At 41.3% G+C, this 144179-nt stretch overlaps 1 protein-coding gene, 1 long non-coding RNA gene and 1 pseudogene across 3 annotated transcripts; 2 read left to right on the forward strand and 1 right to left on the reverse strand.

Moving 5' to 3' along the window:
* Positions 1 to 40537: 40537 nt before the first annotated feature.
* On the forward strand, positions 40538 to 77605 carry LOC136155403 (uncharacterized). Of its 2 annotated transcripts, none has more exons than XR_010660805.1 (6): positions 40538 to 40562; positions 53396 to 53619; positions 72564 to 72721; positions 74168 to 74364; positions 75197 to 75322; positions 77512 to 77605. It is a non-coding gene; the product is annotated as an uncharacterized lncRNA (long non-coding RNA). The 2 variants fall into 2 exon arrangements; XR_010660806.1 differs by lacking the exon at positions 40538 to 40562 and adding an exon at positions 51490 to 51593.
* A 7900-nt stretch (positions 77606 to 85505) lies between these two features.
* On the forward strand, positions 85506 to 103770 carry LOC136155400 (cyclin-Y-like protein 1). Its single transcript, XM_065917140.1, has 7 exons — positions 85506 to 85547; positions 86761 to 86861; positions 92171 to 92222; positions 93065 to 93184; positions 97037 to 97203; positions 100416 to 100578; positions 101703 to 103770. Exons 1-7 carry the CDS (start codon positions 85506 to 85508, stop codon positions 101808 to 101810), a joined length of 753 nt encoding a protein of 250 aa, XP_065773212.1. The 3' UTR covers positions 101811 to 103770.
* Positions 103771 to 113021: 9251 nt separating this feature from the next.
* Positions 113022 to 114843, reverse strand: LOC136155402 (frizzled-5-like; annotated as a pseudogene).
* Between the last annotated feature and the right edge of the window lie 29336 nt (positions 114844 to 144179).

A 144179-nucleotide genomic window follows, 5' to 3' on the forward strand; every position in this document is an offset into this window, starting at 1 on the left:
GGAGCTCTGTGCACAGAAATAATTAATGTATCAGATCAGACCCACAGAGTAGCCCCCCAGGACTTGGTCCTCCCAGTGAAATCAACGCATGTGTGCTGAGGGGCTGAGAGAGAGAGCATGGTTGATTTTGACTGGGCATTTCATCAACTGGAGACTTAAGGGTATTCCTTAAAATATCACTGGTTTGGCTTCCATTGATTTATAAGACTCTCCTTGAGCAGTTTTTCCCTTGACCATTTTTATACATCAAAAGAAATCTGAGCACTGAAGAATTGATGCTTTCAATCTGTGGTGCTAAAGAAGACTCTTGCGAGTCCCTTGGACAGCAAAGAGATTCAGTCAGTCAATCCTAAAGGAAATCAACCCTGAATGTTCATTGGAAAGACTGATGCTGAAGCTGAAACTCCAATACTTTGGCCACTTAATGCGAAGAACCAACTCATTGGAAAAGACTTTGATACTGGAAAGAATGAGGATAGGAGGAAAAGGAGAAGGGGACAGAGGAGAAGGGGGCGAAGAGGGTGAGATGGTTGGATGGCATCATTAACTCAATGGACGTAAACGTGAAAGTTGCTCAGTGGTGTTTGACTCTTTGCAACCCCATGGACTATATATAGAGAACCCCATGGGGTTCTCCAGGTCAGAATACTGGAGTGGGTAGCCATTCCCCTCTCCTGGGGATTTTCCCAACCCAGGGATCAAACCCAGATCTCCAGCATTGCAGGTGGATTCTTTTCCATCTGAGCCACCAGGGAAGCCCAGGAATACTGGAGTGGGTACCTTATCCCTCTCCAGAGGATCTTCCCCACCCAAGAATTGAACTGCAGTCTCCTGCATTGCAAGTGGATTCTTTATCATCTGAGCTACCAGGGAAGCCATGAGTTTGAGTAAACTCCAAGAGACAGTGAAGGACAGGAAAGCCTGGCATGCTGCAGTCCATGGGGCCGTGAAGAGTTGGACAGGACTTAGCAACTGAACAACAACAGTAACGCTTCTTTGAGGCCCTAAATCTCTGTAGAGGATATTCCTGAAAGTTCTGTTCACTATCACCCAATTTTGGTGAGTTAGGAAGAGTGAGGTAAGGCAGGTTCTCTGTGAATGAGAAACTTCCTCTTCACATGATTTTTCCTGGCTTTGAGGGGAAAAAAGCCAAAAGAAGTCGCCATGCTTATTTATATCAGAGGTTTAGATAAGAAGTATATAGTTTGCTCCAAGGGGTCAAAATATGTGTTATTTCCTCACATCCAGTTCTTCTTCTTGCCCCTGGATAATAACTGAGGCAGAACCCATGGCTTTTTTGCTGTCTGTGAAGTGGAATAAGTCCTTGGGCAGCCACTGAAATGCCTCTGGCCGTTCCCTGTCATAAGCAGAGCCCGGAACATGGCTCAGAAGTCAGTGTTCTCACTCTTTCCAGCGTGGGCTCAATGTGGGCAGAGAAAGAAGGAGAAGTGACCCTTGCTTTCTCTTTTTCCAGGCCCACTTCAACTCCTCCTCTTCCCAAACTGCCAAGGAGGGAGAGGAGGGAAGAGGCTGGGACGTTCTTATCTGATCAGCCTTTCTGGGCGCCAGCATCTGCTCTCAGGTATTTAGACCTGACTCTTTGTTGGAGACACTCCTCCCTTCCCTGAGTGTCTGTCACCTGCAGCTCGCCTGCCAGGAGTCAATGCATCTCACTGGTCTGAGCCACCAGGGAAGCCCTGTGTGGAAAAGTTTCCACAATGTCTGAGAGGGAACCCTTAACTGAGGGTTCTCTCCTTTGTTCAGAGGACACAAATTTATGTCTTTGCTCTCTTGATTTGAGATGGAGAGAGTTCTCCAAAAATTCATGGATCACTTCTAACACCTGTTCATAGAACCCTAGCTTGGTGTGAGACCACGTCACAACCGACTCACGCTTCTTTGCCAGAGACTGCTCTAGGTTGGGCCTGGAGCCCGGTTCTGGGCCATAAAGGAAACCCCACCAGTCGCTGCTGGGAGACATTTCTCTTTGATGAGAAAGAGGCCTGTGAGGAAAAAACCTTGTCATGAAATCCCTGTTGCCAGCCCTCACTTCTGGTTTTGGGCGCTGATACATGCAGACCCGTTTCTTAGACTTGCGGCAGCCATCTTGTGACCAGGGGGCAAAAGGTCCCAGGATGAAAGTCACCTCCGGGGAAGCAAGAATGGGAGCATGACGGCCGTCGGGTCCTGGATGGCTCCATGGAACTGCAAACCACACCAGGACTGGCTGCTCTGTTAAACTATCCTCGCTACTGTACAAAATGCTGTAGGTGTTTTTTTAAGTGGGCTTCCCTGGTGTCTCAGACGGTAAAGCGTCTGTCTGCAACGTGGGAGACCTGGGCTCAATCCCTAGGTCTGGAAGATCCCCTGGAGAAGGAAATGGCAACCCACTCCAGTATTCTTGCCTGGAGAATTCCATGGACAGAGGAGCCTTGTAGGCTACAGTCCATGTAGCAAAGAGTCAGACACGACTGAGCGACTTCACTTCACTTCACTTCATTTTGTCAAGCAAGACCACGAAATGCTTTTATTACCTAACCACTTCTTAGTCAGGCATTCTGACCCTTAGTCAAATGCATGTTGACTGGTGAAAAGTGAAAGTGTTAGTCACTCAGTCATGTTTGACTCTTTGTGACCCCACAAACTAATAGCCCACCAGTCTCCCCTGTCCATGGAATTTCCCAGGCAAGAATCCTAGAGTGGGTTGCCGTTCCATTCTCCAGGAGATCTTCCTAACCCAGGGGCCAAACCCTGGTCCCCTGGACTGAAGGCAGATTCTTTACTTTCTGAGCCTCCAGGGAAGCCCCTATTGATTGGTACTCAGGCTGAATCCCTGGAAGCGATGAGAGGTGACAGAGTGACAAAGAGACAGAGAGAAAGAGAGACAGATTTGGAGTCCAAGTCAGCAAGTGAGTATTTCACGTTTCTGCACAGTCAGGACTTTCCAAGCAAGTTTTACCAGAACCTGGGCTTAACAAGCATTGGAAGTTAAGTTATGACTATGACAGAATAGTTAGTGAGACGACTCTAGAAAGATTTACCTCCCTGGAGATAAGTGTTTACATTTCAAATGGGGGAAAAATCTGGAGTCAGGACCTGTAGACCAGAGAGGCTTCACTTGTCTTCCTTCCCCCAGAGACATCTATTTATATTCCAGAAGGTAAGAGCACCGGACCTTTCCCTTATCTTCCCAAGAAAATTAGTGTTAATTAGGCAGAAGAGCTTTCCCTCCCTTTCTCGTGAGATGAAGAAGGGAGCTCTTCCTCTCATGTATAAATTCTGAGGTGCTTATTGGGATAGAGACTCTGTACTCTCCTGCAGTACAGAGTCGGGAACATACAGGGGAGCATCTGATTCCATTCAGCTTACCCTGGGCAAAGAGAGCAACTGATGTAATAAAAACTGATCTCCGCTCCAGAAACCCCATATTTGCATTCAGGATAATATAAATAAATATAGATATTAAAAACCAACCAGCTGTAGAAAGAGGCTCATGCATGGTTCTTCACTGGAGACTGTGACTCAGTGATACTAGGACACATTGTAATAGGTTGAAAGTACTGTGCAGATATAGCAAAGGAGACAGATATATCCCTGGCCTCAGTCCTAATCTGATTCAATCATTTCTGGGTACATTTCAATAAGAAAACTGAGAAATTAGAGTATTTCTAATCTCAAGGAGATAGCTGGAGAAGTGATGGACTTGGAAAACATATCATGTGAGCAAAGGTGGAAGAATCTGAGTACGCTGGTAGGTCATCCCACAGATAACCGGAGATTGACTTCCTTTTGACTGCTCACATACAAGAAGAGGCATATTTTAGCATCATATAAAGAAGACTTTTTCTAACAGAGATTTCAGCAACACAATGAGCTGCTTTGAAAAGTCGTGAGTCCTCTTGTCATTGGAAATAGTCAGGTGGCAGCTGCGATGGCCATCTGTTGAAGGATTTGCAGAAGAAATTTGCATTTGATTTAGAAAGTTGGTCTGTTTGAGATTTTAGGACCCTGACAATTTTATATATCCACCAAGTTTAACTGATCATCATCTGAATATTCTTTTTCTAGCCATTATCCTGTAGAGTTCTCTTCCTTGATAGTCTGCCAAATTCAGAGTTGTTTTAACTTCTGGAGTTGAAGTCAAGACTTTATCACTTACATTGTGATTTCTAGTAAATTATTTAATCTTGTCTGTAAAAGGTGGATATCAATACCTCCTATTTTATTGGGTCATTATGGTGATTAAATTAAACAATGCCTGTAAAGCATGCATAGCACTTGGAACAGAACCTAGCAAGCACTCAATACCCAATGGTTACTAGTTTATTAGCCTCTTCACTTGTCTTACTCCATCTTTCATTTAGCTACCTACTCATCCTTCACATGTCTATTGGTTTAATTTATATCTCTTACTTTCAGTGAGTCTCTCTTGTCACATGATTAAAGAACCACTTGAGCAATTGAATTTTCATACCTTTCCCATTTAAAAATTGTTTTGCTGATAAGTCTATCATGTTAGTCATTTTACTATCAATTTATAGGAGTTTTTTATATATTAGATCTATGGAAATAGTTGTAACATTTCCCCCAGCTTATCCTTTGTCTTTTGGCCATAGAACTATTGAAGATTCTTTTGAAAGTTAGAGCATGTAGAATATTTTCAAAATATATAATGTTTATCAATCTTTTTGTTCATGCAGAGCCCCCACTTTTATCTTTACTCTTACTCCAAAAGAGAATTTGTAAGTATATATATATATTTTATATTGTAGTTGACTTACAATGCTTCAGGTTCACAGCAAGGTGATTCAGTTATACAAATACACATTTACTATTTTTTAAATTATTTTCCATCATAGGTTATTACAAGATATTGACTATAGTTCCCTATGCTATACAATAAACCTTTGTTGCTTGATGCATATCTACAAAAGGGGATTAAAAGAAGTAGCTCCTTGCATTAACATTATGAAATGAGCATTCTGATGTCTTTGTAGATACATAAAATAAAGTATTCCATCATCCAGATGCTTCGGCATCATGCTTTTAAAAGGGACTCACACTTCTTGACAGTAATTTTCCCAGTGTCTCTGCTGCTAAAGAATAGCTTTTCTTAACATTCTGTAGCTAAGTCACTACAGAGGCTCACTGCAAGTCTCCAGACAGACTGGAACTATCGTAACCATTATCCTTCAGTTCAGATCAGTTGCTCAGTCGTGTCGAACTCTTTGTGATCCCATGGACTGCAGAACCCAAGGCCTCCCTGTCCATTACCAACTCCTGGAGTTTACTCAAACTCATATGCATTGAGTCAGTGATGCCATCCAACCATCTCACCCTCTGTTGCCCACTTCTCCTCCTCGCTTCAGTCTTTCCCAGCATCAGGGTCTTTTCTAATGAGTCCATTCTTTGCATCAGGTGGCCAAAGTATTGGAGTTTCAGCATCAGTTCTTCCAATGAATATTCAGGACTGATTTCCTTTAGGATTGACTGGTTTAATCTCCTTGCAGTCCAAGGAACTCTCAAGAGTCTTCTCCAACACCACAGTTCAAAAGCATCAATTCTTTGGCACTCAGCTTTCTTTGTGGTCCAACATTCACATTCATACATGTCTACTGGAAAAACCATAGCTTTGACTATATGGACCTTTGTCAACAAAGTAATATCTCTGCTTTTTAATATGCTGTCTAGGTTGGTCATAATTTTTCTTCCAAGGAGCAAGCGTCTTTTAATTTTATGGCTGCAGTCACCATGTGCAGTGATTTTGCAGACCAGAAAATTAAAGTCTCTCACTGTTTCCATTGTTCTTCCATCTATGTGCCATGAAGTGATGGGACTGGATGCCATAATCTTCATTTTTTGAATGCTGAGTTTTAAGCCAGCTTTTTCACTCTCCTCTTTCACCTTCATCAAGAGGCTCTTTAGTTCCTCTTTGCTTTTTGCCATAAGGGTGGTATCGTGTGCATATCTGAGGTTATTGACATTTCTTGTTAAATACCATTATCCTTAACTGCCAGGAAATGATCAGATTGCCAGCCAAACCTACACTTGTGGCAACAGGAAAATTAAGTCCCTGCTGTTTAAACAAAAGGACCTGAATTAGTTGGCAGCAATGCTGATATTTTTAGCCCCATCTTCAGGCCAGTCCCTGAAAGGAGGCAGCCATGCTAAATGCTGGACTTATATCGAGGCCAGGTTCACCCAGTTCCATTCAGTTCTGTTCAATTCAATTCATAATTCCTGATCTCTCATTAGGTGCCAGACACTCTGCCTGAGTTACGGACGCAAAGAAGAACCCGTTAGTCTTCTGTATACTGTCAGGAGCCCACAGTCTAAAAGGGGAAACAGAATAATCCGTGACAACATTAGAGTCAGCAACATCCAGATATATAGAACATGTTTCGAACATATAGAGCAGAAACCTGAAAGAGAAGCCTCAGTTTACTTCTAGATTTCTCCTTAATGTTACCTGCATATAGCCAACTCTTTCCTGGTGAGTTATCTTTACTCACAACATTTTAAACACCAAATGCAACTTTGTTTTTTGGGTTTTTTTTCTCCTCCTAACATCCAAATACATGGTATCTTTTCCAAAACCACATCTCCAACTCTCTGGACACCAACTGGTCCAAAATTCAATGTCAATTTTGACATTAACTACTTGGAGTTAGTACAGACTCCACAGGTTAAGGGCTCAGTCCTACATGACAGTCCTACTTCAGATGCCTGTCACAAGTTTTGGGGCCCACATACCTCTTACTGACTAGCTATAAATTGGGGGTTCCCATAACCCCCTCAGGTTAGACAATTTATTAGAACAGAACTCAGGAAGACACATTCCTTACTATACCAGTTCATTAGCAAGGATACACTTCAGGAACAGCCAAAATGGGAAAGATGGCAAGGAAGGAGGGAAGGGGCAGGGAGAGCCCAAGGCCTCTCCAGCTCCACCCTTCCTGTTCCTGGTGTGTTCACCAACCTAGAGGCCTTCTGATTCCCGAAGTGTTGGGTTGCTACAGATTTCCAGCAGACAGGCATGATTGCTTAAATCGCTGGCTCTTGGTGGTTAAGTCACTCTCCAGCCCCTCTCTCACTTTTAGAGACTAGGGGTGGTGCTGAAAATTCCAAGCGTCTAATCAAGTCTTGGCCGTTCTGGTGGTCAGCCCCATCCTGCAGCTATGGAGGGTCCTGCTGGAGTCATCTCATTCAAACAAAGTTGCTCCTGTTACCCTGTCACTCAAGAAGTTCTAAGAATTTTAGATGTCCTGTTCCAGGACTGAGGACAAAGACCAAGCATCTTCCTTATTGTGCCATGCCAGGACATTTTTTGCAATACATTGAGCCTCTTACATCCCAGACCACACTTACTATCCACCTCTTACCTCTTTCCTGCCCCAACACATTTCTTTTTCTTTTTCTAAAAGATTTATTGATTTTATTTTATTTATTTTTCTTGGCTGTGGTATGTCCTTGCTGCATGAGGACTTTCTCTAGATGAGGCGAGTCAAGGCTACTCCTCATTGCAGTGGCTTCTGCTGTTGCAGCTCACGGGCTCAGAGGTTGTGGCGCACTGGCCTTGTTTGTTGCCCCACAACATTTGGGATCTTCCCAGACCAGGGAATCTAAACTGTGTGCCTTGCATTGCAAGGCAGATTCTTAACCACTAAACCACCAAGGAAGCCCCCCATCACATTTCAAGGTGGCCTCCTGACTCTGCACCCAGGGGGCTGCACAACAGCACATTCTTCAGGCTCTGAAACTCAAAACCTTAACATTTGCCTGGATTCTTTCCACTACTTCTCTTCGAGACGCTGACCCCTCACTGTGCCCTGAACGCTCTTTCTTTGTAGTATTTCTCACTTTTCCCTCAGGCCTTAATCTCATCATTAAAATAACCTCTTGTCATATTGGAAATAAAAGCAAAAATAAACAAATGGGACCTAATGAAAATTAAAAGCTTTTGCACAACAAAGGAAACTATAAGTAAGGTGAAAAGACAGCCCTCAGATTGGGAGAAAATAATAGCAAATGAAGAAACAGATAAAGGATTAATCTCAAAAATATACAAGCAACTCCTGAAGCTCAATTCCAGAAAAATAAACGACCCAATCAAAAAATGGGCCAAAGAACTAAACAGACATTTCTCCAAAGAAGACATACAGATGGCTAACAAACACATGAAAAGATGCTCAGCATCACTCATTATCAGAGAAATGCAAATCAAAACCACAATGAGGTACCATTACACACCAGTCAGGATGGCTGCTATCCAAAAGTCTACAAGCATTAAATGCTGGAGAGGGTGTGGAGAAAAGGGAACCCTCTTACACTGTTGGTGGGAATGCAAACTAGTACAGCCACTATGGAGAACAGTGTGGAGATTTCTTTAAAAGCTGGAAATAGAACAGCCATATGACCCAGCAATACCAGTTCTGGGCATACACACTGAGGAATCCAGATCTGAAAGACACACGTGCACCCCAATATTCATCGCAGCACGGTTTATAATAGCCAGGACATGGAAGCAACCTAGATGCCCATCAGCAGATGAAGGGATAAGGAAGCTGTGGTACATATACACCATGGAATATTACTCAGCCGTTAAAAAGAATTCATTTGAATCAGTTCTAATGAGATGGATGAAACTGGAGCCCATTATACAGAGTGAAGTAAGCCTGAAAGATAAAGAACATTACAGCATACTAACACATATATATGGAATTTAGAAAGATGGTAACGATAACCCTATATGCAAAAAAGAAAAAGAGACACAGAAGTACAGAACAGACTTTTGAACTCTGTGGGAGAAGGTGAGGGTGGGATGTTTCGAAAGAACAGCATGTATATTATCTATAGTGAAACAGATCACCAGCCCAGGTGGGATGCATGAGTCAAGTGCTCGGGCCTGGTGGGCTGGGAAGACCCAGAGGAATCGGGTGGAGAGGGAGGTGGGAGGGGGGATCGGGATGGGGAATACGTGTAACTCTATGGCTGATTCATATCAATGTATGACAAAACCCACTGAAAAAAAATAATAAAAAATAATAATAATAAAAATAAATAAATAAATAAATAAAATAACCTCTTGTCCTCGATAATATTGTTCTCTGCACCATTCACCCTTCAATTTTTCTACTACTCAGATTCACTTTCCCCAGACTAATTTCATCTTGCAATTTTCAGTTTAAAACATGTTATATAATTCTCCACTGTATTCTGGATAAAATTCAAGCTCTGAAATCCATCCACAACAGTGAAATGGACAGGAAAGGTAGGAGGAATTCCATATGGATGGAGAGGAAGGGAAGCCTAAGGAAAGTACTGGCAGTCTCTGCTTTTCCATTCAGAATGGATGGAGCTGGGCCACTCGTGGCACTAAGACAGGAAGGGTGTTTAAAATATTTGTAATAGTGAAAAGATGCTTATAATGGACACCTGAACATGTATGTCCTCTAGGCTCTGTAGGACATCCTCATGGTTGATCCCAAGTGGAGCAGAGGACGGCCTCACCCAGATGGGAAGAGATGGGCTCCACCTTCAGGTAAAGGGCCCTGAGCCCCAATCCTGAGTGACCTGGTCACAGGCGGCTCACCGCACAGCTCGCCCCTTATTCTCTACAGCATCCCACCACTCTCCTGGTCCCACATGAAAATCACCTTTGGTCTGGGCTTCAGATTTTTGCTTTGCTTTGTTTTTTTTTTTTTTTAACATTAAGATAGAGAGTATTTGGGGGTACACTGGAGCAAGAATGGATATTCTGTGCTAAATTCACCGGATTCTCTAATTTTGCAGTGTCCAGGGATTTTGGTTTTAAGCACTGGCAAGCACTCTCTTTGGAATTTTCATTCTGGCCAAATGACTATCCAGCATTACAGCACCTCTCTGCCAGTCTCCCACTCAGAAAGGTGACAGGGTGAGAGCTTTGGCTTTGTTTTGTTTTAATGAAAATATAGTTGATTTACAATATTTTGTTAGCTTCAGGTATACACCAAAGTTATCTGTTTTTATATATATATGAATCCACATTTCCCTAATTCTTTTGCACTATAGTTTGTTACAAGATATTGAATATAGTTCCCTGTGTTACACAATAAACCCTGCTGTTTATTTTATATATGGTAGTTAGCATCTACCAATCCCATGCTCCCAATTTATCCCCCCCCCCACCTTTCCTCTTTGGTAACCGGAAGTTTCCTTTCTATGTCTGTGAGTCTGTTTCTGCTATGTAAATAAATTCATTTTTACTATTGTTTAGATCCTGCATGTAAGTGATATTAGGGAGTGTTTGTCTCTGACTTACTTCACTTAGTATGATCATCTCTAGGTCCATCCATGTTGCTGAAAATGGAATGATTGCATTCTTTTTCATGGCTGAGTCAGGATGAGAGTTTAAATACCCCCAGGAAATGTGTTTCCGCTTAGTAACACTTTCCACGGGGCATTCATATGGAATACTTTGTCAGGGCCGCACCCCAGACTGTCTGAATCGAGCCTCAAAAGACTCCTAAATCCAATCTGTGTCAGAAGAGATCCATCTCCAGAACCAGCCGAGAGGGAGGAATTTAAACTCCAGAGTTTGGGGAAGTGACATGAATGATTACTTGAAAAACCAAGAATGTGTCAGTCATCCTCAGAATCTTCAGTAAGAAGCGTCTGTGAGAGGGACTGCTTCAAGCAACTCCAATACTAGATGGAGAAGCCGGAACTAGAACCAGAAATGCCCCCAGGGTAGAAGCATTCTGAAGAACCATGACCCAACAGCTTCAAGATCTGATTTTGTCTTTTATTAAAAAGTGAGAGGAAAAATAAATAAATAAATAAAAAGTGAAAGGCAAGGGATGGGGGCGTATAATCACACTCTCTTCAAAATCCAGATAGAAATTACCCTCTTAAAGAAACAATGCTTCTTTAAAAAAAAAAAAAAATTTCTTTATTTGGCCGTGCCAGGTCTTCATTGCAGCATGTGGCATGTGAACCCTTAGTTTCAGCATGAAGCCACATGTGGAATCTCGTTCTCTGACCAGGAATCGAACCCTGGGCCCCTGTATTGGGAGTGCAAAGTCTTAGCCAATGGACCACCAGGGAAGTCCCTTAAATTTTGTGTTTTTCAATTTTTTGGCCTCACTGTGCAGCATATGGGATCTTTAGTTCCCTGACCAGGAATCCAACCCTTACCCTCTGCGTTGGAAGGACAGAGTCTTAAGCACTCAATGCTTCTTTTTTATACTTCATTTATTATCAAAGTATCATTGAACCACAATGTATTAATTACTGTTGTACAGAAAAGTAACTCAGTCACACACACATATTCTTTCTCATATTCTTTTCCATTATGGTTTATCACAGGATATTGAATACAGTTCCCTGTGCTATACAGTAGGACTGTATTGTCCATTCATTCTATGTTTACCAGTCCTCATCTTCTAATCCCAAACTCCTACTTCTCCCCTCTCTCATCCACTTCCTCCTTGGAAACCACCAGTCTATTCTCTATGTTCTTGACTCTACTTCTCTTTCACAGACAGATTCATTTGGATCATAGTTTAGAGTTCTCATGTATGTGACATCCTAGGGTATTTGTCTTTCTCTTTCTGACTTACTTCAAAACAATGCTTCTTTAAAACAAACGCTAGCCTCTCCCAGATGTCACAGTGGGTAAGTGATTAGGTTTCACAGATTAATAAGTAGCTATGCATATGCATGCAGTCCAGAAATGCACCAGGAAGGGGAAGTTCCAAACCAGATAGAGAAAGGCAGTGGACCTTTTCTCTAAAAGGGAATGCAAACAGCCAAGACTCTTGATACCCCATGAAGCATCAGAGATGGGGAGAATGGAAAGATTTTCTTTCTGGGATTTGCTGCCAACACAATGAGCCCCTGACACCAGCTGCTTTGATTCAAAGCAGACATTCATTCTGCACTAGATAAACTTTGGACTTTGGGGGGAAGCCGCCAGAGCTAGCAGCCTGCTTTCTAATGGAAATGTTTGAACTGGGACAGTAAATTCTGAGAGTCCCCAAAAGCTGGTAACCCAAACAGCAAAAATAGAAAGACTATCTATTCATTTGAAAGTGCTTTAAAGATGAATTCCTGACTTGTGGAAGTTACTTTTCTTTCTTTTTTTCTTATTTTAATAAGCTGCTTCAGCAGCAGTGTTTCTTTCTTTCTTTTTTTTTAGTAGCTCAGTCATGTCCGACTCTTTGTGACCCCATGGATTGGCTCCTCCGTCCACGGGATTTTCCAGGCAAGAGTACTGGAGTGGGTTGCCATTTCCTTCTCCAAGCAGTGTTTCTTATTCAAGTATTTTCTAAAGCAAGCAAGGCTATAGATAAGGCTACTATGGTAGAAGAAGCAGAGCGTCAATCCAAACAGAAGTGTCCATCTTTAGGATGTCTGAAGTCTCTAAAAACTTGGTTGGTCATGGGAGCCAGAAATACAGGAGACATACAGTAAGAATGTGTTGAAACGACAGGCCTCATCTAAGTTTCTCTTGAGAATGAAGAACATATTTTCCCCAGGAAGTCCAAGGCAAGGAGGACCCACAGCGTTAACCTGCATACTGGATTTAAAGAAGCAATCAAGCACAGACAGTCATTTCTAATTCCCAGATGTTCCCTACTTTTTTGAGAAGTGGTTTCTCAGATGGGAGCACCGGCTCAAGATTGTTTAAGCTAGTGTGGCTGGAGGGACGACGTACCCAGCATTGATTCTGGTGGGGATCTGAATTCCAGATACTCTCATCTATTTTACCTGATTCTGAACTGTGAACTCTTCTTCAGCCCAGTAACCTAATAGCTAATTCGCATTTTCTCCCTCTGCATGACAATCCTGACCCCAGTTAAATCGGCGTTAGTGCTTCAGGTGTGGTGGTGCTCGGTCACTCATTGTGTCCCACCCTGTGTAAGCCCATGGACTGCAGCCCACCAGGCTCCTCTGTCCATGGGGCTTCCCAGGCAAGCATACTGGAGCGGTTGGCCGTGCTCTTCTCCCGGGGATCTCCCTGACACAGGGATCAAGCCCACGCCTCCAGTGTTTCCTGCACTGGCAGGTGGATTCTCCACCCCTGAACCACCAGGAAAGCCTGCTTCTTGTGCCTTCATATTGTCTTTTCTCTGCATGTGTCTGTTTCTCTTCACATAGTGTATTTTTTTTTCATCAGTACACCAGGCATACTGAATTAGGGGTCCATCCTATACCAAGGTGGCTTCATCTTAATCAGTGACACCTGCAATGACTCTATTTCCAAATAAGATCACACTCTGAGGGGCTTGGACTTCAACAGATGAATTTCGGGGAGGACCTAATTCAACCCATAACACTACATAGAGTTCTATCACAAAGCACTCATTTAAATTCATTGAAATGCTCTCAGCAAAGAACTATAAAAATAAGAAGAAAGGAAAAACACAATTTGAATAATCTGGGCGGTTTTGCCCACTATTTTACAATACATTATGCTACTCAGGGGAGACTGAGATGGAAGATGAGATTCTGCTGTTCACTCAGTCAGATGCAATTTCCTTTAACCTCTTGGGAACTCAGCATGAAGTCACTCAGAATATGATCTAGTGTTTAAAAATACGTATTTGATAATATGTGATATTTTTCCTAGAGGCTGGCTTTATTATTTCACTTTGGATGAGAGGCTATTTCGTATTTTGCTGGGCTGCTCTAGTTTGCTCTACAGGGATGGTAGGAAAATGCTTTTAAACTTCATTGGATTCTTTCACTTTTACCTAGACTGCCCCCTCCATCCCTCTCTCACTGCAGCCATAACTAAACAAACAAGCAAAGGTGGAAAGCTCTCAGCTTTTCAGTGAGACAAAGAGGGAGTGAAGATGGAAAAAAAGGATACAAAAAATGAAAAACCTTAATGCAAGTGTAAGGCTCTATAGGCTATATGACACAGTCTTTTGTCTTCCTGCTTACCCAGACTAAATAAAAATGTCAAAAACTAGGGGAATGTGGTGGGGTGAATGGTCGCCCCCCCCACCCCCCCACCCCCGCCAAGAGATAGGTCCACATCCTAATCCCCAGAACAAGTAAATGTTACCTTATTTGGAAAAAGGATCTTAGTAGATGTAATTAAATTAAAGACCTTGAGGTGAAGAGAGTACCTGGATTATCTGGGTGGGTCCTAAATCCAGTGATAAGTGTCTTTATAAATACCACCATTATGGCAGAAAGCAAAGAAGAACTAAAGAGCCTCTTGATGAAAGCGAAAGGTGAAAAAACTGGTTTAAAACTCAACATTCAGAAAACTAAGATCATGGCATCCGGTCCCATCAACTTCATGACAAATACATGGGGAAACAACGGAAACAGTGATAGACTTTATTTTTCTGGGCTCCAAAATCACTGCCCATGGTGACTACAGCCATGAAATTAAAAGATGCTTTCTCCTTGGAAGAAAAGCTATGACCAACCTAGACAGCATATTGAAAAGGACAGACATTACTTTGCCGATGAAGTTCTGTCTAGTCAAAGCTATGGTTTTTCCAGTAGTCATGTATGGATGTGAGAGTTGGACCATAAAGAATTGATGCTGAAGAACTGATGCTTTTGAATTGTGGCGTTGGAGAAGACTCTTGAGAGTCCCTTGGACTGCAAGGAGTTTCAACCAGTCCATCCTAAAGGAAATCAGTCCTGAATATTCATTGGAAGGACTGATGATGAAGCTGAAACTCCAAAGCTGAAACTTCAGTCACCTGATGTGAAGAACTGACTCATTGGAAAAGCCCCTGATGCTGGGAAAGACTGAAGGTATGAAGAGAAGGGGATGGCAGAGGATGAGATGGTTGGATGGCATCACCAACTTGATGGACATGAGTTTGAGCAATCTCATGGGAGTTGGTGATGGACAGGGAAGCCTGGCAAGCTGCAGTCCATGGGGTGGCAAAGAGTCAGACACGACTGAGCGACAAAACTAACAGAGGATTTCCCTGATGGTCCAGTGGTTAAAACTGAGCCTTCCGATGCAAGGAGTGCAGGTTCGAGCCCTGGCTGGGGAACTAAGATCCCACATGCCTCAGGGCCAAAAAACCAAAACAGAAAACAGAAACAATATTGTAACAAATTCGATAAAGACTTTAAAAATTGTCCACATCAAAAAAATTTTTTTAATCTTCTTAAAAAAAAAAAAAAGACACGCGGGAGATTGGAAGATACAGAGAAGAAAAGGTGGAGGCAGAAATGCGAGTGAGGTTGTCACAAACCAAGGAAGCCAGAGAATGCCAACAGCCACCATGAACTGGACGAGGGAGGGAAGGACTCCCCTCCAGAACCTCTAGAGGGAGCACACACAGCCCTGACAACATGCTGATTTCAGACATCTGCTCTCCAGACCCCTGAGAGGCTGCATTTCTGTTGTGGTAAGTCAGCTAGTTTGTGATCGTGTATGAGGGCAGCCATGGGCTTCCCAGGTGGTGCTGATGGTAAAGAAACCGCCTGCCGATGCAGGAGACACAGGAGACGTGGGTTCGATCCCTGGGTAGGGAAGATCCCCTGGAGGAGAGCGTGGCAACTCATCCAGTATTCTTGTCTGGAGAATCTCACGGGCAGAGGAGCCCGGTGAGCTACAATCCATAGAGTTGCAAAAAGTCAGACACGACTGAAGTGACTTAGCACGCTCGCATGCACATAACGGCAGCTGAGGAAGCTAATACAGGGAGTAAAAGTATGGAAGGGACAAAATGGACTTAATAGAATCAGTGTCAAAGCCCAGAGTCTAGGAAATCCCTATCTTCCACACCCCACACACCAAGCCAGCAAGAGCCATACACACCAAGCGTGTGCATCCCGTGTCTAGAAGTTTTCTCAGCCATCTTTCTCCTTACTACTTGGAGAGGCTCACAGTCAGTAAGTAACTTGCTGATGTCCAGTATGAATAACGCCTGTTTGTTTTACACACAGAGTTTGCTTAGCCTGCAACTGATCCGTCCTGCTGGCAGAACGGTAATGAAGTAAGAAAGGTCAGGACGCAAAGCGTCTGCTCCAGGAGGAGGTGAAACCACACAAAAGCCGCTCCGGACGGTCTAGGGAGCAAGACAGCTGGAAGCATTCTACCAAAAACAGCTGTGCTGCTGTTAGCTCCAGCAGGGTACCCGGTGCCACCAGGCCCTGGGCCTTTGAGGTTTCTGCAGAATAGTTAGGTGGCTTCTTCACTTTCCCCACTGCTGGTTGGGATTCAAGATTTTCAAGGCTGAGAAGTCAGTTTCCTGCTGCCCATCTGCTTGCCAGCCCTGAAACTTTATTGATCTCGTCTCTACTGCTGTTCTGTTTGTTCTAAAGCCTTTTAAAAAAGTATCTTTAAAATTCCTTTATCATCATTCTAGAAGGATGAAGGAGGGAGGGATAGAGAGAAGGAAGCAATGAGGGAGGGAGGAAGGGAGAGAGGTTAAAGTTAATGTATACGTTTAATCTTCCATCTTTAACTAGAATGATGCAAATTTTTCATCTGAAGATGTGTACCTTGATTCAGTTCTGGAAGATTCTTAGCTATTATCTCTTCAAATCTTGCTTCTCTGCTGAGTTGTTTTTTCTCTTCCTACAGTAACAAGTCACATAAACATAGCAGCTTAAGACAATGCAAATTTATTATCTCATAGTTCTGTAGGTCGGAAGTCCAAGCGGGCTCTGCTGTCAAAAGCAAGGTGTCAGCAGTCTGAGTTTTTACCTGGAGGGAAGAAAACAGAGGAAGAGATCTGCTTCCTCGTCCATCCCAGTTGTCGGCAGGCACTCAGCTCCCCGTTCCTGGGGCTGAGGCTCACGGGTCCCTGCGGGCTGTTAGCCTCCTTCAGCTCTCCTGGGACCCCCGCACTCATCGCATGCACCCACCAGCCTCAGACCCCCAGCAGCTGTCAAGCCCTGTTCACATCTGTTTGCTTTTAAGGGTTTGTGCAAATACATTGGGCCCACCTGAAAAATTCAGGACAATCTGCCTATTCTTAGGCTTTTAACGACCTTAATTACATCTGTAAATTCCCCCCTGCCAAGTAATATAACATATTCATTGGTACCAGAAATTTGGGTGTGGACATCTTTGGAGGAGAGGTCTGCCTGCCATAGCTGCTATTCCCTTCTGTGCCTCTTTAGAGTCTCTCAAGCTACTATTTGTATTTCTTAATTGTGTTCTAAATGTACTTGTCTGCAAAGAAATGGGTTCTAGGTAAATTCTCTGATTCTTTTAACTATAATCTACGTTTCATTCCACTTAATAATGTAAAGTTTTTGATGACTATAATTTTAATTTCCAGATTAAAACTAATTAAATCCAAATCCAGACTGGTTCCCTCTCATATGCATCTGTTCTTGTTTCATTTAACAATTCTTGTTCTTTCTAATGGAAGTTACTTCTTCCGTCTATCTAGACCAGTGGCTCTCAACCGGGAGTGGTTTTGCCTACCAGGGGACAGTCGGCAGTATTTGGAGAGATCTTTGATTGTCACAACTTGGTGGGTGGTACTGGCATCTCGTGGACGGAAGCCAGGAATGCTACTCGACATTTCTACAGCACCTAGGACAGGCCCTCTGAAACAAAGAATTTTTCAGCCCTAAACATCCAAAAGGCCAACGTTGCAAAACTTTGATCCAGATCACCTTACACATATGCATTTTTAAAGCTTCATCAGCCTCTTCCGTCTAGAGAGAATTCATGGGTTTTTGAATTTTTATTTGTTTATTGTTGGCTATGCTGGGTCTTTGCTGCCGCGCAGACTTTTCTCTAGTTGCGGCGAGTGAGGGCTGCTCTCTAGCTGCTGTTTGCGCTTCTCGCTCAGGTGGCTTCTCCTGCTGGGGAGCACGGGCTCCAGGACACGCAGGCTTCAACAGCCAGGCACACGGGCTCAGCGGTTGCATCTCCCAGGCTCCCGAGCACAGGCTCAGCGGTTGTTGCGCGTGGGCTTAGCTGCTCTGGGGTGTGTGGAATCTCCCTGGATCGGGGACTGAACCACGTCTCCTGCCCTGGCAGGCAGATTCTTCACCACTGAGCTACCAGGGAAACCCAAGAATTCATGTTCTGATGTTTTATTGTGTTGGCTTTGTTAGCATCAGATTTCTTGATTGTTTTTGGTTTGCAAGCTCATTTTCAGTGAAAGGTTCTTTTTCTCTGGGGCTTCCCTGGTAGCTCAGCTGGTAAAGAATCCACCTGCAATGCAGGAGACTGACTCCCTCTGGATTCCTGGGTCAGGAAGTTTCCCCAGAGAAGGGATAGGCTGCCCACTCCAGTATTCATGGGCTTCCCTGGTGGCTCAGATGGCAAAGAATCTGCCTGCAATTCAGGTCCCATCTAGCTCTACCTCCTCCTAATTATCAATTTTGAGGGTAGGCCTACCAGGATTGACCCCCAATTCAGGACTCCCGTCCCCTGGTGATTTGGGGAGAGCCCAGAGCAAGCTCAGTTTCTACTTTCTTCTGCTTCCCTAGCCCTGCTGCTCCCCTAAAGCCTAGGACCTGGGTGGCAAACAGCAACAACTTTGGGTGTGCACCGGGGACCCTGACCTCAGTCCAACAGTGAACTTGCTCTGGTCTTCCATGTTACCTGGAGCAAAACTGGCCTATAACTTCAGTATCCCACTTACCTTTTAAAATTTCTTTGACTTTGATTCTTACATTTTCTAACTGCTATGCATTTGGGACAGAGTTATCTGGACTGGATGGCCACTGCATAGTCATTTTGGTGTGATTTAAAAAAAAATATTTGTTGTTCAGGAAAAAAAAAATGTATTTAAAGGTACATCTTCAAGACTACAAAAGCCATCTACAGAACCTAACTCACTTCCTCTTAGAAATGCCACAAAACAACTTTTAAAGCAGCCGGAAGGCAGACAAGACACAACGGAAACGGCTAAAACAATACATGAATGGGTACAAAGTATTCACAACCCACAAAGCAGTCAGGTAACATGCAAAGACAATACCTTTTCAGAATGAAAGTCCTACTTGCCAGAGCAGTAATCAGAAAGGAGAAAATGAGCTCGTCTCTGATCATCTAGAAGTTTTCACGCAAGAAATAGAATTCTACAATTTGACCATGTGTTTTCGGTTTATGAACAAACTCTCTAAACCGAGTTGATTTGGATTTAATTCCATTCACAAATGTTTATTGCGGTTAGTGCCAGAGAAACATAACTGAGTAAAATAATCTCTGACTTCAAGAATTCACAACTGGGGACGGCAGGGAGAGACATACAAACAAATAATTACGTTTTGACGGGATGAGTTGTAACTCACGGGATCAAAACATCATGATGTTATATCATCATAGCGGACTGAGTATTTTATAAGGGTCTACACATCTGGGCATGGGTGTGGGAGCAACAGTTAACTGTGTTAGGGGGCTGACACGGAAAGTTGCAATTGCGCCTGTCGTTGGAGATCAGGCGAAGGCGTCCCCCGAACGGGTGAAGGCAGGCTAATCCGCGGCAGGGACCAGGGCTGGGCGGGATTTTGACCCCGCGCCGAGAAGGTCAAGCAAGGCGCGCGATCGACTTGGAGGACTCCTACCGCCGGCAGCCGCTGAGGTTAGGGGCTCGCCGGCCGCCAGGAGGCGCCGCGGCCTCGCGCCGTGCGGGCCGTTGCGTTTCCGGGCACCGGGGCCCAGCGCCGCCATCCCGGTCGGGCGCGTCCCCGCTGCGCGCGGCGAAACGTCGGCCGCTCCCGTTACCGAGGCAACCGCGGCACCTCCTCCGCGCCGGCCCTGATCGTCTCTCCGCGCCATTTTCAAACTGTCCCAGCGCTGGAGCCGGTGTCTGGGCGGAAGGAGCCAGCGAGGGAGGCGAGGCGCGAGGGGAGATGCGACCGCAGGCGGAGGGAGCGGCGGCCGGGGCTGCGGCTGAGCGCGGCGCGGGGCGGGAGGGCTGGGCAGGGCGGCGCCTCCGCCTCCAGGGCCGTCCCCGCGGGCCGGGCCCGGCAGCTGCCGGGAGGGAGGCCGCGCGGCCTCGGGAGGAAGCGGGCCCCGGGCGGCCGGGGCGCGGAGCCCTGTCGCCTCGCCGCGGACACCCCCTTCCCTTCAGCGCCCGACCGCGGAACTGCGGCCCGGAGGTCGGCCTGGGGTTGCCAGGGCTCCCGGTTCCTCCGGCCCCGCTCGCCGCGCGTCTGTGCGGTTCCAGCAGATCCGCCTCCTACCGACTGATGGGTTGATTTGAAAGTTAAAATACCCTTTCGTATAAGAATCATACAGGCTCTTTGTAAAACAAAAGTGCCCCAAAGCCTAGGACGAGTCATTTATTAACCTTTGTCCGGCACCTTAGTAAACATCCCCTCTTCCACTCTCTACTGTTTTTAGTTCAGTGAGGGAGGATTCGCGAGATGACCTAGTTAATGATGGTTTGGGGTGTTTTGTTTGTCTAGCCCTTGTGCATATTTATTATATACACAGGAGATTATACACACACACGCACAGGATACTTTTGTAAAAATAAGATGCACCGGCTTTCAGACGTGAGCTCCCTAAAGTTAAGGAAGTGGGTGGTTCCAAACACGTACGCGTGGAGGACCTCCAAACCTTCCCTTTTGTGTTGTTCTGCTGGAAAACTTTCAGTATGGCCGCAGTGTTCGGATGATGTAGACGGGCGCGTTGTGTTGGTGGTGAAGGACAGCAGCCCATGCTTGGGTGGGGAAAGCCTAATGTGTTTTTGTCCTTCCTGAGAGGATTTTAATCTTTTTCATCTGTCGTATGTGTTGATGATTTTTCTTTTTTAGTACTTACTCATACTGTCTCTCAGAAGGATGTGAGGATGTATTCTTTCTGGGTAACCAAGTTGATACCAGACGAAAAGGAGGCATGTATGAATTGTGAGGCCCTGCTGGTTCTTGTTCTGACAGGTGCACTTCTGACTTCTTCAGGACTTTTTCTAGAACACCTGCATCAGTCAGGTCCCTCTTGTGGAAGGAACCTAGAAAGAACCTAGCATAGAATGGGGACGTCATTCAGAGAAAAGGCTAACGAGAATGTGGAGAGGGAGAGATTTGTAGGAAGGAGTTATCAAGGAGTAGTCCTCACTTAGGAGTCACCTAGTAAGTTATCAAGGAGTAGTCCTCACTTAGGAGTCACCTAGTAAGTTATCAAGGAGTAGTACTCACTTAGGAGTCATCTAGTAAGTTATCAAGGAGTAGTCCTCACTTAGGAGTCATCTAGTAAGTTATCAAGGAGTAGTCCTCACTTAGGAGTCATCTAGTAAGTTATCAAGGAGTAGTCCTCACTTAGGAGTCACCTAGTAAGTTATCAAGGAGTAGTACTCACTTAGGAGTCACCTAGTAAGTTATCAAGGAGTAGTACTCACTTAGGAGTCATCTAGTAAGTTATCAAGGAGTAGTACTCACTTAGGAGTCACCTAGTAAGTTATCAAGGAGTAGTCCTCACTTAGGAGTCACCTAGTAAGTTATCAAGGAGTAGTCCTCACTTAGGAGTCACCTAGTAAGTTATCAAGGAGTAGTCCTCACTTAGGAGTCACCTAGTAAGTTATCAAGGAGTAGTCCTCACTTAGGAGTCACCTAGTAAGTTATCAAGGAGTAGTCCTCACTTAGGAGTCACCTAGTAAGTTATCAAGGAGTAGTCCTCACTTAGGAGTCACCTAGTAAGTTATCAAGGAGTAGTCCTCACTTAGGAGTCACCTAGTAAGTTATCAAGGAGTAGTCCTCACTTAGGAGTCACCTAGTAAGTTATCAAGGAGTAGTACTCACTTAGGAGTCACCTAGTAAGTTATCAAGGAGTAGTCCTCACTTAAGAGTCACCTAGTAAGTTATCAAGGAGTAGTACTCACTTAGGAGTCATCTAGTAAGTTATCAAGGAGTAGTACTCACTTAGGAGTCACCTAGTAAGTTATCAAGGAGTAGTCCTCACTTAGGAGTCATCTAGTAAGTTATCAAGGAGTAGTACTCACTTAGGAGTCATCTAGTAAGTTATCAAGGAGTAGTACTCACTTAGGAGTCATCTAGTAAGTTATCAAGGAGTAGTCCTCACTTAGGAGTCACCTAGTAAGTTATCAAGGAGTAGTCCTCACTTAGGAGTCATCTAGTAAGTTATCAAGGAGTAGTCCTCACTTAGGAGTCATCTAGTAAGTTATCAAGGAGTAGTCCTCACTTAGGAGTCACCTAGTAAGTTATCAAGGAGTAGTCCTCACTTAGGAGTCACCTAGTAAGTTATCAAGGAGTAGTACTCACTTAAGAGTCACCTAGTAAGTTATCAAGGAGTAGTACTCACTTAGGAGTCATCTAGTAAGTTATCAAGGAGTAGTACTCACTTAGGAGTCACCTAGTAAGTTATCAAGGAGTAGTACTCACTTAGGAGTCATCTAGTACGTTGAGGCGGCATAATGCAGAAACCTGAGCGCTGGGTCAGGACTCAGGAGACCTGACTGCCCACCTGCTTGGTGACCTTGTGATTTAGAAAAAGTTCCTGTCTCTAGGCAGCCTTTCCTCATCTTTGAATGTGGAGGGTGTCCTTGACCCTTTTTCCCTCATAGTAGTTGTGAGGATCCAATTTTGCATATATCCATATCCATGCATGTTTTATATAAATTGTGAAAAGCAATACAGATGTAAAACAAAAATATTGAGTACTAGGACCACATTTACCTGGCAAAGGTTAGAAAAGAGAGCATGTTTTTTTTAAAGAAGTGATCTTTGGATAACTCCATTTTAGGGCAGTTTGATAGATGATATATTCATAGATATTTAAAAAGACAAGGATAAAAAGATGTCCAGAGTTACTTACATGTTGGGGTCTTTCTTTTTTAATCTCAGTAAACTTTACATATGCTATTTGAAAAGCTTTGATAAATGTATACATTGGTGTGATGTCTGTCCCCATTGCCACAATATTTTCATTACCTGAGAAAACTCCCTCATGCCCTTCCAGTCAGGCTCCAACTACCCCCATCACCCTAGGTGACAGCTGTTATGATTTCTATGTACATGGTTTAATTTTGCCTGTTTTGAACTTCATATAATCATGGCTTCTATTGCTCAGATGTTTTTAAATTCATCCATACTGTTGACAGGTACCAGTTCTGTTTTATTCTTGAGTGATATTACATTGTTTAAGTATAGTGTCCTTATCCTTCTTCTGTATAGGTTGTTTCCAGTTTGAAGCTATCATGAATAAAGATGCTTCAAATATTCTTGTAGAGTCTCTTTATAGATGTTTATTTTCATGTTCTTGAGTAAGTACCTTGGAGTAGAATTACACAGTCATAGGCTAGAAGTATGTTTAAATTTATGAGAAACTGCCACACTTTTTAATTTATTTTTAATTGGGGGATAATTGCTTTACGAGTTGTGTTGGCTTTGCTGTACTACAGCGTGACTCAGTTATGAGGACTTATATATCCTGTCCCTCTTGAGCCTCCCTCCCACAAACTTTTTCCACAGTGATTTCACACTCCGGTAGCAATATGAAAATTCCTGTTACTCCAAGTCCTTGAAGACATTTAGTATTGTACCTTCAATTTTAGCCATTCTAGTATGAACAAAATTATATTTCATTGTGGTTTTAATTTGTATTTCTCTGATGTCTAGTGGTGTTAAGCATCTTTTCATATGATTATTCTCATTTAAATATCTTTTGCAAATCTTAGCCTTGCATTTCTTATTGGGTTATCTTTATTATTGAATTGTAAGGGTTCTTTCTGTATTTTGTATACAAATCCTTTGTTAGATATTATGCATATGTTTCTCCTACTCTTCTAAGTTTTTGTTTTGTCAAATAAAAGGATATATTTTGATAAGCAGACATTTTTAATTTGAAGAAATCCAATTTATCAAGTTTCTCTTTTATATTTAAAAGAAAAACTTAAAAGAGGCTTCTCTAAGTATTCTCTGCCTGTCTCAGGTTTGAAAAAATATTCTTCTTTCTTTTGTCTAGAGGTTTTATTGTTTTAACTTCTGTGTATTAAGTTTATGAGGGGATATTTATTTTAATGCAGCAACATGGATATCTTTAGCATTGGATTTAAATAAATCTAAATATTCTAGAGAGCTGTCTGCCTGAAAAGAAATAAAAAAAAATAATTGCTTCATAATAAAAGAATCCTTTTTTAAAACATTAAACAATAATAATAACTGATAATAGAATGATGTTTCACTCTTTTCTTATAGGATTTTAATTTTTGGAAGTGAATAAACCTAGTTTGGAACACAAGATGACTACAGCTGCAGAAAGAAAGTATCTTAATATTAGGAAAAGATTGGATCCGTTGGGATACCGCCAGACTTTGACAGTGGACTGTTTACCTTTGGTGGAGAAACTTTTCAGGTAAAGATGGGAACACTACTGCAAACTTGTGTGACCCTGAATCCCCTTTATCTAGTTTCTTGTTGAGCTTTGTGCTTTAGTACAGAAATGGGTAGACTTTTAAAGTCCTTAAATCGTCTGAAGCTTCTCTCTTCTCCACGTCGCAAAACTCCAGGGTCACCGTGCAGTCTATACTGTTTAGAGTAAATGTTTCTGAGGGTTTTGTCTGTGAGTAAAATACAGTTTTTAATGTGATTTTCTGATCTAGTTAGGAGTTCTGTAGCTGCTTTATTCACTGGTTTTTATTTTATTGAAATGCAGTTGACATGATATTATGTTAGTCACTGGTCTCTAATTGCTACGCATTTATAATGCCGATCTAAGGTGGTTGATCATGACTTTAGCTGTGAACATGTTAATTTAGCTGAAAGATTCTTTGTGATTTTTATTCTTTTCCACATGAATCTTATTACTGTGATTTGAGACTAATTAGAGCAGAGAAATGGTCTAGGAAGTTTTTGCAGTAGGACTATAAGTGATAATGATGAAAAGAAGAGAGTGGATGAAAGATACTTTGTGGTCTCTAGTATGGCCTCCAGAATCCTTCATGATCTAGTTCTAGGTCAGCAATTCAGAATTATAGGGTGGGAGTATGTTTAACTTTCCAAGAAACTGACACACATTTTCCCCAGTGATTTTACATTCCCTTCATCTTCCCTGCACCAACCACCTAAGCTCCTGAAAACATGTTCGCTCTCGCCCTTGGTCTCTCCATGTGCTCTTCTGTCTGCCTGTAAAGTCTCTTTCTCCTCTCCTTCCTGCTTTGTCTTTACGCTCAGTTAGCTATATGGCCTGCAGCTCTCTGTCACATATACTGCACGTTACCTTAGCTGTTATTGTTGTTGGAAATTTGTTTTACCTTCCCATTAGAATGCAGACTTCCAAGAAACTAGAGACTGACTGTTTCACCGCCATACCTAGGACAGGCTGAACACAAGGTCGGCACTGAAATATTTATTGAGTTTATCACATAGTACCGTAACTTTTGACAAATTGTTAGTAGGATATAAGCTCCATGTCAGTGGGTTCCTTACCATGTTCCCTGCCCAGTAAATGTTGATGTAGTGAATATTCTGTTCATCTGTGTTCTTAGAGGTAGGTAACTGATCCGTGTTTGTTGCATCCCTGACACTTAACATGTAGCAGGCATTCAGTAAATGTTAAATGACCAAGTAAGATTCACAGATTCCACAGGATCAGGTGACTAATTAGACATGGGGGGGTGAGTGAGATCAGGTTTAAAGATGGTTCTGCCTATATGTATATGTTTTATAACTTAATTACGACAGGAAAGTTTTGAGACCTTCTTAGTACCTTGAAAGACCTCTAGTGTTTGTTTTTGTATGTTTGATTTTCGATTTGATAGCATGTTAGTATTAACATTTAAGTCCTTTTAGAAGTCTGCTTTTAGTTATTAAAAGTTAATAGAATGTTTCCTTGTATTTGCATTTTCCATTCTTTAATGTTGGTGATCTAGTTCATACAACAGAAAGTCTTCGGAAATCAAAATTATCTGCTGTGAAAGCTGAAAAAGAGAGTGCCAATTTTGATTTTGTATTGGAACCTTATAAACTTGAAAATGCAAGGTTGAGTAAAGAAAATAATGAATTATACCTGGAATTAATGAAACTGAGAGAACAATCAGGTCAACATATTAAAGGTAAATTTTTGTGACTTTTGAAATTTTTGCCCTTTTCATTTTATATGTGGGAAATCCTACTCTACCTTTGAAACTATTGATTAGAAAATGTGATAGTCTTCCTACTGATAGTTCCTGAAATATTGTAGGGTGTGTTGAAGAATTTCCACAAGAAAAATAAATTTGCATTCCACAACTATATTCATCTTCACTGAATGTGGATTACATTTTTAGAATTAAAATTGCTGTAATGGTTGTGGTGTGCACTCAGTTGTGTTTGACTCTTTGTGAACCTGTGAACTGTAACCCACCAATCTCCTCTGTCCATGGAATTTTCCAGGCAAGAATACTGGAGTGGGTTGCCTTTTACTTCACCAGGGGATCTTCCCAACCCAGGGATTGAACCCGCATCTCTTGTGTCTCCTGCATTGGCAGGCAGATTCTTTACCAACTGTGGCATCTGGGAAGCCCAGAAGTTGCTGTAGAAAATATTAAATGCTGGTACTGAAGAAAAATTTCCTTGTAACAACTTCTGTGTTTCTGAGAAAAAGTTGTGTGTCTATTGTTCTGATTCTTTTATACCCTGTTTTTGACCTGGAAGATAGAATGATTTCAGAGGTACTAGGCAAAGGGTAAATTATGTGGCTAACTTATTATAAAATCTTCTTGTATTTAGTAGAAAGCCCTGGCTAATGCTTGGCATGAATTGATAATCCCTTAGCTTCATATCCAATTTACTGGATCAAAAGCTCATATTAGTCTCATCACAGAAGAAAAATATAATTCCTTTTTGTGCTTAGTGACTTGTTTGCAGTTTTGTTAATCGTGGTAGAAAAGTTACAACCTTCTAACAAAGCATATAAGAATCAGGTGGAGCCTTTCAAATTATTGTGATTATTTTGTTTTATGAAATGGGAGAACTTCTTGATGTATAAAATGCTCTTTAAATCTTTTTCATTTTAAGAGTTGAAAACCACATTGAAAAAGTGCGCACATGAAACAGCTGATCTGAAATTTCTAAATAATCAATATATTCATAAACTCAAACTTATGGAGAAAGAAAGTAAAGCTAAGAATGGAAAAATTCAACAGCTTCAAGAAAAGAGTTTGCAAGCTGTAGTTCAAACTCCAGGTGAATCTGTTCCCTCTCAAAACAAATTATATACATCTAATCTTTTAAAGATGTTAAAACTGTTGACTGAAATGGGACTTTGGGTATTCATGCTTTAGACTTTAGTATTTGAAAAAATGTATTTGGATAGTCACAGAACCTTTAAAATTGATTTCTGGAGACCCAGCTTATATTCTATACATGTGCTTAGAAACTTATATAACAGTAAACTTCTTAGGTGTAAGTAGTCTATCCTCAGTGCCTAGGGTTTTCTTTCATTATTAATTTGAATTCTTTTTTCTATTATTATTATCATCATTATTAATTATAAAAATAATTCATACTCTAAAGACTTTGAAAATGATATACTTTGTTATTTCTTAGTTTATTTTAGTCTTCTTAGCCTAATGCTCAGTAGTTATCAGAGAAGGAAAAAGAAATGATGGGGCATATGCAGCGTTAGTGGTTGTCCAGGCTCAAAGTTGATGGAAGAACCCCCAGTAGTAGTAACCAGACCATGGAGGTGTCTGAACCATGAGATTAAGGTCACGGAAGTAAATGAGGGGAAGGGAGGTGCTGAATTATGAGACTTGGTAGAGACTGAGGGATTAAAGAACACGGCGAGGACCAGCAGTAATTTGGTCAGAGTGAAGGCTGCCTCAGAAGAGAGCTGAAGATCTGGAAGCTGGCTCAGTTCTGTCTGGTAACACAGTCCAGGCTTAATCATGTTACTCTGTGCCTGGAGCTGAGTGAAGAGGAGACTCTAAGAACTGAAGAATTGCAAACTGGGAGGCCAGGATCAGGGAGGAATCCGTGGCAGAAAATAAGCTGGGAGAGCGAGGACCATGAGCCAAGGGCAGAAGAGATGCCGAAATGTGGGGGAACATCTCAGAAGAAACTAAAAGATTAAGAAAACTAAAAAGGAGGATAATTAGATTTTCTGAGAAAAGAGTGGGCCTAAATCAAGGGTGATTTAGAGGTGTAATCTCTAAAATTTAGGGATGGATAAATTTAGTAAACTTGGGATGTAGAGGAATTTCCAAATTTCTGTTTGAAGTGAATGAGTGGATGAATGAGGATATTAATACTATTTCTTTCTCTTTTTTTTTTTTGGCTGCACCATGGGGCATGTGGGATGTTAGTTCCTTAACCAGGGATCAAACCTGCGCCCCTAGTGTTAACCACAAGACCACCAAGGATGTCCTGGTACTATTTCTTAAGATAGGGAATATGGAAAACAGAACAGAAGTCCACCGTCTACAAAGGGTTCGTTGAATATGTTGTATCCACAGGACATTCACATTGAAACTCCTAGTATGCAGTGGAATATGTAGATCTGTCCTCAGAAATATGGTCCTAGATGGAGAGTCACATTTGGAAATCATTGGAATATCCTGAGAACTGAAGCTTTGACTGTGGTAGGAGTTACTAGTGAGATTATGTAGATTGGAAAGAGAGGAGAACCAAAGACAGACCCTAGGAAATTGTCTTTTAAGGCACAGATGGAAGAAGAGGGTCTCTGAGAGAAACTGAGAAGGACCAGCCGAGGAGGAAAACCAGGAGATGAGGGAAGAAGAAAGTGGTTTGCATGTTCAGGTGTGTAACTACAAGCAGGTCACCTAAATACTCTTGACCTGATTTCTTCATCCTCAAAACAAGAGGGTAGGAGTATAGAAAACTTGTTAGGATTCTGAGGAAGACAGAGTTATGGGTTGTGTTTGTTCTTTGTGAGGTTCAGTTAGTTTTTCAAGTACGTGTCTAATCTTGACCAGGTACTGGAAAAGCTGAATTATCCTTGTGGTTTGGACCAACATGGGATATATCTAGCCATTAAAAGAAATTACTCCTGCTGGTTTTAAGGATAATTAAGAAAATTCCCCATTAATTCAGGATACATATTCTGCTATATACTGATTTTGATTCTTAAAGTTTCAGTTATCTTCTCCTTTGGCCTTGCTTAATAAACATGTTTATTTTAGTTATCATTGCCTTGAAGCTTCTCATTTGACAGTTTTCTGCTGGCGATGACTTCTTGGGCTCTGTTATGTACCACAAGGCACACTCAACTTTTAATCTTGCCAGAGTTTGGTCCCCATCTCATGAAGGGACAGATTAAATCTGGGCATATATACCAAGCATGCAGAAAATAAAGGTTGCTTTCTAACCATGTGTTGTTGAGGTTTGCAGAAATGAGTTGTTCAGTTAAAGATCAGGTAGGTATTTATATGTAAGGGAGAAAACATTTGACCTGGCTCTTATGTAATAAGACCCAGAGACATAGTTTATAACAAAAAGGCTAGCCTTCTGAACTATTTAATTCTAAGACAGTGTTTTGTTTTCAGTTTTTTGAAATACACATTTGCTTTTTTTTTTAGGTGGCAAGAAAAGAAATATTGCTTTCAGGCGCCAGCGCATGCAGATTGATGAACCAGTCCCTCCCTCTGAAATCAGTTCATATCCGGTTCCTCAGCCGGATGGCCCTTACATCGCAGACCTCCTGCCCGTGGCTGATGACAGGTGCATTAAAGAGTCCTCTGTTGGCTTTAGTTACCTCATCACTTGGTTAGCCCTAAGTTTCTTGATAGTACGGTTTTGTCTTCTTAACTAGCCTATCTCTGGTGTGTAGCATAGAACTTTGCATAAGCATCCAGTAAATGCTTTCTGAATATATTCTGAATATTGAAGGTTTTCACTTGTTTTGAAATTTGATTTCAAGTAAATCATATATCTGAGGTTTCTGTCCATATTTGCTTTGAAACAGTTTAGTGCCACCTAGAGCCTATTTCAGTAGAGTTGCTTTGACATTCAGCTTTATCACCCAAGTAAATCTTCCACAGATTCTCTGTTAGTTGAGATTTTTCTCAAATGCCAGTAGCATGAGTAGACTTGTAACTGGCTGTGAAAGTCTTGCTTCATGATTCTCTAGCTCTGTATGTTGGTGTTTCCTTAACTTGGAATCAGGTGTAAATTCTATTTTAATTATAATTTCAATAAACTCTTTGGAAAAGGCTATGTAAGTGTTCTCGGGCTGTAAAGATGCAACTTTTGAGAAACTTACAACCCGGTAAGAAGGTGAGACAAGGGGAAATACACAGAATGCCATTAAGAACATGTTAGAAGGTGCAGAGGAGCAGGAGAGCGCGAGTGACAGCCTCTCAGGTCTCGGCTGCAGACGCGGTTTAGGTGCAGAACACACTAGTGGGAATGGCTAGTGCAGCCGGCTTTTTACTTGTAGATCATGTAGACAATATGAGAGAGTTTTCTACTTTATTATTAATGTCTGTAGCAATTTAAAAAGAGGACATTGATTGGGGGACTAATTAGGGTCTTCAGCTCAGTTATTCTCACACAATATTATGTACCTGTATTTATACACTTACTTGACTTTACCCATGAAATATTTTGTGTTTTTCTGGTACTTATAAATTAGGACTTAGACAATATGTTAGTATTATTTACCGAGTTTTAGACGGCTCCATATGTATTCGATTCAATGGACATGAACTTGGGCAAATTCTGGGAGATGGTGAGGAACAGTGAGGCCTGGGATGCTGCAGTCCATGGGGTCGCAGAGTTGGACACAGCTTAGTAACTGAACAACAACATGTGTATCTTTTCTGTCTCTTTCTTTGCCTTAGCATTCTTCTTTTCTGTCAAGCCATGGTAGGTAGCATCAGTCTCTTGATTATCTTACTTGTTTCACTTTGCACATGCACTGTGTTCAGTCACTCATGCGTGTGTGAGTGCGGTTGCGTGCGTGCTGCGCTCCTGCTCCTAGGTCAGTGGGCGGTGTTGGCTCTGGTAGTACTAGCAGCAGGTACACGCAGTGTTCAGTGGGGCTGTGCCGACCCTATGGAAAATCTCTCTCAAAATTAAACCTGGCTTCAGGCTTTATTTTTCCAGTATGAAAGTGATTATGTCCTGTTTTGTTAATGCTTGGCAAAGTTTGATGTAGTACAGTACATTTAGGCATTCATACAATTCAGATGATTTAGACAAATCTTGATTTTCTGGGAATTAACAAGTTCCAGGAAAGAGTAGGTTTTTTTTTGCTGTAGGTACCTGGAAAATTGGTATTTCTTAGTATTTTTCTTCTCTCTAAGATTGCAAGATAATTTGTTAGAAAATACAGGGTCATGTGGGGTCAGAAAACATTTAGTCCCTTATTTCACTTAATAGTATTGTGAGTTTTAGATTTGATGCTTAGTTCCCTGAACCTAAGAATTGGCAACAGTACCCAGAAGAATTTGTCTTAAGACTCAAAATGCAGTAGGAGACATAATGATTCTGAGTTTCAGATTATTTACCACTCAGTTTTGTATCTGTTCTTATAAAATTAAATCTCTAAGATAATGTACTCTGTGCTGTGGCCTGGGAACCCTTTGGCCCAGCACCTCCTACCTCACTGAGAAACAAAAAGTTCAGGGTTTTTAAAAGAAGGCATCTAATTTCACTTTTGTAATTTTGTATTTCTTATCAAAAATATATTGAAATTACTTATAAATATGTTTCAGAATTCAAGAACTTCAACAGGAAGTGTGCCAGTTACAAGAGAAGTTAGCAGTGATGGAAAGTGGACTGAGATTATAACAAGCAGGTAGGATTTTTTATTTATCTAGTTGGGATTGAGGTGAGTGCGCTGTGACTGTAAATAGAATTGGGTTATGTTTAATATTTCTGATACCTGAGTTTTTAATACAGCTTTTCTTTTTAGTAAATTCGTTAATAGAATTAATAGATGGAATGGCTTAGATGGCTTCAGAGCCTTCAGTTCATTCCCTGCACTATGCATTGAGGTGAGTAGTAGTTTGTTTTTTTTTTAAGGTGAGTCATATATCTCCCCAAATATTATGACCATATTAACTGTTTCCATCTCAAGAGATATTTTATTGAAGTGTATTATGCTTTATGATAGTCTTTTTAAAAACTTGTTTTACCCTTTCTGTAGATTTTATCATTTTGAGTATGTCTTTGAAAGTTACTCTTCCGAGTGGCCATGCTTGTTGAATGTTTTCTCTAAAAGCACTGGTGCTCTGTAAAGAAACAAGGGAGTGAACAGATTTGGGGTTACGTGAAAACTTTCTCTATAAGCACTGGTGCCCCATAAGATGGTTTTCTAAAGAAGCAAGGGAGTGAATAGACTCGGGGTTAGATGAAAACTTTGAACAACCTTTGTTCTTTTATACTTTCTTTTTGTGTCTTGGATAAATTCTGATTTGGGTAATTATAGGCTTTCTTTCTTAATATGCTTACTGAAGTTTAAATCAGGTAGCACGTTTTTCATATTCTGCACATAACTACGTTTTTTTGGAGTAAAGAAATCTGCACATACCAGTATAGATATAACCTGTGTATTGGTATAAGTGTTAAGTTTATAAAGTACTTTGAAGATCACTTGGATAGATGGAGTTAAAAGGAATTGTAGTAATGTCATCCAAAAAACTTACTTTATGGAGAGATGTTGAACATATCAAATATGCATATGAGATGAATATTAATTGATATTTTTCAATTTATATTCAGTCATTCTTTCATCACATTTTTTTTCTAAGTACTTTATGAACATAAACTGATCAGTCTTTATTGTCTCCATGAGGTGGCTGAGGCGTTTGAAGAAAATAGCCTGACCGTTCTGATTGAAATCACCAATTTCATGTGGTTATCAGTCTTGATTGAGTCTGCTCTATCAGTTTTTTTTTTTTTTGGTGGGAGTTTGTTCTGTTCTCAGCATATATTCCAGATTTTACTGTTCTCTTCAAGCTCTTTCCATGGCCTGTAACACCCTCCTTCTTAGGACATCATCTTCTTTTTCATTTTCCTATCTCTGCCTTTAAAATGAGCAATATTCACAGGTTCTCCTTAAGACTTAATGGGTAGGATGGTATTCTTCCTGTTTTGTGTGCTTGGCCCCATTCCCTCTCTTCTCCTTAGGATATTGCTTTAATCAGTTATTCTTTAGCAAACTTATATGGCCATTTTAATGAGTATACATTTTTTCAGTACTGTGAGGAGATGCTTTTATCATCATCACTAATACCCCTTAAAAAATCTTTTAATTACCTTTCCCCTCTTGCTAACTAAGGCCTTCTTCTCCCTCATGCCTACTTCTCTGAAAGTGAAAGTGAAGTTGCTCAGTCATGTCCGACTCTTTGTGACCCCATCGTGTCTGACTCTTTGCGACCCCACGGATGGTAGCCTACCAGGCTCCGCGGTCCTTGGGATTTTCCAGGCAAGAATACTGGAGTGGGCTGCCATTTCCTTCTCCAGGGGATCTTCCCAACCCAGGGATCGAACCCGGGTCTCCTGCATTGCAGACAGATGCTTTACCGTCTGAGCCAGTCTAAAGGGTGTCTTATTCTTCTTTCTCTACTTCTTCACTTCCTGTTCACTTCTTAACCTTCTGTTGGCCTCTGTCCCCCACTGTATAAGTTGGTCTAGTTACTGTTACCATTGACATTAGTTGCCGCATCCGGAAGGATACTTTAAGTCTTCATTTTCCTGACTCACTCTGCAGTATTTGACATTATTGATCATTTCTCTTTGAAACTCTTCTGTGGCTTCATTTTCTTTTTGTTTTCCTTTTCTTGCCTTTTTTTTTTTAGCCTCTTATAATATCGTCTTTGCTCTTTTGTCTGCCTCCTCCCTAAAATATCACCAAACCCCAGGATTCTTTGACTTCTCCTCTCCATGTTTTCTCAGATAGTCTCATCTACTCTCTTAGTTTATTACCTGAATATTGGTGACTCCCCAGCCTCTCAGGCTGACACTTCTCTGCTGAGTTCTGTTCTGATATGCCCAGCTTGACACTGGCATTTCCATTTGGATGAAGGCTGTGTGTTCACATATGCCTAGTGCTGAACTTTCAGCTTCTGTCTCACATTCGTTTCTCCTTCTATATGCTCAACTTTGGTTGGAAGCTTCAGCATCGACCCAAGCCAGCATTCTGGAGTCTTTATACGTCTCATTCTCTGCCTGTCACATACCACTTGCCGAGTTCTATCAGTTCTTAAACTTAAATATTCTGTTCTGTCCTGTCCCACTGTTTCTTAGGCTCTAATCATCTCTCATATGTTCCTACAGTAGGTCTCCTTGCTTCTGGCCCTATTCTTATCACATTCACCCTTTAGTCCTGAGTAATATTTCTCCCTAGTGAAGTATACAGAGCTTATCATAATTAGTTCCTGCCTAATTCTTTGGCCTCATCTCCAACTGTTAATTCCCCTTGCGTGTTGTAATTCAGTCACACTGAGTCACTTCTGCTCCTTTAAACATAGCGTGTTGCCTGTGCTTCTTTGTCACTGCCTAGAATATCCCTCCTTTCTTCTCTGCCTGGCATATTTTATAACTTTTTTGGACTTATTTGTTCCCTTGACTATTTTGGTACTATATACCTATTTCTATTATTGTATCATTGAACAACATATTAAAGCAATTATTGGCTTACTTTATTGCTTTTCCTGTAAAGCTGTGTGTTCCTGAAAGTAAGGGATCATGTTTTATTCATATTTGTATATTTAGAACTATGCTCAATAATTGTTTGTTAAATTGAATACTTGGTTTTTGTTTTCAATTTTTTTTTTGAAAACCAAAGTTTGAAAGTGTGTGTGTTTTTGTAGATTCTTGCATGTGAATTCATGGTTGGTAGGGATGTTTTTGATTGTATGTCTGTTTTTTTCTACATAATAGATAGTAAAGCAAATTCATTCCGGCCTTATATCCTTTTTAATAATGAGTTTCAATAGCAAATCACTTTCCTTTTTGTTTTATATTCATTTGTTTATCTCCCATTTATTTCACCAGGCACTGAAGTAGTTCAAACTCAGTTCCGGGACTTAGTTTCTTTTTGTATAAACATTGCCTAATCTTAGAGGAGGGAAAAAACAAAACATAAAATTAGAAAGAATCTCTTCAATAAAAATACTTATGAAACCTGTGTTGACAATTCTTAGGTTGAGATTTTCTGTGTATATTTTTGCTCTGCTTAAATGGATCTCATAATACCATTTATGTGTCAGTAACATATATGAATGCTAATCTTTTGTGTACATTGTGGGACATAAGAAAAATGGAAGTATATTCAAATAAACATTTGTGCAGTGTTAATCATTTCAGTTCAAAACCATATCTTTAAAAATGATAGCACAACTTTATGTTTTCAGATTGAACTTAGAGAACGAGAGATAGAACGACTGTCGATTGCATTGGATGGGGGTCACTCCTCTGATATCCTTTCTCTGGAGACTAGAAATAAAGCCAATGAAAAGCTTATTGCTCATTTTAATATTCAGGTAACGACTTTTATGATTATTTCACTGAGCGTATAAAGTTGTAAGTGTTTTTAACAGTCTTTGGGTTTGTAAAGGTGGAAGGGTTTTTTATTTGGGTATTATCTACAGCAGAAAAAATTACATAGAGTCAGAGTATCCAAAATTGGGTACAGCTGTTGAAAAATCCTGTTTTTATATTTAATGAGGTGTAGGAATTGATAATACCACAGTATTAGGTGTTTAAAAGAAGAGAATAAACTACAGGTAAAAAGTAATCCTCAATTTGCTTTAAAAATTGTATATGTACTTTCAGAGAGAGAAAACACTAGAACTACGCCAAAATACACTAATAAAGGTTTATCTTTGTGTGGTGAGATAGTCTTCTTTATGATTTTCTCCATTTTCAAAATTTTTATTTCTTTTATAATATTACAAATATTATTTTTAAAAATAAATATAAAAAGTAAACATAGTTTTTATTTAACTATGTAGTAGTTTGCCTTGCCATGCGTTTGACCTAAGAGTGAAAGAACAAGAGATTTCTTGAAACATGACAAATGGCCTTTAGAAATTTTTTTTAACTGAAGCACAGCTGAGTCACTGTGTGTTACTCTCTGGCGTGCAGCAAGTGACTCAGTTATCCGTATTGTATCAGTGTTGTTTTTCATATTCTTTTCCGTTGTGGCTCTTCGTTTTTAACTGCACTGGGGCTCCTGTGCTGCACGTGGGCTTTGGTTCCCACGGCCGGGGCGACTGTAGGCAGCGCACAGGCGTCTTGCGGAGGCGGCTTCTCTTCTTGCCAAGCTTGAGCTCCAGGGCCCAGTCTTTAGCAGTTGCAGCGGGCGGGCTCGGGAGTTGCATTTTTCAGGCTTAGTTGCCCCGTGGCCTGCGGGATCCTAGTTTCTGGATGAGGGTTGCGCTAGTGTCCCCTGCTTTGGCAGCTGGGATTCCTAACTACTGGACCACTAGGGAAGTCCTTCCATTATGTTTTATTACATGTTATTGAATATAGTTCCCTGTGCTATATGGTAGGACCTTGTGTATTTTATATACAACAGTTTGTATCTGCTGATCCCAGACTCCTAATTTATCCCTCCCCAATCCCCTCTCCCCTTTGGTACCCATAAATTTGTTTTCTGTGTCTTCGAGTCTGTTTCTGCTTTGTAAGTAAGTTCATTTGTATTTTTTTATTCCACACATAAGGGATATCACCTGGTATTTGTCTTCTTTCTGACTTCATTTAGTGTGATAATCTCTAGGTTTGCCCATGTGTCTGTAAATGGCTTTATTCCCTTCTTTTTATGGCTGAATAATACTCTTGTGCGCGCGCGCGCGCGCACACACACACACACACACACACACACACACACACACACACACACACACACACACACACACACACACACACACACACACACACACACACACACACACTACATCATCTTTATCCACTCACCTGTCAAGGACATTAGGTTGTTTCCATAGGATCTTTAGAAATATAGATATCACTGCTGCCTGGACTGCAGCCAGAGTAGATTAAGTCCCAAATATTAGCATAGCTCTTGAGCAGTGCTGTTCAGTAGAAATAGGGTATGAGCCACATATGTCATTTAAAATTTCCTAGTAGTCTGATTAAAAAAAGTAAAAACAAGTGAAATTAATTTTAATAGTGTATCTACTTACATATATCCAAAATGTTATCATTTCAACATGTAGTTGGTGTTGTCAGATATCTTTGGCATATTGTACTATTTTTTTGTACTAAGTCTTTGGACTCCTCTTTGTATTTATAGCACACCTCTGGACTAGCCACATTTTAAGTGCTCAGCAGCCATATGCAGATGCTAGTGGCTACTGTATGGGACCGCACTCCAGACTAATATCATCATAGTGGTAATCTTGTCATATATTTAGAACTCTATATTGGGAAAAGGCTCACACAAATTTCTTACTTATCCTTTCCTTCCATGCTTGAAAACTGAAGACATATATATATTTTTACAAAACCACTCATCAGCAGTTTTACAAATCAAAACTATAAATTTGAAAATGTAGAATAGCTGGAGTTTTAAGTTTCAGTATTTTAAAAAACACAGTGTTTTGAAGTATTTTGAAAGTTCAGTATTTGATAATTTTCCGATTTATTGATTTATGAATTAGAAATTCCATTTAGGTTGACTTTCTTCAGCAAGCTAATAAAGACCTGGAAAAGCATATACAAGAGCTTATGGAAACCAAGGAAACAGTAACATCTGAAGTTGTTAATTTAAGTAACAAAAATGAAAAACTCTGCCAGGAATTAACTGAAATAGACCAGTTAGCACAGCAGTTGGAAAGACATAAAGAAGAAGTGCTCAAGACTGCCGACAAAGAACTTGAGGAAGCAAAGGTACGTCTCAGCTGTGGGGGCGCTCGTTAATTCTCCTGGAGTGGAGTGAGCTTGAGTTCTTTTGATATCCCATCCAGGTCTTTTGGTTTGTTTTGTAATTCAAGCTTTTTTAAAGTGTTATTTACATGCTCTAAATGTTGGCACTTTCTCCAGTTGTTCACGCGTCTTTCTGAAGCACATCTATTCTTATGGCAATTCTCCAGATTCCTTCCTCTTTTCACTCAAGATTTTCATCTGTCCTTTCTTTGCATTATGAGCAGGCTTCTGAAGTTTGTCCTCTAGGTCATTATGTGCTCATGAACCCTTTAAAGGTATTTTTTGAAACTGTATATGTCCTTGTACATTTTTAAGTTGGTAGCTAACATTTTTCATCTTTAAATAGATGCAAAGGATGTAATTTCTAATCAGTTGTAAACATTGATCTCTTAAAGTTGTCATATTGTTCTTATAAATATAGCCAGTAGAATCCAAATGACCCTTCTTGAAATCCCCACAAAATTGTATCTTATTGTAACATATTTTATGCTTGAATATCTTTTTATGATAACTATCAAATGTCTGTGCAATTAAAAACACACATGAATTGAAATTTTTTTAATTTAAAAATGTCCTGTGATTGTAAGGTTCAGAATGTTAGCATTTTCCTGTAAAAAGTGTTATCATTATAATTATTAGTAGTCAATGGATCAAAGTGACAGATGTAGCACAAATGTTGGTACTTATCAGCTAAAAAAGTAAAATTGTACTGAAAAGACATCTTTTAGTAAGATATAATGGGAGAAAATAGCATCTTAATAAAAGGCTTTGACCAGCCCCAACATTTCAGGTGTTGTCTGGTACTTCAGAAGTTTTTTATATGTAGAGATATAGTATGAAATTAGAAGCTTGCTTTTCTTTTGAAAAGTGGGCAAAAGGCAATTGTGGGAGGGTAGATGAGAAAGAAGAATTCACATGATACCTAGACCACAGGTTTTCAGGTAGATAATTTTTAAGAAGGATATTTGCAAATTAGGAATCCAGATATTGATTTTGTAAAACTGTATGTATATGATAGTTTTGCATAATACTTGGATAATCTTTATATTATCCCAAGTATGAGTATAACCTATTGATAGTTTTAAGGTCACTACTTTACATCAAACTAAAATGAATTAATCTTATACAGTGTCATCTCCATTAATTAGTAGAATAGAAAGAAACTGCGTCAATAAAGGCCATATGTGAAAAGCCCACAGCTAACATCATACCCAGTGGTGAAATACTGAAACCTTTCCCTCTAAGATGAGAAACAAGACTAGGATGTCCATTCTCTCTACTTCTGTTCAACATAGTACTGGAAGTCTTGACCAGAGGAATTAGGCAAGAAAAAGAAGTAAAAGGCATTCAAATTGGAAATAAAGAAGTAAAATTTTGTTTCCAGATGAGATGATATTATGTACAGAAAACCCTAAAGATGCCAATAAAAAAAAAAGAACTAATAAATTCAGCAAACTTGCAGGATACAAAATCATTGCATAGGAATCTGGATGCATTTCTATATTAAAATCCAAAAAGAAAATTAAGAAAATAATCCTGTTTATAGTAGCGTCAAAAAGAATGAAGATCTTAGGGATAAACTTAACCAAGGAGGCAAAAGACTTATATACTGAAAACTATAGAACACTGCTGAAAGAATTTAGAGACAGAAATAAATGGAAAGATATCCTATGTTCATGGATTGGAAGACTTTATTGTTTGAATGTCCCCACTACCCAAAATAATCTGCAGATTCAGTGTGATCCCTCTCCAAATCCCAGGGATAGTTTTTTTTACAAAAATAGGAAAAAATCCAAAAATTCATATGGATCTCAAGGGACCCAGAATAGCCAAAACAACCTTGAAAATGAAGAAAACATAATTAGTGCAATTTTTAAAAATTGTTTATTTTACCAGTCTTAGTTGGCACGTGGGATCAAGTTCCCTGACCAGGGATCAAACCTGGGCCCCCTGTGTTGGGAGCATGGAGTCTTAGCCATTGAACCACCAGGGAAGTCTCGATTAGTACAGTTTTAATTTTGCTTTTGTGACTTTGGTTTCTTTGCAGTATTTCTGTTATCTCATTGCTCTCCTTTTCTACTTTCTTTGCATATTCTCTCATGTGTGCACAACATACTGAACAGTTTCACATGTCACATGGGCAGTAGTTGAGAATGACAACTTGGCTGAGTAAAAGATTCCTGTTAGGTCATAATATTTTAACCTTGGCATTCAGCACTCTTAGTTGCCATTTAGAGGATCCAGGTTGATCGTCTCCTGGATGAGGGCATGGCAGCCCTCTTCAGTATTCTTGCCTGGAGAATTCAATGGACAGAGGAGCATGGTGGGCTGCAGTCCTCGGGGTAGCCAAGAGTTGGACACAGCTGAGCACTGAGCACAAGCCCAGGTTGATAGTAGTGGGTGGTGGAAAAGCAAATAGGGTAGGAAAGTCAGGAAATGACAGGGCCGTAAGAGGAATTCTAAACATCAAGGCTTGAGGAAAGTCCTACAAGTACACAGACAGAAGATTTTCAAGTGGCTCTCTTGTTGCACGTGTTACAAATAGGTCCCTATAAGCATTCAGGATACCAGAAATTAAAGAGAAAGCTAAACTTTGCGTCCTCTTCATGGAAACTGAGGCCTATAGCTGGCTGAAGCTTTGGCTCTCACTGATGGCAGGGAACATGAATTACTCAAAAATGACTTGGCCTCATCTTCACTGTCACCTAGCATTAAGTATTCTTGACTTTTAGGTATGTACCTAATAAGCTTTTCATTCCTAGAAAGAGATTAAAAAAAACCTTTCTGAAATGTGGAATCTTCAAGAAACAATGGGAAAACTTCAACTGGTGAGTAGGTTTTGTATTGAATTGCTAGAATTTTCATTAAAAATTTTATGTTTTATTTTACATTTTTTTGCTAAATATAATTTACCTATCATATTTACTGTTTTAAGTGTACAGCGGTTTTGGTATAGATACAAAGTAGTACAGCCATCACTACTAATTCCAGGACATTTTAATCACTCCAGAAAGAAACCTCGTACCCATTAGCAGTCAATCCTCGTTTTCCTCTGCTCAACCTCTGACAGTTGCTAATCTGCTTTCTGTCTCTGTAATCTATAATTTGCCTATTCTAGATATTCTATGTAAATGAAATTATACAATATGTAAACCTTTTATGTGTGATTTACACTTAACCCATTGTTTTCAATGTTCATGCATATCATAGCATGTATCATTACTTCTTTTTTATGGCCAGTAATATCCAATTGTATTATATATTTGGTTTTTTATATTATTTTTATATATTTTTATATTATTATTTTATATTTATATTATTTATATTTCTAGAAATTAAAAAAAGTTTATTGGAATAGAGTTGATTTACAATGTTGTGTTAGTTTTAGATACACGGCAAAGTGAGTCAGTTATAATATACATATATTCACTCTTTTTTACAGATTCTTTTATGTATAGAGGCCATTACAAGAGTATTCAGTAGAGTTCCTTGAGCTATACAGGGGGTCCTTGTTAATTTCCTATTTTACATATAGCAGTGTGTATATACAGGGGGTCCTTGTTAACTTCCTGTTTTACATACAGCAATGTGTACATACAGGGGTCCTCATTAACTTCCTGGTTTACATACAGCAGTGTGCACATACAGGGTTCCTCATTAACTTCCTGGTTTATATACAGCAGTGTGCACATACAGGGGTCCTCACTAACTTCCTGGTTTACATACAGCAGTGTGCACATACAGGGGTCCTCATTAACTTCCTGGTTTATATACAGCAGTGTGCACATACAGGGGGTCCTCATTAACTTCCTGGTTTACATACAGCAGTGTGCACATACAGGGGTCCTCATTAACTTCCTGGTTTACATACAGCAGTGTGCACATACAGGGGTCCTCATTAACTTCCTGGTTTATATACAGCAGTGTGTACATACAGGGGTCCTCATTAACTTCCTGGTTTACATACAGCAGTGTGCACATACAGGGGGTCCTCACTAACTTCCTGGTTTACATACAGCAGTGTGTACAAACAGGGGTCCTCACTAACTTCCTGGTTTATATACAGCAGTGTGTACATACAGGGGGTCCTCATTAACTCCCTGGTTTACATACAGCAGTGTGCACATACAGGGGTCCTCATTAACTTCCTGGTTTATATACAGCAGTGTGCACATACAGGGGGTCCTCATTAACTTCCTGGTTTATATACAGCAGTATGTACATACAGGGGTCCTCATTAACTTCCTGGTTTACATACAGCAGTGTGCACATACAGGGGGTCCTCATTAACTTCCTGGTTTATATACAGTAGTGTGTACATACAGGGGTCCTCACTAACTTCCTGGTTTATATACAGCAGTGTGTACATACAGGGGTCCTCACTAACTTCCTGGTTTACATACAGCAGTGTGCACATACAGGGGGTCCTCATTAACTTCCTGGTTTATATACAGCAGTGTGTACATACAGGGGGTCCTCATTAACTTCCTGGTTTACATACAGCAGTGTGCACATAAAGGGGGTCCTCATTAACTTCCTGGTTTATATACAGCAGTGTGCACATACAGGGGGTCCTCATTAACTTCCTGGTTTATATGCAGCAGTGTGTACATACAGGGGGTCCTCACTAACTTCCTGGTTTACATACAGCAGTGTGCACATACAGGGGTCCTCATTAACTTCCTGGTTTATATACAGCAGTGTGCACATACAGGGGGTCCTCACTAACTTCCTGGTTTACATACAGCAGTGTGCACATACAGGGGTCCTCACTAACTTCCTGGTTTATATACAGCAGTGTGTACATACAGGGTTCCTCACTAACTCCCTGGTTTATATACAGCAGTGTGCACATACAGGGGGTCCTCATTAACTTCCTGGTTTATATACAGCAGTGTGTACATACAGGGGTCCTCACTAACTTCCTGGTTTACATACAGCAGTGTGCACATACAGGGGTCCTCATTAACTTCCTGGTTTACATACAGCAGTGTGCACATACAGGGGTCCTCACTAACTTCCTGGTTTACATACAGCAGTGTGCACATACAGGGGTCCTCACTAACTTCCTGGTTTACATACAGCAGTGTGCACATACAGGGGGTCCTCACTAACTTCCTGGTTTACATACAGCAGTGTGCACATACAGGGGTCCTCACTAACTTCCTGGTTTACATACAGCAGTGTGCACATACAGGGGTCCTCATTAACTTCCTGGTTTACATACAGCAGTGTGCACATACAGGGGGTCCTCATTAACTTCCTGGTTTATATACAGCAGTGTGTACATACAGGGGGTCCTCATTAACTTCCTGGTTTACATACAGCAGTGTGCACATAAAGGGGGTCCTCATTAACTTCCTGGTTTATATACAGCAGTGTGCACATACAGGGGTCCTCACTAACTTCCAGGTTTATATACAGCAGTGTGCACATACAGGGGTCCTCATTAACTTCCTGGTTTACATACAGCAGTGTGTATATACAGGGGTCCTCATTAACTTCCTGGTTTATATACAGCAGTGTGTACATACAGGGGTCCTCATTAACTTCCTGGTTTACATACAGCAGTGTGCACATACAGGGGGTCCTCACTAACTTCCTGGTTTACATACAGCAGTGTGCACATACAGGGGTCCTCACTAACTTCCTGGTTTATATACAGCAGTGTGTACATACAGGGGGTCCTCATTAACTTCCTGGTTTATATACAGCAGTGTGTACATACAGGGGTCCTCATTAACTTCCTGGTTTACATACAGCACTGTGCACATACAGGGGTCCTCACTAACTTCCTGGTTTATATACAGCAGTGTGCACATACAGGGGGTCCTCATTAACTTCGTGGTTTATATACAGCAGTGTGTAGATACAGGGGTCCTCACTAACTTCCTGGTTTACATACAGCAGTGTGCACATACAGGGGGTCCTCATTAACTTCCTGGTTTATATACAGCAGTGTGTACATACAGGGGTCCTCACTAACTTCCTGGTTTACATACAGCAGTGTGCACATACAGGGGTCCTCATTAACTTCCTGGTTTACATACAGCAGTGTGTATATACAGGGGTCCTCATTAACTTCCTGGTTTACATACAGCAGTGTGCACATACAGGGGGTCCTCACTAACTTCCTGGTTTACATACAGCAGTGTGCACATACAGGGGGTCCTCACTAACTTCCTGGTTTATATACAGCAGTGTGCACATACAGGGGGTCCTCATTAACTTCCTGGTTTACATACAGCAGTGTGCACATACAGGGGGTCCTCACTAACTTCCTGGTTTACATACAGCAGTGTGTACATACAGGGGTCCTCACTAACTTCCTGGGTTATATACAGCAGTGTGCACATACAGGGGTCCTCATTAACTTCCTGGTTTATATACAGCAGTGTGCACATACAGGGGTCCTCACTAACTTCCTGGTTTACATACAGCAGTGTGCACATACAGGGGGTCCTCATTAACTTCCTGGTTTACATACAGCAGTGTGCACATACAGGGGGTCCTCATTAACTTCCTGGTTTATATACAGCAGTGTGCACATACAGGGGGTCCTCATTAACTTCCTGGTTTATATACAGCAGTGTGCACATACAGGGGGTCCTCATTAACTTCCTGGTTTATATACAGCAGTGTGCACATACAGGGGTCCTCACTAACTTCCTGGTTTATATACAGCAGTGTGTACATACAGGGGGTCCTCATTAACTTCCTGGTTTATATACAGCAGTGTGTACATACAGGGGTCCTCATTAACTTCCTGGTTTACATACAGCAGTGTGCACATACAGGGGTCCTCACTAACTTCCTGGGTTATATACAGCAGTGTGCACATACAGGGGTCCTCATTAACTTCCTGGTTTATATACAGCAGTGTGTACATACAGGGGTCCTCACTAACTTCCTGGTTTACATACAGCAGTGTGCACATACAGGGGGTCCTCATTAACTTCCTGGTTTACATACAGCAGTGTGCACATACAGGGGGTCCTCATTAACTTCCTGGTTTATATACAGCAGTGTGCACATACAGGGGGTCCTCATTAACTTCCTGGTTTACATACAGCAGTGTGCACATACAGGGGGTCCTCATTAACTTCCTGGTTTATATACAGCAGTGTGTATATACAGGGGTCCTCATTAACTTCCTGGTTTACATACAGCAGTGTGCACATACAGGGGTCCTCATTAACTTCCTGGTTACATGCAGCAGTGTGCACATACAGGGGGTCCTCATTAACTTCCTGGTTTATATACAGCAGTGTGCACATACAGGGGTCCTCATTAACTTCCTGGTTTACATACAGCAGTGTGCACATACAGGGGTCCTCACTAACTTCCTGGTTTACATACAGCAGTGTGCACATACAGGGGGTCCTCAATAACTTCCTGGTTTATATACAGCAGTGTGCACATACAGGGGTCCTCATTAACTTCCTGGTTTACATACAGCAGTGTGCACATACAGGGGGTCCTCATTAACTTCCTGGTTTATATACAGCAGTGTGTACATACAGGGGTCCTCATTAACTTCCTGGTTTATATACAGCAGTGTGCACATACAGGGTCCTCACTAACTTCCTGGTTTACATACAGCAGTGTGCACATACACGGGGTCCTCAATAACTTCCTGGTTTATATACAGCAGTGTGTATATACAGGGGTCCTCATTAACTTCCTGGTTTATATACAGCAGTGTGCACATACAGGGGTCCTCACTAACTTCCTGGTTTACATACAGCAGTGTGCACATACAGGGGTCCTCACTAACTTCCTGGTTTATATACAGCAGTGTGCACATACAGGGGTCCTCACTAACTTCCTGGTTTATATACAGCAGTGTGTACATACAGGGGGTCCTCATTAACTTCCTGGTTTACATACAGCAGTGTGTACATACAGGGGTCCTCACTAACTTCCTTGTTTATATACAGCAGTGTGTACATACAGGGGGTCCTCATTAACTTCCTGGTTTACATACAGCAGTGTGCACATACAGGGGGTCCTCAATAACTTCCTGGTTTATATACAGCAGTGTGTATATACAGGGGTCCTCATTAACTTCCTGGTTTATATACAGCAGTGTGCACATACAGGGGTCCTCACTAACTTCCTGGTTTACATACAGCAGTGTGCACATACAGGGGTCCTCACTAACTTCCTGGTTTATATACAGCAGTGTGCACATACAGGGGTCCTCACTAACTTCCTGGTTTATATACAGCAGTGTGTACATACAGGGGGTCCTCATTAACTTCCTGGTTTACATACAGCAGTGTGCACATACAGGGGTCCTCACTAACTTCCTGGTTTATATACAGCAGTGTGTACATACAGGGGTCCTCACTAACTTCCTGGTTTACATACAGCAGTGTGCACATACAGGGGTCCTCACTAACTCCCTGGTTTATATACAGCAGTGTGCACATACAGGGGGTCCTCACTAACTTCCTGGTTTACATACAGCAGTGTGCACATACAGGGGTCCTCACTAACTTCCTGGTTTAGATACAGCAGTGTGCACATACAGGGGGTCCTCATTAACTTCCTGGTTTACATACAGCAGTGTGCACATACAGGGGTCCTCATTAACTTCCTGGTTTACATACAGCAGTGTGCACATACAGGGGGTCCTCATTAACTTCCTGGTTTACATACAGCAGTGTGCACATACAGGGGTCCTCACTAACTTTCTGGTTTACATACAGCAGTGTGCACATACAGGGGTCCTCACTAACTCCCTGGTTTATATACAGCAGTGTGCACATACAGGGGGTCCTCACCAACTTCCTGGTTTACATACAGCAGTGTGCACATACAGGGGTCCTCACTAACTTCCTGGTTTACATACAGCAGTGTGCACATACAGGGGTCCTCACTAACTTCCTGGTTTATATACAGCAGTGTGCACATACAGGGGTCCTCACTATCTCCCTGGTTTATATACAGCAGTGTGCACATACAGGGGTCCTCATTAACTTCCTGGTTTACATACAGCAGTGTGCACATACAGGGGTCCTCACTAACTTTCTGGTTTACATACAGCAGTGTGCACATACAGGGGTCCTCACTAACTCCCTGGTTTATATACAGCAGTGTGCACATACAGGGGGTCCTCACTAACTTCCTGGTTTATATACAGCAGTGTGCACATACAGGGGTCCTCACTAACTTCCTGGTTTACATACAGCAGTGTGCACATACAGGGGTCCTCACTAACTTCCTGGTTTACATACAGCAGTGTGTACATACAGGGGTCCTCATTAACTTCCTGGTTTATATACAGCAGTGTGTACATACAGGGGTCCTCATTAACTTCCTGGTTTACATACAGCAGTGTGCACATACAGGGGTCCTCACTAACTTCCTGGTTTATATACAGCAGTGTGCACATACAGGGGGTCCTCATTAACTTCCTGGTTTACATACAGCAGTGTGTATATACAGGGGGTCCTCATTAACTTCCTGGTTTATATACAGCAGTGTGCACATACAGGGGCCCTCATTAACTTCCTGTTTTACATACAGCAGTGTGCACATACAGGGGTCCTCACTAACTTCCTGGTTTACATACAGCAGTGTGTACATACAGGGGTCCTCATTAACATCCTGTTTTACATACAGCAGTGTGCACATACAGGGGTCCTCACTCACTTCCTGGTTTACGTACAGCAGTGTGTATATACAGGGGTCCTCACTAGCTTCCTGGTTTACACACATCAGTGTGCATGTGTCGTGCCCAGTCCCACTTTACGCCCTCTCCCTGCTTATCTCCGGCTCACCGTGGGTTTGTTTGCTGCATCTGTAACTGTACATCTGTTTTGTAGATAAATTCATTTGTACCCATTTTTTAGATTCCATATATAAGTGATACCATATGATACTTGTCTTTCTCTGACTTATTTCTGTCAGAATGTATATTTGTATACTTCTTTAATCTCATATATAATAGGTAGCAAGTTACACTCAAATTTGGAAAGCCTGTTAGGAATTTTATATTACTTAAATGACTTCATTACTCGTCATTTTACTAATATTAAATGTAAAAACTGATAATTACTTGATAAAATTGTTGACCTTTATTAAAAAGAACTCAGTTTTCTTTTAATTATTTTGCTTGGAAGTACAAACCATCTTACTAGTCATATTGTTCATTCTGGTGGTCTTCAAATGAGACAACTAGTAATCATCCCAGCATAAACCTGGATGTAACCTAACTTAGATATAATCTATAGCCTAGAACCGGCAGAAAGAATGTCTTGTGTAAAAGTAGAAATTCCTAGGTGGTCACCTGATAGATTATTGAGACTTTTTTAATAGCCTGCTAAATTGGATGAGTCTCCATTAATGTTGGAAACAAAGACTAATACTACCTTCCAAGTTCTCTCATTACTACACTCTTTTTACAGTCTAGTAGTAATACTCTGTGGCAGTCATGAGGCAAATTAAAAAGTGAAGCCTTTTGTGATACACTGGCTCATAGTAGGTGTTCAGATACTTAACTGGTTTTTCACTATGTTATGTTCATTATGAACAGTGTATCACAATGCCTTTCTGTTTTATCCAACTACTTTATCAGGTAGTCAGTTCAGCTGAACACTGAATAATTAGCTAAACCTGCTAGTTGTTGTCCACTTTTGAGTTTCATAGATACGTAAAAGTGTCCCATGAAGTCAGGAAATGTAAAGTAGATGTTTTGATGATGTTTTCACTATAGTGTAAGCTCCATGAGGACAGGGAATTTTGCTGTTTGTTCACTGCTGTTTGTAATGCACACTGTTTGCAGTTGTATGTGATTTATAATATTGTCTCAGAACTGTGACCAAGTTTCAATATTGTTGCCTGACAGCAAGATGTAGCCACTTTCTGACCTTTCTTATTTTTTCCATTGGTATTACATTTTATGTATTTTTAAGATAAAGGCTAACAGTATTATTAGCTAACATTTATTAAGTACTTGCCGTGTGTTAGACACTGTACAGAGTGTTTCACACTCATAGAATCACCCATAGGTGGATCTGTAGATGAGTCATTCATAGATGACTCCTCGGTGTCCGGGTGCTGGTCTTACCCCCATTGTGTAGGTGAAACTGAGAATAACCCCGTACTTATGTATACCCGTGGTGGTCTCAGAGCACCGTCTTCACTTACATATACCCGTGGTGGTCTCAGAGCACCATCTGCACTTAACGTATACCTGTGGTGGTCTCAGAGCACCGTCTTCGCTTATGTAAACCCGTGGTGATCTCGGAGCACCGTCTGCGCTTACGTATACCCGTGGTGGTCTCAGAGCACCATCTGCACTTAACGTATACCTGTGGTGGTCTCAGAGCACCGTCTGCACTTAACGTATACCTGTGGTGGTCTCAGAGCACCATCTGCACTTAACGTATACCTGTGGTGGTCTCAGAGCACCGTCTTCGCTTATGTAAACCCGTGGTGATCTCGGAGCACCGTCTGCGCTTACGTATACCCGTGGTGGTCTTAGAGCACTGTCTATTTTCGCTTTTCTTTAAACACAAAAACGCCTTAAAATTTTTTATTGAGCAAGTCATATTCACTTTTTTGAAAGACAATATGCTAAACAAATTAAAAGAAAATAAAATCCAATAATTCTACTACTTTAGAAGGGAGCACTGTTGAGTTTGGGTTTTATGATGCTTTTAGCCTCAATTGAGAATTAACTTTAATTGAAATGGTATATATTTGACTGACTAAAAGTGTGTGTATGTGAATTACTCTTAAATAAGTGTGCTTTCATGTTTTGTACAGTTTCTAGAAATCTTAATTTTTTTTTTTAATTTTTTAATTTTTTTAATTTTTCAGTGAGTTTTGTCATACATTGATATGAATCAGCCATAGAGTTACACATATTAGAAATCTTAATTTTAGTGTTAAAATTTTCAGGAATTAAGCTTATGTCATAAAGAACAGGAGAGGCTGAATGATGAACTCCTTACAAAATCAGACCTGGAAACTGTTGTTCATCAGCTTGAACAAGAAAAGCAAAGACTTAACAAAAAATTGAAAGTTTTGCAGTTACAGGTAAAATATAAAATGTTAATAACTTAAAAAGTGTGATTTCCTCTTAATGTTTTATTTTTAGTAGTAGATGGTGTTTCTTTTTCATTCATTCATTCAATAAATATTTGTTGCATGTTTGCGATGTATCAGAAACCAGACTAGGCACTGAGATACAGTAGAAAATCTCTCTCCCTCAAGGACCTTACAGGAACCTTTTATATTCTGACTAGTTGGTACAGGGAACCCCAGCTGAATATTTTCCAATGAAAATTTATCTTTCTTTGAGACACAGGATAATAGAATTAAGACTATGGGGAAGACCATTATGAAATAGTGGGAAGTTGAAGTACAGAATCTTTTTAAGTAAATGCAGTTTTATCACCTTCAGGCACACACACACACACATGCACACACTTAACATACTTGAAATAGGCTAACTTTCTGCCAGGTACCTTATGCTAAATGAATTGGTTTAAGGAACTTGTAAGAATTCATTCATTCATTCATTTGACAAATGGTTATGAGCCTGTAGTGCTGGGATGTATAAAGGTAAAGAAGATACACAGGCCCACTGCTCTTGTGGAGGCTTTAATATAGTTAGGGAGAAAAACTGGTAGCACATAAGTGAAGGAATTAATCTCAGATGGTCAGGGTATTAGATAAAATGGGAGGGTATGCTAGAGATCATCTGATCAAAGGGCTTAGTGCTGGACACCAAGCCTTATGACAATCTGGGGCAATCTTCCAGGCAGGGGGGATGACAAGTGCAGAATCCTGGTGCCATCAAACTCCATGTGTCTGAGGAAGTGAAGGAAAGCCAGTGTGCTATTTTAAGAAGCTGCTGTATCCTAGGCTCTTCAGCATCCGTGGGGCTAATCTATCTGACCCCTTGTCTGCTTAACCAGCTGTTTGACTTGAGCATGTTCTTTAATGTTACTTCAGTTTCCCTGTCTCTGTGGTTAAGATGGCACCTAACCCAAAAGGTTGTCATGAGGATTAAATGAGTTCATATATTATTAAAGTGCTTAGGCCTACATATGAAAGTTAGCAATTTTACTTCCTTTCATGCTATGTCTATCTTGCCATTTCAGCATAATCTCTCAGATAGCTGAAACTCCCTTGTTTCTTTGTGTTTTGAATGCATCCTCCTACCCAAAATCCAGCCGTGGATCAGCTAAAACATTCACACGTGAGCAGCTAAGCGCTGCTTGCCTGTGCCCCAGTTGAGTTCAGTTCAGTCACTCAGTCGTAGCCGACTCTTTGCGACCCCATGGACTGCAGCACACCAGGCCTCCCTATCCACTCCAGCTCCCAGAGTTTACTCAGACTCATGTCCATTGAGTCAGTGGTGCCATCCAGCCATCTCATCCTCTGTCGTCCCCTTCTTCTCCCGCCTTCAATCTTTCCCAGCATCAGGGGCTTTTCCAATTAGTCAGCTCTTCACATCAGGTGGCCAAAGTACTGGAGTTTCAGCTTCAGCATCAGTCCTTCCAATGAACACCCAGGACTGATCTCCTTTAGGATGGACTGGTTGGATCTCCTTGCAGTCCAAGCGACTCTCAAGGGTCTTCTCCAACACCACAGCTCAAAAGCATCAATTCTTTGGCACTCAGCTTTCTTTTTAGTCCAACTCTCACACCCATACATAACTACTGGAAAAGCCATAGTTTTGACTAAATGGACCTCTGTTGTCAAAGTAATGTCTCTGCTTTTAATATGCTGTCTAGGTTGGTCATAACTTTTCTTCCTAGGAGCAAGCGTGTGCCCCGGACGGTAGCTATAGCACTGGAAGTTACATGGCCCCGAACCACAGCGCCCCCTTCAGTGAGGTATGGAGATCTTACTCTATATTCCTTACTGCTTGATCTCCCATCCTGCGGGAACATACTCAAGTGTTTTTCATTCTCAGTAAACCCATTCTGAGTAGATGATCTTACCTCCAGTTTTCCTAAAAGAACAGAAGCCATCAGGGAGGCATTCCATGTTTCCTGTCCCCAGATCTTGAACCTGTCCATCCTTATCTTCCCTGTTAGAGTGGAGCCATTTGGCTTTTATGATGGGCCACTGCCTCCATCTGTTCTCTAGGTCCCATTCTCTCTCACTTTAAAATGCTACATATTATCTCTTTTTGATAACATTAGCTTTTGTACTGTTTTTTCCCCATTGGTATTCAAACATGCTTTTCCCTTTTCCCATTCTAAAGCAAAAACTGTGACCCATCCCTATCCAGCTACTCTTTCCTCCTCATTATAGCTTTTACATCTTGAAAAGTCATTCATCCCTGCTTTTCTGCTTGATCACCTTCTATCCTTTAGCACCTCTGCTGCTGCTGCTGCTAAGTTGCTTCAGTAGTGTCTGACTCTGTGTGACCCCATAGACGGCAGCCCACCAGGCTCCTCTGTCCACAGAGTTCTCCAGGCAAGAATACTGGGGTGGTTTGCCATTTCCTTCTTCATTTAGCACCTCAGTCCACTCCAGTTTGCTTCTGTCCTCTACTTCACCAGTACAACTGCTCTCGTTAAGGTCACCAGTCACCTCCATTGTGCCAAATACAGTGGACACTTTTCATTCATCAGTTTGACTTACCATTTAAGGCATTTGCCCATTCCTTCAGCTCTCTTACTTTCTTAACCTCTCTGGTCACTCAGAATAAATTCTGCTGTTCATCCTCTGGATTGTATTGCACACTGTTCTTTTGTGACTCTTGTCCTGCTACAGTTAGAATAATTATTTGACCTTGGACATGTTTTTCATACTGTATTCTTAGCTCATGCTGGACCTACAGTAAATTCTCAATAATTATCTGTCAAATGAATGAAAGAAGATGGTAAGTGACTTGGAATATGTCTTGAAAATCACTTCATGACTTTGAATTGTAAAGAACATCAGTTAAATTAGATTGAACTATACAAAATTGCCAATATTAGGCAACTTTTGGCTTCCCAGGTGGTCCTAGAGGTGAAGTACCTGCCTGCCAGTGCAGGAGACATGAATGATGGGGGTTCCATCCCTGGGTTGGTAAGATCCCCTGGAGGAGGGCATGGCTACCCACTCCAGGATTCTTGCCGTGGACAGAGGAGCCTGGTGGGCTACATACAGTCCATGGGGTCGCCTAGAGTCAGACACAACTGAAGTGACTTAGCATGCATGCATGCACAGGCTACTTTTGACTCCTGAAAATGTCATTTCTATGGTAAAAGTTAATAATTGTGCTTGTGTGAGGAAAGACTAGTTATTCTGTGTATACTATGTTAAATTTAAGCTTCATGTTAAAGTCACGCATATTATAACCAGTTTGAACAGGTAAATTTTCTTTTAGTGCATTTTCAGGTCATCAGAGAGTAAGTACCATGTGATAATTTATTGTTCACTGTGTAGTACTGAATAGTACCCAGACTTGTATATGACAAAAGCAGGACTTGACTTATTGGATTTTATTTAAACTTTTAATATAATTTTTTTTAAATCTTTTCCTTTCAGCATTTACCTCTTTGATATTTGGCAGTTGTAGGTGATATGCAAAACAGCTAATGATTTTTAGTAGCTTTCATTGTAAAAATTATAGTTTATTTGGCTGATTATACATTTTATATGCAACATTGTTTTAAGATTTTATGACTTTAATTTGCAGAAAGAGAACTTACTGTGGAAATTGAGAGGATGAGACTAGAACATGGAATAAAACGACGAGACAAGTCACCTTCTCGTTTAGATACGTTTCTGAAAGGTATAGAAGATGAATGAGATTTTTATAAGAAAGAACTAAAAAAACTCCAACATATAATACAGCGAAGATCTTGCTCTAGAAGTCATTCTACATGTGAAAAAATTCCAGTATTTAAAACACTAGAAAAGGTAATATCTCTTTGTGAGAGTGTTTGATAAGGCAAAAAAGAGCTTTATGAGCAAACTTTTGGTTTATTATTGTAATAATGTAATGTTATTCATACTTATTTTTAGGAAGTTTTTCTTAATTTTCATTTTTGTAGTCTTCGGTGACCATTTTGTAGTCTGTGACTTTAGGAACACTGCATTAATTAGGAAAACTACTTAAGAACAAAGTGTAAGGTACTGATTCCTGGAAATTAAGGGAGATTGAATAGCTCATTATATATCTGGGAAGAGTGCAGGGGCATCTGAGCTTCCAGAAACTGGATCCAGGAACTCATGCTGCTGGACACTTCCTCTCTTTCTAATCTTTACTTTTGGTATCATCTGCATTTTCTCTCTTTAAGTAGAATGGCTTTGTCTCCATGGCAGGCTACGTGGCTTCAGGCCATTCCCATTCTTGGACCAGTCAGAAAGGCAGGCCACATTGTACAGACCAGGCATCTTCTATGATAACTGTGCAAAAGGAAGGGGTAAAAAATGGCAGTGAGCACTGGACAGATCATCCCCTTTGTCCACTACAATCATGTTTGCAACTTGATGGTCTGAAGATGTATAAGGTTAACGATGATGAATAAAAACATGAGAATAAAAACATGTCCTCATTTTAGGTCTTAATTATTTTCAAAATTTTATGACTATCATTTGGGTTCTTTACATTTTTCTTTCTTTCTTTTTTCATTTATTTTTATTAGTTGGAGGCTAATTACTTTACAATATTGTAGTGGTTTTTGCCATACATTGACATGAATCAGCCATGGATTTACATGTGTTCCCCATCCTGATCCCACCTCCCACCTCCCTCCCCATCCCATCCCTCTGGGTCATCCCAGTATCCCATCCCAGCACTTGTTCCTGACCAGCCCTGAGCACTTGTCTCATGCATCCAACCTGGACTGCTGATCTGTTTCACACTTGATAATATACATGTTTCAATGCTATTCTCTCAGATCATCCTACCCTCGCCTTCTCCTACAGAGTCCAAAAGTCTGTTCTGTACATCTGTGTCTCTCTCTCTGTTTTGCATATAGGGTTATCATTACCATCTTTCTAAATTCCATATATATGTGTTAGTATACTGTAATGGTCTTTATCTTTCTGGCTTGCTTCACTCTGTATAACGGGCTCCAGTTTCATCCATCTCATTAGAAGTGATTCAGATGAATTCTTTTTAACGGCTGGGTAATATTCCATGGTGTATATGTACCACAACTCCCTTATCCATTCGTCTGCTGATGGGCATCTAGGTTGCTTCCATGTCCTGGCTATTATAAACAGTGCTGCGATGAACATTGGGGTGCACGTGTCTCTTTCAGATCTGGTTTCCTCAGTGTGTATGCCCATAAGTGGGATTGCTGGGTCATATGGCAGTTCTATTTCCAGTTTTTTAAGAAATCTCCACACTGTTCTCCATAGTGGCTGTACTAGTTTGCATTCCCACCAACAGTGTAAGAGGGTTCCCTTTTCTCCACACCCTCTCCAGCATTTATTGCTTGTAGACTTTTGGATAGCAGCCATTCTGACTGGCGTGTACCCCTTTTGGATAGCAGCCATTCTGACTGGCGTGTACCTCATTGTGGTTTTGATTTGCATTTCTCTGATGATGAGTGATGTTGAGCCTCTTTTCATATGTTTGTTAGCCATCTGTATGTCTTCTTTGGAGAAATGTCTGTTTAGATCTTTGGCCCATTTTTTGATTGGGTCATTTATTTTTCTGGAATTGAGTTGCAGGAGTTGCTTGTATATTTTTGAGATTAATCCTTTGTCTGTTTCTTCATTTGCTGTTATTTTCTCCCATTCTGAAGTGTGTCTTTTCACTTTGCTTATAGTTTCCTTTGTTGTGCAAAAGCTTTTAAGTTTCATTAGGTCCCATTTGTTTATTTTTGCTTTTATTTCCAATATTCTGGGAGGTGGGTCATAGAGGATCTTGCTGTGATTTGTATCAGAGAGTGTTTTGCCTATGTTCTCCTCTAGGAGTTTTATAGTTTCTGGTCTTACATTTAGATCTTTAATCCATTTTCAGTTTATTTTTGTGTATGGTGTTAGAAAGTGTTCTAGTTTTATTCTTTTACAGGTGGTTGACCAGTTTTCCCAGCACCACTTGTTAAAGAGGTTGTCTTTTTTTCCATTGTATACCCTTGCCTCCTTTGTCGAAGATAAGGTGTCCATAGGTACCTGGATTTATCTCTGGGCTTTCTATTCTGTTCCATTGATCTGTATTTCTGTCTTTGTGCCAGTACCATACTGTCTTGATGACTGTGGCTTTGTAGTAGAGCCTGAAGTCAGGCAGGTTGATTCCTCCAGTTCCATTCTTCTTTCTCAAGATTGCTTTGGCTATTCAAGGTTTCTTGAATTTCCATACAAATTGTGAAATTATTTGTTCTAGTTCTGTGAAAAATACCATTGGTAGCTTGATAGGGATTGCATTGAATCTATAGATTGCTTTGGGTAGTATACTCATTTTCACAATACTGATTCTTCCAATTTATGAACATGGTCTATTTCTCCATCTGTTTGTGTCCTCTTTGATTTCTTTCATCAGTGTTTTATAGTTTTCTATATATAGGTCTTTTGTTTCTTTAGGCAGATATACTCCTATGTATTTAATTCCTTTTGTTGCAATGGTGAGTGGTATTGTTTTCTTAATTTCTCTTTCTCTTTTCTCATTGGTAGTGTATAGAAATGCAAGGCATTTCTGTGTGTTAATTTTATATCCTGCTACATTACTGTATTTATTGATTAGCTCTAATAATTTTCTGGTAAAATCTTTAGGGTTTTCTATGTAGAAGATCATGTCATCTGCAAACAGTGAGAGTTTTACCTCTTCTTTTCCTATCTGGATTGCTTTTATTTCTTTTTCTGCTCTGATTGCTGTGGCCAACACTTCCAAAACTATGTTGAATAGTAATGGTGAGAGTGGGCACCCTTGACTTGTTCCTGACTTTAAGGGAAATGCTTTCAATTTTCACCATTGAGGACAATGTTTGCTGTGGGTTTGTCATATATAGCTTGTGTTATTATGTTGAGGTATGTTCCTTCTATTCCTGCTTTTTGGAGAATTTTTATCATAAATGGATGTTGAATTTTGTCAAAGGCTTTCTCTGCATCTATTGAGATAATCATGTGGTTTTTATCTTTCAATTTGTTAATGTGGTGTATTACATTGATTGATTTGCAGATATTAAAGAATCCTTGCATTCCTGGGATAAAGCCCACTTGGTCATGATGTATGATCTTTTTAATATGCTGTTGGATTCTGTTTGCTAGAATTTTGTTAAGGATTTTTGCATCTATGTTCATCAGTGATATTGGCCTGTAGTTTTCTTTTTTTGTGGCATCTTTGTCTGGTTTTGGAATTAGGGTGATGGTGGCCTCATAGAATGAGTTTGGAAGTTTGCCTTCTTCTGCAATTTTCTGGAAGAGTTTGAGTAAGATAGGTGTTAGCTCTTCTCTAAATTTTTGGTAGAATTCAGCTGTGAAGCCATCTGGTCCTGGGCTTTTGTTTGCTGGAAGATTTCTGATTACAGTTTCGATTTCCGTGCTTGTGATGGGTCTGTTAAGACTTTCTATTTCTTCCTGGTTCAATTTTGGAAAGTTATACTTCTCTAAGAATTTGTCCATTTCTTCCAAGTTGTCCATTTTATTGGCATAGAGCTGGTGGTAGTAGTCTCTTATGATCCTTCATATTTCAGTGTTGTCTGTTGTGATCTCTCCATTTTCATTTCTAATTTTGTTGATTTGGTTCTCCCTTTGTTTCTTGATGAGTCTGGCTAACGGTTTGTCAGTTTTGTTTACCTTTTCAAAAAACCAGCTTTTAGCTTTGTTGATTTTTTCTATGGTCTCTTTTGTTTCTTTTGCATTTATTTCTGCCCTAATTTTTAAGATTTCTTTCCTTCTGCTAACCCTGGGGTTCATTTCTTCCTTCTCTAGTTGCTTTATGTGTAGAGTTGGGTTGTTTATTTGACTTGTTTCTTGAGGTAAGCCTGTAATGCTATGAACCTTCCCCTTAGCACTGCTTTTACAGTGTCCAGATTCTTCTTTCTTTTAAACGTTGGAGTTAGAGGATTCCTGGAGGCTTCTATGACCCTCACATTATCTACATACTGGATAAAATTAGAGAAGTTGGAAGTACAGTCATTAAAACTCAGGACATTTGATTTTAGACTTGGCTGCATTTACCAACTCTGTCATCTTTTTCTTGAAGATCTGCCTACTGCCAAATGGTTTTGAGACATTTTCTGATTAGACTGTTTTGTAACTTCATTGGCTCCTGACTGAATTTGATTTGGAGTGTTAGTTTAAACACTGTGCTTTGTTATCTGTTAAGAGCACAATGAATGGGTGGGGACATACAGTTAAGTTAATTTATGTGTGCTGAGTTGTTTTTTAAGCTCCAAATATACTTAGGAATCAAGAAAAAGAAATCACTGAATTGATCACCTTCATTGTGTGGGACAGTCTTCTTCAAAAATGTTGATTAGTTTAATCAACTTATTAAGTAGAACTGAGTGGGTAAGTGTCTCAGTACTTTTAAATGTTGGATTTGTTTGCTTGGTGTGAATTCATGGTTGAAAGGCAAGTTGAGATATGGGTAAGTTACTGGTAAAATTAGGAGGGGCCTTCCCCCCTTCATCTTATTTAGTTTCTTGAAATGTTCTAATGACACCTGACATGATTCATTTTGTAAAGTTTAGAAAGTTGGGACCTTGGTAGCATTTTAGAGTCCAGTAGTAAATTTCAGGCGTGGTAGGGAATAATGGGTGATGTACGTGAGTGAAATGGGTGGAGTGTAAGACAGTTGTGAGTGCTGTGAACTAAGGAGTAAATTCTAGTCTAAAACTGGGTGTTTTAAGCTTGTTTAGAAACAGTTGTTGGCAGACAGCATAGACCTGTCTCAAGCTCGATTTGGTACAGGCTGTGTTTTCAACCCCTGCTTTTTATAGCAAATTGTTGGGCAGAGTTTCCTGGGATTGCTGCAACTCAGAAAATATATTGACATTTTTTTGTATCGGTAATTTTTTTTTTTCATTTATTTTTATTAGTTGGAGACTAATTACTTTACATTATTGTAGTGGTTTTTGCCATACATTGACGTGAATCAGCCATGAATTTACATGTGTTTCCCATCCCAATCCCCCCTCCCGCCTCCCTCTCCACCCCATCTCTCTGGGTCTTCCCAGTGCACCAGCCCTGAGCACTTGTCCCATGCATCCAACCTTGGCTGGTGATCTGTTTCACCCTTGATAGTATACTTGTTTCAATGCTCTTCTCTCAGGACATCCCACCCTCGCCTTCTCCCACAGAGTCTAAAAGTCTGTTCTGTACATCTGTGTGTCTTTTTCTGTTTTGCATATAGGGTTTTCGTTCTCTGTTGTCTATGTAGGGACAGCGCTGGTCTCTTTGACCTTGTACTCACCAGATTTCCAAATGTGAGTTTTGGGTATAGTGTAATGGGAAATGCTTTGGAGTTGGAAACCTTATTAGAAGCTTCAACTCCAGACACTGGCTTAGACAAGTTACCTAACTCATGGCTTCCTGATTTGCAAAGTGAGGAATGTATCTACAACCTCTTATGAAGATTACATGACATAATTGTATAAGGGTCTAACATAACATCTAATTCGTAGTAAATGTTTTATTTCTTTATTATTTGCTGGTTTAAAGCACATCTGCTGCTGCTGCTAAGTTGCTTCAGTCATGTCCAACTCTGTGCGACCCCATAGACAGCAGCCCACCAGGCTTCTCCGTCCCTGGGATTCTCCAGGCAGGAATACTGGAGTGGGTTGCCGTTTCCTTCTCCCAAGCACATCAGGTGTAGATAGAAAGTTAGGTTTAATTCAGTAGATGTGTACTGAGAGCATACTATGAATGTGGCATGCAGGATACAAGATAAAGAAGACCTGTTTCCTATCCTCAGTCTAGCATTGTGGGTATGTGTACATGAGTTTGTGTATGTGTGCATGTGTGTTTAGGAAAAATGGAGTGATAAAAGGGAATTATTAGCACTCATACATACATACAAGACACATTTAGCGAAGTGGGGAATTCATTCATTTTAGAATTACATGCTAAGTACTGAAGGTGTGGTGGGAAGGACCTCCTGTGTCTCTGAGGGCACTTGCGTTTTAGTGTTGGTGGTGGTTCAGTCTGTAAGTCACGTCTGACTCTCTGCAACCCCATGGACTGCAGCACACCAGGCTTCCCTGTCCTTCACCATCTTCTTGAGCTTTCTCAAACTCATGTCTGTTGAGTCAGTGATGCCATCCAGCCATCTCGTCTTCTGTCATCCCCTTCTCCTCCTGCCTCCTGTCTTTCCCGGCATCAGGGTCTTTTCCAATGAGTTTGCTTTTCACACCAGGTGGCCAAAGTATTGGAGCTTCAGCTTCAGTATCAGTCCTTCCAGTGATTATTCAGGGTTGATTTCCTTTAGAATTGAGTGGTTGGATCTCCTTGCTGTCCAGGGGATTCTCAAGAGTCTTCTCCAGCATCACAGTCTGAAAGCATCGATTCCTGGGCTCTCAGCCCTCTTTTTGGTCCAACTCTCACATCTGTAAATGACTACTGGAAAACTGTAGCTTTGACTATACAGACCTTTGTCAGAGAAGTAATATCTCTCTTTGTAGTACTCTGTCTAGGTCTGTCATAGCTTTTCTTCCAAGGAGCAAACATCTTTTAATTTCATGGCTGCAGTCACCATCCACAGTGATTTTGGAGCCCAAGAAAATAAAATCTGTCACTCTTTCCACTTTCTCTGCATCTATTTGCTATAAAGTGATGGGACCAGATGCCATGATCTTAGTTTATTGAATGTTGAGTTTTAAGCCAGCTTTTTCACTTTCCTCTTTCACCATCATAAAGAGGCTCTTTAGTTCCTCTTCACTTTCTGCCATTAGGATGGTAACATCTGCATATCTGAGGTTGTTGATATTTCTCCTGGCAGTCTTGATTCCAGCTTGTGAGTCACCTATCCAGGTATTTTGCATGATGTACTCTGCATATAAGTTAAATAAGCAGGGTGACAATATACAAAACTTGATGTACTCCTTTCCCAATTTTGAACCAATCCGTTGTTCCATGTCCAGTTCTAACTATTGCTTCCTGACCTGCATACAGGTTTCTCAGTAGACAGGTAAGGTGTCTGGTACTCCTATCTCTTTAAGAATTTTCCACAGTTTGTTGTGATCCATATGATCCATACAGTCAAAGGCTTTAGAACAGTCAGTGAAGCAGATTCTTTTTTTTTTTTTTTATTTCTCTTGCTCTTCCTATGACCCAGTGGATGTTGGCAATTTGATCTCTGATTTTAGTGATAAAGACACACTAAACACCCAGTTGTGTAAATAACTTTATAATCTCATTTATAGTAAGTATTAATGAGGAAAGAATACAGGAAATTTTCAGAATGCTATGAGAGTATATAGAGGGAGATCTAAATTAGATTGGAGAATCTGGAAGGACTCCTTACAGAGAGTGGCGTTTAAGCTGAGACCTAGATAATAATGAAAAACAGACTGTCAAATCCTTATTCGTTGAGCTCTCCTTTTCTAAAATCTAGGCATACCACCTCCTTTCTGTAAAAATATTTTTATTTAAATATGGTTACGTCATAGGTTCTCTTTTATCGTTATTTAAATGTTAATTAAGTCCTCACCCTAATTGCTTTTATCCTGTAATACAGATGCATTTTGTCCTTCAAGGTGTCCAGATAGCTAATCTCATTCATTTTCCCTGGACTTTTCTTGCTTAACCAAGAGGATAACTTATTTCCAAGTGGCAGGTGAAGGATACTTCATGGATATTTACCATTTACCAAGTGTACTTTGGACATGGTATGTACATAGTAGATATTGAATACCATAGATCAGAATGCTTTCCAATGTAGCAAAATACCAGATTGTCACTATCTCTGGAGCTTCTGCATATAGTACTTGAACATTAATATGCCATAGACCCCAAGTGTACATTTGCCATATTTATTTTCTACAATAACTATGAAGTTAATGGGTTTTTTTTTAAGTTGTACTGAAGTAATAGGTATAATTTTGTTTTAGGAATGTTGGAAGTACTTGCTTATTCAGTGAATATCCTAATGTGCACCGTCTGGTAGAAATATTTATATTTATCTGATTGCAGAAAAAATAGAGCTCACATAGGTTTGGTGCTGGGACAGTTGGGGGCTGGTATGCCTGGGAAATTGATCTTGGATTTAGTCTCAGGAAACACTGAGGAATGTGCTAGGCTGTTAAGTTACTTGTGCTGGGTGAGCAGGTGAGCAGGTATTCACATACCCGCTTGATTCCTCCCATGGAGAGGGCTATGAACTAGTGATTCCCAGCTCCAAATGAATCAGAATCACTTGGAGGGCTTGATAAACCAGTTACTGGGCCCTGCCCCCATAGTTTCTGATTGAGTAGGTCTGGGATATACCTCAAAATTTGCATGCCTTGCATGTTCGCAGATACTGTATGCTTCCAGTCTGGGGATTATACTTTAGTTACAACAGCAGTATACACAACTAGGGTAGAGTGACACTTGAAGCATCTGATGGGGTCTCATCAAGTAGGATCAGTGGCAGCTGGGTCTCTTGCTGGGAACTCGAAGGTCTGGAAATTTGCCCCAGTATTGCCAGCATTCTCTCTCCTGCTCTCCTTATAGATTAATAATTGTGTTCCTTAATTACATTAAAGGAAGTTGTGTTCTTTTTGTCTGTTAGCATCTTTCAGTCAGTCTCATCTTCAGCATCCTTGTGCCAACCATGTGGTGATAATTCTGTCTTGAATTATCTTGAAACAATATTGTCTTGAAATGATAACTGCTGTCTTGAATTATGTTTCAGGGTGATTGCGACTCAGATATCCATCTCGTCACAAGAGAAAGAGACGAACTTCAGCGTATGCTAGAAAGATTTGAAAAGCACATGGTGGATATACAGTCCAATGTTAAATTATTGACAGCAGAAAGAGATAAACCAAGTATCTTATATAAGATATTGATTATGTAACACCAGTTAACTATAATGGAACCAGTATATATCCTTTATATTACTGTAGTATATGGATTTTAGGGATATCCCTTCATAGTTAGTAGTTTCTACTATCATCCTGTGCCCAAAGCAGAATTTTCTATTGTTTTTTCATATTTATTTTTCCTCTTTTCTAGCCTATCTATGGGTCAGGTCAGTTTGGGATAATTCCCTATTTCTCAAACTACTGAATGGGTCTTAGCCTGACTCTGAGTCAAGTGTTTGCTTGGGATTCAATCACGTTGGGTTATGTGTATCTTCCAGTGGGTAGCACTAACTAATGCTTGGATGTTAGTTGAATGTTAAGGACTTAGCTTTGAGGGATAGGGAGGGGAGATTCACTAGGTTGGACCAGTTACAAGCCTCAGTTGTCAGAAGGCAAAGTGAGTCTGAGCAAAGCATCATGTTTATCACCACAATTTGTTCTCATACCAATCTCCCATGAAATCCTATTGCTGTTTTGAAAGGAAGAGAAAGATATAGAGTTAAAAGGCCAAGTTGAAGGAGCTTTTCTTTCTTTTGAAGTTTTTTTGGGATTCTGCAGTACATATTGATCTACTTTCTGGGTTTTTCCTGCAGGTGGCTTAGATTTCAGCTTTCTTGGGTCTGCTTACTTAATTAGTAGTTGTCCATCTGCTATTTGGCTTTCAAAATTTTGTGGTTGGCACTTCTCTCCATCTTCTTGTCTTTTTGTTTTAATTATTACTATTATTGCTTGAATCCTCTTACTCTCAGTCTTTAGTATGTCATTTTATTTATAAGTTAGAATTTTTTTTATATTTCCTTAATTTTTTTCCCCATTTATTTTTATTAGATGGAGGCTAATTACTTTACAATATTGTAGTAGGTTTGGTCATACATTGACATAAATCAGCCATGGATTTACATGTGTTCCCCATCCTGATCCCCCCTCCCGCCTCCCTCTCCACCCCATCCCTCTGGGTCTTCCCAGTGCACCAGCCCTGAGCACTTGTCTCCTGCATCCAGCCTGGGCTGGTGATCTGTTTCACCCTTGATAGTATACTTGTTTCAAAGTTATTCTCTCAGAACATCCCACCCTCGCCTTCTCCCACAGAGTCTAAAAGTCTGTTCTGTACATCTGTGTGTCTTTTTCTGTTTTGCATATAGGGTTATCGTTACCATCTTTCAAAATTCCATATATATGCGTTAGTATACTGTATTGGTCTTTATCTTTCTGGCTTACTTCACTCTGTATAATGGGCTCCAGTTTCATCCATCTCATTAGAACTGATTCAAATGAATTCTTTTTAACGGCTGAGTAATATTCCATGGTGTTATGTACCACAGCTTTCTTATCCATTCGTCTGCTGATGGGCATCTAGGTTGCTTCCATGTCCTGGCTATTATAAGCAGTGCTGCAATGAACATTGGGGTGCACGTGTCTCTTTCAGATCTGGTTTCCTCGGTGTGTATGCCCAGAAGTGGGATTGCTGGGTCATATGGCAGTTCTATTTCCAGTTTTTTAAGAAATCTCCACACTGTTCTCCATAGTGGCTGTACTAGTTTGCATTCCCACCAACAGTGTAAGAGGGTTCCCTTTTCTCCACACCCTCTCCAGCATTTATTGCTTGTAGACTTTTGGATAGCAGCCATTCTGACTGGCATGTAATGGGACCTCATTGTGGTTTTGATTTGCATTTCTCTGATGATGAGTGATGTTGAGCATCATGTAATGGGACCTCACTGAGGTTTTGATTTGCATTTCTCTGATGATGAGTGATGTTGAGCATCTTTTCATGTGTTTGTTAGCCATCTGTATGTCTTCTTTGGAGAAATGTCTATTTAGATCTTTGGCCCACTTTTTGATTGGGTCATTTATTTTTCTGGAATTGAGCTGCAGGAGTTGCTTGTATATTTTTGAGATTAATCCTTTGTCTGTTTCTTCATTTGCTATTATTTTCTCCCATTCTGAAGGCTGTCTTTTCACCTTGCTTATAGTTTCCTTTGTTGTGCAAAAGCTTTTAAGTTTCATTAGGTCCCATTTGTTTCTTTTTGCTTTTATTTCCAATATTCTGGGAGGTGGGTCATAGAGGCTCTTGCTGTGATTTATGTCGAGAGTGTCTTGCCTATGTTCTCCTCTAGGAGTTTTATAGTTTCTGGTCTTACATTTAGATCTTTAATCCATTTTCAGTTTATTTTTGTGTATGGTGTTAGAAAGTGTTCTAGTTTCATTCTTTTACAAGTGGTTGACCAGTTTTCCCAGCACCACTTGTTAAAGAGGCTGTCTTTTTTCCATTGTATATTCTTGCCTCCTTTGTTGAAGATAAGGTGTCCATAGGTATGTGGATTTATCTCTGGGCTTTCTATTCTGTTCCATTGATCTATATTTCTGTCTTTTAGAATTTTTTAAAAATTAATTTATTTTTAAAGGTTACACCCATTTATTGTTATTATAAAATATTGGTTATTTTCTCTCTGCTGTACAATATATCCCTATAGCTTATTTTCTACATGACAGTTTGTACCTCTTACTCTCCTACCCCTATATTGTCCCTCCCCCTTCCTTCTCCTCACTGGTAACCACTAGTTTGTTCTCTATATTTATTTCTGCTTTCTTTTTGTTGTATTCACAAGTTTGTTGTATTTTTAGATTTCACACAAAAATGCAGTATCATACAGTATTTGTCTTACCCTTTTGAAGTATCTCACTTAGCATAATACCCTCCAAATCCATCCATATTACTACAAATGACAAAATTTCATTCTTTTTAATGGCCGAGGATTATTCCTGTGGGGGTGTGTGTGTGTGTGTGTGTATGTATCACATCTTCTTTATCCATTCACCTGTTGGTAGACACTTATGTTGCTTCCATATCTTGACAATTGTAAATAATTTTGGTATAAACATTGGGGTGTGTTATCCTTTCAAACTGGTGTTTTTGTCTTTTTCAGATATATACGCAGGAGTATAATTGCTGGTTCTATTTTTAATTTTTTTTAAAACTTCCATTCTGTTTCCCCAGTGGTTGCATCAATTACATTCCCACAAACAATGTACAAAATTCCCTTTTCTACACATCCTTGCCAATAATTTATTATCTGTGTTCATTTTATGATAGCCATTCTGACTGGTGTGAGGTGATATCTCACTGTAGTTTCGATTTGCATTTCCTTAACATTTAGTGATGTTGAGCATCTTTTCATGTGCCTGTTGTCTACTATCTTCATGTCCCTTTGGAAAAATGTATATTCATATTTTCTGCCCACTTTTTAATTGTTTTTTTTTATGTTGAGTTGTATTAATATGAGCTTTTTAATGTATGTTGGATATTAACTCCTTGTCAGTGATATCATTTGTAAATATTTTCTTCCATTGAGTAGGTTTTTTTTTTAGTCAATGGTTTCCTTTACTGTGCAAAATATTTTGGGTTTAATTAGGTTGCTTTTTATTTTTGCTTTTATTTACTTTGCTTTAGAAGACAGATCCAAAAAATATTGCTACAATTTATGTCAGAGTGTTCTGCCTACGTTTTCCTCTAGGAGTTTTATGGTTTTTGGTCTTAAATTTAGGTCTTTAATAAGCTGTTGTTGTTGTTTTTACTGAAGTCTTTAATTCATTTTGAGTTTATTGTGATATATGGTGTTAGAGAATGTTCTGATTTCATTCTCTTATGTGTAGCTGTCCAGTTTTACCAGCACCATTTATTGAGAAGACTGTCTTTTCTCCGTTATATACCCTTGCCTCCTTTGCTATAGATTAATAGACCATAAGGGCATGGGTTTATTTCTGGGCTCTCTAATCTGTTCATTGATCCGTGTGTCTGTTTCTGTGTCAATACCAGGCTGTTTTGATTACTGTAGCTTTGTGGTGTGGCCTGAAATCAGGTAGGGTGATTCTTCCAGCTGTGTTCTTTCTCGAGACTGTTTTTGCTCTGCAGGGTTAAAGCTGGAAATGTTGATGATATTATAAGTGTGCAACAATGAAATTTCATGTAACTGAATATCTTAGAATATAGAGTTGATATGTTTTATTAGGAATTTAAAGAACTGATATGAGAGTTTTGAAAATTGCTAACTATAAAGGAGGGAGTTTGCAATAACAAATATTTATATAAAATCTAACAGCTATTTTATTGTACTTGTAATGTTTCTTATTACATATTTACTTGAGGAATACATCTGCTGATAGGCCAGCATAGCCTAAAAGTATTTTGAATTTTTAGAAACTTAAAATTCAGTGTCTGATTCACATCTTCTAAAATATATGTTCTTCTGCAAATCTTCCTTTGAATGATAAGAATATAATTACAGGAAAATTTCAGATTCTTTAGGTCCTGATAGAGGATTCTGAAAAAGTATGAGGATGACTTAGTAAACTCCTAGGTATAACAATAGCCCAGATATGTATATTGTTGATATTTCCAGAAGAAGGCCAATAAGTATTGATTATTATGATCTAAAAGAAATCATAATAGTCAATTATAATTAACACTAAAGAAAGGACACTGAAGGAAACAAAATACAGGTCTAAACTAAATATATTCTCTCAGGAGGCACAAGGATAAAACAGAATTTGAGGTTGCTACTACAGGGAACTGGGGAATGAATATTCTATTTATGCATCTAAGATTCTGAATGATTCTACATCCTCAACTCATTGGTGTTTTTACCTAGAAGGACAGGAGTTTTAAGAACCAGTCCATTTTCTGTTAGTTTTGGTCTGTCTTTAGCTAGTGCTTTAAGAGAATATTATGTACCAGAGTCACCTGGAGAAGTGTTAAATGCAGAGTCCTGGGCCATATCTGGCCTGCTGACTCAGGACACAGGCAGTCTAACAAGCTCCCCAGGTGAAACTCACTGAAACTTAAGAACGTCTCAACAAATGTACTTTTCTCACTAGATAGAGGTTTAGCTAGAGGTTCAGTCCTATTAATGCCGCCAGTTTTATAGAAGTGTTACCAACAAAAACTCTAGCATTTCTTTGAGATCTTCAATTTGGACTTGATTTAGACACAGTAAGTCTAAGTTAATATGCCAATTAGTTGCAACCTCATTACAAATAGGAAGTCCTCAGACTTTTCAGGAAAGAGACTGTCAAGAAATCACTTAATTTGTTGATGATTCCACTTTGAGCATACATCTGTCCCTGTCAAATTCACAAGTGTGGGGTCACTGAGGAGCCGAGACTGCACCTCTGCTCTCAGCCAGGACATGTGGAACGCTTGTGTATTCTTAAACACCCACAACCATCTCTCCAAGGGAGATGTTGAATTAAATAGCAGTTTAAGACTAATAAAGTAGTGCCCAGATCAAGCAAAAGGTTGCCTTCTAACATTATGAGGACATTCTCCTTGTGAATTTTCAAGGATAAAATAAGAGATTGGGCATTTGATTCCTTTTCCTCCTCCTCTTCCTCCTCATAGGGAATGTCTAATTGTTTTATCTGAGTCTTATTCCCTTTGTTCTCATATTCTTTTAAAAATGCTCAGTGAAGTGCTGAATGTCTGGCAATGAGTCTATTATTCCATTCTAGTTTTTCTAGAATGTTTTAAATTATAGATGTTTAAATTCTAAATGTTTCTAGTGTATTAAACTTTCTGTTTCAGGCTTAAAGGTATTGGCAAAAAGTTAGTAGAAAGCTCATTACATTTGCAGCAGGAGTTACTTATGAAAACTGTCTAAAGGTATTAAAGAACTTGTCTCTGAATTCTCCAATGGATGGTTCCTTTCTTTGCTTATAAGACGGGATCAGCATTCAATCTGTGCTCACAGGAGGGGAGAGTTTCCAAAAGACCTTGTCTAATATACACAACTTTTCTAAATTCTTCTGATTTCTTATGCAAATTGGGGTCTTTGAATCCTATCTTTCCATTCGACTCTTTCATAACAGAACACATATGTACTATTTGATATACACTTGGGGTTACTGGATTATTGATTCCTAAAACTATTTCTAATTCCTCTGCAAATTTTATCACTTGGCTTTTTGGCTCAGTATGAGACCAGACCTTAAAACAATGCAATTTTCCCTGTTTCTGATGGTGAGGGGAGGGGTGGTTAATTTTATGAAGTAATTGCACTTTGGAGATTTTTCTAGACAGTTAGGAGGTAAAAGGAAGAAGTCAAAGGAAGTAGAGAAACTTAAGTTGGGGGAAGATAAATAATAAAAGAGCTATTTGATTTGTACTAAGACTTGGAAGACTCTAAAAGAGACCATTTTTAGTTTTTCACTTTTTGTTTGCCTTGGCGAAGACATTTTAAGGGAACAATTTTGGAATCTAAATGCCTTAGATATTCCCTCAGAAACATAAAAAAAAAAAAAAAAAAAAAAGCAGAACATTGGATATTTGGGATGCTGTGCTAGTGCTAAATCACTTCAGTTGTATCCAACCCTTTGTGGACCAATGGGCTGTAAGCCTGCCAGGCTCCTCTGTCTATGGAATTCTCCAGACAAGAACACTGGAGTGGGTAGCCATTCCCTTCTCAAGAGGATATTCCTGACTCAGGGATCAAACCCAGGTCTCCTGCACTGCAGGCAGATTTTTTACCATCTTAGTCAGGGAAACAAGTGAGCTGAGGCAAAACATCCACAGGATTTTCCAAAATTCAAAAGACACTTTCTGAACTTTTCAGTCCTCAGGGTCAGTTTGAGTAATGGATTTATCTACCTTACCCACATCCCCTCGCTGTGAACTCTTCCTTTGTAAATATACAACAAAAGATGACAGCGATAGAGACAAATTGTGTTGTAAGTAATAGCACTGACTTCCACCAAAGATAAAAGTTATTTAACTGAACATATAATCAAAGGATTCCTAAAATGAGTTTCTTATTTAAAGAAGACAAAATAAACTCAGCATTTGGGGACCTTTAAAGAAAAGAAATCAGAGTTGGGACTCAATGCAAGACTTACCTCATCATCCCACTCACAGAGGCCAACAGCTTCCTGTACCAGCAAGAGGCTCAAAGGGCCAAAGAGGCAACCATGGTTCCAACTTGAGGTCCTGGACCATGGCCAAGAGAAGTTCTTGATTAGATTTTTACAGATCCCCAGTATTGTTGAACATTGGTTTCCCCCAGATGGCATCCAAACAGTCCATCAATAAGACAAATCTGAGTTTAGGTTAGAGAAGCATGGGAGAACACTATCTTGATAGTCCCTTAGAGGCAGTGGTGTGCTGAACCTAACTCCTGTTAGCCTGAGAAGGATCACCTTGGTAACTTGAAGTCAGCCATGATAGGAATACTTATACCACAGAAATCACCAAATTCCACAAATCAGGAATCCCCGCCCCCCCCCCCCCCCCCAGCCCCAGTGAGCTACTTACCTCAATAACATCTTAGGGTGTAGAAGCAAAGTTGGAATATTTAGGAGATGTTGAAGTTTGTTTTTGGGGGTTTCCCTGGTGGTTCAGATAGTAAAGAATCTGCCTGCAATGCAGGAGATGTGTGTTTGATCCTTGGGTGGGAAAGATCCCCTGGAGATGGAAATGGCAACCCATTCCAGAATGCTTGCCTCAAGAATCCCATGGATAGAAGAGCCTGGTGGGCTACAGTCCATGGGGTTGCAAGAGATTAAACATGAAGTTTGTTTAAGGCAAGTCTCTTAATCAGAAATTTTCGGTAGGATTAGGTAAAGATCATAATATAAAAGTTTAGGATTGAAGACACAACAAGGAGAGGATTTAAAGGATTTCCAAGAGTCTTGAAAATTTTGATACTCTCTGTTGAGATGTCAAACAGTTTGATGTTAATTAAAATAAGTCTTTTGATGTGTTCTTGAGACAGTAAAATTGCTTAAAACTTTTATCTTTCTGAGCAAGAGTTCCCTAGAGCAATAAAGTTGTATTGATAAAAACAATGAAATAATAAAGTTATGTTAATGTATAGAGTAAGTTATGTGGATGTGAATGGTTTTGGTTCTCACATATAATGCTTGAGTCTTCAAATTATATAAGAATTAAGGATAGGTTTCTATGGAACTATCACATCAAAAAGAAAAAGCTCATAGGAAATGTTCACTTGAAACTACTGTTCATTTTCAGCTTTAACAAAAAAACAAATAAAAAATTTTTCTGACTTCACATTCTACTAGTATCTAAAGTCTTTTTTTTTAGACTAACATCTAAAATCAGTCCATGGGGTCGCAAAGAGTCAGACATGACTGAGTGACTGAACTGAACTAAACTGAAAGTCTTTTCCAAATGTTTAGTTTTTAATATGTCACTTTATCAAATGATAATAATTTAATTTAAATATATTGCATTTGTTTATTTGGGGAACCCAATTAAGAAATTTCTTTTCAGTGTCTTTTAAGGTACAATTAATGAACAACTTCACTTCCAGTCATTTGTTTCTACAAGACAACAATGTCAGTGGACAGCTCATTTAACATATCTGAAGTAGGTATCATATATGCCTATTTGTTATCATTTCAACTGTTAAGTACAATTTGTATTATTTCTTTCTTTTGTTTAGCAGAATGACAGGGTCAGAAGTCTGCAAGGGTTCAGAAATGAATTACTTGAGAGAAGAAAGAAAAAAAATTATTTTAATTAGACAAAAGAGAATCTTTAAATCATAAAATTTGAAAGCATCATTAACTTCCCCAATTCAATCTCATCTTTGCCCTATTGTGAACATTTCTAATGGGGAATAAGGACAGTATTTCTCTTTGTGGCTTATTATTCTTAAAATATTCTCTGTATTGAGCTAAAATTTATTCCCTTCCTTGTCCCTTCATTCTTCCTTCTGGAAATATATAAAGTAAATCAACTCCCTATACAGTTTAACACACTGAAGACACAATTATTGGGTTTTGATTATTTTTAGTTTTTTAGGTGTTTTTTTTCCCCCCTAAGAAAGGCAACTTGAGTTTATTCAACCATTCCTCTGTTTCAGAGATATTCAATGTATGGACCAATACTAACCCATGGCTGTTCCTTACCCTTTGGAAACTGTAAGTTATAGATCCACATCAACATAAAGAACTGTGGCAGAATATAAATCAGCATGCTGGGACTTCCCTCATGGTCCAGTGGTTAAGAATCTGCCTGCCAATACAGAGGACAAGAGTTCAATCCCTGGTCAGGGAACTAAGATCCTACATGTCACGGGACAACTAGTTGCAGCATATGCTGCAACACATAGCCCACGTGGTACAACACAGTGTCTGCACACTGCAAGAAGACCCAGCACTGCCAAAATTTAAAAAAAGAAATCAACATATTTGCTATCATCATTGAAAAATTGTTTCTATGAAAAACTAAAGCTAGCTGAATTTAAAAGCATGTTTACTGATATAGTTGATTTACATTGTGGCATAAACTTTTTCTTCTTGTCACAACCTGATGGGTAAACAGTTGAACCAACTAGTTTGATAGCACTTGTTCCATATGACATGATTTCCAGATCCATTCTCATCATTCTTCTCGAGATCAGCCTCCAGAATACAACCAACATTTTCAGAGAAACTCTGCTGAAAATATAGTGGAAAGCATTACATCCCTGAATCTGGACATTATTTGTCTTGGAACAACCTAAGAGTTTTTAGTGAATTTTTAATCAAGTACACCCAGCTGATCAGATAAACAGAACCTCTTTCAAATTCTATGGCTATTGATAGTCCACTATTCCAAAGTAGCTACCTACTAGCTATTCTGTCCAATTTTGTGTCATTTGCTAATATGTATTATGCAACTTTTGCTGTATTAAAAAACAACCAAACACCCCCAAACTCAGTCAATTTAAACAACCACCCTTTAAAATAAATTTCTCATGAGCATGGTTCAGCTAGTCAATTATGGTGACCTTAGCTCAGATATTCTGACCATGACTTGGCTTGTTCAAACATCTGCCTTCAGCTGGTGGTTGGCTAGATGACTGGTCTAGGATGGCTTCCCTGAAACAACTCAGCTCTCTTCCACAGGATTTGGATCTGCCAGCAGGGAGGCTTGTGTTTGTTCTCATGGCTGTGACAGGGTTCCAAGAGAGAGAGGAAACACACAAGACCTCTATAAGAATCAGTCCCATCCCTGCCATAAAGTAGAGCAGAGAAGGGTGGAAAAGACCTGGAGGAGGACAAAGGTAAAATAACTATTGTGATGCCAATGTGTTCTTCCAAGTTCTCACAAAATTTGAAAATGGCACTGAAAGATACTTTTCATGGAAGACCTTATTGATAAGCTGTTTCAGAATGTATTATTTAACCAGTCATGACTACCATTGAGAGCTTTTATTCAACCCATGTTTTTCCATCATGTTTCACTGAATCCCATCATAAGGGTTCAGTGAAAAACTGTCAAACTTGCTGCTGCAGATAAGAAATCATCATAGTTTCCTGAGCACAAATGATCATCACTGCATTATTTATGATAGCAAAGTATTGAAAAGACTGCAGGAATGAATAACTTACTATGGTAATTTACATAATAACTTATTTCGTGTGGTTTTTAAATTTTAAATAACTGATGAAATAGGAAAATGCTTACAGTTTAATTTTAATTCAAAGATAAACAATGAGGCACAATACAAACAAAATTATATATCCTTTTATAGGCTTTATGCCTAATGAAGAAGCATTTCGAAATCCTAGAAACAAATACAATAAAAATACATTTATTATCTTTGGATGGCAAGATTATAGTGATTTTTGTTTTCAGCTTAAACTTTTAGATACTTTTGACATTTTCTGCAATGGACATATGTAACATCATCATCATCAAAAAAAAAAAAAAAAAAGCATGCATTCAGTGGTTTTCCATTTTGTAATTTTCCTGAGAATTAAAATCAAGCTCACATTTCCCTCGCTTTGGAAAACTGTGTATTTGACCACTGCCAATTGATATTCATTGAGATAGTGAATTGAATGGTCCTAATTGAGAGGGAGATCTGGATCTTTCCCAAAATCATAGTAGCTGGATTTTAATAACTACTTCATTGTCATTTTAATTTTAAAAATATTTCTTGCTGTCATATCACTTATGGTTTCTTTTTCTAATGACTGCCAAGAATATACAGGATTTTATGACTTCATTTGGAGCATTACTTGATATCTATGCTAGAACTGATAAAAAGGGAGAAGTTCTCTGGGACAGGATAGGAAAGCAAGAGAAAAAATATCTCTCAAGCATTGATAACCATCTTTGTTGTATCGTTGGTGTGGCTGAGGAACCTTGTCAGCTAGCTGCATCTATCTTGGCACTGTCTTTTTAGCCTTTTAATTCTTACTACCACTAAAAATCATATGTCACAAGATGACATTTAAAGCATCTGGATATTCAGATGATAGAAGAAAGCCTCTGATGATGCAAAACAGATTACCCTATTCTGGTTAAGGGATGTAGTGTGAAAATGAGTAAATCACATTCCAGACACAGTGTCATCCAGAGGCATTCTGATGGAATAAAGATGGACACAAATTCTTTGATTCTCCTCCCATTGGGAAGTTGCATCTCTACCCCTCCTTTTCAGTCTAAGTGGATTCTGTCACTGGCTGACCAATAGAATATGACAGAAACAACACTGTGCTAGTTTCCAGGTTCCATCCTCAAGCTATGGGTACCTTCTATTTCCTGCCGCTTGGAACACGCACTCCTGGAAGCCAGCTGCGGGGCTGTGAGAAGTCCGAGCTGCGTGGAGAGGCCACATCTATGTGCTCCAATCAGCATCCCCAGACGAGCTCAACTGCAGGCCTGTGAATGCACCTCGGACAACCAGCAATGTCACAGGTTGAGATGCCTCCAACTGCAGCTGCTAACTGACTCCATTTATGTGAAAGACCCCCAGGAAGATCCATCCAGCTGAGCTCAGTCAACTCACACAACTGTGGAAAATAAAAATAAGTTGTTGGTTTAAGACACTGAGTTTAGGGATGATTTGTTAACTCATAGCAAAAAAAAAAAGGGAGCACTAGCCGTTGTTAGCTGGCACTGTTGCATCTGAAATAAAATTTGAAAAGTGTTACAAAAAATAGATGGTGACATCACATTTCTGTAGAGCTATCTTTCAAATTCAAATGGAGAAACACTAAGTAGAATGTACTGTTTCTTACCATTCCAAGTTATATACAGATGTGATGATCAAAGAAACCAAGAAAAAATCAACGCAGGATAGTCTTTCATGTTTGGAAATGATAAGATACTACTTTGTGCACATCACTTTACAGTTTACCACAACCCTGAGAAATATGAATAGTACCATTTCACTTTTTGTCTTTTTTATCCTCCTTCCCTCCCTCACTTCCTTGTCTCTGCCTCCATTTTCCAAGTTGTTTTCACTCCACTGCACTCACCCTCAATAGAAGCCTGTTTTATCTCCATAATCTCCCCCATTATATTTATAGTACATGAGATACAAAGGAGGCTGCTCAAGCTGGGTCCATTTGAAGTCTGTAAGCAGTCTCTAAGGTGAAAGGGTAAACCTGAGCAGAATTTCACCCAGCAATACCCTCATGTGCTACCTTTCCATGACAACAAAAATACCAGATGTATAAATCCTTGTTATTCTCAAGGACAGAGTTTAAGTATTTTCCAGTGTTTTACAACTCTGTTTTCCTTCTAGGTATCCCAAAGTTGATCACATCTGATATGGTTAAGGAAGGTGCCACTGTAATCGACGTTAGTATCAACTATATCCATGACCCAATCACAGGAAAGACAAAACTTGTTGGAGATGTGGACTTTAAAGGTAATAAACTGCATCTTTTTTGACGAGTGAAGAAAAACAGAGGTTCAACTTTGCATGTTTTGATAGTTGAAAGAGAGATTTTCTATTTGATTGGGGCATTACTTTTTATAATTTTTTTTAAGATTATTTATTTTGGCTGTGGTGGATCTTTGTTGCTTCACAGACTTTTCTCTAGTTGCCGTGAGCAGGGGCTACTCTTCATTGTGTTGCACAGGCTTCTCATTGCAGTGGTTTCTCTTGTGGAGCACGGATTCTAGGCTTGCAGGCTTCAGTAGTTGCAGCTCATGGGTTCAGCAGTTGCAGCTCACAGGCTGTAGAGCCCTAGCTCAGTAGTTGTGGCACATGGGCCTAGTTGCTTCACGGCACGTGGGATCTTCCTAGACCAAGGTTTGAACCCGTGTCCCCTGCATTGGCAGGCAGATTCTTAACCACTAGAGCATCAGGGAAGCCCTGATGATTATTATTAATCATTACATTAATCTTTCCTCTGATGGAAAAGAGTTTAATGACACTCACATATTTCCTTCCTTCTGCCTGACTCCTTTCCTTCCTACCTTCCTTCTTTCTTTCCTTCTGTCCTTCTTTTCCTCCTCTTCCTTCTTGGGAGAAAAATATAATAACATCACTAATATTTAGTTTTAAGATTAAATTCCTTGTAGTGCAGTTTTCTTAGTGAGCATTGTTTTGACTGTTGGGAGCATATCTCTGTCCTTCATCATCCATGTTTTATACTCAGCCATTCATTCTCAGAGCCAGAAGGCGTCTTGGGATGTGTTTGCTAGCCTTCACTATATTTCAGATCTAAATAGTTCCCTGGATAATTCAAGTCGTTATCCCTCACTTGTGTTTTAAAGAGGATGAGAAAGAGGAGTTAGGTTAACATTACTATGGCCAATGAAGGAGATAAAGCAGCGAATGTCTAGAAACAAAAGAAATTCTAACCCAATGCCTTTGCTGTATAGATGAAGAAACTTAACCCTGAGATAGATATATTTTTAGATGTCTGACCCCTAATCCAATTTTACTTCCAGTATCTTTGTCAAATACTTACCTGCACTGGCCTTTTCAGTATAATCTAGGAATCTTAGCTAATAATACATGCATATAATAAAATAGAGATATTTTCATATTAGAAATATTTTATATATTGGATTACTCCTTGGAAGGAAAGTTATGACCAACCTAGATAGCATATTTAAAAGGAGAGACATTACTTTGCCAACAAAGGTCTGTCTAGTCAAGGCTATGGTTTTTCCAGTAGTCATGTATGGATGTGAGAGTTGGACTGTGAAGAAAGCTGAGCGCCAAAGAATTGATGCTTTTGAACTGTGGTGTTGGAGAACACTGTTGAGAGTCCCCTGGACTGCAAGAAGCTCCAACCAGTCCATCCTAAAGGAGATCAGTCCTGGGTGTTCATTGGAAGGACTGATGCTGAAGCTGAAACTCCAATACTTTGGCCACCTCAGGTGAAGTGTTGACTCATTGGAAAAGACCTAATGCTGAGAAGGACTGGGGGCAGAAGGAGAAGGGGACGACAGGATGAGATGGCTGGATGGCATCACTGACTCAATGGACATGGGTTTGGGTAGACTCCAGGAGTTGGTGATGGACAGGGAGGCCTGGCGTGCTGCAATTCATGGGGTCACAAAGAGTCGGACACGACTGAGCGAATGAACTGATATATTGGATTGGTCATTCTGGCCAAAAAAGCAGGGTCATGCAAGAACTTCCTTAAGTTAAAAGTGTGTCTTTACAGACAAATTGAAAGGAAAAATCATGCTCTTTCTAAAAATAATTCAAACTTCACATGTTCTGTTGGAATTTGGTCATTAGCTGATGGTTTGCCTAAAAAGAAAAGGGAAGCCTGAAGACAAAAACTCTGGAGACAGGATGATGAAGAGAGCAAAGTACAGATGAACCTTATCATCTGCTGCCCTCACAGGCTGTCATTCATGGAGCCCTGCCAACCTAGCAAGGTGGCTCTCCAAGTGAACATGTGTGTCTGTATGCATGTGTGTGTCCATACTGACCTCTTTAGGAAATGACCTCTTTTCTTTATTTAATTTTTCATGTTCAATCACTAATGTCAGGTATCAATAATATATTTGAATTTCTCAACTTGAAATTTCAAGTAAGGATAGATTTCATTTTAAAAAAGTTGACCTTATTTATTTATTTTTTTTTTACAGTCATTCTGCTTCTGGGTTACATTATAGTTACTGTGTGTTTATTGCAAAATCACCACACACTTATGATGCATCCAGATGGCATCGACAGCACATGACAACCAGCTCAATGCAAGAAAGCAGGGTGTTAAACACAGCTCACAACCTTGACTGTGCTTGTGGGGCAAGCTTACCTAGCTGGCAATTGGCAGTGTTTTATAAGACCCTTCTCCTATATGATATTTCATTTAATTCAGATTTTATGAAAAACGGTTTTAAAAAATGAGCATTTTGGGGTGGGTACATACACTGTCTCTTATAGATATACAATCTCTTGGTAGTATCTATTAAATTACAGTTATGCGTATCTAACTATATAATGAAACAAAAAAGGACATGACCATGAGAGACTAAGATATAAGGAAGAGCACTGGGCTGAGAGACTGAAGAGGTGCTCTAAGACCGAGTATTGCAACCCGTTAACTTAGCAACCTCTCTGGCCCTTGGACTGCAAGGAGATCCAACCAGTCCATCCTAAAGCAGATCAGTCCTGGGTGTTCACTGGAAGGACTGATGCTGAAGCTGAAACTCCAATACTTTGGCCACCTCATGCGAAGAGTTGACTCATTGGAAAAGATCCTGATGCTGGGAGGGATTGGGGGCAGGAGGAGAAGGGGACGACAGAGGATGAGATGGCTGGATGGCATCACTGACTCGATGGACATGTGTCTGGGTAAACTCCAGGAGTTGGTGATGAACAGGGAGGCCTGGCGTGCTGCAGTTCATGGGGTCACAAAGAGTCGGACACGACTGAGCAACTGAACTGAACTGAACTGACTGGCAATGTTGTTATCAGTTGCAGCAATGATGGCAGTCCTTCCAGCTCTAACACTTGGTGCATCCTGGACATTCAGCTGAGTGTTGCCATGAGACTGTGTAAAAGCACAGAAACTTTCAGAAAGTCAGGTTTTTCTGATCCTAACATAAAACACGCCTATGTGATTTGTAATATTACTCTTGTCGCCCTGCTGGTTCATGGAGTCAGAGCCCTAAGACCTGGACCTAGGGTGCTGCTCTCAGCATAAAGGTGATGAACAGACTGCAAATTTATGAGCTATGACTTAAATTCGTTTATTTCCAAATTCAATTGACTACAGTATATGTGGGCCAATAATATATGAATGGGGGCTTCACTGGGGGCTCAGCGGTAAAGAATCCACCTGCCAATACAAGAGACATGGATTTGATCCCTGGGTGGGGAAGATCCCCTGGAGAAGGAAATGGTAGCTCACTCCAGTATTCTTGCCTGGGAAATCCCCTGGACAGAGGAGCCTGGTGGGCTACAGTCCACGCGGCCACAGAGTCAAACACAACTTAGCAACTAAACTACAACAACAACAAATGTATACATGACAGAAAGAACTCAACAAAGGCTCTTCGTAGATTTTGAGAGCCATCCTCTTACCAAGTAAGTCTGAACTATACTGAATTTGGCCATCTACTGGTCTGTGCTGCTTTATTCACTAAAAATTACATGTTGTAGTGAATAATACACCTCACACAGTAGCTGAAATACTCAGGAAAAATGTAAGCATTTGAAAATTTGGGGACAAGGACTAGAAACTTGCAATTACAGACCTGTTCTCTCATGTGCTTCTTAAACTTTTAACTCAGATCATCATTTCTGAACAATTCTGTCTTAATTAAATTTGTTTAAAAGACAGGTATGTGGACATATAAAAGGTGTGATGTAAAGAACACATGAAAACTGATTTTTAGTGTGGTTATTATTTAATCTAAAGGGAAAAGCCTATGTGAGTAGATTAAAAAATGTTAAGATCATAAAAATCAAAATGAAAAAAATCCATGGAGTTTTATGTAAGTCTACATGATCTCAGCAGTAAATTAAATCTCACCTACACCCTTTACCAGGTAAGATGTAACTTTTATTATGTAATCTACAGTATATGAAAATAATATGAGTTAATATATCTCATATTCAAACAATGCTTTCTAATGTTCATGTTGCCATTATACAGATTTCCTCTTTGGTCTTCATACTTACCAGGAATGAAGGTAGAAAAGATATTATCCTCATTTTAAAGATGAAGCTCAAAATTTTGAGACTTAGCCACTCTCAAACTACTACTGAGAGGAAAGTCCAGAAATCAAATCCCCATCTCTTCGCACTAAAACAAGCTTTTCTTTCTGTGTTAGATACAAATCATAAATATAAATCATCTTAAATAACGGTCATAAATTAATAGGAGAAAGGGTCCCTATCCCTTCTAATCAAGACATTTGATAATTCTAAAATATCCCAAGGAAGGCAGTGTTTCTTCTTCTTGTTGTTGTTCAGTCATTCAGTCAGGAGACTGTGACTCCATGGACTCCAGCACATTAGGCTTCCCTGTCCATCACCAACTCCTGGAGCCTGCTCAAACCTATGTCCATTGAGTTGGTGATGCCATCCAACCATCTCATCCTCTGTTGTCCTCTTCTCCTCCTGCCCTCAATCTTCCCAGCATCGGATATTTTCTAAGTCGGCTCTTTGAATCAGGGGGCCAAAGTACTGGAGTTTCGGTTTCTGCATCAGTCCTTCCAATGAATATTTAGGACTGACTTCCTTTAGGATTAACTGGTATAATATCCTTGCAGTCCAAGGGACTCTCAAGAGTCTTCTCCAACACCACAGTTTAAAAGCATCAATTTTTCAGCGCTCAGCCTTCTTTATGGTCCAGCTCTCACAACCATATGTGACTATTGAAAGAACCATAGCTTTTACTATATGGACCTTTGTTGGCAAAGTAGTGTCTCTGCTTTTTAATGTGCTGTCTAGGTTTTCCATTGCTTTTCTTCCAAGGAGCAAGCATCTTTTAATTTCAAGGCTACAGTCACCATCTGCAGTGATTTTGGAGCCCAAGAAAATAAAGTCTGTCAGTGTTTCCATTGTTTCCCCATCTTATTTCCCATGAAGTAATGGGACCAGGTGCCATGATCTTAGTTTTCTGAATGCTGAATTTTATGCCAGCTTTTTCACTCTCCTCTTTCACCTTCATCAACAGGCTCTTTAGTTCCTCTTTGCTTTGTTTCTTCTAGACCTCCACAGACAACAGTACTCTTGAATTAACTAACATATTCCTGGAGGCTCAGACAGTAAAGAATCTGCCTGCAACGCAGGAGATCCAGGTTCAATCCCTGGGTCAGGAAGATGCCCTGGAGAAGGAAATGGCAAGTCACTCCAGTCTTCCTGCCCAGAGAATCCCATGGACAGAGGATTCTGGTGGGTTATAGTCCATGGGGTTGCAGAGTCAGACATGACTGAGCAACTAACATGTTTCTTAACATACTCACAAAAGCATCAAACAGTTTACAGCAAATACTACCTTTTGTTAAATGAGTAATAGAAATAAATATATTTCATGATTTTGAATGGCTGCTACTGAAAGTCCCCTGATGTCTCATCCCTGTGGCCCGTGACTTGAAAAGAAACAATCACAAGTTTCAGTTGCACTAATTTTTTTCCTAATTGTTATAAAACATTTTTGATTCATAGAATACACTGGCAAACAACCAACCAGTGAATATCCTATACAAATGAATGGGAAAACTGGCACTATTCACTTTGTATGTGTTTTTCCCATCTATTTAATAATATGAAAAATCATTAAATCATGCCAGGAGAAAAGTTTTTAATTAAATTCATAATAGCACAATAGAACAGCTCAAGGAATGTCCTTGTAGACCATGCTTTAGAACTACAACACTGAATATATATTTCTGTGATTTATTTATAATATGTTTAACTGCCTATGGACAAAAAACAACAACAAAAAGAAAACAAACAAATTACTGGCTTATTTTCCATCCAAGGATTTTCACCTTACTGTTTAAAAGTACTTTTTTTCCACTTTCGCAATGCCTGTTGGATAAGGATAAGCTCATTAGTACAGTAAATATATTCTTTAGCTCGATTAGGTCTTTTGTCCTATGTTTTCCTCCCTCCATATACTCCATCCCTTTTCCTACCATCATTATCACACATCTTTACCTCAGGTCATACCAATCTGTGTCCCATTGCCAAGCCCTCAGCATGAAGGTTTGCATATCTGTATTCCTGGGCAGGATTATTCTTCCATTAGTAATTTATTACTCTCTATTCTTTCACATCCTATGTATTCTTCAACATACTGATCTGTTACTACCTACTTCCTCATCACAAAATGAAATGAGACTTTTTTCTCCTCTGGTCTCCAAAGAAATATAATATCAAAAGCACTTACCTCATTAGTTTAGTTAGACGATCATGTTAGTTATTTAAATATCTCTCTTAGTTAGGACTTTGTCTAACTTAGTTAGGACTTAGTCACTCAGTCGTGTCTGACTCTTTGTGACCCTATGGACTGCAGCACACCAGGCCTCCCTGTCCATCACCAACTCCAGGAGTTTACGCAAACTCATATCCATGAGCTGGTGATGCCATCCAACCATCTCATCCTCTGTTGTCCCCTTCTCCTGCTTTCAATCTTTCTCAGCATCAGGGTCTTTTCCAATGAGTCAGTTCTTCGCATCAGGTGGCCACATATTGGAGTTTCAGCTTCAGCATCAGTCCTTCCAATGAATATTCAGGATTGACTTCCTTTCAGATGGACTGGTTGGATCTCCTTGCAATCCAAGGGACTCTCAAGAGTCTTCTCCAACACCATGGCTCAAAAGCATCAATTCTTGAGCGCTCAACTTTCTTTATAGACCAACTCTCACATCCGTACATGACTACTGGAAAAACCATAGCTTGGACTAGATGGACTTCTGTTGGCAAAGTAATGTCTCTGTTTTTTAATATGCTGTGCAGTTTGGTCATAACTTTTCTTCCAAGGAGCAAGCATCTTTTAATTTCATGGCTACAGCCACCATCTGCAGTGATTTTGGAACCCAAGAAAATAAAGTCTGTCACTGTTTCCATTGTTTCCCCATCTTATTTCCCATGAAGTGATGGAACCAGATGCCATGATCTTAGCTTTCTGAAGGTTGAATTTTAAGCCAACTTTTTCACTCTCCTCTTTCACTTTCATCTTAGGCTCTTTAGTTCTTTGCTTTCTGCCATAAGAGTAGTGTCATCTGCATATCTGAGGTTATTGATATTTCTCCCGGCAATCTTAATTCCAGCTTGTGCTTCATCCAACCCGGCATTTTACAAGATGTACTCTGCATATAAGTTAAATAAGCAGGGTGACAAAATACAGCCTTGATGTACTCCTTTCCCGATTTGCAACCTGTCTCTTGTTCCGTGTCCAATTCTAACTGTTGCTTCTTGACCTGTATACAGATTTCTCAGGAGGCAGGTCAGGTGGTCTGGTATTCCCGTCTCTTTTAGAATTTTCCACAGTTTGTTGTGATCCACACAGTCAAAGGCTTTGGCATAGTTAATAAAGTCAAAGTAGATGCTTTTCTGGAATTCTCTTGCTTTTTCAGTGATCCAACGAATGTTGGCCATTTGATCTCTGGTTCCACTGCCTTTTCTAAATCCAGCTTGAACATCTGGAAGTTCAAGGTTCATGGACTGTTGAAGCCTGGCTTGGAGAATTTTGAGCATTATTTTGGTAGCCTGTGAGGTGAGTGGAATTGTGTGGTAGTTTGAACATTCTTTGGCATTGCCTATCTTTGGGATTGGAATGAAAGCTGACCTTCTTCAGTCCTGTGGCCACTGCTGAGTTTTCCAAATTTGCTGGCATATGGAGTGCAGCACTTTCACAGCGTCATCTTTCAGGATTTGAAATAGCTCAACTGGAATTCCATCACCTCCACTAGCTTTGTTCATAGTGATGCTTCCTAAGGCTCACTTGACTTAGCATTCCAGGATGTCTGGCTCTAGGTGAGTGATCACACCACCTGATTATCTGGGTCATTAAGATCTCTTTTGTATAGTTCTTCTGTGTATTCTTGCCACCTCTTCTTAATATCTTCTGCTTCTGTTAGTTCCATACAATTTCTATCCTTTATGGTGCCCATCTTTGCATGAAATGTTCCCTTGGTATCTCTAATTTCTTCAAGAGATCTCTAGTCATTTCCATTCTATTGTTTTCCTCTATTTCTTTGCACTGATCACTGAGGAAGACTTTCTTATCTCTTCTTGCTATTCTTTAGAACTCTGCATTCAAATGGGTATATCTTTCCTTTTCTCCTTTGCTTTTCGCTTCTCTTCTTTCACAGCTATTTGTAAGGCCTCCTCAGACAACCATCTTGCCTTTTTGCATTTCTTTTTCTTGGGGATGGTCTTGATCCCTGTCTCCTATACAATGTCAGAAACCTCCATCCATAGTTCTTCAGGCACAGTGTATCGAATCTGATCCCTTTAATCTATTTCTCACTTCCACTGTATAATCATAAGGGATTTGATTTAGGTCATACCTGAATGGTATCAAACTGATTTACTCATAGCTTTCTCAGTTGATGGCAATTCCATCCTTCTGTGTTATACAGAAATCATGCTTACTTGCTAGAAAAATCTGAAGTCATTCTGAACACTTTCTTTCACACGGAATATCTAATCAACTGAAAAATCTATTGGTTCTTCCTTCACATCACATATAGCACTTCACTGGTCTCACCGTGTCTACTCTGTTTCGAGAAGCCATTATTTCTCCTGTGAATTCTTGTAACAGCTAATTCTCTAGCTAACTGTTTCTATATTTGCATCCATATAATCCGTTCTCAAAATAGCAGAGGTTTTATTTTTGAAATGCATGTCTGATCACACCACTCTCCTCAAAACCCTGCTCTTCTTGCTAGCCTCCAACATATCAGGCGTCTCCTAGCTTGCTTATCGCTTCTTAGTCTGCCTGGAGACTTTACCAGAAAACTGTCAATTTGGCTAAATCTTTCTCTTTTTTCAAATCTTTGTTTAAATTCCACATTCTCTATAAGAGTATTCTGATCACGTTATTTCAACATTAGGTTCCATGTCTAATAATGTTGAAGTTGTTTATATTGGACCAAATTTTTCAGGGAAAACAACTATAGACCCTGGAAAAATATATTAAAAAAGAACTATCAAAGATGTATTGTACCATACAGAAAATAAAGCCAACATTTTGTAATAACTGTAAATGAAACATAAAATTTTTAAACATTTTTAAAAAACATGACTCTCTGAAAGCACTGGAGTGTTACTTGAAACAGATTTGGAAGAGAATGGACATCTGAAAGAAATGTCATTGGAAGAGTTTCCTGTTTGGGAGGTTTTCCTAGGCAGAATTTGGATAAAAATCTGTGGTCTTCTTTGCTTAAGGAATTAAAGGACAAAGTTTGGGGCTACTACAGAAGCTGGAAATTGAAGGGATATATCCAGGAAAAGAGAAAACCACAGAGGGGAGAGTCAAATTGTGTCTATAATTTCTTCCCCAAACTCTGACTGACCCATGAACAATACCCACAAGAGGCAAACCCCCAGAAGCCCCTCTGATGCTAAGAGAACTAAACAGAATGTATCTGTGGCTCAGCAAGGGCAAAGCAAAGCCTGAGGTCCTCAATGTGACGGGCATTCACACACACACACAGACTCTTACATCAAACATTATACTTAATAATGAAATATAGACTCTTTCCCCAAGATCAGAAGGTGGCAGAAGTGTCCATACCCACCATTTCTAATTCAGTATTTTATTGGAGATCCTAGTTGGTGTAATAAGAGAAGGAAAATTTAAAAAAGATGTCTAAAGATCAGAAAGGATGATGTAAAACTCTCTCACCACAGATGGCTATTTATATAGAATACTGTAAAGAATATACATGACAACAAAAGAACAAATAAAGTGAATTTAGCAAGATCACAGAATATAAAGTCAATACCCAGAAAAATAAACTGCATTTCTGTATACAAGAAACAACTAAAATTTGAAATTTTAACAAATTATTTATAATAGCTCAGATCAGAAAATACTTAGGAATAAATTTTAAAATTTAGGGTATGATTTTTATAATGAAAACTACACAATTTTGCTGACAGATGACCTAAATAAATGGAAGGTGTACTGTTCTTGGGAGTCCTGGTGGCTCAGATGGTAAAGAATCTGCCTGCAATGAAGGAGACTCAGGTTCCATTCCTGGGTCGGCAAGATCCCCTGGAGAGGGAATGGCTAGCCACTTATAGGTTGGAAGACTCAATAATATTAAGATGTTAATTCTTCCAATTTGATCTATTGATTCAACGTAATCTCAAACACAATCCTGTGAGGTTTTTTTGTAGAAGTTGACAAACTGATTCTAAAATTTATATGGCTATGCAAAGGACTTAGAACATCCAAAGAAATCTTAAAAATGAACAAAAAGGACTTAGGATACCTGACTTTAAGACTTGCTACAAAGCTACAATAATAAGCACACAGTGGGGCTGGTATGAAAGTGGAAGTGTTAGTTGCTCAGTCGTGTCCAGCTCTCTTTGACCTCATGAACTGTAGCCCACCAGGCTCCTCTGTCCATGGGATTTTCCAGGCAAGAATACTGGAGTGGGTAGCTGGTGCAGGGATAGACAAATAAATCAATGGAATAGAATAGAGAGCCCAACTTTAGACGAACACTTACACAGTCATTTGACCATTTACAAAGTTGCCAAAAGCAATTTAATGGGAGAAGGAAAGCATTTTCAACAAATAACACTTGAATAATTTGACAGTCATATAGGAAAAAAAAAAGAGGACTTCCCAACTGGTTCAGACATTAAAGCATCTGCCTACAATGTGGGAGACCCGGGTTCAATCCCTGGGTTGGGAAGATCCCCTGGAGAACAGGCAGTGGCAACCCACTCCAGTATTCTTGCCTGGAAAATCCCATAGATGGAGAATCCTGGTAGGCTACAGTCCATGGGGTTGCAAAGAGTTGGACACGACTGAGTGACTTCACTTTCTTAGGGAAAAAAACCACCACCACCACCAACAACAAAGAGACACAATCTGTGTCTTCATTCTGTGGAGGAGAAAATTTGCAATATCAAAATGTGTCTCTTTGCCATGAGGCAATTTATAATAGGTGCTTGCCAGGTTCATATGTGGGTCCTTTTTCAAGAGCAGCAGTTTATACCACATTTCTCAGATCTTGCCTGTGGAAGTTAGAGTACAGAGGTTTCCCATGGAGCTGCACGTGATGCAACACTCAGCAGTTCATGGAGTATAAGGAAAATCTTAATGCTTTATCGTTTGACATTTTAACCAAGGAAAAAACACACTTTTATAGGTTTAACTTACTGTGACATTTTCTTCTACCTCCCTTCCCCTTCAGGTATCTCCAGGGCAGCTTACTAAAAAGTATAGCTCATGCCCAACCATATTTCTAGATGACAGGACAGTCAGCCAGCCTAATCTTAGAACCACAATAAAATGGTGAATACAACTAGGTTGCCAAGGCTGAGTGGCAGACCCCCTTCATGCTGAAAGCATCCTCGCCATACATAATTTCATTCGTTTGGTTTGTCCTTTTCAGTGATCAGGTTAAGAAACTGGTGTCCACTCTATGTTGGTTTCAAGGACCTCTCAATATGAGTCTTCAGTTTCCATGTTAATCATAGAGTATATGATAGAGGGGAAAGTCAGCAAGTGAGAAATCCCAGGAAAAATGTAAACCTCATTTGATTCATTTCTATTGTTATTAAGACAATGTTGAACATAATGAGAAACAGAGGTACCTGTTTATTGTGTGTTTCTAGAAAAAAATTATTTCTTTATGAGTTGGGAGAGTCCTACAACTATGTATACTAGTTTGGAAGCTACCATTAGAAGAAGGAACAGCTTGTCCCCTACTGGCACCGAAGTGAATCTGCAGTTAAATTTAACTGGACTTGGTCAGATTTATCCCACCGTGCATTTTTTTCCTGCAATATTTCTGTAGGAAATTTTACTTCTCCTTCCTCTCCCCCAAAGAGGGGGAAAATATATCAAAACCGTTTTAAAGGGCATACTCTCAAGCTTAATTTCTCCATAGATGAAATTTGTTCAACTGAGATTTTAACTTAATAGACACATTTAATTTTGTTTTTGTTTTTTTAAAATTTTTGTTTATATATGTGTATCTCTAACACGCTGTATCAATCAAAGCAGAGAACAAAAAAAGAGATGAAATTTCAGAAACAAGGCTGTGGCCAGGCTTATACTTAAGAAGACACGAACAGTGTTACGATGACGAAAACTATTCCTCAACTTCTGGAAGCCCCTCATAGTCCACAATTGGAGATGCACAGTTCAAAACACCCTAATCATGGGAATGTTCGTTTATTTAAGAGAGAGAATTAAAAACCAAACAGGATGCAGACCTTCCTACCTCCCTTGGGGTTGTCCATGGAACATTAACTAATGTCTTCTTAGCATATGAATGTTGACTTTCCAGAACAGTTTGGGAAATGCTACTTGAAAATATTAGTATCCTTATCATTAATTTTACTTTTCTGTCTTAAAAATATAATTAGCTTATAAATTTAATTTAATTTTTAATGTGCAAGGCTTTTTATTTTTTAGCTATTCAAATGATCAGTAACTTCTAACTTTAATTAAAAACAACCAGTTCACAATCATAGTAATGTAACTTTCTTATAATATTAGTTTCGGTCAAATCGTATTTCAACAAAAACTGAGCCCCATTGCTCTTTAAAGTCCTGAGTTTTGGCACTTCTCTCGTAATCACTGAATGTTTTTATTCAGCCAAGACTCTAAATCTGTGGGTTAAAAACTACTCTCACTGTGGCTAGACTCACAGCTTCTTTTGAATTCAAAAGAGCCTGATGTTCCAGTATATAATTCAGAAGTAGTTTTAAAGATTAACCTTGCTCAGACAAGTAGGTTTCATGCTTTTTATTCTCAACCTAGTCTTAGTGTTTGGAAATACAGTAAATTTTTTTCTCATTAAGTTTTAAAAATGACCATTCACATTCATTATTGATGAAATAAAGGTTTACTGAGAAATTAATAGGGCAAATTGGCTTTTAGGAATGATTTTGAAAAATACGATAGGATTAGTTTTCATTTGGGGTAGGTGAGCCTTATTAGAATCACTTATGCAACTTTTTCAAGATGTATGTCTCTGAACACATACATGAATTCCACCTTTCCTCCCTGCCCTCAAGACACAGTCTGTGGGTCTGTCTGCCTCTCTGTCCCTGTGTCTCTTTCTCTCACACACACACCCCTTTTGACAAGCTGAGGAATGATGTGTGAGGCGTGATTTCATAGACAAAAGCATCCTGAGAGATTCTGATCTCATTCATTCCTAGACTTGGCTGCACGTTGCAGTCACCTGGGGAGCTTTAAATACAGTCCTGTTGCCCAGGTTGTACCTAATGCAGTTAAATCAGAACATTTTGAAGCAGAAGCCAGGCAGTGTTTAAAGCGTCCCGGGTAATCCAGTGTGCAGCTGACCTTGGGAACCACTCTCTGCTTTGAGGGTAGGAGAAAGAGAACTACTTCTGATAATTGGTAGAACCTTGAGTAAGTCAATTTTAAGCCTTGATTCTCTTATTTGTAAAATGGGTTAAGTATCATATTAGGTTCAGTTGCCCTTTTTATCATGTAACTTTTAATTCTGTGACTTTAAAATCAATTTGAAGAAACTTTGAAGCAGTATAGAAGTATCCATCTTTGATGCTAACAGTGTTACAGGCCTTTCTGCAAATGCTAAGATTCTATAGACCAGTTACAAAGTTCAGATTTGCCTTCTCTCTATTGAGTTTCATTTTAGATACTGAGAACAAAGGGAAGCAAATACCTTAACCAGGGAACTCCTTAATGGCCTAATACACAGCATCTGTGAGTAGCTTAGGGCTGCAGTCATGTAAGAACTACCTGAGGTCTGGCACCTGTTGGCTGGTTAGACTTTATGTAAAATAGTGTGGAGATGCCTGTCGTCAGCAGTGCCCTGTGCTGCCTTGTGCCGCCTCACAGCAGTGCTCATTTCAGGGTAACTAGGCCTATCCTCAGTTTTGTGACTGTAAAATGTTGCTATTAAATTTCCTAATAATTATGTGTGAAAGTGATTTTAAATCCATTTTATTTGATATGGAGCACTTGTATTACTTACTTTTAGAGAAATAATGGAAAATAGATGTGTTAGGGGGAATACCGAACTGAATCAACTGAAATGCAGTGCCTAACAAAAAGCCACACACACAAAATCTGTATGGCTTAAATTTAACCATGTGGATAGATGATGTAACTTGTATGGGATGAGAGATTCTGTGCAGAGAAGGACAAATGACCGGGGAAATATATAATAATTTATATATTACAATAATCAACCCAAACATGTCTTCTAAGAGCACATCTATATTTTGGGTCTCCTAATTTTGCTAAAAGCCAAAGAACCTAAAACATGGGGGATACCACCTATGGGTACTGCTTTGAATTAGGGGGTGTGGGGCCCACTGGGCATCTGGTTGGTCTTACCTCTCTGCCAACCCTTTAAAATGTCTTCAGGCCTAATGTGATAAAAACCAATTATTACAATATTTTTTTTTCCTCCACAGTGTGATCTCAGCAATATATTACCACCTAAAGAACAGGTGAACTCTTTTAAAACCTGTCTTGTTATTCCAGCTAATTAATTTACACAGTATCAAGTTTAGTGTTAATAACAATAGACAGTATTAGAGTAAGCTTTTACTGTTAGAGTGCTTTCATTACAGTATTAAAGTGAATCATTTATTTTTATTTTGGGACTCTTAATTCTTTAAGTTTTATGTGGTTTATATGGATATTTACTGTATTAGAAACTGAAATTTAAAATTTAAAAAAGTAAATCCACTGTATGTTAAAACAGGCTTTCCTTAGCACTGCTGAAGTTTTGAGCTGGATGAGGCTTTGGTGTGGGGGTGCCACCCTGTGTGTCACAGAGTATTTAGCAGCACCCCGGCCTCTGCTCTGTAGGTGCAAGTAAGGTGATCTGCTTCTCTCCACATTAGGACAGGAAAACTGTCTCCTGAGGGATGAGATCACCATCTGACTGGGGACCCCAGTGTTTAACATAAGTCATTTTTTAAATGAAAAATAACCATTTTCCACAACAAAATAGTGGAGAGAATAGTATCTCATTAATAGGAGACAGTTGATTCTCATGTCAACATTGTCTTCAGTCATTTGCTTTGAAGAAGCAATATGAAGATCCAGCTACATGCAGACATATAGTTGGGAAAAGGTGAATTTTTAAAGCCTTGAGATAATTGGACATATTCTTTGATACTGTCCCCAAAATCCACATGTGCCAGTTTATTAAATTAGTTAAGATGGAGCTCCAAGTCATTATCAGTGAACTTGAGATAGATACTATGTTAAATTAATGCCCATTGATCTGTCATGTATACTGAGTGGATCTTTTTATCTGTACATGATTTTATAATATTATACATTGTCATTTGCAAAGTATTGGTTCACATGTCTTCAGACAGTGTCAAAAACTCACTCTTGTTAGTATCACTACCAGTCTTATCGGAAAAATCTTTAAGTATTTGTAAATCAAGCTCACCATAAATAAAGCTCACACTGAAAGGTACAAATTTTCCAAAAATCCTAATATTTTTAGCTTAATGGTTTGAATTTTATCATTGGCAACAAATAGTTTAGAGTTTTCTTTGAAGTGACAGGCTCACTTTGTTCATTTTTGAAAAAATGACTGTCAATTGGTGTTTCATGAAAAAAGTGGTTTAAATGTGATGTTCTAGTGGGGAAAAAGTGACTTGGTTACCAGTAAGTTACAAGTGCTCTTCCTTAGCACAGCCATATTTCAGTACATACAAATGCTTAATGCATACTTTCCACTTACTCAGAATATGAAGAAGAAGAGTAAAGGTTTAAGAACACTTAATTTTTACTCTTTCATCATGGATGTTCTTAAGTGAAGCAGATTTTTTACATTCATTTGGCCAGGAATAAGTGAATGACTTCTAATTTAGTTTCATACCACTGCCTTGATTCACACTCAGAAATGAGCAATTTTACCCACTTTTGCTTTTATACAATCATAGTTAAGTGTCAAACAGTGTAGAGGCAGGTGATGTCTTGGTATTCTTATAAAAAAACTTTTGACCTCTTGGACTTACAGGATTTCTGAAGAGGGGCCAGGGGAGATTCCCAGAGGCTTATAGACCACATTTGCAGAACTGCTGTTTAAATGGGCACAGTGCAGAAAAGTGTGGTGGAATTTAAAAGAAAAAGCCTGGTCTCTCTTAAAAGACAATTAAAATTTTTAACTCAAACTATTTGAAAGAGACCAGAAGAAATAAACAATAAGAATATAATATGAAGAACAAAAGGGGGTGGAGACAAGAAAAAATCATGAATCTCATATTTACATTCATTGAAGTTAGAAGACTTTATTGCCCACTACTACCACTTTATAAAATGTTCTTGTATATTCCATTGTGAGGTTAGTGAAGTGGAAATGTATTGGTCTACGAACATTGCCTGTTAGAAGGGGTCTGTGTGGGTAAAGGCAGCTCTGGCTGGTTGTAGAAGAGATTTCATGCAACTTGGTGTGCTGAGTATAAAATAGGTCAGAAAACCTTTCTAAGGGCAGAATCCAGGAGAATATGTAAAACTGTTTGCTTTATTAAGGTTAAGCTTCCTCTACTCCTCTCTCTACTTTTAGCAGATATGTTACTAAGCTAGTAACTCCTGAATTAATTTTTAAAATACACATTCTTATTTTATAGTGATGCCAACAGATCTTTGGACATTTTTGATGAGAGATCACATCCACTCACAGTAAGTGTCACTTTTATTGAAGGTGTATTTTTCTCTTATTACAGTTGTGTTTATTTCATGCTGAATTGCTTTGATATTAATTACTAGAAGAAAATTATTGCCTCCGGCTCAAAGCCAAGATTGTCTTCATTTAAGTCTTCTTCCCCCACCCCATATTATGTCAAGTAATTTTACCAAAAGCATATTGTGTCAGGGGTGTGACTGATAAGAACCAAGTTACGCTTTGTATGACGAATGAGCAGGTAAGTAAACATACCCAAGTAACAGAAAATGTAGCTTTTTAAAGGATGATTTTCCATAGCATCACACAATATAAACATTTCCTAACACATATGTAAGGCCTCTAAGGAGAAAATTTAAAAACTGTTTAAATTTTAAACTAATTAAAATGACAGGGTTTAAAAACTCACTTCTTCAGGTGCTCAGTAGACACACATGACTGGTGACCGCTGTGTAAGAGCACACTCTTAGAGCCTCTGGTTACAGGACAGTGGAAAGGTGTTTCCATGGTTGACTGCAGAAAAGTATGATGACGTTCAGTGATCAGCAGGACTTTGAGCCTAAAAATAGTTTGCATTTGGTTAGAATTCTTTGGGGAAGAAGGTGAAAATACATTTTCTGAGGTTGTGCTTGCATTTTTCTTTAATGAATGGTAGTGAGTATTGAATCACTATGGTACTTTAGGATCCAATTGTTTATATTTAAAAGACTACAAGATATGTCACCTAGTCAAAATTATTTTAAGTAGCACGTGGGCCCACGTGTGAAGATTGCTATCTTGAGGGTACTTTTAAGTATTTTTCTTCAGTGGATACTTAACATTGTGTTTTTTCTTCTTTCAGCGAGAAAGGGTTCTGGAGGAGTACTTTAAGCATGATCCTGAACACAAATTCATTTACAGATTTGTTCATACTCTTTTCAGTGCCGCCCGGCTGACTGCTGAATGTGCAATAGTGACTTTGGTAATATATTTTTCTCTTAATAGAAGCATCTCTAGAAAATTTTTTCTTGTACAGAAGATATGGGCCTGTTTTTCAAATGAAAGTAGGTTCCTGAAATGATCATCAGAACTTTATTAAAGAGAAATGTATCAAAAAGAATTAAAACATACAGATTTGAGCTTTAGTAATCATCATGATTTAAAATGTTGCCATTGCTTTTCTCATCACAAAGCAGTTGATGTTAAAGGCAGCAGGAGAGACGTCTGGTTTCTCCTTCCACACCTCAGGACGCATGGGCACACAGTGCACACAGGTGCACACCGGCAAAGTGCGCTGGGTGGTGGGATGGAGGCGGTCACTGCACTTCCTGGCCCACGGCAGGTGCAGATTCAGTGTGTTTCTGAGTCTCAGGCTGTGTTGCCTAGGCAGTTGTGATGTGTGTCTTGATTGAGACCGACTGCCTTCACCTGCCTGGCCTTGGACGGCAGTGTTAACCATCTCTACTGTCCTCTGGTCCTGCGTGTGAAGGTGCCCAGGCCTGGGGTGTCAGCAGTGCTCGGAAAGGCTTACTCAGGTTAGCCTGCCAAGCTCCAACTATGTGAGGACCTTTCTGTCATCCGTACCGAGTTCCTCTGGTAAGATTTTATCATTTCAGTAACACATCATGCTCAGCTGAGAGCTAGTGGGGATTGCCCAGCTCCTCCCTGTAGCAGATCTATAGGGGAAAGTCAGCTGCATGGTCTGAAGGGAGGGCCTGCGTCCACCGCTGCCCGCGCCTCTGCAGGCAGAGTGTGGGAGAGGAGGCTCCCCTCAGTGGGCCCCGGGTCAGACGCAGGCCTTTTCTTGGAGCTGCAAGCCAGCTACGGTGCTTAGTTAGCATGTGCTTGAGAGAGGCAGGAGTGGCGCTGGCACGTGCAGAGCTGGGAAATGCAGGCAGGAGAGAGTGTGTGGGTTGGAAGAGGGGCCTTTCTTTGTAGACAAGTTAAGCCCGATGGACCTGTGAGACAGCAGAGCGACAGTGTCTAGCAGTCATTTGACTGTATGGGATTGGAGCCTAAAGCTGAGCAAGAGGCAGGGAATTACGTGTAGCTGTTCAAATGCAGAGAAAGTACGTTAAATACAAGTTGAGGAGAAGATAGATCTGTGGGGACCATCAGCACTTAGAGGACACGTCCCCAGAGGAGTGGCTGGAGTGGGAGGAAACCCAGCAGAGACTCAGAAGAGCTGCCAGGAGAGCTTGAGGAAGGAGAGCACGGCGCACGTGCCGAGTGCTGCCAAGGAGCTCCTTAGGGCATAGACAGGCACCAGATGCCTGCCTGTGTCACGGTTCTAAGTGCTGGGCACAGAGGAGAGTCCTTGCCTTTCTGAGGTGAGCATAGCAGACATAAGGGTTTTGTTTTTCTCTAGTTTTTATGGAGTATGGCTCATTTACAGTGTGTGTAAGTATCGGGTGTACCACAGAGTGTAAGACTTTTTAAAATGAGTATTTTAAAAAGGTGACTGCTTGAAGTAGTAGTGAAAGCTAGAAAGAGAAAGCAAGGTAAAGGGATGGAGAGATTAGAGGGGCTTCCCTGGTGGCTCAGACAGGAAGCAGTCTGCCTGCAGTGCAGGAGACTTGGGTTCCATCCCTGGTTTGGGAAGATCCCCTGGAGAAGGGAGTGGCAACCCACTGCAGTATTCTTGCCTGGAGAATTCCCCATGGACAGAGGAGCCAGACGGGTCCATGGGGTCACAGAGTCAGACACGACTGAGCGACTTAACGCATGCACGCTAGAAAGACCAGGAAGAGCCTCCTTACAGAGGTGAGATCTGAACCAGGACCTGGCTGGACTGAGGAAGATGAGGGGCCTGGTAGCGCAGGCAGGGGGCAGAGCACAAGGCACAGACAGGAACGGGTTCTGTGCTGAGGGATCAGCAAGGTGCCCCTGTGATCAGCGTAGGGAATGCGGGAAGGCACAGGCGATGAGGTCACAGAAGGACGATGGCCTCTCACACGGGGCCTCGTAACTAGCAGGCCACAGAAGTGACCTGTTTGATGGGAGAGCCCTGGCAGATGTTGAGCAGGCCCGTGAAGCGCACTTAATCTGAGAGGCTCTCCTGGCTGCTCTGGGGAGAACAGACGGTGGTTGGCGGTCAGTGGAAGCAGAGAAGTTAGGAGGCAATGGCAGTGATAGAAGCCAGAAGTGACGGACAGAAGAGCAGAGCCGGCAGGTGACCAGTGAAAGTGGAGATAAGAATTCCCAGCAGACGGCAGTGCGATAACTCAAGCGGAGGTCTTTGGTCCCAGCAGCCAGGCGTGTGGCAGTCTCTCTCAGCTCTGAGGGCAGGCCTGGGGAGTGGGGCGCCGTGATGAAGAGTGCTGGCTGTTTGTCATGAAGGCAGCAGTGACCACGCCTCAGTAATTTCAGCGGGGCAGTGGCGGCCAGGGGCAGACTAAATGGGCTAAGGAGAGGATGGGTCATGAGGAGCCAGTGTCGGAACATTTCCTGAAGGAAGTGTTCTAAGGGGTGGTGACAGATGGGCTGAGAACATGTAAGAGAACATTGGAGAAAATCTCTGACAGAGAAGGGGGGTTGTTCAAGAAGAGATGAATTGTGGGAACAGTGTTGTGCAGAAATGAGAGGTGGGACTGACTTCATTCATAGAAGAGTTAGCTTCAGGGAAAAGAAAGAGATGTCCCTTCCACTGAGACAGGAGGGCAAGTGGTGTAAATGAGACCAGGTTTGCCTTTAGTGAAGCTGAGAGGAAGCTGAGGGACTGCCCCTAAGGTTGAACTGCCTCTATCAGTGCCATAATACAGTAGAGGGGCGGACCCTGTGGGAGACTCGTTCTTAGAGAGTACAGGCGCACGCGGAGTTCTCTGGGGAGTGGGGGGCAGAAGTTCACTAAGGGTATATAATCTCAGTAACCGTGTTTGAAACACAGTTGAGTTTGGAGAGTTTTGGCAGATCGGAGCTGTCAGTCTGATAACGGGACATTTTTCTTTTTGTCAAATGGCATATATTTTCTTCTGCAGAGGTAGCACCATCACAACTTATGTCTTTAATCTTTACTCAGCTGTTAACTTGGTCTGGTTCGTTATAGAATAGCCATTTGACACATATAAAAGAAGCCATGAAGTCATCCCACAGACTACCTGGCAGATTTAGAGGAGCCCCAGGGATTCAGACACCGGCAGCTCTTAACCACCTTAGAACCAAACAAATTGACTAAGTTGCAGAATATGTAAGACAAATGAGTTATGAAATAATGGAGATGTGAACAAAAAGCTCTTTCTGTGCACGAATCTTCCCTAAGAAGGCTGACCAAGTGTAAAGCACAGCTGCTTTGTGCTGCCTGTCCTGCTCTGCCACGCAGCAGCCACTGGGAGGCTCTCTTGACCACCAGTTATTATCTTCAAATTCACCCTCTGAAGAGAAGATAAAGAACTGCTCAGTCTTACCAGAGTTTTACATACTCAAGCTTTATGTAAAATTGCCACGTACCCACCACCAGTATGGTAGGTACATTGCACACGGTAGGCACTCAAACATTTACTGAACATTTGAATCGATGCTGGGCTATACGTGCTGCCTTTTACAAGTGGAAAGGTAATAACACAATGCCTGTCTTTAGAATGCTGAGATGTCCTTTCATTCCTGCGACCAAAATTGGGTTGGAAATTCACATGGGCAGAGTAGAAATACCAGACTGACAGAAATATTTGCCTTACAACTGTGACCTGGCCTTTGGCCTTGGCTGGCCGAGCAGAAGTCTCTGTAGAACCAAAGAATAAAAGACATGTTAAAAACAGATGAAACCTATCATTCCTAACAATTCTATCACAGCCCTTAAACTGAACTAAAACCAAAGGTCAGTCCTCTACTTTTGCAGGTTTACTTAGAAAGGCTTTTAACTTATGCTGAGATCGACATTTGCCCCACTAACTGGAAAAGAATTGTTTTGGGAGCCATTCTTCTTGCCTCCAAGGTTTGGGACGATCAGGCTGTTTGGAATGTGGACTACTGCCAGATCCTAAAGGACATTACAGTTGAGGACATGTGAGTTTGTAAGGTTACGGTGAACTGTCTAACCATTTTCCAATACCTTATTTGCTCCCATAAAGTTTACAGCTTAAGAAATGTTACATTTTAAGAAAGGTTACATTGCGCAGAGAGCTGAATTAGGTATAAATATAAAATTAGACTTCTTTCTGTCTAGCTGTAGTATAACCATTTGTATTTCCCATCATTCATTAGTTAAATCTTGGTGTGTTACTGTTGTAATATTCTGCTTGATAAATTGAAATTACTTTTCTGGTGGTTTTTACCATTTTACAAGCTCACTACCAGAACAGCATGGTGCAGTAAATAACTTCACGTCTTTCTTAAAGCTGTCTACCAGGTCCAGTCTGTTTTTAAGAGACACATGTCTGGCCTTGGAAGTTAAGTGGTCACTGCTGAGGTCTTAGCACCTCCAGACTACTGAGGTTATAACTTCAACTTGAGTCACACATTGTATGTTTGTTTTTGCAGGTCTTTTCTTCTTTTGTAATCTGAGGTTGTCTCTAAGGTTCTGTTGTTACAGAAACCATGATGTACAGATGACCAAATAGAAAGGTTTTAGATCTCTGTGTTCTGTCTCCTCCACTGTCAGGAGTGTTCCCCCTGTTTAGAAGTAGGTCTGCCGAGTTAGGAAACTCCTTTGTCTCAGGTAGCCCGGGAAGTGTCAGTGGGGCCTCACCCGGGGCACTCAGCAACCACAGCGGTACTTGGTGGGGCCTCGAGTTAACTTGGGGGGTTCCTCACAGATGGCATGCTCCCATGGGCATGAAACATCAGGCTTGCTGTCTGGCTGCAGGGAAGGGCCCCGAGGGTGGGAGGCAGCAGGAACCAGAGAGGTATTTGCAGCAGACTCTAGAAGTGTTCACTTGACAGCAAAAATGTCCTTGTGGGTGGCATTTAGGAAAACGTAAAGGGGTACCTCTTTATTATAGTGAACAGCAGAGGTCATGGCAGGCAGTGGCAAGAGTTTGTTTTTGTTACCTTTGCCCCTGACTCTTAATTCAGATTTACCAAAGTGCATATTTACAACTGAAGCAAAGAAGCTTGTGACTAAGAGAAGGGACCAGTGATTGTTGGTAGCTGTCAAAGTGGCTTTTGGTGAAAATGTCCACTTTGATGATAAAAAGTGTCATGGTGATATTGCTGGTAGCCACCTTAGTGTTACGGCAGATAATTCGAGATAAGTAGAAGTACTTTTAGAATTTGTAGAAACTAAGGTGACATTGAGCACCACTAGCATCCATCTTTAAACTGGTTCCTTGAAGGAAGGAAAATGTGTAATCATAAACACCAGGTCTGCCATGATGGCAGCTGAAATTTTCTCAGAACCTGCAACTAAGCTGACGGGGGCTCTGGGTCCAGTTACAGCATCAGAGAACATGCAGGGGAAGGTGTGTGGATGTTCATAGATGTGAGCCCAATAGCACTGATGGCAGTGTCTAGCTACAGGAAGAAGCTAATTGTAAACAGCGCTTTTCTGTGTACAACAGAATCACCAGGAGCTATGTTCGTAATAGGTTGCTTTTGCTTATGATCTTTGGAAACTGGAAAGCATTACAGCCAAGTGTTCAAGTCACATTTGTCTCATCCCCCTGCTGTTGGCAGCTATTTGTAATGGTCTCATTTTGAGTCTACATTGAAAAATTGGCATCTATCAGCTTTTCCTTAAAAGTTTTCTAACATCCATGTATCTTGTTTGAATATATTGAGCAGCTGCTGTTCAGAAAATTTGCTGCCCCTATAAATGGCATGCTCTTCAGTCATCTAGTCATTTAAAAAAAAAAAAAACAACGCAGAAGCATATTCTGTAGTCCTAATGCTTTTTTCTTCAGTAAGTAAAGCTCTGTTAATAGACATGTTAATCCTATGAAGTACTGTATTTCCACACAATTAAAATATATTAGTGGAAGAGAATATAAAAGGGATAGTGAAGTGCATTTATTCCTGTAGTAAATTAAGTCCTGATTAGCTGATTATCAAAACATTTTCTGATTTATATTTCTATAGACTTATGGCCATATGAACAGGAAATTAATTTTGGAGGTAGGTTCAGTTAGGTTTAACGTTCAACAAATGAGAAACCTCATTTCTGCTCACACTCTGCTCTCCACGCAGGAGAACATCAAACATTTGATGACTTACCAATGGATAAAAGATTAACAGTTTAAAACCAGGAAGCAAATATTTTGAAAAATAAGTCACTTTCATTTGTCTGGGTATTTATCATTTGTATATAATTAACTCTTTAAAATGATTGCTGTGAAAGTGGTAAGACTTACTCTGATTTTATTTACTTAAACATTAGACAAGCAAATGACTGTGTATGGTCCCACAGGAAAGATCTGCCCCCAGGACCCTACTTTCCCACTTCATTGAATTCGCCCCCTGCGTGCCTGTGCGCCTTCTGTCCTAGTCAGGGCCGGCGGACAGAGCACAGGGGGAACTGCTCCATCGGGATCATTGCTCAGGTGCATTTAGTCTAGCCAAGACGTCTCCCCTTAATCCTACTGCCTCCCATATCTTAAAAAGTGTATCCCATCCTGTCCCAGGAACACCTTCTGGTCCTACTGGGGTTAAGAGGAACAGAAACTTGCATTCTGCCCTTTGCCACAGTCCCCTGCACTGGAGCGGGGGGAGGGGATTCCCTTTCACATCGAGTGTAGCTTATTTATTTATTTATCTGAGATGAATCCTTGTTGCCTCAAGAGTCTTCTCCCCTCAGAGATAATAGCAGTGGCTCTCCATGACCCCATTTGTGCCGCGGTGATGTGCCTACTCCTTTTCTTGGTGTGTCTCTACTTCAATAAGCCCCTTCCTGTTATCGGTGAAAATGTCTGCAAGTTCTCCAGAGCTAATAAACAGCATACATCATTCCTTTCATCTGATGACTATAGCGGGGCCTTGTGAGTGAGCGTGGAGCATGAATGCCAGCTGCACTAATGGAACTCTGAAGAATGAGCTCCCGAGTCAGCAGCATGGGTGCATAAGAGGGCCGTAACCGCCCCACCTTGTCCCAAACTCCAAATGCCAGGACGCAGGAAGAACCACAAAGAGCTGTACCTTGTTTGAACATTAGTGTGTTAATCCAGCTGGGGAGCCATTGTTTGTTTCCAAACTGTGTTTAGAGCTGTTGTGGCACAGAATGGGCTTCTGAAGGTAGCCCAGCTGACTAAAATTGTCCTGTGTTGGTTTGTCTTCTCCTCCCCCAGGAATGAGATGCACAGGCACTTTCTGGAGCTCCTTCAGTTTAATATTCATGTTCCCGCCAGTGTTTATGCCAAATACTACTTTGACCTTTGCTTCTTAGCAGATGACAAAAACCTGAGTTTTCTAATTGCTCCTCTTAGCAAAGAAAGAGCACAGAGCCTAGAGGTAAGACTGGGGATTCACTAACTGGGTTTTGTCAGCCACCAAAGCCAGCATCTGTGGCTGACTTACACTACGCAGTGACTAACAGTTTGAAGAGCTTATTAACCCATTGGCATCTTATTCCCTGTGTCTTTTATGGGTTAGACAGAGATCTCACATTATTTTTTTTAAAAAAATTACAGATATCTCTTATGTAACCATAATTCAGAATATTTTAAATCAGATTTAATTGTTTTTAATGGTTTTCCATTTGAATCTCCACACTTACATTTAACCATACAGGAATAATTTCTTATAATTGTATCCCTAATCATATGTACATTGATAATTACTTACCACTCTTAACTGCCTGAGCTTGTAGTGTGTGTTTGTGTGTATCACAGTTCAGCCCCATGAGTTTATTAGACCAGAAGCATCAGGGGCTAACCTGTGAGACCTATACTTGGAAATTATAATGTGGGTTCAGAAACTGGATGTAGAAAGTAGGTGGGTTTTTAATGGAAGTGGTAACATACATGGGATGAAGTAATTTGTAGTAGTGATTTGAAGAGTAATTTGAAGTAATTTGTGATTTCTGGTGGGTATACAGCAAAATTTACAACTGAAATGAATACATATAAAGTTGACACTTTTTCCAGTACCTTGGTACTTTAGAAATAAGACATTTTTCTACGATAGTTTACATGCATGTGAAATAGCACCTTGTAGTGCTTCATCACTAGGCCTTTCTTGCCTTCAGCACACACCTGCCTCATTAAAATGCTCTTAGTGCGAAGTAAATAATGAAGACTGAATAGAGGTTGAATAGCTGGGTAAACACTGATTTTGCTCAGGTGTGTTCATTATGCTTAAGGATCTAGTATGTAGTTAACATCATATTGCTGTTAGATGGGGCCTATTTTGGGAACCCAGTTTTTAAATATGTTCCTCCCTGCCCCAGCAATCTCATCATAGCCCTTGGAGAATATTATCTTCGGGAATCAGCAGTGTAGATATGAGCTATCCAAAGTAGCAGCAACTGTCAACCTAAATGAATGCAGATGTGTGGCTTATCAATGCTGCTTTCTTTACGGTTGGAACTTTTTTCCCCCAATTATACTTATGTTCTATCTGATTGACTTTTTTAGGCCATCTCCAGACTGTGTGAAGATGAATACAGCAGAGTTGCTGTGAGAAGGTCTTTCAGCGCTGATAATTTCATTGGTATTCAGCGCTCCAATGCCATCCTCTCATAAACAGAGAGAGGTGAGGGGTTGTAACATCATGAACCCCTCGTAACAAGGACTGGAGAAATACCACCTCTCCTGCTCAGAAACCAGCAAAGTTAGTATTTTCACCTAGAAGAAAGACACTAAATTCAAGAGACTTGCAGACAGCAAAGGTTATGGTCATAGGAAAAAACTGGACCTTGTCAAGGCAGCACACTCTTCTGTCCTTTTTAATGTAAACAGAGTTACAAAAACCACTCCAAAGCTAAAAGCTCCCAACCCACCCACAGATATTTGCTTACTGTGTGGGCCGATAACTGTCAACTATGTGAGGTTTTTTTTAATAGTTTAAATTTTTAGACTTTAAAGACACTATATAACTTTTACTTTTTCCTATTTTTCTCACCCATATTGCTGCATATTCCTTTAGAATCAATGCAGTATTACCATTCAAACATGGGACTCCTAACAACTCATAAAGCCACTTAGGAACAGCCTGTTGTAGCATTGTTAGGTTTTGAAGGATTCTTCCTCCCTATTTCATTGAAGCTGCTAGTCATTTTTGGCAATCAGTGTAAACCAAAAACCTGCTGAATAACACCTGTCATTCAGTCTTTTGCAAGCACTACTTACTAGCATGTTAGCATGTTTGGGATCATAAGCAGAGAAAGCATGCTGTTACCTACTTCTCTTGGGTCCGCGCTGCGTTTCTTGTTAACTCCAATGGTGCTTCTCATTTTCTGATGATTTTCCTCTTTGTTAAATACTTGTATTAAAGGATATTTTCGTAATTCCAGCCAACCTGTTAGTCCAGGAATAAGCAGATAGTGAAATAGAAGGTGTCCCAAAAGTCTTGGTGCAATTTTAAGGTTTAATACAGTGTGCTTGGACACTCCAGGACACTGCCGGAGAAGTATAAATGCTACAGACGCAAAATATCACTTGAAAGTCTACTTGAATTTCTTCTAAACTCATTTAGTTTTGTAAATCTTGGATGTTAAGCTTTTAATTTGAATTTTTTGTTTCAGTCCCTCTTGAAGATGGCAAACAATAGTCTGAAACAAAAGATTAAAATTAAGAGCTTAATGTTTAAAATTTACAAAACTAAATGAGTTTAGAAGAAATTCAAGTAAACTCTTAGGTGATGTTTTTTTAAGTTTGTAGCATTTATATTTCTACAAGTATCACAGCTTCAAATTGCACAAAGACTTCAGGAGGATATCTTGGATCTTTATAGACCTGGCCTCCTCTTTTTAAAATAGTCCTTTGCCTGACTGGGCTGTTGATCTGCTTGAGCATGGAAGTTTCTTTTTTCTAGGTTTGGTAAAGGAATTACGAACAATAGCATTAGTTCTCAGTAATAAACTGAAAGGAACGGGACCCTAGTAGTGGTGACAGGAAAGTAAGCGACATGAAACAGCTTTTCTGTTCTGCGTGTTAACCTGGCTGTAGGTGTGTCACTTGAAGTTGTTACTTGAGGAAAGATAAATCTTAGGAACCCTTACCTCAGGCTTTTAAAACACAGGGTACCACTTAGCCACCAGGAAGCCCACTAAAAGACAGGAAGGTCCAGTAATCAGTCTCTTAGGAAATTGGTAATGATGTCACCTAAACTTGAAACATTTAAAAAAAAAAAAAAGTGTTCTCAACTATGTAAAATCTTTCTCCTACCTTGTCAAACATAATTCTAGGAACTTTGCCTGTAAACAAAGCATTTCTGGGCCAGAAATATTTCCTCTCTTTATAGCAAGGCTTCACATTATATTGAGTGCCACAGGTTCCATCATTTTTAAAGGACAGAGACATAAATGATAAATAATGGATATAAAATATTACAGTCTACCACCTCAAAAAATATTGTTTATGGAGCTTGGAGATTCAAGTATCGATTGCAGTTTTATTTTGAAAAGAATGCTCCAACTTGTGTGGTTTTTCTTCCTCATGTTTATATTAAAAGAAAAGCTAATAAACTCTATTTTAATTAAAATACGTGGCTGTTGTGCACCTTCTCACTGCTCACATAACATCACGGCTCTGCTTAGTGCAAATGTTCTCAATCCGCTCTGATAGGCAGGCCTGAAAACATTTTCCGACTACGCATTCAAAAGTTGCTTTGACCTTTGCCTTTAGTTAAGAGGCATTTATTTCTTTGGCTTATGTTATTTTCAACCAGAAGATAATTTAGTACACTTAAAATCACTGGCTGTGGCGCTCAGTGGCATAGTGCATTCGATGGCACTTTGGAATTGTGTGTTATTGTACCAACAGGGGAAAAAAAGCACATTGGAAGATAAAAGGTAAAACACAGGAAAGAGTTACAGAAGTACTGGTGAATCAGAACGTGAGTTACTGAGGATTTCAAGCCACTGAACAGGAAAGAAAGTGGAAGAAGAGGAGGTAGAACTGCGGTTGTTATAAAGAGGGTGACTGCTAAGCAAGCCATGTAATATACCAGATCACCATAAGGTTTCTTTAAGACCCTAGTCACTGCACTCGCACAATATTCCATCACTCCTGATAGTATTGTTGTGTCTTCATCCACCTTAATTCACTACCTAAGTTCAGATCTTTTAACTTTGTTCTTGGTAAGTTGTTGATTAGGAGAAATAATCTGAATTAGTGCAGAAGGAGAGAAAAACTATGACAAATCACTAAGATAGCTTGTACCATGTAATAATATGCCAGTTACTAAGCAGAAATGCTGTCACATCTTGAGTGGTCAAAGGTTAAAAAAAAGTGGGGGTAGGAACACTGCTTGGACACGACTGTAGCTTGAAGACAAGTTAGAATCACTAAAAATTGCTCTTTCAGTGTTAATTCTAGAGACAATTACAGCCATTTTGATAAATGGAAAACTTAAAGGTTCTCATAAGTACTATAGGGCATGAAAACTAGTTCCTAGTAGGGGCCATAGGGTAGTGTTGAGATTTTATACCTAGGAAGAGTTTATTCCCTAAAGTACTAAGACTATAAAAGAATACCTCAACTCAAATTTATTTTCATTTTTGGTTTTTGGAATATACTGACGGTGCAATTTTAACTGGAATACTGTGAACTGAACTTTATAAGGACAAGACAAAGGTTTCAAATCTATGTTTGAACCAAATGAAATTGTCATTTTTCTACATTAAATTCACGTGGTTCACCCTAAGACAACTTAGGGCCCAGTGTTTCTGAGAAGTTTTTTCCATTCTGTATCAGATTCTCCTGATCCTATTCTATCACATCTAAAGTACCCTGTATGCCCATTATTGAAATTCAACATTGCTAAATCCTGGTTTTATAACAACTCATGTTTCATTTGTTAGTTTTCCCATTTTATAAGATATACCATTACTTGATTTTTTAAAAGTGCTGATGAAGTCAGTATTTACTGGAAAATCATTCACTCTATATTTCAGGTTATGCAATGTTTTGGGAAGTGTTTCCATACAGCATGTAGGTTACCTGGACTCTGATCACATAAGCCTTCTAACCATGTGTAGAGTGACAAGGATTGTTCCTCGCCCAGAAGCTGTGGTCTGTGAGTTCAGAGCTACTAGGTAAAGCACCTGATGGCTGGCAGAGCCTCTCTCAGGCAAGCGCTAGTTTCTGTGCAGAATCTGTTGATTATCCCTAGCATCTACCAAGGATTAGATCACCTAAGATCTCAACCGTTGGCCACTTACCACCCTGGCTAGCCTGATACTGCCAGCAAAAATAAAATCCAGGAGCCCTTCAGCAAAGTCTGGTCCCTTGTACACAGGTGCAGTCTGGTTTCTGAGGCAATTTAGTCTATTTTAAATGGGTTTGGCAGATGAGAGAACAATTTACTTAATGTGAAACAAATTTTAAGAATACCATTTTGTGGTTTAGGGAACTCTAGGATGCAGAAAGAACTAGGAAAGTGAAATAGAAATTAAGAGGAATCCAGAGTCAAATGAAAGGTGGTTAACATTCTTTAAAAAAGGCCCAGGTAAATGTGAAGGGAGCTAGTAATTTGAATATTAGAAAAATTCAGTGACAGCCTCAGAACCTAAGGTACTCAAGAATGTGTCCATATCTACTCAGATTGTTCTCCTTACTTTTTCTTAAAACATCTATTCCTTCATCCTAGCATTCTCATTTCCAACCTTTACTTCTGGCTCCCCAGACGGTGGCCTTGTATTTCCTCCCTGTGAGAACTGACTCTTCCAAGGGCAAAGGTTCAGTGTTTGGTCACCTCCCACTGGCCTCTCTCAAGAGGATCATCTCAGCTTCACCCTCTAACTTTCTGCTAGTGCCAAATGTGGCAGTGCTTGATGCTGGTTACTACTGTGATCCACTTTCAAAGCCTTAGCAGGTTTCAGGAAGTACAGGATTTATATGGCTCACAGGCTAACTGGTCCCTGTGATCCCCTTTAATCAACTACTTGGGCCCTCCTCAAGGTGCTTGTTCCCCATCTGCTGCACTCAGTCCCCTGACCTGCCCACAATTCTAGACGTATCACCTCAGGCTAAGCAGCAACCCCACGTTCCAGACTCCACAACTTGTTTCACCTGGTGTTAGGAACAGATGCCTCACTCTTAAGGTAACCCCTGTCATCCAACGGAGGCAATTCCATCCCAAGGCTTAAAATCAAACTGCTATATCCACCCCCATCCCCTCCAGAGCCTCACCGGTTTATTCCTTTCTGCTTCAAAATTGCATTCATCTTCCCAACATGAGGATAGGGCAGTTTGACCTTGTTTGGTCCTTTACGTGTCCCAGTATCTCACAAGATGTGGTCCCTAGACCATCTGCTTCTCATGGGCTGAAAACCTGTAAGAAATGAGTGGAATCCTGGAACAGATAAAGAAACATTAGTAGAAAATCTGGTGAGATCCAAATGAAGACTGGAGTTAATAGTAATATGATAATCTTGACTTCAGTTTAACAAAAGTGCTATGATAATATGTTAATATTAGGGCAAGATGTATACATTTTTGCAACTTCTGTGTAAACCTAAAGTAATTCTAAAAGTTTAAACAAGCAAACAAAACAAAAAGAACCACTTCCTGGACCCTAGACTAAACGAATCTCAGTTCCTGGAGTGAAGCCAGGAAATCTACATTTCTAATAGGAACCCCCAGTGATTCTTACACAGACACAAACTTGAAAACTAGTCTTTCAATTCTCTCCCATCCCATGCCTGAATGGCTGCTTCCTCCTCATTTTATTGATACTTACCTCAACCTGGTTTAATCCTTCAGATCCTCTCAACTCTAAAATATAAATACTATCATTATCGCCCTTTCATAGATGAGAAAGTACTAAGATGAGAGTACTAAAAGGTTAAACAATCTGTCGAGGATCAAGCAGCCCATGATTGATGGAGCTGGAATTTGAGTCCCTAGTCAGTCTAGCTCCCAAATCTATGCATAGAACAATTATACTGCCTCTCCTTCTGTTGGATGTGACCAACTAAAGAGCTGTGCAACTAAACCACTAACAATGCATTATGACCTATTTCTCTAGCCACCCAAGTCTAACAGGCCCCTTTCCTACTGGTGGGGAATAAGCAATGAGAAAGCATCAGGAAGATGTGTCAACTATGGAGACCTGTATGGGGAAGGCACAGTGGCTCTTCTACCAGGATCCAGCTCAACTGCTGTATTTTCTATTCTCTCAAATGCCCTAATGTGTACCAATCTAACAATGCTCATCTTACTTTGACACTACATTCTCTCAGGCTTGCTAAGCATCTGTCCATATTGTCAGGGAAGTGGCAACTTTAAATCAACTTACACTAGGTCCTCTGTATCCACAGGTTCTGATCAGTGGATTCAATCACCATGGGTTGGAAGTACTTGGGGAAAAAATTTAAGAAAGTTCCGAAAAACAAAACTTTAATTTGCTGCATACCACCAACCATTTGCATTATACTTAAAACGACTCCTTACTGAGGATTTGTATTAGATATTAGAAGTAATCTAGGCATGATTTAAAGTATATGGGAGGATGCAGGGGGAAGACGGAAGGACTGTGTGTAGGTCATATGGAAATATTGCACCATTTTACATAAAGGACTTGAGCATCTGTGGATTTTGGTATTTGCAGGAGGGAAAGTTCTTGGAACCAGTTCTCCACAAATATAGAGGGAGAATATATATCTCCTTATCTGGGCTCCTTGACTGGTGTTTAGACCTTAATGAAAGTGAAGGTGTTAGTTGCTCAGTCATGTCCAACTCTTTGTGACCCCATGGACTATAGCCCGCCAGGCTCCTCTGTCCATGGAATTCTCCAGGCAAGAATACTGGAGTAGGTTGCCATTTCCTTCTCCAGGGGATCTTCCAGACCCAGGGATTGAACCCAGGTCTCCAGCATTGCAGGCACATAATTAACTGTCTGAGCCACCTGGGAGGCCTTAATACCAAGTTGTAAATTGAATGATCAAGTTTGGGGAGTTCATGACTGGGAAGCACACACACAGAACAGCACCGCTTTCATCCAAATTGCTTCAGCAGTCTAGACAGAGCTGACGAAACAACACAATGTCAGGCAGTGCCTCTGTTCTTGTGTATTTCCCTTCTTCAAGTGAATCATAAAACAATCACAGGATTGGCAGGAGAAACCTAAGAAGTATATTCAAGTAAAACATGTTTTCATTAGTTCTGCTTCTGTGATTGGAGTTTGCTTAATTTCATTATCAATAAAAAGGTTGCCACTCATATCTGAGAAATCTGATAATTAAGTTAGAATCCACATAGCGCCTTCAGCCAGCCCATGCTATTCATGTCCAACTCTGTGAGATGCTGTGGACTGTAGCCCACCAGGCTCCTCTGTCCTTGGAATTTTTCAGGCAAGAATACTGGAGTGGTTTGCCATTTCCTACTCCAGGGAATCACTTAGAAAGCAGTGTCTCTCTTTGTAAAAGCATGAAGAGAAAAATACTTGTGTAGCATCTTTTTACTTACTTTACCATTGCTTTAATGCACTTTAAAATTTATCTATATTAATTGGGAACAAAGAAACAAAAACAGACATTTCTTGGTTTTTCATAAATAACTACTCTCCATATTTGATAAAAACCTCAAACCATTATTTTAGCTTCCCACAAATATAATACATACAGATTTTTTATCTGAAATAGTGTCAGCAAATTAAGTACCTTGAAACTAACATAACCACATACAACTGCTGTTCTACTGACTTCCAGGAACAAAACAAAAAACTTCTTATCAAGACGATCTGGATTTCCTTTTGTTAGTATTAAGAGATTCAATATTATAATCATATGCCAGTAATAATTTATAGATTTGAGTTGACTGTCTACAAATAAAATACCACTGGCATTGCTTTATGAGTTCTGGATTTGACATGACATCGACAATACCTCATGGGACAGGCAATACACATATGTGGAAATCAGAAAAAGTAGTGAATGCCCTGGGCTCAAAGTACTGACTCGGTATGTGCCTCATTTGGCTCAGTAATAAATTCACCTGCACCAAACCCGTATCAAAATCACTAAATCTCCCATATATATAAATTATTTATATACACCCACAACACATACATACTATACATACAGTTTTTAACAACATGAAGTAATATTGTCTTCAAATGATGTACCACAGACATTATCCTGGCTGAAATAAATCCTGTAGTTGTCATCAAGCTGCCAGAAGCTTTTCAGAGTTCTGAGTCGGGTTACTTAGTTCCTTTCATCCTGCCTACCCTTCACCCTGCTTTCATGTCTTGGTAGCTTTTTCTTTCAGAACCACCCTCCTCAACCCAGGCAGATTTCGTTCCCAGGATCACTTGATTGGACTCTGGAGGCAAGAAAGGGCACGCAGAGGGAGCAGGCAATTCTCTGCCACTGTACCTCACACTTGCCAAGATTTGTGATGTTCTCTGTCCTGTTGGCCCCATTTGGTGTTAGAAAGCAGTGATTCAAAGCTTTGTCCGTCCTACCCCCCTTGGTCTTTCTGTAGAGCACAAAAGTGAAAGAAGCTTCCTTAGCAGGGGTGGCAGTTCATTAAAATATACAACTATGTCTCCTAGCTCTGGGGTTCCCATTCTGTACTTGAGACGGCAGGTCACGGATGCTGTTACTAATGTTCGGTGTGGGATCCATGAGGTTTTCTCCTGGCAGCCGGTGTCAGGATTAGTGCAGCCCTAGCCCAGGAGGAAAGGGCCTAATGAATACCAACTTGGAAACAGGGCTGCTGGCACATTATTTAAGCCTGTACATGCGCACAGTGGCACACAACACACACATGGGCCCATTGTTGGAAGCGACGGCAAGAAAGTATGACATAGGTTTGCAAGGATAAACCAATAAGGCACCAAGAGAACTTTCTTCCAGTCAATTTAGGCAGCTTCAGAATGTGAGGTTAATAATACATAGTAAAAAGACTTCCTAAGGTTCTTGTCAGCTGATTCACTGATAGGTCGCATGTTAGTTCCTTCTAAATCTTCACCCTCCTATCTATGCTGAGAGACATTGCTTAAAACTGAACCACGAAAGGGACAGCCCAAAGCTGTGCATGAGACTAAACGGGGCCTTAAATCCTCACTAAAATCAGAGCTGGCTGTAAAGAAGCTGGTAAGCTACCTCACAACCTTTCATTTTATCATTGCTTTCATGAGTATGGATGGTCTGCCTAATGAAAATAAAAATCAGGAGAGAACTGAGTATGAGATGGAAACAGGGGGTGAGCATAAATAGATGGGTTTCTCTGCCTGGGTAGGGGGAGGGGTGGTTGATGCAAGAATTCAGGAAGCAGGTGGGCTTAATCTTTGAGGGAAGGGAGAGCAGGGGTGAGAGAGAGAGAGACTGAAAACAGGCAACGCTAAGAACTGGGATGAACCTAAAAAACCTCCAGTGCATTGCCTCTATTACTGCTGTTTGCCTTAGTATCCTTTCTCTTAACTGTCTTAAATTGTTTTTACAGTAAATTGGTTGTTCTTTTTAGGTTTGGTATGTTGCCGAAATAAAAAAATAATTGTTTTAAAAGTAAGAATTAAATCACTTCAACCACATCCTCTCACAACTTTTAGATAAATTCTGCATCATCTTTGCACTCTTCCACAAAAATAAAAGGAAAAGGAACAACCCAAATTAGACACAATGACTGAAGGCAGCAGAATAATCTCTGTACTTTCTGGGAAGAGGTCAAGGTGATCAGAAAAGGTCCTCATTTGAAAAACAGGAGAGGAACTGGCCCTCAGGCAGGGGATCTATTTCAAGGTTCTAAGCAGCTGCAAAAAAAGCAGATGAATTAGATGGGCAGAAAGTTCTGTAGCTCAGTGTACCATGTTTTGTCAAATATACTGAAATTTAATTTTGATTTAGATGAGTGTTTAAGAGCAGTGCATTTTTATAAACATGAACAGCCTTTGAAAGTTCATGAAAACTATTAACATCATGCTTCTTTCCATCAGCATAGTTATTAAATCCATTGTGGAAAATACACACTTGTTTACTTAATATCCATAAAGTAAAAGCTGACCTGGGCTTAAATCTTACTTTTCCAACTTTGGTATAAATGAAGTGCAAATCGTTATACTTGTCATTTTTCTAGAGAGGCCTTCCCAAATTTTAATTGCATTTGCCATTTTAGCTTCTTAAATTTAGTCCCCAGTATTTTACCGGAAAATGCACTGTCACTCCCTTCCCCAACTATAGCCTCACACTCTTCTTGAATGAATGGTTAAACAGATTAGAAAAGCAACAGCATTTTTAATAGTAAAGTGTGTGTGTGTAGTGTGTGTACGTGTGTATTCAACAATACGCAGGCTTTCATATATGAATGAGGGAATGGTTCAACAGATTAGAAAAGCAAACAGAATTCTCTAACAGTAAAGTGTGTGAGGGTGTGCTCACCAATATATAGGCTTTCTCAGAAGAGGAGGAAAAGAAAAATATATTGAGGTGGGGTGGGGAAAACGGCTTTCTTTTGCTACACTGATTCACGTTTCAAAAGCTTAAGCAAGTGTGTTATGGGTCTCATTTGTTGTCAGAGGCTGCAGAGAGCAGTGTCTCGCTGCTTTTGAAATATCTGGCTGTAATCTAGTCCAATGTCCAGGGACAGTCATTTTCCCTCATTGCTGCCAATATTTGTTCACAGGTAGCCAGCCTCCCTTTCAAGCACCTCATTCAAGGTTGGGTGTGGTTTCTAATCACAGCTCTCCAGGAGAGGAGGAATAAGAAAAGCAAAAGGACTGTTTAACATGATAAAGGAGGTGGGATGGGGGAGGAGCAGATAAGAGAAGTGTTGGAAATTTAGTTAATTACAGGAGGTATATCCAGTTTAGTACTTAAATGTAAAAAGGAGACCCCTTCAGCTCTATCACTAAGTACTTTCAGAAGAAGGAAGTGGGCTCATTTTTACCAAAATATAACACAAGTTTTTTTTTTGTTTTTTTTTTTTTAAGTAAGATCACTAGAGTCTATTAAGAACCACCCACTCCTCCAGCACAAAGCTGCCATCTTAACAGTCTGGAATTGAAGTTCAACCAATCGCCATCCCTTAGGTTAGCACTATTCCAAACATTTATTCTGGACACTTACAATGCTACCTCTAAGTCATTCAAGCAAAGCTTGCACCATTAAGAATGAGAATGATTACAAGGACTACAGAAAAGAAACTCAAGCTTGCTAAACAAAGCTAGGACACACACAGAAACTCTCAACACTTCCTAACCTTGTCACTTTCCGGAGGCGAAAACCCATTATGCTCCCCCTCCTCAGTATGACTTAGGGTGTCCCCAAAGTTAGGGAAAGGGCCAAGCAGCTCATCTTAAAGCATCTGGGACACTTTAAGCAGTGGAAGGAGAAGTAAGCTGGAGAAGCCCACGGGAAACTTCCTGCTCACAGCAACCTAAACTTTCACTGTTCACATTATTTTTAAAGACACAAGTATAGGAAATACATTTTCCAAATTGAGACCACACAGTTCACAGAACCCTGAACCAAGTGGGCCTTCATTATAATGCCAACCTCAGGATTGTAACCCCCCCAAAGCAAAGGTAAATTTTGTTGCCAAAATGCAACAAAGTTAAAAATTAAGAAAACGACATATAAATTAAAAACATGGTTCCCCTCAAAAAGGCAGGAAGATAGAGCAGACGTCAGCTGAGCCCCTCAGAGAAGTCCTGGGACAGGTGCCCCCTGGAAACAGCCCCTGCCCCTCCTCTCCAAGTTGCCCCAAGAGGGGGCGTCAGCACCATTAAGGTAAAACGGAAGTGACCTTGGCAAAGCTACCAAAGGAAAACAACCTAGCTCCCTCAACTCCCGCCCAGCTCCTGGTCCCTTGGCCGCCTCCTCCTACACGTGCGGCAGGGACACCTGCTTGTGGTAGGCGGCCGCGGCCGTGGCGCCGCCACTCTTGTGGCCCCGCCGCGGACGGCAGCAGCAGCGGCTGGTGAAGCGTCGCCACGACTCCACAGTCTTGCCGGACCAAATCCAGATGCCCGATGTGATGCCCACCACGAGGCACATAAAATACTTGAGCATGAGCACCCAGCACTCGGGCTTGGCGCACTGCTGGCCGGAGTCCGGGCCGGGCACGCGCACGTGAGCTCGGCCTCCCAGCTCTCGCGATAGTGCTGTTCGTACAGGCAGCAGGCCACCACGACGCTGGCCGGCACCGTGTAGAGCAGCGTGAAGATCCCGATGCAGATCATGAGCTTCTCCAGCTTGTCCGTCTTGCCGCCGCCCTGCTTGATGACGCTGCGGATGCGGAAGAGCGACACGAAGCCCGCCAGGAGGAAGAGCGTCCCCACCAGCAGGTAGAGCGCCAGCGGGCCCAGCACGAAGCCGCGCAGCAAGTTCAGGTTCTGGTTCCCCACGTAGCAGATGCCGGCCACCGGGTCCCCATCCACGGAGCTCAGGGCCAGCGCGGTGATGGACTTAATGCTGGGGATGAGCCACGCGGCCAGGTGGAAGTACTGCGCGTAGCCCGCGATGGCCTTGTTGCCCCACTTCATGCCGGCCGCCAAGAACCAGGTGAGTGACAGGATGACCCACCAGATGGAGCTGGCCATGCCGAAGAAGTAGACCAGCAGGAAGACGACAGTGCACAGCGCAGGCCCCGTTGTCTCGTAGTGAATGTGGCTGTGCTCGCGGCTGCAGGAGAGGCTGGCATGGCCCACCACCAGGCGCACCAGGAAGCCCAGCGACACGGAAAGGTAGCAGGCTGACAGGAAAATGATGGGGCCCTCCGGGTAGCGGAAGCGTTCCATGTCTATGAGGAAGGTGGTCGCTGTGGTGGAGGTGGAGATGAAGCACAGCACAGACCACAGGCCGACCCAGAAGGTGGCGAACGTGCGCTCCTCGGCGCTGAAGGACGGCTGGTAGCAGAGCGCCGCGCAGTTGGGTACCTGGCCCGTCCGCACCTTATTGTAAAGAGGGTGTGACTCCTTCAGAATGGGCACGAAGGGCTCGCTGCACATGAACACCGATGGCCCCCGGCGGCGCAGTCGCTCCCTGAGGCCGGCGACCCCGGCAGGCTTGACCGGGAAGGGCCTGGGGGGAGCCGTGGTGGCCTCGCTGCGGTTGTAATCCATGCACAGGACCTCGGCGTCGCGACCCAGCACTGGGAGGCGGTCGCAGCTCATGAGTTCTGGTCAGGCAAAGCCGTACTGGCGCATGAGTGGCGAGCAGCTGGCCTTGGCGGCTACCACATCGCTACCACATCGAGCGGCAGGGCGGCAGCGGCTTGTGGTAGTCTGGCAGGCAGATGGGCGTGTGCATGGAGCACAGGAAAAACGCAGGTCCGGAGAGCAGTAGATCTCCACCAGCGGCCAAAACTGGTGCACCTCCAGGCCCGCCTCGTCCTGCGTGTCGTGGTTGAACTGGTTGGGCATGTGCATCAGGTTGTAGCCGATGCCGTGGCACATGGGCACTGTGATCTCCTGGCACGCTGGGGCCTTGGAGGCGGTGGCCGCCCGGCCCACCAGCTGCGCCAGGAAGAGCAGCAGCAGCAGCAAAAGCGGCGCGGACGGGTCAGGCCGAGCCATAGCCCCCTCCCTCCCCGCGTCTCCCGCAGCCCGCTTGGGGCCAGCTCAGGCAGGAGGAAACCGGGATCGGAGCTTCCCTCTCCGCGGACTTGTGTGGCGCCGGGGCTGGCAACCTGTTGGTTTCTTTTTCAAGAAATCCGTCCAAAGACCAACTGTTTCGGGAGGACGCTACCTCCGCAGGGAGCGCTCAGCTCTTCGCTGGACAGGGCTGGAGAGGGACGGTTAGGCTCCGATTCTGGGGAAAGTACTCTTTAAAAAAAAAAAAAAGTGGGGAAGAAGAAAAATGGCAACCACTCCCAATTAGAGGGGCGTCAATGGTACAATCCCGCAAGCGGTCTCCAAATCTCTAAGTTAACCTCTCTCCCTTCCCTCCCCTTCACCTCCTGGAACACAACTACAGACTCCCCGTCCCTCACCCTTCCTCCCTTTTCCCTGGGCCTGCCGAGGTTATAGCGCTCAGCCCCCCAGGAAAAGGGCTGAGGGATAGGGAAAAGAATGAGGAGAAGGGGAAGGCGGGGGCTCTCACCTCCTAGAATCCGGAGAGAAGCAGATAGTCCGTAGCCAGCCTGGGTCCCCCGTCTCTGGGACACTCCCCGTTTCTCAGAGACGGACTGGCATCGGGCAAGTTTGGCGAGAGGCTGGGTATCCGAGGCAGCAGCACATGGCAGCAGGTGGGGGCGTCTCAGAGAGGGGGTCGCCCCCTGAACGAGGTCGCCGCAGACCGGTCACTCGCCCTCTCCTCCTCCGGGGTTCCCCGCCTGATCCGGGCGGGGGCAGGGCGGGGACAGGCCGTGTGTTCCACCAGGGTCTGAGAGCTGGACAGAGGGGCGAGTGCGCCTGGTGCACCTGGGCGAGAGGAAGGCGCTTGGCGGATCCCGCCACCTCACAGCACCGCGAGCAGCCAGCGCTGGCCCTGCCGGAACTGCACGGTGCGCGCCCGCCGCCGCGTCCAGCCCGCCTGCCGCTGGCCTCCTCCCCTGCAGGGGGCTCCGCGCTCCAAGCGGACTCCTGGGGGCGGTGGCGGTGCTCCCGGGACGCGCCGGGCTCGGCTCCTCCCCCGCACTCTAACACCCTTTCGCCCACCTCCGCCCGGTATTGAACTGCACGCGGCGGCGGCGGCGGCGGCCACAGCAGAGTCACGGTCGCGGGCGGACTGGCCTCTCCCGCCCCGCCCGGGTCACCTGCTTCTAATGCCCGCCGGGAGACTCCGCCCTGGCCCCGCCCCTTCGCGCTGGGGCTCGGTTGGTGGGCCGCCCCGCCACACTCTCCGTGCATCCCCGCCCACTGCCCCGCCAGTTCGGCCTCGCCCCAGGAGCCCTCGGGTCCAGCCCTGAGCGGGTAGCCGAGGAGCGCTGGCCAATCGCCGGCCGGGAAGCTATGGGGGGGCGGGGGGGGGCGGGGCGAATGCTAATCACGCCTTCTTGAGACCCTGAGCGGGAAACCCTAGAAGTCCCTCCAGAGTTCTCTGCTGATTCCCGCTTATGCGGGGCTCACTTTCCCGTAATGTTCTAGCTTATGAACGCTTGCTTCCAGGGCACCTACCAGATCTCTTCTCAGCAGTTAAGTATCCTTACAGTCCAGCGCTTGTTTAAAAGACTGCTCAAAGAATCACTCTTAACCGTGGCACCTGTCTCCACTCTGCAGCCACCCTCACACCCGGTGAGCTCAGATTTAGAGAGGAACAAACACTTACCAAGTCCTAACTGTGTCGGACAGCGCGTTCGTCATTCACATCTTAATACAGGATGTCTCAGATCTTTAAAATAATTCTATGAATCAGACACTCCTTACAGGTGAAGAAACAGTTTAGAAACTTGACCAAGGCAACCGAGCTAATGTTAATGCCCCCCAAGAAAACCACAACGTAGATAATCTTGTTCAGCACGGTATTCCGAGCGCCTGGCGCAGAGTAGGCGCTCAAATGGGAAACCCGGGATTCCAATCGAGAAACCCGGGATTCGAATCGAGATAGTTGGGCCGCGACATCCACAATTTCTACCACCTCTTTCCCCTCCCCCCCCCCCGCCTCATATTCTACTGGTTATCTCCCAGGCTTTAACCTTTACTTTTGCATTTCGTAACAAAATCTTACTGTTGCAACAAGAAAGTGATTTTCTTTCCGTCTTTGGAAGACTCCAAACATGCTAGTCCTTTATCAGTTTATCGGGTTAAAAATCCAGGCAGTTCCGAAGCTGCCTGCAGAGAAAAGCAACACTGGCTCCGGCGGTGTAATGCACGGGGCTGTACCCCCTACCCCTACCCCGCCAGCCCCGGTCGCTCCCGAGGCCTACACCGCTGGCCGCCAGGGATCCGGGGCACACGGAGCAGCGGGAGCCCACGGGAAGACCTGCTGGTAGCCCCAACCACTGGGACGCACTGTGGCGCTCTCCAGATGGGTTGTTATGCTGCAAGTTTTAAATGTCCTGAAAATGCCTCTTTTCTACGTGTTCTAATTAGGCTGGAAGACTGAGGTGTTTGGCATTCTTGAAATTCATTCACACGCTTACAAAGAGGGTTTGAATTGTTTCCCTTTCCCCAGCCCCTTCCTTCTACTGGGAAGAAGGTTGAAAAAAGGGCAGGAGGGCCTGAGTTCTCAAAATACTTAGGACTGGACTAAAGGACCGAGACACACCGCGGCTATTGTCATTCTTGTGTCCTGTATCCCACTTACATAGACTGGGAAACTAAATTGCAGAACAGTCCTCTCCTCCCTGCTTATCAACAAGACTTGTAATGAAGAATATGTGTGTTAATTCCAGCCTCAAAGTTAAATATCAATCGCTTCACAAACATCAAAACTATTAATAAATATGTTTAAAATGTATACTACTTATATTCATTCCCTGTGATTGTACCTGTGCTTATATATTTTGTTTGTTTGTTTGTTTTGGGGAACTACTTGGCAGTCAGTGTCGGCAAACATCCCAGGGGTGAAAGCAGTGGGAGTTTTCAGCTATGGAATAGCAATCCAAAAGAGAGGGAAACCCTCAGTGGAAAGTATGCACAGATTGTGAACATGCCAAGAGAGGCTGCCTCGTTCTGTGGCCTTTATGCAAAGTGTGTATTATTGGGGATGGACAAGTGTTGGCTAATGATAAAAATTATTTGAAGTTGGAGAATGTTAATCACTCATGCTGGAATTTAGCCAGAATACATGTGTTATTTCACTTGGTTCTGACTCAAAGGATGTTATCTCCTGGTCTGTAAGCTTTTCCCTTTTCAGTCAACAGGGTGTTATTTTTGCTTGGAGATCTCTAATAAGAGTATTATAATAGTAATAACAGTGGGAAAATTTGGCCAAAAGAAAGTTATTTTGCATTGTATAGCTTTTCATGTCATTTGAATTTTTGCTTTTTCACCTATATTACCTCACTTTAAAGGCAGTTTAAAATATGCTGTTTAACATGAGTTATGTGCTACATAATTCATTTCAGTTAGCTCATTTAATCCTCACAACAATCTGATAGAATTGGCACCATAATGACTTGCTTGAAATTACATATTTAGTCCATGGAAAGGGCAGAAATCTTGATTTTTCTCCTGAGTAATAGTTACTGTTTAACAAAACTGGAAAACACATCTTTATTTTTAAAGATGCAATTTTTAAGCAACTAGAACATTGCTATGCCTTTTCACCTATTAATTCACTTATCTGTCTTCCATCTAACCATCCATTCATCTATCCATCCATCCAAAAGCATCAAATTTCTGAGTTGAAGACACTACTGCTATATTAAGCATGTTACTCCAAAGTGAAATTTATGAGATTCAACTTAAATTATTGTCCCAGGTGTACTTATTAATTGATGAAAATACGGAGGGTCATGCTAAACATTCCATCTAGTAAGCTAAACATTCCATCTAGTAACACTCCAAAAGTTTTGAAGTTATCAGTGCTGGATTTTGTATTCAGGGAATAGTTACTGCATTTCTAATCTTAAGACTTTTGTTGATTATAACTGTGTAATTATTCTGGGGAGACACTTGAGAGTTTAGTGCTATAGGGATGACTGGACGATTAGCCTCTGCTACTCTTCAATATCTTGATAACCCAGTGTGGAACAGTATGCTGCCCATAGATGCCTTCCATAAATATTTGTGAAATAAATGGATGAGTGAATGGCAACTGAGAGTAACTTTTTTAACTTTAGCAAGTGGTATTGAATTCGTGAATAAAGCTTATATTATGCGCTGTCTCTGAGGTTGACCAAGCGCTGTGAATGCAACAAGCTTCCAGACCGTGGCTCTCCCTCTACTAGCTGTGCCACCTTGGACAAGTCGCCTAACAGTACCAGATCCTCTTTCTTCATCTGTAAAGTGGAGTCACAGATAGTTATTTACCTTGTAGAGCTGTAGAGAGGAGTAAATGCATTTACGTAGTAAAGGGTTAGAACCATGCCTTGCACCTTGTAACGAACGCTATGTAATTCTATTATTAGTTTCTACTGGCTTTATTGTATTTTTCTGTTTCTCCACTCTTCTTTGGGCTTCCCAGGTGGTGCTAGTGGTAAAGAACCCACCTGCCAATGCAGGAGACATAAGAGACGTGGGTTCGATCCCTGGGTCTGGAAGATCCCCTGGAGGAGGGCATGGCAACCCACTCCAGTATTCTTGCCTAGAGAATCCCATGGACAGAGGAGCCTAGCAGGCTCACAGAGCCACAAAGAGTCAGACATGACTGAAGTGAATTAGCACAGTACTCTTCTTTATTTTCTTTTTTGTGTCACTTTAAAAATGGGAAAAAAAGTTGCAGTTTTTAGATGTATAGGCATACCTCAGAGATTTTATGGGTTTGATTCCAGACTACTGCAATAAAACAAATATCACAATAAACTGAATCACACAAATTCTTTGCTTTTCCAATAGTGTCTAAACTGATGTTTATACTATTCTCCAGTCTCTTAAGTGTGCAATAGCATTATGTCTAAAAAATGCACATACCTTAATTAAAAAATATTTTCTCTCTAAATAATACTAGTAATCATCTGACAACTCAGGGTTTTCACAAACCTTCAGTTTGTAAGAAAAGCAATATCTGCGAAGCACAGTAAAATGAGGTAGGCTTGTACTTTATGTCCAAGCACACTTCCAGCTGTCACCAACTGTCTCTAGTATTTAGATATTAGCTAGATTTTATGCCAAAGCAGGGATCATTTCACTTGCTCTGGATCAAAGTACAAAGTACATTCACCTGACATCAGCAATCAGCCCAAAAGTGTGCAAGCTTGCACAGAGCTGGCACAGAACAAATACCTATAAGCCAACTGGGTATTTCCAGACTAGTTTTTTTCATGTCCTAGAGCATTTTTAATCACTCCTCTTCTCATGAGACACCTCTAAAGGAGAAACCATGACACTAACCAAAGGATTAACATGAGTCATTTATCCAAGTTCATAATAAGAATGCCTTGTTCACATTGTAAGTGGAATCATGTAACTATAATCTTTAGTCCTCTTCCCTCTGCCACTGTAGTGGAGATTATAGAAAAGTAAGAGCTGCTTTCCTCTTTCCCAGAGGCAATAGACGTACTAATCTTTTCCCCACTGAGCAGTGGCTCTCAGGTGCATTACAAGCACGTAGGGAGCCTTAAGAAATACTGATGCTTGGGCCCTATTGAATCAGAGTCTCTGGCTGAGGGACCCACACGTTGTTTCTTGCTTTTGTTTTGTTTATTTTTGTTGTGTTCTAACTCTCAAGTGATCCTGAACTTCAGGTAGGGTTGAGAACCACTGACACAAATGGTTTTTGTTTTTTCTCAGCACAGCCCCAGTCTTGTGCCTAAATGGATCTTCTGCAAAAAAGGGTTAATCACAACAGAATACAAAATGGAACATCTCGGGAGAGGATATAGAAAAGCGTATTCTAGTCTGATTGTGTGTGTGTCTGTTTGGGCTGAAGGAAAATATATGTATGCAAAGTAAAAAAATATGTAACAGAATTTTATAGTGATGGCACAGTCAAGAACAGTGGTGACCATAATAAAAGCCACTGATGGATGGGTACTGGACATTTCCAATGTTTCACACACTTTGCTAAGCACTTTACATATATAATCTCTTCTACTCCAAGAATCCTGTGAGGTTGATATTATCAACCTCATTTTATAGATGAAGAATCTGAGGTCCAGACAGGTTAATAACTTGCTACATAGGGACACATACCTTCCAACTTGGGTTTTGCTCACTCCAAAGCCTATGCCGCTAATTGCAGGCCTTGTTGTAGGCCCAGCAGTAGAAGGTCCTGAGAACCACCAGATCATAGTTCTTGAGATAAGCAGCTTCCCTTGCTCCTTATCATCCCTTTCCTGGGCACCAGGTTGGATCTTCAATTCTGGTGTGACTTCTTGTGTAGTGGGCTAAAGTATGGAATTGCTGAGGGCTCTGGATTCCTCTAGAATTGCAGTTGTAGTCTAGAATGAACTTGTCCTTTGGACTTTGCAGAACAGGCATGAGATGGGCATAATCTAAACCTTTGTCTAGATTTCAGGACCTTCCTAGTATCTTGGCAGAGGAAGTTTCAGTTCAGTAAATATTGACACTGCACGTGCTGTGAGCCAAGCACTGGTGTTGGGGTACAAAGGTGAAGAGGCATGGCTCAGCAGGAAGAGCATGGAAGGAGGACAGAGGGGGCATCTGGCCCAATCTGGTGTCTAGCAGGCTAAACGTGAATTAGGTGATCTATGAGTCAGGGTTTAGCACAGGAAACAGAAAGCACTCTAGGTATTTCAAATAGAGAAAGATTTAATACTGAGAATCAAGCAGAGGCTTACAAAATTGATGGGCTGGGGGCCAGAAGTCAGGGGGCTACTCCTGGGCTATTGAGTTCAAGGGCCCACCACAGTAGCTGTGTTCCAGAAGTCGGGATGGTGCTTCTGCAGCAACAGCTCTTCACACCCATGAACCTGGTGACTAGACCCCAAAACAGGACATGGAGTCCAACAGCATTAAATGCCTCTTAGGATTATTGCTGAAACCTTGCTTGCCAGCAGCACCAGCAGCAGAATGATACCTTCTTCTTGCATCTGTCTCCAAATCTCCCACAAGTGTACCTCATTGACTGAACTTACTTCAGAGCCAGATCCTAGCTGCAAGGGAGTCTGCAAGAAGTAGTTTCGCAATTCCCAATCTCTTTAAGTAAATTGCTAGAAGGATAGAATGGAGGCTACCCACTCCAGTGTTCTTGTCTGGAGAACCCCAGGGATGGGGGAGCCTGGTGGGCTGACATTTATGGAGTCGCACAGAGTCAGACACGACTGAAGGGACTTAGCAGCAGAATGGAGGCTAGAAAGGCAATCCCCAGTATCTACTACAGGTGAGGCAACTGGAAGGACTTCCTAGACAGAAAAATTGGTACAAATAAAAGGCACAAGGCCATGAAAGTGTATGATATAAGTGGTGAGCAGCTGGGCATGGCTAGGCCATCAGAAGCATCTGAATCAAGGTTTTTACCTGAAAGTGCACTCATGTATAATCAACGTATTTTTGACTAATTCCACTTATATATACACTCTACACATAACACTCTTTCCTTTTGATACAGCACTTGATTTATTCAACTAGTTACTTATACGGAAGGAGAAAGGAAAGGAGCAAAAAGCATGAAAAAGAATAAATAGAAACGTTAGATAATATCTGTCTACAAAGAAAACAAAACCTTAACCTTCTCCAAGGCGAAAGTTTTGGGAACTTCCATGTACGGTTGATTATATGCTAAAGAGTCACCTCTCTTTTCTTCTTCTAACTAAACCCCAATGGTTTGTTTCGTTCTTTTGGGGTGTCCACCCTTTACTGAACAGCCCTGTGTTTTAGGATAAGCAGGAACTTCCAGCACACCCCTAGGAGTAACGTGTGACTAGTCCATTTGCTCATGTTGCTCCCCTTTTTCTTATCAGTATTTGGGTGACATGTGTGCATGGGACACAATTGTGGCCAATAAAGCATGCCATGGGGGCCAGTGTGAGGTAATCTGTCAGGGGATTAAGGGAAAGATTTATTCCAAAGAAGAAACAGTCTTCTCCCCTGCTGGGTATTGTTTTGTCTGCCTGTGATGTCTACCACTGTAGGTGCCAGCTTGCAGCCGTGAAAGTACCAAGCTGACCCCATGAGGAAGGATGGCATTGAGGCTGCCTGGACCGCAGGCCTCCAGACTTCTTGTTATGTGACACAATACACTACTTATTTCTTAATCCATCTGAGTTCCTCTTTCCCTTCTCTTTCAACCAAGAACATTGTAACTACTATATGAAATCTGTATATTTAGGATGAGGATCTGCCCACTTAAACTGGGCTAATGGAAGACTCTGGAGGAGATTTAAAGACAAAAATTTATTCCTCTCCTTTTACCAGAAAAATTGTATCTATCCTTCAAAAGCATTCAAGACCCACTTAAATGCCATTTCCATCAAGCTGAGTTCTTTGTTGTTGCCTTTACTTCCTCAGTCCTTCTACTGCTTCTCTATTACAGCACTTACTCTTTCAACAAATATTTATTGAGCACCTATTTGTTGCTTGGTAATGTTTTAGGTACAGGGGTTATGGTAGGGAACTAAATGCATGGAGATTCCAATCTAGTGGAAGACAGAAAATGAATGAAAAAATTTAAATGTGATGACTCTTATAAAAGGGACCAAAAAAGAAAAAAAAAAAAAGGAGTCTTATAAAAGAGGGGAAATAACTACCTTGATATTTATTTTATTGTGCTGTGATTATCTCTTTATACGTCAGTTTTTCCCACTAGATTTTGTGTTCTTGCAACCTCATATCACCCAATCATTCCTTGGGAGACTGCATTTTCTAAAGATGACTGCAAAAACGTCTCCCATCCTACATATTTTTCTGCAGTTCCCCATAAGGGAGGGATGTAAAAGGTCCTAAGTCTCCTCCTTTTGAATCTCAATGGACTTGTGATGGCTTTGACTTACAGACTATGTTGGAAGTAATGCAATGGGGTTTTCACAGATAGGTAATAAAAGGCCATGTAGCTTCTACCTGGTTCCCTAGGGGCACCTGGTTTTTGGAAGTGCCTTTGATTGGGACACCCACTTGACACCTGCATAAGATGTGGCTCCAGTTGACAGTCCCAGTCGAGTGAGCTTTCAAGTCATTCCAGGTTAGGTGTCTGATATATGAGTAAAGAAGCTTCCAGATGATTCCAGCCTCCAGCCTCAAGTCACCCCCAGCTGTTCAAATCTTCCCAACTGAGGCCACAGATATCATCCATCCCTACTGTGCCCTCTGCAAATTCCTGACCCACAGTATCCAGGCACATAATAAAATGCCTGTTGTTTTACACCACTATTTTGGAGTGGTGTTACTTGGCAGCGATGCCTGGAATCCCCCCAATTCTGCCCTTGTGTGAAATCTTACTTGAGTAGATAACTTTTTTCTTTTCACCTAACCCAGTTGGTGATCAGCTTCTGCACTGAAGCTTGAGAACTTTCATCCATCTTACTTTCATCCTATTGTGTGTGGCTGTTGATGATATGCATGTGAAATGCCTAATCTTTTAAAACACAAATCTTCACCACTGATCTTAATATCCTGCTGCAGTGAGTTCCCCAGGTCACTTGTGTATAGTGGGAAAAACGTACCTCCTTTTATCCATTTTAAACATACTTCTTTTTCATCTCATCTTGTCCTCTTGTTCTTCCCCAAGTACAACGATTTCCATTTTGTGGGTGCCTAGACACAGAGAACTGAGTTGAGGTTAATTCTTTCTCTGGTCAACCAGAAGGTCTTGGGTGTGCCGTGATGGAGAGCAGTGGATTTTAGCTAGTGACTGCTCTCCATCACGGCACACCCAAGGCCTTCTGGTTGACCAGAGAAAGAATTAACCTCAACTCAGTTCTCTGTGTCTAGGCACCCACAAAATGGAAATCGTTGTAAATTTTTAAAAAGTTCTTGCATATAATGCTGATGATAAGGAAGGAGACATGAGTAATCATACATGAGGTGTCTTATTAAGGAAAGTGTGGGAGGATTCTTCTTTAGAATATTTTCAAAAAGTTCTTCTAAACACTAGCTATATATTATTTAATTACTTTCACTGCTGTTATTCTCCTACTTGTTACCTGAAGTTTTGTCTAAATCTTTATCCTCCATGAATTACAAAGACCTCAGGGGTTTTGTTGTTTTGTTTTTAACATTGCAAAGAGGTTTCTGATGAGTAGGACCTTGTCATGCTACTTGTTGCTACTGATAGAGTTTGTTAATCCAACAATGAAAGCAATCTGTTCTCCCAATGCATGGTACATCTTCAATAGTGGAAATTCTCTAATAAATTTTAAAATCAGAGATGAGAAGGCTTTCCCCCACCTGGGGTTGGAAAGTGAAAATTCAATAAGACAAAACAGAAGGCAGAGGGATTCCCCTGGTGGTCCAGTGGTTAAGATGTCATGCTCCCAATGTGGGGGCATGGGTTCAATCATTGGTTGGGGAAGTAAGACCCTGCATGCTGTATGTGTGGCCAAAAAACAAACAACAACAACAAAACCAACCGGATGCAGAGTTTAAGGAGTGGGTTTGAGTCCATGAAGTTCTAAGAATCACAGCTGTTGAAGAAATGTTAAGGAGACCAGAAAATAAGCAAAATGAGTCTAGGCTGAGTGAGACTGAATGCTTTCAGTAAAACCACATGGTAACAGCTTTTTCCTTCTACACAGAGAAAAAGGGGCTTCGCTGGTGGCTCAGACTGTAAAGAATCTACCTGCAACGCAGGAGACTCAGGTTCAGTCCCTGGGTTGGGATCATCCTCTGGAGGAGGGCATGGCAACCCAATCCAGTATTCTTGCCTGGAGAATTCCATGGACAGAGGAACCTAGTAGTTTACAGTCCATGGGGTCACAAAGAGTTGGACATGACTGAACAATGAAGACTTTCACTTTCATGGAGCAAAAGGATTGGGGAGAGATTTCAGATTTCTTGAGATTCACTTGAATGGTTCCTGCTGCATTGCTCACTGGGACAATATTCTTTTTCTTCCCCAAGGTGGCCATGCAGAGGCAGTTCACCCCATCCATTCATTCTCATTCCTTAGCATGGAGTTGTCCCCATGCAGATATCCAGTCACATCCTACCCTCACCTTCTCCCACAGAGTTCAAAAGTCTGTTCTGTACTTCTGTGTCTCTTTTCTCTGTCAGTTTTATCTTGCTGCTCTCCCTGGGTGTCTGAAGGAAGGCTCCCTGCGGCCCCTGGACTTGAAGTGGCCTGTCCAGGCTACCCTGGTTAGCAGTGGCCAGGACTGCAATCCAAAGAACCTGAGTTTACTTTCCAAGCTCTGCTGATTTTTTTTTTTTTTTTTTTTTTTTTGAAACGAAAATCTAAGTCCACGTCTAAGTCCATTGCTCCCTGGGGGCTGTCATCAGAGGGGCCTCAGCCTTTGTGCAGGAGTTGCAGTGGGCGTTAGCATCAGGCCCTTGCCTTCTCTCCTGCTCCTGCCTTTCTTATAGGTGCCAAACCATCTCCCTCCCAAGGCCAAGCCTTCAGGAGGGAGGAGGGGAAAGCGAGGGTAAGTCATTTTGACAAAATAAGAGCTAAGAGATCCAGGAGAAATTACTGTGACCAGAGCCACAGCCTGGGCCACGTGTGGGAACCTGTAAAATCCTAAGGCTCACATCCACCTCTCTTCTTCCCACCCCACTGCCCCAAGTTCTATTTACTTTGTGTAATTTTCTGCCCTGATGATGTTTAAGATCTTGCCAGAGGCAGGAACACAGAGGGGAACTATTCCTGCCTGTAAACAAAGGGAAAATTTTCAGGGAAGGGACTTAGAATTTTGAGACTTGTATTGGAATGAGCAGCAGGAAAATCTAGAGCTCAGCAAAGAATGATCCCAGTGCTTGGTCACTCAGGGGGACAACCAACCTGAATGACCTTAAAAATGTTGTTTCAGCTTCTTTTCTTCCCAACTTGAAGTCACAAAAAGGATAGTTTGTTCATTTATTCAGTAGTCCAAGGAGGGACTTTCCTGGCAGTCCAGTGGTTAAAATTCCACACTTCCAGTCCAGGGGGTGTGGGTTTGATCCCTGGTCAGGGAACTAAGATCCTGCATGTTGTGTGTGTGCCTGCTCAGTCACTCAGTTGTGTCCAATTCTTTGTGACCCTATGGACTTTAGCCCACCGGGCACCATTGTCCATGGAATTTTCCAGGCAAGAATACTGGAGTGGGTTGCCATTTCCTTCTACAGGGGATCTTCTTAATCCAGGAATCGAACCTGTGTCTCCAGCGTCTCCTGCATTGGCAGGCAGGTTCTTTATGGCTGATGCCCCTGGGAAGCCCCCGTGCTGTGGTCGGACCAAGAAAACAAAACAGAACAAAAAGCCACAACTCAAAGGACCCTCACTATTTCCAGGGAACTTGTGGAGATACGAAGTGCAAACACAGCTCTCCAGACATCTAGGAGATCTAAGTGCAGCAGGGAAAACCAAACCCAGGAGTAACCACAGGGCCTGGTAGATAGTGATCAATGACCCCCTGGGATCCTCTCATTGCCTGCCCCCGGTCCAGGGCTAAAGGCTCACCGGCACTGCTCCCCTGGACAAGCACTAAAGGGCATTCCCCATACCTTCCTCGATCGTCCACATAGCACACCACTCCCATCAGCACCAAGCTCATCCCACCAGAGAATTTAGATATTGGTCTGTGAAATCTGTGTTTGGATACCCTGCTCTGCTGGGTTGTGGAGGAAGGAAAAAGAGTTTCAGAAGACAGGAAATTGGTCCTGGTAAACTGTGAGCCGGAGACTGCGCAGAGCTAGACTCATCCTTCCTTCTTTCTCCCCTAGCCACATACAGAAAGTCGTGATGAACAATACCTATTCCTCATGGATGCTCACCAGTGGGGATGCTGACCATGTTTTCCCACCTCAAAGGGCAAGAGGTCTGATAATGACCCCATCCTTGCTGCATTCTTGGTGTGTCTACCTGAAAAGGTCTGCTCCTACCTTCCATCTCTAGCATTTTTGCTCCTCTTTTCCAGATGAGAAACCCAGGACCGTGAGTAATTGCTTTTGTTTTTTAAGCTCGACTGCAGCATGTGGAATCTTTGTTCCCAGACCAAGGATCAAAACTGCACCCCCTAGAGTGGAAGCTCAGAGTCTTAATGACTGGGCCACCAGGGAAGTCCCCCTGAGTTACTGATTTCCCCAAAGACGAAGAGCCAGTTTGGGGCTGAAATCAGAGGCCTCCCAAGTCACCCTCTATGCTATCTTCTGCCTTACAATGCCACATCCTCCTCATTCCAGATTTACTTTTTTCTCCCCAACTCTCTTTGCCTCCATTTCATCCTGACAGTGGCTCGTGAGGCCCTGAGTAGGAATGCATAAAACAGTCAACTTGAATCCAGCAATCCCACTCCTAGACATTTGCCTAAGAGAGAGAAAACATATGCCTTCAAAACGGCTTGGACATAAATTTTTTTTTTGCATCTTTATTCAAAATAATAAAAAACTAAATACAACACAGGTATCCATTGCCAGATGGCTACATAAACTGTGGTTTATGTCACGGAATATTACTCACCAATACAATGTGGTTTAGTCGCTAAGTTGTGTCCAACCCCTTGTGACCCCATGGATTATAACTCGCCAGGCTTTTCTGTTCATGGTGTTTTCTAGGCAAGGAGGAATCAACTACTGATAAATTTGACCACAAATGTATCAGTATGAATAATGAATCTCAGACATTATGATGAGTGGAAGAACTCAGATACAAGAGTTCATTCTGTCTGGTTCTGTTTATATGAAGTTCTAGGTCAGGTAAAACTAGAAATCAGAGTAGTGTTTGCTTGCAGAGAATGGAAGAATAGGGGGCTAGAAGGGGTAGAGAAGAAAAGGATTAACTGGGATGGGGCATGAGGGAACTTTTGGGGGTGTTAAAAGTGTTCAATATCTCGATGCAGCTGTGGATTCCATGGGTATATGCATTTGTTAGAACAGTCTGTGTATCTGTACACTTTTACGTTGTAAGTTATATCTAAATTTAAAAAGTAGAAAACGTAGTTCATGATTGTCACAAGACTTTATCCTGAAGTAATGAAGTAAGAAAAAGCTATTCTTATATCCGAATTTTGCACCTCTGAGCTAACCACTGTTTGCTGTTTCAGGCAGTAACCTTCCATGGACTCTTTCTAGGCATACACTTCCACATAAATGGGCTCACCCTATTCACAGGGCTGTACCCTGCGTCATGGCAATGTTTAGAACCAAAGGAAGGCATTTTGTGCCTTGAACACCAAGACAGAGATGGACATTTCTGAGTGTCAGCAAATTCCTATTTTCATGTTAAATATTCTTTCCACGTGAAAGTGCTTAGAAAGATTTTGTGGGCACCACTAAGGGGAAAAAGAACACTCTGATGATATGTTTTCTAATCAGTTTTTCTCTTAAGAGTGGTACACCTTTCCATTCCACCTCATCCCAGCCTCTGTCTTCTTGATAGCTAAGATCATGCTGTTTGATCCCTATGGCTTTTTTTTTCTTCCCATGTCAGCTGTGCAAAAAACATTGTCACTTTTTGTGGGTTCGAGACCTCCTGAGGTGCATAGAGAAAGTGCTGCTCTCCTAGAGGCTAGATCAGTGGTTCCCCAGGAATAAGGACACTTTCTTAAAGTCAAAACACCCCAAAGACCTTCCCTATAATACCTTGAATATCTTTTGAATGAAACAGTACATGGAAATTAAAAGCTACTTTAAATTAAATGTATCTCTAAAGAGATTAGTGTTTTATTAATTATGACAGAATCTACAAGCATTAAATAATTATTAGCAGCTACTATTTTTCTTTTTGACCACATCTCATGGCAGGTGGGATCCCCACTAAGAACTGAACCCATGCCGCTTGCACTGGAAGCGTGGTCTTAACCACTGGACCACCAGGGAAGTCCCTAGCAGCCACTATTTATTGTGTACTTGTTATGTGCCAGGTGTTTTCCTAAGTGCTGTGTACACATTGTCTTCTGTTCATCCCACAGTCTCACAGAGTGGAAACCATTGTATAGATGAGGAAATGGAGGCTCAGAGAGGTTCAGTAACTTGTCCAAGGTCACACTCACAGATGGGAAGTGGTGGCCTAGCAACTGGAAGATTTAGTGCCACTCCATCCTGCATCTTTTATTTACTTATTCTGTGGAAAATGATTGGTGTGCCTATGAAATCTCCTGCCCCCGACTTAAACTCTGGGCCTCCTGAGAATCTCAGACCTCCAGGAGGGGGCCACAGGCTGTTTGGGGAACTACTGTGGATGTTGGGCACTCAGCTTGGAATTGAGCTTCAATTCGTTAACTAGAAATGGGCCCTCCTAACTCCAGCCTCTTTCTTTTAGCTTCTCTCAACCCTTGAGGCTCTGGTGCTTTTGTTGACTCTTCTCATCAGCTTGGCCCAGTGTCCCCAGAGGCTGGAGGGGTTAGCAGTTGAGAACCTGTTTGCAGACCATTAGAAGCAAGAATCACCTTGATGGTAACCTGATCTATCTCAAAAGAAGGGTCTTGACTTTATCAAACAGTTTGAGTGGCCTCTGTGTAAAGTGGAGGGTGGAGCAAGCCTGAATCAGCTTGCTGAAAGTGCATTTCTTTCGGGCAGTTGGAATTTGTGTGGTGACCAAGACAGGCCCAAGGGCCAATTCCTGGAGTCTCGGTGGCTGAGAATTCTGAAAACTGTATCTAGTGATCACAAGCCCCAACATCACTGCTTTCCCTGCCAGCCAGGGCGAGTAATTCTCTATTTGATGTCCACCAGACCAGGTGCATGCTCCGAATCTGTATTGTTTGCTCAAATGGACCATCTCCTTCCATCCTCACCGCTAAGCCTCATTGCTATTATGTCTGCCATTTCACAGGTAAGAGAGACAAGACTTAGAGACGGCTGTGTGCAGGAACCAGCACTGACCGGTAAACTTTAAGGAGTTTGGCAAGCTAGCAGTTACACACAACTGTTAAATATATGGGGCTGCCCTGGTGCCTCAGTGGTGAAGAATCCTGCTGCTAATGCAGGAGACACACGTTTGATCCCTGGGCCAGGAAGATCCCACATGCTGTGGAGCAATGAAGCCCGTGGGCCACAACTGTTGAACCTGTGCTCTAGACCCTGGGGGCCATAGCTACTGTGTCCATGGGCCACAACCACTGAAGCCTGCGTGCCCTAGAGCCTGTGCTCCGCAACGACAGAAGCCACCACAGTGAGAAGCCCATGTACTGCAATTAGGGAGTAGCTAGAGAAAAACTCATGCAGCAATGAAGACCCAGCGTAGCCAAAATATTAAACAATTAAATACATAAACTATAATTAAATTATATTATAAACAAAGGTAATAGCTATTCAAATTTATCACTTCCTAATTTTTTTATTACTTTTCACTATCATCTGTGCTCTGGAGGTGGTATACATCTGTTGTACCCATACGAAGGAAATATTGTGTAATAATGTGTAACTTCACAGTCTCATCCCAGCTTTCCATTTTGCAACATCACGTTGGTGGCTTGCATCTACCATGGTGGAGGCAGTTATACCATAAAAATTGGCCAGTGTACAAATTAGGGCTTGAACTCTGCCCATGCCCCTACCCCCTGCCCCGTGCCCAGACTGGTTGTTAAACATTTACCAGTACCCCTGTGCTGACAGAGGTTTGACTAACTTGGTCAAGGTCACAAGGCTTGTGGTGGAGCCAAGATTCCAGAGACAGTTTACCGCTATGTTCTTCTACCTCTTAAAAAATAAAAGAGGTCCCTTAACAAGTTAATTGCAAGGAATAAAAGAGTTCAAGGAATGTTAACGGTTAAAGATTAAAAGAGACTTAAAGACTTATCACATGACCATGAGACACACATCTTACTTGGATTCTGATTAAAGTAAGCAAACTAAAAAATAATTTATGACATTTATGGGGTATTTGGAGATTTGAGTTCTTACTAGATATCTAATGACATTAATGAGTTTTCATTACTTTTTTTTTTTTTGAGTTTTCATTACTTTTTAGGTATGAGAATACCATTATCTTTTAGAGCGCTGAATATTTCTGATGAAATGATACATTGTCTGAGATTGGCTTCAATAATAATAATACTGGAGGAAAAAGTGACAGGGTATAGAGATAAATGGTTCTCAAGATGTGCTTGCCTGAACAGTAGCATCAACAACACCTGGGAACTTGGAAAATCCTAACTCTGAGGTCCTACCCCAGGCTACTGGATTAGAAATCCTGAGAGGAGAGCCCAGCAATCTGTGGTTTAACAAGCTCCTCAGGTGACTCTGATGCCCACTCATGTTTGAGAACCACTGGCTTAGATGAAACAAGACCCTCCATGAGTGCATAGCTGTTGAGGCTGAAGTGGAGGGATGGGGTGGGGTTACATGTATGCCTGAAATGTTCTATAATAACAAGGTTTAGAACTAGTCAAGTATATTGGATGAAGGAGGGTCGGTCACAGCCGGGTGGCTGCTGATGAAGAAGGAGAGAAATGGGTTCTCCTGGAAGAATCCAGGCCTCGTAGCTGCACAAGTCTCTCTTGTCTTTTGGATTAAAACTCCAGGTTAGCAGCTGCCTAAGCTACCAACTTTAATGGGCCCTCTTTCTCCTCCCCACCAACCCCCGACCCCAACTCCTTGTGTTTCTCTAATCAAACTGCCCCTTCATTTGAAGCCCTATGTTAATAGGGGTTGACTCTGGAACCTCAAGGCTCCTGCTGAAGCAGCTACGTTAATTTTCAACTTTCACCTAGAGCTGTGTGACTGCAAAATAGCCACCCACTAGACCTGCTTTATCAGCTACAGCAGCGACACAATTAATTAACTTTATGCAGCCTCTCGCCACACAAGCTGCTTAACTCCGAGCCCACTGTAGTTCTGGTTTACTTAGCAGATAGGGTCTAAGAGCCTGGAACTGTTTACCTCCCTCTGGAGGGGCTGTCCTGGGCAGATGAATTCATTAGTTGGTGTTTGCCGAGCGGCAGGAAACCGAAAAAAAAAAAAGCATTAGGTGAGTTTTTATTTTTACTTATTTTTTTTTTTTTTGTTTAAAAGATACTGAAAAGGGGAACTTTTGCCTTGGCCTGAATTCACATCCCAGCTATTTGGCTGCATCCTGTGGTCCTCAGTTTCCCTGCAACTAGGGAGTAGCTAGAGAAAAATCCACGTAGCAGTGAAGACCCAGAGTAGTCAAATAAATATTAAACAAATATATAAGCTATAATTAAATAAATTATATTAAAAACAAACCCCCGACCCCCACTATCCTGCCCTCTCTTCCTCCAGCCTGTTTTTTTTTTTTTTTTTTTCTTTTTCCTGTATCTCTCATTTCCCCTATTATCCCAACTGGAAAACTCTGAATTTTATCCCAGAGGATAGAAAGGGTCTGTCTGCCCCATTACATGGGATATGTAAGGATTTTTAGTCTTTTTGGTTTAAATATCAAAAGTTGGAAATCCTCTGCTTCCTCCTCCCACTCCATCTCCAAGAAACTGTCTTTTTTCCTCCCTTCTTTCCCCACTCCCCTTCCCTCCTCTTCCTTTTCTTTTAGAAACTGTCCTGTTGAGACTTTGTGAAGAAATAGCAAAGGTATCTTTTCTAGAAATTGTACTTCCTAAAACTCTGGAGAAGGGAGAAGAAAGGAAGTGTTCACTTTCTTATAGCGAAGGAGGGGAGGACAGAGTAGGGAAAAGAACATTCTGGTGAAGAACTCTGCCCCACCGTTTTCAAGAACAGGGTTTCTTACCTTTGTTTCATGCATCACTGTAGGTAAATTGCAGATTCTGGGGTCACAACTGGATCACAGTTCCTAAGTATGGGCTCTGGGAATCTGGTTTTGTTTTTCAGGTTTATTTTCTTTCTTTTGGCTGCAAGGTTTATAGCATCTTTGTTCTCTGATCAAGAATTGAACCTTCACCCTAACATGTATATTATCATATGTGAAATAGATCGCCAGTCCAGGTTCGATGTCTGAGACAGGGCACTCAGGGCTGGTGCACTGGGATGACCCTTAGGGATGGGATGGGGAGGGAGGTGGGAGGGGGGTTCAGGATTGGGGATACATGTACACCCATGGCAGATTCTTGTCGATGCATGGCAAAAACCACTACAAAATTTAAAGTAGTTAGCCTGCAATTAAATAAATTAACTAAAAAAAAAAAAAAAAAAGAATTGAACCTTCACCCTTGGCATTGAAAGCATAGAGTCATAACCACTGCACTGCCAGGGAATAACCCCTGGGAATCTGTATTTTTAGCAAGCTCCTCAGGTCATTTGGATGCCCACTGAGGTTTGTGAACCAAAGGTCCTGTGGGTGAAGCACAGGGTTATATTTATTGATTGTCTTCCAAATGTGACTTCCCTGCTGGCTCATACAGTAGAAAATCTGCCTGTAGTGCAGGACACTGGGTTTGGCCCCTGGGTTGGAAAGATCCTGGAGAAGGGAATGGCAACTCACTCGAGTATTCTTGTCTGGAGAATTCCATGGACATGTGAGCCTGGCAGGCTGTACCACATGGAGTTGCAAAGAGTCAGATAAGACTAGGAGACTAACACTTCTAATGCCAGCTACTGGGAAAGGGAGAGAAATAGCTTTGACTTTGGGTTTTGAGAGGTCAAAACTTTAAATTTAACAATACATGAACTGTGAACTTCCAGATGTTCAAGTTGGTTTTAGAAAAGGCAGAGGAACCACAGATCAAATTGCCAGCATCCACTGGATCATTGAAAAAGGCAAGAGAGTTCCAGAAAAACATCTATTTCTGGTTTATTGACTATACCAAAGCCTTTGACTGTGTGGATCACAATAAACTGTGGAAAATTTTGAAAGAGATAGGAATACCAGACCACCTGATCTGCCTCTTGAGAAACCTATGTGCAGGTCAGGAAGCAACAACTACAACTGGACATGGAACAACAGACTGGTTCCAAATAGGAAAAGGAGCACGTCAACGCTGTATATTGTCACCCTGCTTATTTAACTTATATACAAAGTACATCATGAGAAACACTGGGCTGGAAGAAGCACAAGCTGGAGTCAAGACGGCCAGGAGAAATATCAATAACCTCAGATATGCAGATGACACCACCCTCATGGCAGAAAGTGAAGAAGAACTAAAGAACCTCTTGATGAAGGTGAACGAGGAGAGTGGAAAAAGTTGGCTTAAAGCTCACCATTCAGAAAACTAAGATCATGACATCTGGTCTCATCACTTCATGGCAAATAGATGGGGAAACAGTGGCTAACTTTATTTTTGGGGACCCCCAAATCACTGCAGATGGTGACTGTGGCCATGAAACTAAAAGATGGCTGCTCCTTGGAAAGAAAGTTATGACCAACCTAGACAGCATATTAAGAAGCAGAGACATTACTTTGCCAACAAAGGTCCATCTAGTCAACGCTATGGTTTCCCCAGTAGTCATGTATGGATGTGAGATTTGGACTATAAAAAAAGCTGAATGCCGAAGAATTGATGCCTTTGAACTGTGGTGTTGGAGAAAACTCTTGAGAGTTCCTTAGACTGCAAGGAGATCCAACCCATTCATCTTAAAGGAAATCAGTCCTGAATGTTCATTGAAAGCACTGATGTTGAAGCTGAAACTCCATTACTTTGACCTCCTGATGCAAAGAGCTGACTCATTTGAAAAGACCCTGATGCTGGGAAAGATTGAAGGCAAGAGGAGAAGGGGATGACAAAAGATGAGATGGTTGGATGACATCACCAACTCGATGGACATGAGTTTGAATAAACTCTGGGAGTTGGTGATGGACAGGGAGCCCTGGCGTGCTGCAGTCCATGAGGTCGCAAAGAGTCGGACATGACTGAACAACTGTACTAAACTGAACTCTAAATATTCTTTTAGAGAAATGAGAACTCATTATTTTATATCAATGGTACTTATTGGGTGCTTGGTATATACCAGATGCTTTGTAATCCTCACCTCCTTCCCAAATCTATATTTTTGTTATAACCATTTTACAGGTGAGAAAACTGATGCTTGAAGAGGTTAAGTAAGGTTGCTTACCTCATACCAATAAAATGTGTATTTATGTTCCTATATTTCTGGCTCAAAGCTGAGCTGTTACCACCCAGGTAGAGCCATGGTGAGAGTATTTTCCACACTGAAAACTGAAAGTGGTGACGTCACAGGTATGCTTCAGTCTTTGTAGACAATGGTTCATGATATTTGCCATCGTGGTCTCCTGGCATGCAGTAGCCTGTTTTTCACTTTGTAGGATGCTATCAAAGTCAGATGGGACAATCTGAGGCCTCTCTTGCCAAGTCCTCTGGGCAGGAGACCCCAGCCTTCCTCTCAGGAACTGGGAAACTGTGGATCTATTTTTAATTATTCAACAATAAAGATAAATCAGGAGTACTCTTTTATCTCCCCATCTCCTCCTCAGAGGTAATCTTTGAGACCAGTATTGGGTATTTCCTAGGAGACACTTCTTTATGCTTTTGCACATATGATATGTTTCATTTCCTTAATATACATGGGACAATATTTTACACATCAATCTTGCAATCACCCTTTTTCACAAAATGATTTATCTTAGACTTCTTTCTTTGTTTACCTTGTACTTGTTCCCCCCACCCCCTTGCATTTTTAACAGTAACCACTCACTGAGGAAGTTCAGTGATGGGACGGGGAGCAAGAATATCCAGTAAAGCTAATTAAAGATTAAAAAACTAGTTACTTTGGAATTCAAATTTAGAAATGCTTTTAAGATTGTGATTAAATATCTATAACATAAAATTTACCATTTTAACCATTTTTAGATTTACAGTTCAGTGACATTAAGTCCACTAACATTGTTGTACAATTATTACCACTGTCCATCTCCAGAACTCTTCGTTTTCCACTAAACTCTGTACCTGTGAAACACCAGCTCAACATTCCTTCCTCTTCAGCCCCTGGCAGCCCCTATTCTACTTACTGCCTGTGTGAATCTGACTACTCTACGTGGCTCATATAAGTGGAATTATGCAGTATTTGTCTCTTTGTCCAACTTATTGCACTTCGAATCGTGTCTTTGAGGTTCATCCGAGTTGTAGCATGTAATAGAGTTTCCTTCTTTTCGAAATCTGAATAATATAGTCCATTGTATGTATGTGCATTTGTTTACCTATCCATCTGTTAATGGACACTTGGGTGGTTGTACCTTTTCGCTTTTGGGAATAATGCTGCCATGAACGTGGGGGTGCAGATATTTGAGTCCCTGCTTTAAATTCTTTTGGGAAAATAACCAGAAGTGGGATTGCTGGATCATATGATAAAGTTATGTTAACTCACTCTTTTTAAATACTCCACAACCTTCCACTGGGTACTTTATATGTTTATTGGCAGTTTAGGTTCTCTTTTCTGTGAATTGCCCATTCTCTGGTTTGATTTTTAGTGGGACTTTAAACAATAGTTATGTAATCCGGATCATCTTTATCTGTTGTATATATGGCAACTTAGACACATTTAAACATGTTTCCACATTATTTGGATCCAAGACTTTGTCCTTATCTCTTTGATTATTTAAGGAACAGTTATTGATAAGAGTTTTTATTGTTATAAAAATAAAAGGAGACAGGCAGCCATCTGTATGCAGCACAGGGCCTACTTCATCGTAGGTGTTCCATAAATATTTACCAAATGATAAAATGATATACTTTTGAACAGCCCGTGACTATGATCACTCAAATCCAGAAACTGAACTAAATTCTTACTGATACATCACAGCACAGTTTTCCCTGAGTTTAACCTTGTTGACCAGTCTCAGAAAAAAAAGCCTAGTGCCTCTGAAATAGTAAATCAAGTTTCTGCTATTTGAAACGCACTCCAGGAAAACTGTATTGCCATGAGTTTTGTCAAAATGAGGCTAGTTCATGATCAAATAACTCACAGACTAGAATAAAGAGTAGAAAAGGAACAGTGGTTCTTTTTTTTTTCAAACTTAATTTTTATTAATCTTTAATTAATTTTTAAAATTTGTTTTTAATTGAAGGATAATTGCTTTAGAGTATTGTGCTGGTTTCTGTCAAACATCAGCCATCAGTGTACCTACGTCCCCTCCCTCTTGAGCCTCTCTCCCACCTCCCGGTGGTTCTTAATCATGCCTGGTCTTCATCATAATCCTGCAAGGAAAACTTCATCACCCCATTTTTGACAGATGGGAAGGGCTCAGGATGGTGAAGTTACTTGCTGGAGATCACACAGCTCATGGTAAAGAGCAGAGCTGGGAATTCATCCATGTCCCTTCAGTGGCAGGCCCTGAAATCTTCCTGACAGTTACCCTACCCTGTGTTCATGGTCCTCTAACACTGGATCCGAATTATTGAGAAGCACCGTGGCCAGAGGGTGGCTTTGCAGTGTATTGCCCTGGAAGGGGGGCAGGAGAGGAATCATGGTTTTGTTGGGTGTCCCAGATTGGATGCGGGGATGCAGGTTGGAGTGACTGCATGTCCTTAACCCTCTGTGGTTTACAGCTTAACTGGTAGAGCCCCTCCTCCTCCTGGGACTTCTTCCCTGAGGCCCTGCCAAATCCAGGGGCTGGAGGAGATTCCTAAAGCCAGCATGAAGGCTCCAGCTTAACATCCCTTGGGAATGGCTCTGCTTATCTCCTGGAGGATGCTGCCTCCTGACTGTAGCCCCCAGAGATCTCTGCATTTCCCAATTCTGACCATACTGGGAGCTTTCAGCCCATAACTTAACACAGACTTGAATTTATTCTTGTATTGGTCTCTTAACTTTGTTCCTTGTCACACAAGCAGACAAACAGTGATTCCTCTGGGATCAGAGACCTGCGTTATTTTTTTTTTTCTTTGTATACAGCTCCCTTTAAATACAGCTCTAGAGCCAAATAGTGACTGATAAAGTATATTTTCAGTGAACCATTTCAGAGCCTCTGTAACCATACAGTCAGCTGAGAATAATTAGCATGAACAACTGTTCTCAGAGAGAAGAAAGATGTGGAGAATGCTTCAAATTGAATTTTATATTACTGGGAGGAAAGTTGTGTATCTGTTCTTAAATGCAATCAGAGCTTTAGGGGAAAAGCCCCACAGTATCAGCTATTATTTTCCCAGTTCTCATCCTGACTTCCCAGGTTTGTTTTTGTCCAGTTGCTAAGTCGTCTCTGAGTCTTTGTGACCCCATGGACTGCAGTTAAGTCACCTCTGACTCTTTGCTACCCCATGGACTGCAGCACACCAGGCTTCCTTGTCCTTCACTAGCTCCCAGAGTTTGCTCAAACTCATGTCTATGGAGTTAGTGTTGCTTTCTAACCGTCTCATCCTCTGTCGTCCCCTTCTCCTTTGGCTTCAATCTTTCCAAGATTCAGGTTTTTTTTTTTTTTTTTCCCCAACGAGTCAACTCTTCGCCTCAAGTGGCCAAAGTACTGGAACTTCAACTTCAGCATCAGTCCTTCCAATGAATATTCAGGGTTAATTTCCTTCAGGATTGACTGATTTGATCTAACTTCCCAGGTTTCCCTTGTGGCTCAGCTGGTAAACAATCCGCCTGCAAGGCAGGAGACCTGAATTTGATCCCTGGGTTGGGAAGATCTCCTAGAGAAGGGATTGGCTACCCACTCCAGTATTCTGGCCTGGAGAATTCCATGGATGAGTCCATGGGGTTGCAAAGAGTTGGACACGACCAAGCGACTTTCACTTCAAACTTCACTTCAAACTTACCAGGTTTAGCTGTAGCTAATTCTCCAGAAATGTCTATTCTAGGGTCTGTGAAAATAGAGAGTACCCCAAGGGAACCCTGAGATGGTGGTGGTGGAGGTGGTCGCAGTGAAGATGCGGGGAAGGACCCGTATTTTATTTGGAGACCTGAAAGTTAATCTATCCTTTTTCTAAAATATTTATCAATAATTATTATTAATTTTTGGTCATGCCATGCTGTTTGTGGGATCTTTATTCTCTCACCAGAGGTTAAACGCGGACCTTCAGCAGTGAAAACATGGAGTCTTAAAGACTGGACAACTAGGGAATTCCCATAATCTATCCTTTTGATGATATTTTTTTAAATTGAAGTATAATTGACATGTTCATTTCAGGTATTGTTGTTGTTCAGTTGCTGACTCTTTGTGACTCCATGGACAGTAGCATGCCAGACTCCTCTCTCCTTCATTCTCTCCTGGAGTTTGCTCAGATTTGTGTCCACTGAATCAGTGATGCTATCCAACCATCTCATCCTCTGCTGCTCCTTCTCCTTTTGCCCTCAATCTTTCCCAACATCAGGGACTTTCCCAGTGAGTTGGCTCTTCACATCACGTGGTCAAAGTATTGGGGCTTCAGCTTCCTTCTAATAAATATTCAGAGTTGATTTCCTTTAGGAATGGCTGGTTTGATCTTGTAGTTGAGGTTTCAGGTATGCAACAGTGATTCAATATTTTTGTAAATTATAAAATATTACACAACTGTAAATTACAGTTCAATATTTTTATAAATTATAAAATATTACACAATTGTAAATTACACAATATTACTGACTGTATTTCCTGTGCTGTACATTGTGTCCCTGTGACTTACTTATTTTGTGACTGGTAGTTTGTACCTCTTAATCCCCTTCATCTATTTCACCCATCCTCCAGCCCCGCTTTGTGATTATAACTTAAAATAGCATTTGGAACTATGATCCAAATCCTATAGGGACTTTCTCTTTGCTGCAAGTTTGTAGATCATTTTTAAACACAAAAGAGCCAAGAAGCTCACTCTTCTGTCATGTGATCTGCCGGTGCCATCCTGAATCTCAGCCACATAGTTTTGTTGTGAGTTCTACTCACCCAGCTGCTCTCACCTTTGAACCTGTCCCCAGGTGATCTACTGATACCTGTTTTGGTTATAGAAGTTCTCACTGTAAGAAACAGTGCACCCTGATAATGGAATCCTCTCCTCTCATTGCTTCACTAAAAGTCTTTAACAACCCAACACCCAGAAGACCCTCCACTGGTGGTGTACCCAGAACTCAAGGCCCAATGAAGAGTCATAATTAGTGTGAATAGGAGCCTTTGACAACTGGGGAAGGAAGGAACGAAGACTAGTCTTATTGCCCTTGGCAACCAAAATACCTGACTCCATCTGTTACTTCCCTCTCAGGTGTGGAAGGCTCTTTGTTCTCACTTCCCAGGTGAGACCAGATGTGTCTATAACAGGGGGCCCCAAACTGTGGTCATCAGCAGTCTGTGTGTGGAGAGAGGTTGCTGGTTTCACTTAAGGAAACCAGGAAAGACTGGTTCCCCTGTCATTGAAAATCTTTGTCCTCAGGAGGTGCTCAAAAGCTTGTGATTTGCACAGAGGTCTTTCTGAAGCAGCAAGGTTTGTGAGCAGACTTACTCCCTGGCCATGATGAGCATCAATCAGTAACATCATGAAGGGTTTGTGCTGCCCAATGTGGGAGCTCAATGTGGCTATCAACTTTTAAATGAGTTCAAGAGAAATAAAATTCATCATTCAGACTCTCAGTGGTGGTCAAGTGGCTAAGACTCTGCACTCCCAATGCAAGGGGCCTGGGTGTGATCCCCAGTTGGGCAACTAGATCCCACATCTGTAAGTAGAAGACCACACATGCCACAACTAAGACCCAGTGCAGCTAAATACACAAAATAAGTTTTAAAACTTATTTTAGTTGCATTAGCTATGATGTTTTACATGCATTAGCTATGATGTTTTACATACTCAGTAGCCTGTGTGACTGGTGGCTTCTGACCAAACATTTCTGTCACTTTAGAATGTTCTATTGGACGGCATCACTCAAAGGCATACCACTTACAGAGGCCACTTTACTGGTCCCAAGCAGTGGTTTAAGTGCACAGTTTCTGAGGGACCCAAGTGAGGCTAGAGTGAGGATATAAGGGTCAAAATCAAGGTGTATGCAGAGCATAGGTGTGGTCATTGGAGTGAAAATGATACTTTCAGTAAACATTTATTTCTTAAATATAGTACTTGATTCAATGTCACTCAAACGAGCATTAGAAATCTTGGTACTTGTGCAAGACACCAGATCTGTCATATTCACACGCCTAACCTGTTAGTTGAAGCAGGAAATAAATCAGACTAAGCTGTGATAAGCTGAAAAGTGAACAATCACAAAGAGTCACTACAATCTTCAGACAGGGGAATGCAGGACGACTTGCAGAGTAGGGGACACACAAGCAAAATTTGATGGGTGATAGAAAGCTTGGCAAATAGGTAAGGAGAATGTTTCAAACAGAAGGAACCGCACAAACCTAGAGAACTGTAAGAAGTTAGCTGGCAGAGCAATGTGAAGGGGGAGAAAGGAGAGAAGCAGGCCCGGTCACCACATTTTGTGGCTCCTGTGTAAAATGAAGGCTTCCCAGGTGGCTCATTGGTAAAGAATCCGCCTGCCAATGCAGGACACACAAGATGTGGGTTTGAAACCTGGGTCAGGAAGATTCCCTGGAGAAGGAAGTGGCAACCCATTCCAGTATCCTTGTCTAGAAAATCTGATGGACAGAAGAGCTTGGCGGGCTACAGTCCATGAAGCTGCAAAGAGTCGGACATGAATGAGCATAGCATAGGACATGCAAGGTGCAAAAGGCAAATGCAGGGCTCTCGTTCAAAAATTCTTCAGAATTTCAAGACAGCAACAGCTGAGCATTAAATCCATAATGGGGCCCCATGCAGAAGCACAGCTCAGGAGCCCAGGAGGCCATGCTGATGGCAGGAAAGGAAGTTAAAGGGAAAGACAGGACTACACCGTCAAGGACTGCTGGGTCAGCCTGTGGTGTTTGGACTGTGTCCTCAAGGCAGCTGAGAGCCTTAAGAGACTTTTAAGTGGGGCTGGGGCAAGATCAGGCTTGAGTACTGAAGGGCTTGGCAGGAAGGCTGGTTAAGAAGCCACTGAAATGGACTGGGGAGAGAGAGGGCGAGGATGGGAGAAGTAACAGTGGACAGACAGGAGATGAGATTCAGTGAACTTGCTAACAGGACCTCAGGCTTGAAGCCTCATTCGCTGTGGTCCCGGCCAGGCCGTCTTCCGCTGTGACCCTGTGTCCCTCTTTGTTTGCAGGCTCCCAGGCTTTGGGTTTCCGTGGGTGCTCCCGGAGCCAAAGGCTGAGGATGGAGGAAAGTGGGAAGTGCTGGTGTCATACACCAAGTCGCTCACCAAGCCCCCTTTTGGGCCCCACTCCCCTGTTTGCCACATGAAGTGGACATTCCCTTGCCCCAGCTCTGGGGAGAACCAATGCACCCGCCCCCCTCTCCACTCCAGTCCCAGACACCCCGCCTTTAGTAGAAGCTCAGTCAGCATTGTTTCCTTACGGCCTCCTTGGGATTTGCATTTTATGACTTGGGGTGTTTGTGATATTCCAGGGGCCATTATCAGAGGGTTTCACTCTTTCTTTCCTGAGGGAATCAGGTCTTGTTCTTTTTCCGTGGGGTTGGAGGTGGGGGTGAGGGAGCCAGTGTGGACAGGGCGTCCATCCCCAGCAAAGAGCAAGCGGTGCAGCCAGATGGCCCAGCGTGGAGGGAATGAAAAATGAGCCCCTCCAGTGGCCTCCGGACTGCAGACAACACGGAAGGAAGCTGGTGTGTATTCACTGCCAGGCGGTGTGTGCCTGGGCTCCTCTCCTTTCATAGACTGTCTCTTCTCATCCTCATGACAATGCCTGAAGGTGAGAGCAGGGGCCCTCCTTTTGCACATGAACATCCAGCGGTCATGGGCAGGCTGTGGATTAGAACTGTGGTCTTCATGTGGCTGGGGGCCCACCCCCAACCCCTCTCTGGCTTCTACTTGACAGACAGGAAAACCAAACAGAGGAGGCACCAACGGTGAGCCAGTCCTGGGTAAAGTGTGGGGAAACTGTTTCTCAAGTGAGTGTGACTTTACGTAAACCTTGCATGGAATGGATGTCTCCATTAATTAGTTTATTTAAAACAACAAATAAACAAAAAGCCACCCAAACAATCAAACATTGGGAGTCTGGTCTGACTCAGACAGAGGGAAAGGGGAGGCATGTTTAGTGCATCTGAAGGGAAATAAACCACCCCCCCCCCCCCCCCGTCGCAGAGTGAAGTTGGCACAAGTGCATGAATTGGGCTGCACAGCGTTGGGTGGTTCCAAGAAAAATCTTACAAACAACATAGGAATATTCTTGTTTGGTGGCCAGTCTGACGTGGTGCATCTTGGCACATGCCAGATACTGAAGGGTGTGGTGGGGCAGGTGGGAGGAGAGAGACCAGTCTAAGGGCAGGGTGGCTGAAGGCTTCTGGGGTTCAGAGAGCATCATTTGTACCCAGAGCTCTAACAAGCAGGGAACACATCGGTTTGGGGAGGGATCCATGAGGACCAGAGGAGTGAAGACCGGGTGAGCTGTGTTTCCAGCCTGAGAGCCTCTGACGAACGTTCCAGGTGCCTACCGGCTCAGGAGCGAAGGCTGGTTTTTCAGGCTAGTCTCGTGTCTCAACTGGGATATTCATCTTTACAAGCAGGACGGAGATCTCTTGGACACAAAA

This window comes from Muntiacus reevesi, unplaced genomic scaffold, assembly GCF_963930625.1.
Source record: "Muntiacus reevesi unplaced genomic scaffold, mMunRee1.1 SCAFFOLD_141, whole genome shotgun sequence".
Taxonomy (NCBI): domain Eukaryota; kingdom Metazoa; phylum Chordata; class Mammalia; order Artiodactyla; family Cervidae; genus Muntiacus; species Muntiacus reevesi.

Bases quoted from the DNA above. Each gene is read 5' to 3' on its own strand.
- LOC136155400 (XM_065917140.1), top strand. From the start codon at position 85,506: ATGGAAGGTGTACTGTTCTTGGGAGTCCTGGTGGCTCAGATG. The intron at 85,548-86,760 runs GTAAAGAATCTG...CTTCCCCTTCAG, and splicing joins GAGTCCTGGTGGCTCAGATG to GTATCTCCAGGGCAGCTTAC. The intron at 100,579-101,702 runs GTAAGACTGGGG...TGACTTTTTTAG, and splicing joins AAAGAGCACAGAGCCTAGAG to GCCATCTCCAGACTGTGTGA.